This window comes from Limanda limanda, chromosome 1, assembly GCF_963576545.1.
Source record: "Limanda limanda chromosome 1, fLimLim1.1, whole genome shotgun sequence".
In the NCBI taxonomy this organism is placed as follows: Eukaryota; Metazoa; Chordata; class Actinopteri; order Pleuronectiformes; family Pleuronectidae; genus Limanda; species Limanda limanda.
In genome coordinates this window covers 30,853,368-30,960,028 of record NC_083636.1, presented here as the reverse complement: position 1 = coordinate 30,960,028, position 106,661 = coordinate 30,853,368, and the positions used below count along the sequence as shown (strand labels likewise).

Sequence of the window (106,661 nt, the reverse complement as noted above, 5' to 3'; positions counted from 1 at the left end):
CATTATGATCTTATCATCCTCCTCCTCCTCCTCCTCACCATCATCATTGTTATAATCATGTTTATCATCATTATCATCCTCATCCATATCCTCATAATCATTATCATAATTGCAATAATCATTATCATAATCATCATCTTCATCATTATAATCCTCATCATCATCATCATCATCATCATCATAATCATTATGATCATCCACCTCATCCTCTTTATCATTATGATAATCATCATATGATCACCATCCTCCTCCTCCTCGTCATCATTATCATCTTCCTCCTCCTAATCACCATCATCATTATCATCTTCCTCCTCATCATTATAATCATCATCATATGATCATCATCCTCATTTTTCATGGACATTTTTCACTCTTTTTCAGCAACTAGTTGAACAAAAGTTCAACTATAGTTACAACAGAAACCTTACTAGTAACACTAAGGTTTCTGTTGTAACTAGTTGAAAAAAAGTGCCACTAGTTGCTGAAAAAGAGTGACTAGTAAGATTTTTTGTTCAACTAGTACAGTAAGATGCTGAACTAGTGCGACCAAATTTCCAGTGATGACAAAGACCGAACTAGTGGAGGGGACTGAAATTTGATATCAAGGATATGGAATAAATACTCAATCAGCTTGCCAAACTTCTCAGGACCTGCAGCATAATCACTGACCTCGACAGGATCAGTAGATCTCATGGGGACCAAAGTCTGGTCCTAATGATGCAAAACCTCATTTCTGTGCTCCTGGTTAAGGTTGGAGGTAAGATGTGAAGTGTGGTCAAGTTAAGGTTAGGGATAAGGTTTTGGTTCCACAATGAATGGAAGTGAATGAGAAGTCCTAATAAGGGAAACATGCAGCCTGTGCATGAATCCAGACAGGCCAGACAAAATACTTCTGCGGCGGCCAAAACCTAAATTTGAGCTCCCACCCCCTCAAACCAATATCATAACAATAAGCAAGTTAATGATGGAAATCAGTCGATCAAACAAGGAGTGTGTTTAGCAGACTTTACTTGTGATCTGCTTAGCCTGTATATGAAAGAAGGTTTGAAAATAACCTTTATGATCAGAAGATCCATTGTTTTTGGACCTTGACCTTGACCCACAATAAATAGCAAGAGGTTGTAGCCTCTGTTGCATTCCTTTTATTTACCTGCAATACGAAATTGCTGGAATATCCCTTCACATTTGTATTTTTGGTGTGTGTGTTATCGTATGATGCACTAATGATGTAACATTGTAAAGAACATAATCAACAACTAAAGTCAGGCTGCAAACTTAAAAACATTTGGTTTAAACCGGTGTTGAATCTTTGTCATGTAATTTCTAATCAGTCCCTTTTTTTGTTCCAGAATATGATTTAAGAAAAAAAGACTAGTTTGAATTTCAGTAAACAGTTGTAAAAAGAAAAGCACTACAAGAAATAAGCAATTTTTTTTCGTGTCTTCTTGTAGACTTATCCATAAATTCACTTTTTTGCGTATTAACCAGATGGTTTGAATGGAAGCATTTTATTAAATATAGCGTTCTATTTTAATATGAAATTCCCAACATTTCATAACTGATAAACCTTAATCTCCTTCAGGGTGAAATAAAGTCAGTATACTTCCTATCAGAGGATGTTGTGACTGGAAACATGTTTGGCCTGGACCTGGCTCACGTCCCACAAACGTGTGGGGGGTCTTGCGTGGGGGCTCCTCCGTCACTCCCTCTAAAAACAAACCCAAGATAACTTGTGACATCAGGTCACACAGGATTCCGGGTCCTGGATGGCGCTGCACAGTCAATCCCACTTCCCGAGCCGGATCTCTAAAAAGGGGGCTGAGTGGCAGAGAGGGGGACGACAACACCGGAATGAGGAAACTGACCATGTGCAAAACAACAAAGTTCTCCATCCCTGATAACCGCGCAACCTGCTGCACCGCGGGTCACTCCTCTCCAGCCAGCCAGAGGCGACCCTCTCCTCTCCGGCTCCTCTCCAGCCCGCTGCCTGACTCCAGCTCCTGTCTCTCTCCCTCCTCCTGCAGCCTCCAGTGATGTCCCTGCTCCTCATCGCGGTGCTCTCCTCCCTCCTGGTGCCTGACGCTGGGGCGACGTGGGGCGCCGGCGTCAAGTACGCGGTGAACTGCCCGGACCGGTGCAGCGTGGAGCGGTGCGGCGGCGGCACGCAGCGCTGCGCCCGGACCGTCCTGGACGACTGCGGCTGCTGCCAGGTGTGCACGGCCGGCAGGGGGGAGCACTGCTACCGCACCGTGTCCGGGATGCACGGGGTGAAGTGCGGACCGGGGTTATTCTGCGAGTTCTACAAGGACGAGGACGATTACGGAGACGAGTATGGGATCTGCAGAGGTACGATCACATTAGACAGCCTGTTGTTTCTGCTGTTTCTGCATGATGCGGTTTGGAATGGAGTGATGCTCTGCTGCACCAGAATCCCATCATGCGTTCAGTCTTGAGGCTGTTTTATTGTAACAAAAAATAGCAGCTTTGTCTTAAAAAACGATGGCTATGGACGTGCACAGGTGCAGACTCCAGCAGCTCCACATATGTTCAAGATTCAAGATTCAAGATTTTTTATTGTCAAATGAACAGAGATAACATGAAGTAGTCACTGTCAATGAAATGCTTGGTTCACGCACTCTCTTTAAGCAATGCTCAGTAATTTCAACCCAAAAAAATAAAATAGAAATAGAAATAGTATAAAATAGAATAAAATAGAATAAAATAGAATAACAATGAAATAGAATATCAAAAATTTAAAATAGAAAATAAAATATATACATCTAAATATATATCTTTACAGATGAATGTTCAATTTGTGCAGTAGTGTAAATATGCAAATATTCCAGGGTGCTGGTTTGGTGGAGTTATTGCAGTTCAGAGGAGTTTAAAAGTCTTATGGCCTGGGGGATGAAACTGTCTCTGAGTGCTTATTTGACTTGGTGATTATCTCTCTATCATTTGAGTCTGTATATTAAATCACTGACATATCAAAGCTCCTGCTGATCCCTGATCAGTTCATCACTGACAGTGAGTATGAGTCACAAACTAACTAAGAAGTGGGGTCTGTGTCTGAGCCATTCAGGTACACTAATTTTCTCCCTTTGTTCCAAAATGATCAGTAATGTGATATTTCTTGGCTTTGACAGACTGTGTCTATGGAACCTATGGGGTCGAGTGCCGTAAGGCATGCAGCTGCAAGGGAGGCATTTGTGACAGGGAGACAGGAGCTTGTCTCACCCTCAAGTTCTTCGCCAAAATCGCCAGCAAGCTCAACACGGACCCAGACGCAGGTAAGAAACTAGCAAGTCTTCTTTAAATAAAGATAACTCACACTGTCTTTCCAAAGGTTTGTGTTATTAGTCAAGGCTGGGTGTGTTGCATGTGTCACTGAAATGGTTGAATTAAGTCATGTGAGATGGCACTGGTGTAAATATTCTTCTCTCTCATGTTGTCAGGGGCAGAGTTGGGCTCAGGAGAAGTCAGAGACCAACACACGGACAGGTCCGCTGCCCCGAAGAGGCTCAACCCTCGCTGACGGGTGCCAACAAGACTGAATCTGTTCAGTGTAAATGTAGCATTAACTTATAAATGATCTGAAAGATATATTTTATTATATGTTCAATGATAAACAGAATTTTTTACAGCATTTGGAAGTGTTGTTTTGTTCACGTCACCTTTTTTCTATTGAAATATGCAGCATGTGTTATTGTCTTCGAATCCTCTGTCTCTTTTCTTCTCTTATTCATCTGTTAGAAATGAACTGAAACTGTAATTATCCAGCTCCCTCTCATATTCATTTTCCAACTGGATATAGAAATATTTTAATGTTTTCCGCAATGACACTTAATTTCCATTGTATATATAAATAAATGACGTGGGAAGTACATATATAATATGCCAGCCATTGTAAAGAATGCTCTTACAATTAAACCAAAGTTATAACTGACTGTTGTCATTTGATTTTCTGTGCAAAGTTCATCTTTTTGTGTCATTAGCATCATATGCAGTAACTGCATCATTTGGTTTTATGACACTAGCAACAGTTAATGTCACCTAAAAACATACATTATTGATATAATGACAATATGACTCAAACATCTTTGTGTTACTAAACTAATAAAAGTGCAGTAAAATAAAAAGCACATTATACGTAATCACAGTTTGAGAACAGAAAGAATGATCAAATTATTAGTATTTTAGAAGTACATCAAGCAAACAGACATTTTTAAGCAAAAGGTTCAATTTGTTCTGTTTATTTGAGTTCATCGTTGAACCTTCGGATGTTGGACAGTTTGGGAGTTATGAACCTCAAAAATAGAACTTTCAGTTTTCTCCGCAGAGTTCAATTCTGGGGTAAGTTAAATATTGACCATCTCAAGTGTTGTCTTGGCTGCACACTTCAGGTTACTGTCATATTACTGTAAGCAATAGGATGATGCCAAGATACAAGATCACCACTCGGTGCACTCAGGGATATTATTATTTAGGTGAAGGGTTACCTGACAAAGCCAAACCGTAGAATTTTTTTGTTTGTTATGTTTAATTTGAATATTTTACAGATGCTCGGGATAAATTTAGAGCGGAACGACAAATATTAATAGAGCACATGAATTCCTTACAGGGGAGGGAATTTAGAAAGTGGAGGTTGCGGTGCCTTTTAGCTATGTTGGAATAAAAGCTCTCACTTTGCACATCAATGTGACTGGAGTGATTTCTCAGTCCACGATCCTGTTTTCCAAAAGAATGGAAAGGACATGCAAAATTTAGAACTCGTGTTTGCCCTCTATGCAACACTTGACTCTGCATGTAGAGATGCAGAGACATCCGACCCATTTAGAAACCGAGTAGAACCAGAGATTGTGGCACGAATTTTATGAGCCATTTATTTTCTTAGGATGACATTTATTTATTAAGAGAGGATGAATAATGGTAAAAATGCCACGATGTCTGGATAGAAGCTTGGGTTTTTTAGGCGAAAGGAATTCTTGTTTCCCAGATAATCCTTGTGAGGCATCCTCGACTCTTAAGTCGTGGAACGCAAAACTTTCTCAGCCTCCTGAAATGGAAAAGTATTTTATGTTCCCATGCAGAAAACATATCAGTCAAAAAAAATAAAAGATACTTTTACCACTAAATAGATTAAGAACTGAAGGGTAAATAGTGGGTGTACCAGTTTTACAAGACATTATGACTGATCTGAGAGAATTTGGAGAAGTTTATATGTCTTTGCAGCTATTTTATGAACTTAGTTTTGACTATTAAACTGTATTGAAATAGATGAGGATCTCAGGCAACATGGGAAAAAGTAATAAATAGAAATGATAAAATTTGAACACAATGCTCAGGGTCTTTCTTGACATAATAGGATTTCCTTCCTGGAGGTAAAAAAAAGTAGCTTGTAGCTTTTCAATTTTACCTCATACAGTAGAAGAGAAGTGAATCATTTCCCTGAGAGAAGAGACAACACATCTTTGTACTGGGAGATGCTATTAAATAATAAAGTCTATAAAAATATGGATTTACCTGCGTTCAATGACAAATAATAATGTATCACATTAAATATATAAATCAGGGGGTTAAATAAGACCATGTATCATTTATAATAAAACCGAGTAAGCAACCATTGATTAAAGGAAGATGGATTTTCTCTCTTCTCCATTACAATGGGTCAGCAGGCAGTATTAAAGCACAGAACATCTAATGGAGATGAAATAATATATCTATCACACATCTTGGACAAAAACTTGGACAATAATCCTGCCCAAGTTAAAAATAACTCTTATGAGCCTCACCTCTGACTCTTACTGGTACAGAAAATGTTTTCCAGTGTCCAGCTTGTTTATTTCCTGTGCTTCCTGACACCTGTGAAAATGGCCCTTCTTCCTGTTGTTGTTGTGTCTGTCATGCACAGGAATTTCAAAGCAAGGTTTTTTTTTTCTCAAGTGACACTCTGAAACCTTGGAATTTGTTAAGGGACACACAACCACAAGGAGCCTTATCCTCCCGTCGGGAGTTAGAAGAGGAAACTTCCTGTCCAATGTGTTTGATTGTTAATTAAATGAAACACCAAAACAGTCGTTCACACGAACACACTGTCATTGAAAATCATATTAAACGTTCTGAATAATCTGATTAATACAAGTGACAAAAAGCTATTCTATAGATATAGTTATTTTCTCATTCTAAAAAGTGGGAATCAAAGAATTCAAAATATAAACATGACAAGAAAGACAACCCATTTCTAAAGGATCAAGGTCAAGCTCTTTTCTTCTTTTGTCATTCTGTGAATGTCAATTCTGAATTCAATAATCCTGAATTAAAAAAATAATCAAAAAAGCAATAATGAAAATGAATGTATAGCAAAATGTATTTTGTGGTCTTCACAGTTTTTTGTGTGGTCCCTTACTGGTGAAGGGTAAAGTTCCCTATAGGACCTGAATTCACTGCAGGTATATGTGACGTATGTGTATCTCCTCAATCCAAGGACAAAGTGACCCTCTGCACGGACGCACGCACACAGAGCAGGACAGGTATGGGAGCAGTTTGCGTTCGAGGCCAGGAGTGTACCGAGTGCTCCAGCGTTCCTCTCATTCCCCTGAGAACCGACAGGCCGAGGCCTCGCAACCAAACAAAGGACCCTGGACAACAACAGGAAAGCGTTGGTGAGAAATACCCTTTATCTGACTCCCTGAGCACGTCACTGCCGAAACAAAGGTGCGTGAACGGAGTAGTAAATAACACTGATTTACTGCAAATAGATGTTGTGGTATTTACAGTTTGGCAACTCGCCTCAACAGGTTGTTTATCTGCAGAATGACGAGGCGACACATAAACACTGGGGACAGGGGAAATTAAGTGAGCTGATTGATTACATCGATAGCAGAGGCTTGTGAACAGTAGCAAGAGGCAGAATCCAGTCTGATTAATTAATTCAGCGGTGTCTTCGTCCCTACTTTGTCTTTTTTTGTCTTTGTTATGATTCTCAGAGAGATTTTCCTGTAAACCTGCACGAGTGAAACAAGCAGCCGCTGCCTTGACCTCAGCGACCTGACCCCCCAGGAGGGATTGTCTTTTTCTTGACAATGTGACATAACAAAAGGATTTGGGAAGAAGTTGAGCTCATACATCCGTCAAGGCCCAAAAGTCCACTTAAATTTAATCAAGCCACACCACATTACACACTTCTAAATACCAGTCCATGAAATGTGCCAGATTTTTTCATCAAGATTATTTAGTTATTCCCGGAATAAAAATGTATTCCTAGATCCACCCCCTAACCACAATTGAATCAATTCTCCTCTGACCCATACCACATCCGTCCCGTAGTTTCTGTGTCATGCTGCTAACTAACACAAAAACAAACAAACAAAGGCAATGAAAACATAACCTCATAAGGGAAGGTAACAATGGACAACCCACGGGCTTGTGTAGCTTTAGTTAGTTGTGGTAGCTAGCTTTATCATAATTTCAGTAGCTCAATAAATAAATCTAACATTTGACTGTCAGTCTATTCATGTAACTACTACTAGTTTTCTAGAGTGTGGTTTCCTGTTACATGATTGGTGGATTACATGATGGGCATGATTGGTTGGAGTATTAAAGACTCACACACTCAGAGACTCACTTGAACTCAAATATAGTAATACTGACAAAGGACCTCCTCAAAGCCTCAGTTCGCTACCTCCTGTAGCCGTGGTTGTAGTGTGTGCATAGAATAACCTAAAGCATAGAAGCCCTGAATGTGTATGTGAATGGATAAATAAAACTTGAACTAAATGTGAGTGTCTTGTCCGTGTGCCATGATTGAAGAAGTTGATTTCTGCAGTTTCTTATTCAGGCCTCCAATCTCCTCTCCTACCACGTGTGTCCTGTTGAATTCAGATCTGGTGACTGTGGAGGCAATTCACTGAAAACACGTTCATTAAACAAGTTGCACGTTGTCACAAAAAATTAATCAGATGTTGATGTGGCGCTTGTGCTGGAAAATCCTTCCCTGCACCATCACACTGCCATCACCACCACTAATCTGGACTGGTGACAAAAGGCATGTTGAATCCGTGTTGCTTTCGCTGACCTGACCACGAGCCTGTTTCAGCAGAAATCTGGATTCCCTCATACTGTGTCACTGAGATCAAATTTCACATTTCCACCCATTCTGATTTTTAATGTGAACACACCATCCTAACCTGTATCTGCACAACTGCATTAAATTCACTGCTGACAGCTGTTTGGCGGATTGCATTATTTCCTGAATATGCATGTGTTCCTAAGAAAGGGATCGGTATGTGTTGATCACATGATGAGGAAACACAACGTCTAAGAAAGAGCACTCATAAATAATACACAGTCGGGCCATGGAGTTTTTCTGAGTGCCTTAATTTGGTATAACACACAGACCTCTGGTGGCTCATTGGTGGTATTGTATAATTTGTGCATTTATTTTCAAATTCAGATTGTCCTGCAGCTCTGACAGAAAATTCCAATATGAAATTTCACTTGGATTATTTTCATTTGGGTTTAAGTGTGTTTGGAGTAAATCTGATAAGAATCATATAGAATTCAACCTACATAAATGACGGCCTTCTGTCACAGTGCGGCGTAATACAAGTTGATTCAAGATTCAAAGATCTAAATTGTCATTGTACTCAGGCACAAAGAAATTTTATACATAGAAATATAGCATGAATAACAACAACAACAACAGAAGCAGCAAGCAACTAGGTATAAAAGATAAAATAGGTATATTTACAAATAGGGATAAAATGGTGTAAGAATGAATTTTTTAGTTGCAACCCCTAAGGGAGTGTGTGTGGGTTGTGTGTGTGTGTGTTAGTCACTGTCCTTGATGTGTGTGTTATGTGTACTCCACGGTATCAAAGTGTGATATTTTCCTACGTAATACATCGATGGGATGGTGTGTGCACATTTATAAAGATGAAGATAAATAGGTGTCAACAAGCTTGATAGATTTCCTAGTCTTAAAAGTTTCAAAGTCACCACCAGGGTGCAATGTTGCATCAAGGAAAACAACGGGAAATGACTGCTGGTGTGGAGGGAAGCTCTCACTGTTGTCTCTAAAGAAAGGAAAAACTTTATCAATATTAATAAACAAGCGCAAAATAAACAGTTAAAGAGTTCAAATAAAGGATGATGAATGTTAAAATATATATATGTTAAGAAATGTTTCCAGCTTGAGGAGGTTAATTAGATTGTTACAGATTGAAACAGACAAGAGGAAGGAACAATGTCTGAGGGATGTGAGTTAGTGTTGACCTTTCGAAGCAACTTTCAGCAAGTTAAAAGAAGAAATGCAACCTTCCTGTGGTATGTTTCTGTCTAGGTTCCGGTCCGGTGAACCTGACCATAACATAGTGCTATGTCTCACAGATTCTACATCAACTGCCTCGTCAATGTTTTTTTGCATTTTATGGTTTCGTTGTAGAGTAAAAATTGTAGAAATGTTGGTTCATGAGCAGCACGCAACTAGGGTGCTCCCAGTTTTGAGGGTGTTTTATACCACAATCCACTTTTTGATATTCTACTGGCCATATGGGGGCAGCAGAAACATGCTGTAAACACGGACATTTAAGTTGATTTAATGAATTTCTTGCCTATAGACTCATCCAACAGATACAAAGCAACAGTAGAGCCCTTTTCAGACGTGAATTCTTGAGAATGTCCGGCAGATTCGGTCCAGACATTCTCCAGAGGTTTCCTTTCACACATGCAGAGTGCAGCAGGAGATTCTCCACTCAGACTCATTCACAACAACACAGAAATCTCTGGATTGTTCAAATGAGAGATATTGCAGCAGGTAGATTCAGGATGTAACGCTTTAATTCTGCTGCAGAGACCACATGGTTTTATATACAGCACATCAGCAAAGCTCAAAAGCACTAAAGCTCTGTTGGCACCATTGTCAGTGTCTCCTAAGTGTATGACATCACTTTTTCATCCAGAGATATTTGTTTCATTTTTATTATTTTCATCTTCAGTCGTGCGTTAGAAGCGCCGTCTCCCCGACTCGCTGGAAGTGATCTCCTGTTGAGTTCTCACATCAGCTCATCCAGAGTTTCTGCAGACTTTGAAGTAGCGGGCTGGCAGGAGAAAGTCTGCGGAACATCTTGAGGCTCTCACTCTGACATTTGCCTTCACACATGCAGCCCTTCCGGTGATTGTCCGTAGGATCTCTGGGGTTCGGTGGATGTCTGAAAGCAGCTTAGGATTCATTTTAAGTCAACTTTGTGTTGCTTGATGAATTTAAGCTTGAAACACACCCTTTTTTAAGTTCTGTTTTCCTGTATCCATCAAAAGAGGAGCCAGAAATATTTGACGACTACATGAATTGGCTTCTAAATGCCTCTTTACCAGCAAGTTGCTAACTTTGCTCTCTTTGTGCATATAGTGGAACTGTAACGCCCCCCCCCCACACACACACACACACACACACACTTTTAATAAGAAAGCATGATTAGTGTCCTTTTGCATCTAAATGGCCTCTTCAGTTCTTTTTTCTCTTGTATGATGGGACTGCCCTCCCTTGCTTCACATCCGTTCACACGCACAGCCATTTCCACTTTCCTTTTACTCTTCTGAAAGCCTTCAATATAACACTAAAGTGGAAGTGTATTGCACTTCTCTGCTTCTTACAGTATTGCTACTGCATTTATTTTCACAGTGTCGCTCCTAATGCTATGCAGCAACTATCAAACATTCATCTATAATCAAAAGTACAGAGCAGTAAGAGGTCGAAAGTGAATGATACATATCTGAATAGCAGTGACACAAGCCCCAAACTCATTTAGTCATAGTGCCTGAGGCGTAGTTACATCTCTGTCCACTGGAAGAGGATTTTTTTTCTTTGTGGGATTCCAGAGGATTTCATGATCTGTCCCGAAGTCCCTAACTGTCCAAATCCTCTGACTCAAAGGCCATGAGAACAGCAGTCCCATTGAGAATATTTCAATTCCCAGAGGCTTCCTCTGTGAAGAATCATCCATTCTAATCGCATGAGTTATCTCCTATCAGACAGACTCCCCCCCCCCCCTGCAGTGTCTCATGGGAGTAGATGCAGCTCCAGTTTGTTTACAGATGGCCACTTCTTACGTCACAAGGTCACGGTGTTTCATGTTCAGCATTCCATGTCCTACAGATATAATAAAAACACGCTGAAGGACGGCCGCGGACAGATGGCTCTTAGCTAACACTGTTCATCTGATGTGGCTCCTTCATGAAACAACTCCCCTTTCTTTCATTTGTTATTAAATGCTCTTAAAAAGGGGTGAAACATCATGATTGACAGGTCAGAAAGACTCATGATTGGTCAGGATAGTGAGAGAAGGTGGAGACCCGTTGTCTATCTTTATTTAAAGTCTATGGTAGGAACTTTTTGAATAGGTTTAATTTAGGGTCTAATGATAGCAGAAGAGGACATGCATGATAAGGGGAAATTACTCTGGTTGAAATGCTCACAGCACCCATCCACACTTAGGCCTTGTTGCAAGTGAACAGTGGTTTTTGGAGGGGTCAATGGTCAAAAAAAGGGTCCTTTAGTGCAATGTCATGAAAGATCCTGATGACTCGTGTCCTGCAGTCCTGGAGTACGAGAGAATAAAATGTGGGATGGAAATAATGGCAACAGGTTTTCTGGCCACATGTGATTGTTGTCTCTGCATTCATAAAAATGGCATTTGGGTGATTTGGACTGATTCATGTACGACCACCGACTCTTCAATTGATCGTTTTCTAATAAAAAGTCTGTAATGACAGCGTTTGTCATCGACTCCAGCCTCCGATGCCGATACCGATCACACAGATCAATACATAATGTGCTTGGACTGGCCCTATATACACAACCATCTAACATCTCAATGACCCAGCCAGTTTCATATTTGTTGACATCACCTCCTCCACATTCAGCACCAGGACACGTCCTCAGCCACCTCGCTCAACCTGCTCCACAGTGGCATCACAACACACAGGTCAGATTCAGCCCCATTCACAGAAATCTGAGTGTGTAACTAACTAATTTTCACCCTGTTGATTTGATTCTGAGGAAGTAATTATTGTTGACACAACCGCCGCCTCCCTCGTAGATTGGAATTCAAATCCTTATTAGTTCACAGCTGATTCCCGGCTCAGAGGAAGTGGCTGGGGACACAACTGAGTTCTGATGAAGCTTTTGTGTCTATTTTGTGTCAGTGATATTATTTATCATGGTGAATCTGATTCTTCATACACTTTTTGTTTTCACCAAGCTATAGCTATGTTTGCTGTATTTTATGAGGCGGGTACATGGAACATTTTGAACAACATTAATAAATAAACTCACCGTACTTCTTCTAGTCTTCTCTCCAGTGAACATTTTATCGCATATAACTACCGATATTTGGTTTTTATAACCTAATTGACAATCATGCTGAGGAATCTCTCTCATCTCAAGTTATTTTCCTGGTCATAAATCAGTAGCCTGGGTCTGGCAATTAAGCAGGTTGTGAGAAGAAGGTAAGGAGCTTAATGTTTGCATGACTGGGCTCAGGAATGTTCTGTACATGGTTGACACCTACAGCTACAGTATAAAGGCTTTAGTCATGATTCAACCTCTATCGTATCATTTTTCATTAGGAATTGTATTGAACAACTACAAGAAAAATCTTCTTAAGGAGCCAGTGTGAGACTATGGAAATTTTTGACCACTCCCAAGTAAACAAGATGCACTTTCCACCAGTGTGTATACAGCTGGGTTTGCACCAAAGTGAGGATAGAGTCACTGAATAAATGTTTGTCAGGCTGCATGCACACACTCATTTGTACATGTCATGTTGAGGACGCCTTAAAACTGGGGCACGCAGCCTCCTGTGTTTGCATGTTGGATTACTCACAGATCCTGTATGGAAAGATTCAGGATTTCCACATTATGTACCACAGCACCGTTTCACTGTATTTTTTCTTGGCTTCTAAAACCTTTCAGAAGAATGGAACTCAGTGTGAATAATAAAAAAAAAAAAGTTCCAGGTCCTTGCATTAGAACAGGAAACACAAGAGAAAGTTTGCTGCACCACTGGAGCACTGCTCAGCTAGAGCTCTCATCTTAATACTTCCTCAAACAGGCTCTCTCTCTCTCTCTCTCTCTCTCTCTCTCTCTCTCTCTCTCTCTCTCTCTCTCTCTCTCTCTCTCTCTCTCTCTCTCTCTCTCTCTCTCACAAACACACACACACATGCACACATACACACTTTCTTCCTCCCTCCCCTATCCCTCCTCCTCCTCCTTCTCTTCTCTGTAACCAACTTACACACACACACTCTTCTCACTGAGTGTGAGCGTCTCACCAGCGACGATGACTGGAGGAGTAAGTGCTGCATAAGGCTTCAGCAGTTGGAGAGTGTGTGTGCACATGTGCGTGTTTGGGTGGACTCCCACTGTATAATGGTGCCCCATGTGTGACTGGGCTGACCACGACAACCATACGCTCCACAGCGGGGGACTCTTTCCTCTGCATACAGATGGTCTGAGCAGTCAGGGGAAAAAGTTTTCAGCTCACTCAGATCCACTGTGCTCGTCACTGAGAGTCAGCAGCAGCAGCAGCAGCAGCAGCAGGAGAGGAGCTGAAGAACAACCTCAACCTGTCTCAGCCCAGGATTTCTGCTGCTGTTGATAGATTACCTGTCACTGGATTGGATAAACTGCTCGAGCATCACCACACACATCACTGCTGAGGGATTCAACTGGGCTGATTGAAAGGTGAGTGAGTTTTCTGTTTGACGTTGTACTGTTGCATTGTGTGGATTTGCCTCTGGTGTGTTGTTTTACCTGCGTGCTGTGTGATTGTTTTGGGAACGTGCCCACATCGATCTTGAGCTCGATTCAAGATCAAGACACACTTTGAGGAAACAATCAATCAATCAAATTACATTTTTATAGCCCATATCCACAAATCACAATCCGCATCGTAAGGCTTAACAAGGTGTGACATCCTCTGCCCTAAACCCTCAACAAGAGTAAAGAAAAACTATCACAAAAAAAACGATGTTGAAACCAGCCACAAGTGAGGGATGCCTCTCCCAGGACCGACAGAAGTGTGATAGTGACGCATGTAGCAGAGCACATCAACAAAAGGGAGAGGTGTATTCATGTCTAAGGTATTATACACAAAGAAAAGAAGGAATGTGAAGATACTGTCGTCAAATGTGGAAGGATAATGTCTCACTTGCAATTATGTAATTTACACTTTAGGGAAGTATCCCAGGAGTGGAACTATATATAAATTGCACTAGTAACATCATATTGTCTATATAGAAAAGCAATACCTTTCACATTGTTGTGCTTCAATCTCCTGATCTGTTTAGGCTATTTGTTATTTTAAATGTATCTCATTTTACCCCATAACACATGCAGAGGAGGTCAGCAATTGCATTTTACCCTCTGAACAATGTTGAGATACAATCAGTGCTGTTGGTGACTTCTGTGACTAAAGGATGTGGTGGCTATAGGTTAATGGTTCATCGATGTGGTCGTTTTTCCCAGTATTGAACCAGTGACAGAGCTCATCCAGCCATGTCACCAGCACAAAGTGTCATATTGACATTTGAGAAGAGCTTGGGCACCATAGGGGGATAGAAGCACACACACATTTATATAGGAGCTGGGACTCTATCATCCTTATCCAAAGCCAGTTAGCAACATTGTTGGTGTGTAAGTGAAACACTGATTTACTGTGGGGCAACTGGAGCAATGCCTCATCCATTTTCTGGACTTTTCAGGTGACACAGTTAAAAATCCAGAAGCTCTGCTGGACAAGCGTTTTTCCAAGGACTTTCTAACTCTGGTGCAGGACATACAGATGGTGAGACCTGTGCATTTGCCATCCAAAACACTGCCCCCCCTCCTCCAGCCCTCTTTCCACCCTGTCTGGCTGTCGGCTAAACAAGCAGAGGAGAAACTCGATTATGTCTGGATTAATGTGCTGTGTGTGCTGCATGTGTGAGGATGACTCCACATGCACACCACACCAATACTGTCGAGAAGAAGCAGAAAATAGACGATAAGAATGAAAGAAAGGAGGGTGAGGAGAGGACAAGGGTGTCAATAGAAAGGAAAGATACGGAGGAGAACAGGGCATATGAGCTGAGGTAAAAGGAGGGAGCGATATGATGGACCCCGGGTGCCAGGAATGGCTGCAGTGCCTGAGCTATGCTGCTGGAAAGCCCAGGGATCAGGTTCCCCGTGTCAGCTGCTGCACTCGACTGTTCCCAGGTCTGACTGTGACATCTGTTTATTGAGACAGAGAGAGGGATGGAGACGCTGACGGGCGACACTGCAGCAAAACTGGAGTTCTGATAGATTTAAGGAAATATCCATGCATCGTGCAACTTTCCGAGTTGTTCACAAAGAAGCTTACAAAAGACCTTGCGGCCTTGCCAAAAAGCACTGTGAGCAACATAGTCTTTTTCTATAGTTTTCTTTCGATGGTGGCAGTCATGTCAGCAGATTGAGCTCCAACAGGTTTGGGACATAGAGATACAATTCCTGAACCTACCAGTGGTTGTCGTAGCCCACTTCTGTGGGAGAGATAGATAGAGAGGCCCTGTTCATCTACTGGGCTCCATGAACTCAATCAATGAAATAAATGGGTGATAACAGCCAATCACCCCCTAAAAAATACATTGATTTGCCTCTGTTTTCACTCAGCTCAGCTGCTGGCAGACATGAAGACATTATCTTCTCATCTAACTTTGTGCCAAAAGAGGATTAAGTGGGGTAAAAATGTCAAAGTACCCATTCTACATCTGTTAAATGTACTTAATCCAGGTTGAGATCACTGAGTAAATCTATAGCAAGGTGACATTTAGGAAGGTTGAAATGCAGAGTCATCTTTCCACAAACTGCCACTGCGAGCAATATATCCCCGGGGGGGGAAATGATCACAGGTGTGATTTTCAGTTCAGCCTCTCACTGTTTGACCTTGTGCGTCTTATTTTGTGAAGAAAATATCCTCGTCTCATCACGTGTCTGCGTTAACAAAAGCCACATCAACAGGATCCGTCATTCAGTTGTAACAGTCGACACTTAGAATGAGTCAGAGGCCGCTGTGAAGTCTTCACCCTCATCTCTGAGGCTCGGCTCGCAGACATACTGTGACACATGCTGTGGAGGAAAATAGAGAGGGAGGGGTTGCAAAGCGGGTGAAGGGGTTACAAGTGTATCACACGAAAGGGCTGGATCGTAGACCGTGGAGGGGGGGGGGGGGTCACATATGGCGTCTAAATCCGTGTGTAGACGAAATAAGACACTGACTCATCACATTGATTCATACAGGAAAGCCCGAGAGTTTATTAGGCTTTTCAGCAAAAAGGGAAATTTATCGCCGTGAACTAATCCTTCTGTGTTTGTGATACTTTTCACTGTCCGCCCTCACCTCCCCTCCTCTCTTCCTGCTGCCATCCATCCACCGCTGTGACTCACAGTGGGCTGTGGGTAGTGACTGATCATAGATCTACCCCACAATAAAGATTTGCTTCTAAGATGCTGTGTGTGTGTGTGTACATGTGTACGTGTGTGTGTGTGTATGTATTAGTTTTTGTTACCTCTTGAGGACCTTTTCCAGTACAAACACTGACCTTGTCAAGACCCATTGACCTCAAGGGGACCGCAGCCTGGTCCTAATCAGACAAAACTGCTTTTCTGAGGTTCTAGTTAAAGTTAGGGCTATGATGTGAATTGTGGTTGGGTTAAAGTTAGGGTTAGGCATGAATGGTTAAGGGAGGTTAATAAGGGATAAGGTTTAAATTAGGCTGTCCGCAATGCAAAGACCTATGATCGGGTTATAGGGTTAGAATAGGGTAAGGGATAGGGGATGTATTATGCCAACGATAGAAGTACAGAAATGTGTGTGTGTACATGTTTACTAGTTTTTGTTACCTCTTAAGGACCTTTTCCAGTACAAACACTGACCTTGTCAAGACCCATTGACCTCATGGGGACCGCAGCCTGGACCTAATCAGACAAAACGTCTTTTCTGAGGTACTAGTTAAAGTTAGGGCTATGATGTGAATTGTGGTTAGGTTAAAGTTAGGGTTAGGCATGAATGGTTAAGGCAGGTTAATAAGGGATAAGGTTTAAATTAGGCTGTCCGCAATGCAAAGACCTATGATCAGGTTATAGGGTTAGAATAGGGTAAGGGATAGGGGATGTATTATGCCAACGATAGAAGTACAGAAATGTGTGTGTGTGTATGTGTGTGTGTGTGTGTGTGTGTGTGTGTGTGTGTGTGTGTGTGTGTGTGTGCATGAGGCGTGAGTACGTCCATCTGTGACCACTTTGAAAACCTTCCTCTTTCACATCCTCTCCAGCGATTAGCACAGCGAGGAGCATGCCCTCCTCTCACCTCTCTGACTTTTCGGCAGGACTCTCAACAGAAACATGCGGCTCTCGAGGTAGCAGCTTTGGCAGCGGAGGGTTATATTTGTCTTTAACACATGTGGGTCACGGAGGCCCCACTGTTCAGACTCGCAGAGGAGAGGTTGCTCAGGGATATTTAAAGGGTTGACAGCACAGACTGGTAATGTGGAGTTCATGTTTCCTCTGTTGCATGTTTTGTTTTTGCTCTGAGCTGGGTGCTAGGGGAGGTTTGAGCATAAACACATGCAAATGAGAATCACGGGTTATATATAAAGTGAAAATGGATGATGACAAATCTAAACTATTGGCTTTGAATGGATTAGCCTTTGAAAGACGGTTGAAAGAGAGAATGAGCTTTGGTCATTCTCAAGTGGATTTAATTAGCTGTCAAACATGCTGACTTGCAAGTGAGTCAGATAGATAGACAGACAGATGGAAAGATAGAAACATAGATAGATAGATAGTTGGCATCGGGGGGGATCATAACTAGGGCCAGCGCATAGAAGAGCCGCAGCTGAGGACTGAAGACAGACAGATGGTGATAGCACTGTTTGCCACATGCAAAAGGACATGAATTAAGAATTTGTGTCTGCTATTAACCGGTAGGACATTATAACCCCTTAAGCGAGAGGAAGCAAGATTGTAATTATTACTCTGACCAGTGGTAACCTGATGAATGAACACAATAAAATGATGCTGTGAGTTTTCATCGACATGTTTTGGAAAAATGCTAATCACTGAGAGAGCTACGCAGTTGACCATTGATCGATTCTCTCCCCACATCTCTACAATCCTATCCTAAAAAATATAATTGGCAGACATCAAATTTTGGTGGTGTGCATTGTGTTGTATAATTATTCTTTACAGTCGGCCTTCCACTGAAAATCATGTGAGCATGTCCCCTTATCACATATGATGTGATAAGCAGTCAGTATTTTAACACTTCCTCAAACAAAATAAACCAATCCTGTCAACTTGTGGGTGGGGCTCAGGAGCTGGACAGGGAGCAGGGGCGGGGCCACATTAGTATATTCATGGTTCCCAGTCAGGATGTGAGTCAGGAAGTTGGAGAATTATATTTAAGCCATTTCAAGTCCATGAGGGGACTTTTTTACAGGACAAAACTTTTGATTCGGTGTAGCAACAGTAACTAGGAACTTAGCAATCTATCATTTGTGAGAACTGTAAACTCACATCACACGATGTTGGAAAAAATGCACCTAACAGGTTTATGTTTACCATCGGTCTGTGACCCTTCATGGCAACCACAGCATGGGAAAGGCAGTCGACCGGAGTTTGTGAAGTTCAGTTTGCTGAGCTGCTCCCTCGCAGCTGTTTTGACCGACCACTTCCTGTGGTCACAGACGATTTTCTGCCACTGTCGCTGCCCGACACCAACATTTTCAGCAGGTTATAAGCAACACTCTGTATAATCTTGGGGAATTTCCTCTTCTCTGTGCAGCTGAAACGTAAGATTTTTCTGAGTGTTGTATTTTTACCCCCTCAAGTCTCCGCGAGCGCCACTTTACTCTCCAAAAAGGATGAGCCAGACGGTGAAGTGCAGGCCTCATCCCCTTCCCTCCCAACTGGCTCAATTCAGAGAGGTCATGCTTTTGTGTGCTGTTAGCCTCACTACTTTCCCATCTGGGGAGCAAACAGTCCTTGTGTGCACAGACAACCTCGATGCTGTGAGACAGGTCCTCATGAGGGACCTCAGTATCCCATTTCAGAGACCTCTGCAAGCCTCCATTCTAGTTCTGGGTATCCTTATTTCATCAGTGTGTTGACATAATGGTCCCCAGGATGTTGTCACCATTTGGCGTCTCTGAATTCAGTTGCTAAAAAAAGTTGGTCTCTGTATTTAAGTCTACATATGGAGAATTATCCTCAACTGTGTATTGTCCCAATGGAACCCCACAAAGTGCAGGGCCCAGTTTACATCAAATGGTTCTGTCATGGTAAACATTGCATCGGCATGAGCATGTAGGCAGACAAAGAACACGTATACTTATGTGTCCAAAAAGAGACAAAGACTAATTGCAGCATGATATATTTGTAGCCTTCCTCTCTTTTCTGATTTACATGTGAGGTTTGAGCTCATTCTTTTTTTTGACTGCCACACGGCCGCAGATATGTTGCGTCCTTCTAAGAAATTATAGTGCATGCCTTAGGGGGCTAACTCGTGTTGTCCTTTAGAGTGAGCAGACCCTGTGTTTGTGTGTGTGTCTGTGTGTGTGTGTGTGTGTGTGTGTGTGTGTGTGTGTGTGTGTGTGTGTGTGTGTGTGTGTGTGTGTGTGCTGTATACTGAGCTGTTGTTGTTTAGAGTGAAGGTCAGAGTGTCTCTTCCCACAGATGTCTTACTATGGTGAAAGTTCTGAGACGTGCTGTGAGAAAAATTCCGGGGTTTCCTTAAACACTTTCAGTGTTACTCTACAGTTGAAACAGATCAGTGTTGCCATACATAAGCAGATGGTAATGTGTTAATTTTCTGCATTAACTGGAAATTAAATCCTCCACTCTGTCATACTGCCACCAGAGATCAGACCCAATGTCACGACCGACCCAGAGATTGATCAAAACTGGCCCTTCAGAAATTATATATAAAAGTTTTCATATTTCAGGCTGCCTTGATGAAAGTACATATCCTATTTCTCTGTTTTCAGTGCGGCTTTTCTAATCTCTTTGTCAAGGTTGTTGAATTACATTACGATTAAGCATCCAGCTCCACTGCTTATTTTGGAAACCGAGGCTCAGGGGAGAGAGACAACGCTGCCACGCAACCAGATGCACATACAGTGCCTGCACAGTGTGTGTTGCACCTGCAGGTGTTAGGAACACAGGTTTTTAATGTGCTGAACGGACAAAAAAGTCGGGCAGTTATGTATCTGGAGTTCTTTGCAGTCGCTTCGTAAATGTGCAAACAGCCACATCTGGGACCATCAGGGAGAAGTGTCTGCAAAAACAACGGCTAATTTGACAACTAGGTTTGAAAACAGGTCAGCTATATTCGCCTTTAAGTCCTTGTTAGGTTGTTGCTTTAACCTTAAGGGAACTAAACCAATGTAGTTGCTTTGCTGGTGTGCCCAAAATAAGCCCCTGTAGCCCCTCTACTGTTAGGATTTATGATTATGTGCCACTCTAACAAGAAGCCTGGGATTGTTACCAAACTGAAAAATGTCAGAGGAGTGAGTCGATGAGAAAATGATCCAGCAAATCAAAAGTCAGCAGCTTTTGATGCAACTGCCACTGAAAATCCATGTGGGTTAACTCTGTACTTCAGTAGTGTGAAATGATTAAATGGTTTAGGAAGCTGAGTCTAGAAAACAATATCCAACCTACTTGGAAACTTGGAATCCATGCGACTTGTGGAAATGGTTTGACAAACAAATACGGTGTGAATGCAAAGGCTCATGACTGTTAAGTACCTTGAATATATAGCTGTTTTAGTTGTTATTTTAATATTGTGTTAATGTTCTGACTTTGTATCTGACTAATGTGTTTTTTATTTATGATAGGTCAGGAGAGTTTTAAGTTAGGTTTTATGTTTACTAGATTGATTGGGTCCTGCTCTCAGGAATACATTTTTCATGTTGAAGCTTCAGAAATGATGTTGATTGTTGTAACAAACCTTACAAAACACAGGTTGTGAGTTAAATTAAAATCTGTTTCCCAGTTTGCTTACTTCCATGCAGACTCGCTGTAGAACTCATAACCTAATGCTGATTCACTGCATTTATTTTCTAGAACCCACATATTGTTTTTCATCAGGAACACTAAAATGAAGATGAATAATTTCGCCATGGCCACGATTCATCATAGTGTTGCTGAAATAAGCCAGAGGACCACTAACTTTTCAAAATAAATCTTATTCCGCTTCTCTGGTAATTTATAACTTAGTAATGATTATGCCTTATGTCCCTGTGTAGCAATTTATTACCTCTGGAGTAGAACACAGTGTGATGTAAAGTTTAAGTAGTGTTTCTACTCTGCAGCCACCTCAGAGAAATTCACATTAAGAAACCCCAGAGTTATTTACTATTTCACTTTGTGGCAGCACACAGCCGGGTCCCTGCACTGCAGTTAACTACAGTCCCCAGTGCAGGAGGCATGCAATTGGAAAAGGGCTGTGGCACCAGACTGGCAACAAAGTAGGTGACTCCATCAAAACAATGTGTGCACCAACCCTAGACTGTGAATTACACTCTCTCTCTGTGTGTGTGTGTGTGTGTGTGTGTGTGTGTGTGTGTGTGTGTGTGTGTGTGTGTGTGTGTGTGTGCGTGTGTGTGTGTTTGTTTGAGTGTCCATATGTGAAAATACACTTTGCTCAAGCTAAAAGGAGTATTTAAGAATGTTATATGAGCCAATATAAAGACTTTCCTGAATAATGATGATAGTAATGATATAAGCATTGCACACTTTCTTTTCTTTAGTTTTGAAGGTGAAGCAAAGATGAAGTAGAGAGATTGTGGATATCACGGTGCCGAGAAAATCCCTTCTTTCTGAGAGGAATGCAGAGGATCGAGCATGTTTCTGCATGCACATGCATACAGGACACACCGCTTGGATTGTGTGTGTGTGTGTGTGTGTGCGTGTGTGTGCATGAGACCAGGCAAAATTTTGAAATCACCGTGACAGTCCCTGCTGCACTTGCTGCGCCATCGCCTGCAACACCGCTGGACTGCATCTGGTCCTCATCTGCATCTCATCTGGACCTGTGGGGGTGTTTGGACATGCACCAAGCCAAGCTCGGCCTGAGCCACTGATAACAAGGCCGTGCTTAAAGCCAACAGCAGCACTCACCGAGGAGAAACATACAGCATATGTCCATGGATGATGCAGCGGCTTAAACTATATGTGCAGGGTGGTTTATTGCACGCATAGTGTCGCGGTGAATGTGTTGATGTGTGTTATGGTGCGTTTGAGGAAGCAGGCAGGTGGGGTTTGGGGGAGGCAACATGTGTGGGAGGGCGACACAAGAGAAAAAAGAGAAAGAGACGTTCGAGGTTTAGTTTGTGGTCTTGTTATCTGGCTCGTGAATTCCTCCTCCCACATTTTCCCCACTGTCAAAGTCTCCTTTGCTCAATACTCAAATCTGTCTGACACGAATTTCATAACACTCCTCAAAAGACAAACTGCATTGTGGATGGAAAGTTGTGTTAAAGAGTTGACATCTCGAAAACCATAACAACTAAATAAAGAACAATAACCCCAAACACATCCCTTATAGTCACCTTGAGTTCTGTTAGAAATAAAAGAAAGACCATTTAAACACTCAAGAGAACTGATGTTCCAGTCAATCAGAATAATCAAAAGATTGTAGCGTTATGAAAAAATCTAAAATCCTTAACAATAAGCTGAATGAATATGACATGTTGGTGTTAAGCTGATTCCTCTGTTGGTTAAAATCTTTACTAATGTTGGGACTTAATATTCACTGGTCTTATTATGCCTCTGCGCTGGTGACAGCCCGAAGCCGGAGGTTTATGACTTCAGGTTGTACGTTTCTCCCTTTCCGAACTTCAAATTTGGTACAAACGATGGAGTCAAGGATGACCGGATTTAAACTTTGGTGGTCGAAGGTCAAGGTCACAGAGAACTCAAGTATTTGAGAGTTTGATATTTCAGGATCACTAAGGGAATCTCACAAGACTCTTTTTTGCCTTGTGAACGTGTTATGCCTCAAGAGAATTCAAGCACAGATCAACTGATTTGATTTGGGGGGTCAAAGGTCAAAGGCCATGGTGACCTGACAAATCATGTTTCTGGCCCCTTGACCTTGCATCTCAAGTCTGCCTTTAGGGGATTTCTTCACATTTTCACCAGTTGACACTGTGACCTCGTATGAATCTGGACAGTTTTTTCATGCTGACTGAAACTGCACTGGTCAGTAATTCTAGTTTTAAAATATTTCCATTCTAAATGCCTATACTGTGGGAAGTATGAATTCTGCATCCTCTATGTTGTTTACCTCATGTGTGGTCTTCTTGGAACCTGCAGTTTCTGTAAAGAGATTCCAACTCTTGTGTCCGTCTGCAGGTCAGAGCAGCTGTAATGGACGACCAGTGTGTGTCCCACAGCAGTCCCCAGCACAGCGGAGGTCCGGCCGGCGCCGACGTTCAGAGGCAGGGGCGGCCGCATGTCATCAGGTGTGGGTGGCTCAGGAAGCAAGGAGGCTTTGTGAAGACTTGGCACAGTCGCTGGTTTGTGCTGCGAGGGGACCAGCTGTACTATTACAAAGACGAGGAGGAGACCAAAGTCCTGGTAAGGCTGTGAACACACACACCGAAAGTCTAATCCTGACTAATCTGGAAATCATAGCACCACACACACACACACACACACACACACACACACACACACACACACACACACTAACACACACACACACACACAAACACACGATCACTGGCGCTGATCACTCAGTTTGGAATGAAAACTCACAGCAGATTTCAACAGTTGTCAGCTAAATCAAAAAAATCCATTTGATCTCTGAGCTGTTCAAGTGAGCAAACAGATGGAAACGTACTCACTGGGAAATCAACTCTGCGTTTACTCAACATTTACTCAACTGTGAACACAATTTTGTCATGCGTTACTTACCTAGTTTACTTAAGTTTTTCCACATTATGCTACTTTGCTCTTCTACATTAAGGAGATAAGTGCTGTAAAGTTTACTCGACTACATTAATCTTGCAGAAGTAGCTCCTGACTGAGCTTCAAAATAAAGATACAAAATCCGATAAAAGCATATAAACTAAACGCATCATCAGACCGTAAACCAGTTCTTCTCAACCTTTTTTCCCCAAGTCTTTTTTAAGAGCTGTCTCCTTTAAGCTTTCTATTTGGTTTCATTTCAATAACAATTGTCCTCATTCTGCCGCTGTCTGGAGCTGAACTCTGAAAGGTCTTTTGACTTATTTCTTTGTGGATCTTTTGTTGGACGTCTTGTGTTCATGGACTTTAGCCTTGTTTTCTTCTTTGCATTTGGTTTCTGGATCTATGTCTCTGCTTGAGTTGTGGGTTTCTTTTGTGGTGAAGTGTTAAGTTACATATATATATACAGTATATTGAATATTGCCAATCAATGAAACCAACCCGTCTACATTCTCTCATGCTCTATTTAATGCCCAAAGAATCACATCAATATTACCTTTTAATGGGGATAATGGCAAATTATACAAAATAATATAAAACTTGTTAGGATTGCAAAAGGTGTTTTAGATCTTTATATGGCAGTTTAATGAGCATTCTACAGTACTTATAGTTTACTTTCATTATCTACCTCTGTGAATATAAAACTACTTTGCAGCTGTATCATACTTTTGGGTTGTCTGTCATCTACCGCTCCACTCTGTTATTACATTATTTTGTGCACGTTATGTTATATTGCTACCATCATGTCCCTGAAATACGGCTCCACGGAGCAGAGGCAACAACACAGACCCGACTCTTAATCCGATGAGTCGCTGTTTGGACTGTTTTTCTAAGTGAACTCCTGAAAGCCAACGCACAAAAGCTACAGTTGAATAAGAGGAGATGATGAGTAATCCTGGCAATAAGACCACGTCGCTAGCGTTACTGTAACCAGGCAGCGTCTCTCCCTGAGCATGTGTGGAGGGAACAAAGAAGCAGCCACACATATTTCCCATCCCAGACATGTGGAAGACACATGATTGATTCCACAAGTTTAGTTCAATGAGCCAATGTATGTTTTTAACAAACTTGTCTCTTCTGGTGAAGTTGGACGGATGACTGCAATAGACCCTGGTCTCATTGATTAATGCTATTTCTGTTTAAGGGCTGTTCAGGGATCAGTTTGCTGTGGGATTAAGTGTCAGGAAGTCAAGGACAGCTGAATAACAGAGGACAGGGGATATTAATGGAGGCGTTTGACATTTTGGTAATAATGCTTAAAGGCTCTCGTGCCTGGACCAAGAACAAAAGATCGATAACCACTCTATAGCTTTACCAGACAGAGATATTACACACAATAATAGGACTCTTCTTAAATTAAAAGCATGATGCTGGTTTTAAAATCACCGAAATTATAAAAACAATTCCAAAGGTGAGAAACTCAGTTACTTAACATGCCATGTTTTGCATTTGTAGACATTTCAGACCAGAAGTGGTGTTTTTCTTTTTCTTTGCAAAGAAAAGAAAATCCCCAAATATCCACAACCTCCTTTTCTAATATCTATTCCAACCCATCGATATCCTGTCTTTTTTTTCCATGGGAAAACACTGGAGCACAATTGAAATCTTCATGCTGCTCATCCACCCACACTTTTTCTTTGTCTGGCTGTTTTCCCAGCGTGCTCAGCTGCCGCCAAGCCCAGGCCACATCAGCAGCAGCAGTCTCTGAAGGTTGAAGCAGCAGACCTGAAGCTGGGCCGCCGGCCAGATTCAGAGAAAGGAGATTTTTTTCCTAGTTGCTATTTCTGGGCAGCTCCATATTTAAAGTTACGTTTCAGTTCTCGGTGCAGTGAACATCCTGAGGGAATGATGCAAACACCGTGGAGTAATTCTTCATCATATGACAAGAAACAATTAGTCTCGCTTTGAAATGTCGTCTCATCTATATTTATACGCCCAGAAATACTATACTATATCAATGTCTGTATAACTTCAGCTACCTGAGCAACACTCCACCCTTCTGTGCAACTTTACATTCTTTTACCATTCTTCGGAAATACAGCAGACATAAATTTCAGATACCTGAACCTGCAACTTCTGTTTGCAGAGAGTGGGGAATTCAATTAAAGTAGGTCAGTCACAGGGAAGTGCATTGAAAACCCTTAAATCTCCATGACCTCCGAAGTGGAGCAGCACAAAAACACCCAAACAAGATACAGTACCAGGCAGTTTATACAAGGTAACAATAGTCCAGAGTTTTCTAACACCCTGAGAGAGAGAACACAAGAAGGGCAGAGAGGAGAGAAGAGGAGAGGCAGCCTCGTCTGAAATTGTTCTGAGCCTTGAACGCTGATGTTCAAGATCAGGGCAATAATATACAGTCACACAATAAATCTTGGTGTGTGTGTGTGTGTGTGTGTGTGTGTGTGTGTGTGTGTGTGTGTGTGTGTGTGTGTGTGTGTGTGTGTGTGTGTGTGTGTGTTTGTGTGTGTGTGTGCTGTACATTGGAGTTAAACTTCCCTGTCCTGAGCCGTCCTGGACCACATGATGTAGAGGTGTGAAGCCAAATTTAGATCAGCGATTAATTAATTCTCTCACGTCCGATGAAGTCTCCATTTATCTCCTGTCACATTAGCCTAATTGCTGCCTCCTCCAGCGGAGCAGGGGCGTCTGCCCTTCTTCGTTGCCCATGGAAACGCAGACGCCAACACGACTTAGACAAGTTACACTTTTACATACAGTCAGAGATGTTTCCCAGTTTGATAGTTCTGGGGCATTCAGGTGGTGTGAGAATATTCAGAAAAATTTGCTCCAGATTGGGAAGATTCATGTGAACGCCACCTTGAGTAAAGTTCTGCAAATGGTTTGGTAGATGAGTTGCAGAGTTGCTGAAGTCATCACTCATAAACCTATTAAGATAATTTTACTCTAAATAGTTGCTTTTAAATGTAAATTAACTCGTCTGTCACTTGCAAACTTTACATTCATCACCTTCAAGCTCCTTCTAGACATTTTGCATGATTAACGTGCACATGTTTTATATTATTGATGTCCTTTTTCTTCGCTCTTTGTTAATATGCAGATATTAGAAAGAGGTGTCAAGCTCTTAAAACATAAATACAGAATATTGAGTTTACAGAGTCCAGCTTTTTTCCACATTTCAACCTCAAAGCACACACACTAAAGCCGGAACAACGACTTCACAACTAGGGAACTGTGACTTTCAGAGGAGCACGTAAACACACCTGTCACTGCATATTCATATACTATTGATTAGATCTGCTTTAACCTTGGTGGCAGATCATTAAATGTTGATATGAGTTGTTTTTGTCTCGGCTACATAAATTCCTGTTGCAGACGCCAGATCAGAAAACAGTTGGATTGAACTGATTATAACATGCAAATTCCCTTTAACAAGGAATTCAATTGTTTAAACAGATATAATATGAGGAACTTTTTCACATACTGCTGCTCAGAGGACTTCTGATGTTGGTTGATGGAGTTATTCTGCGGGGTGTATGATTAGTGTCAGTACAGGGGACCCTGCTGTGTCCCTGCTGTGTCCCTGCTGTGTCCCGGGCAGAGGGGCCAAACCTCTCTGAGCAACGTGCGGAATCTGAAGAATGGCAGTCAGAGGGGGGGTGAAGGGTCAGTGAAAAGCATGCGTCGGGTTTGGCACGTGTGGGCTCAGCGTCAACATGCCATCTGCCTGCCCACACTCGTCCGTGGAGATGTATGAGCACGCAAGCATGCATTCGCTACACACACACACACACACAGACACACACACACACACACACCATAACATGCACTCAGATTTCATGTGGCCGAGTCATAAACAAAGACAGAATTCATCCAGTGAGGGACTTGGAATTATAATTGTAATTTAAACCCTTCAGCATTGGATCTCTATGCCAGGGAAGCAAGTGAATGGGAGAATTGTCAATGAACACATCGAAGCGTTTCTATTTTATTGTAATGTAGGAATGGAAGAGGATATTAGAATTCTAAGACGTACAAGCCGGTTAATTTATATTCATAGTATCACAAAATGATCTGAAACAAAAGTGGTTGGCTGCTATAATGAGAAATCACATTAAATCAATAATTCAGCAGTGCAATAATGCTCTGAAAACTCTCTGTTTCCTCTGCCTGAGCTGGGAACAGCTTGACCTTGGCATTTAACTGGAGTAAATATAATGCCATCGCAGTTCTTTAATTATTCACACGGAGAGACTATGTGAGTGCTGCTTTCATGAAACATTAACATTGTGCCCGTTCTTCTGACCTCCCCAGCTCACTCACAAAAACAGACTGCGGTTCCACTTGTAGCCTTTTCCACTTGTGGCACCACGTGATCACAGCAGAATGTAAACTTAATGTGAGGTGCGACCATTTCAGTGAGATCCAGCTCGCATTGTATTAGAATGTCAGAGGAACCGGGAGAATAATGTGAGAAATAGCCAAACGCTCAGTGTATATCAAGAGTTTACTAACACCCTCTGGTTGTTCTCGGAGCCCAAATGATGACTAAAGGCTATATTGTGCTGTTGCATGTGTGAGTCCCCAAATTCTGTAATGACAGTCTTTATTGTTTTTATGTGGCATATTCTGAATACAGAACCAAACTTGAGTTTCACATTAAAGTGCAAAATTAAATGTCACATTAGTCCGTCTTCCCCTATTCATGTAATTATTACTCTGGTTAAAGAATAATATTTAAGAAAGTACCTTTTATTTCAGCAGGCTCAATACATAAGAGCAGGAACAAATGAATCATTAAGACATTTCTGGTTGTCAGTGTTCCAATAGTACGCCCATTAAACTCAGAGACTGTTCACTTCGATCCCTGTGTGGTTACTGCATGTTTGATAAGCTCTGAATCGATGGAGGGAAAAGCCAGTTCACTCTCACTGGACTCCCAACAAGTTCTTGCAAGAACTGTTTTCTGAGCTCTGCCTCTGATACCTGAGGTGGTAACAAGGCCCTTCTATGAATTCCAGGTATGTGCAGGTGCAGCGGTTTTTATAAGAGACACAGAGCAAATTTCCTCACCAGAAATGAGTTAGCAGCCGGTGCAGGAGCCGCACGGTGCCTGAGTCATATCGGAATTCTTCACACACAGCGGTGGTTTCAGCTGGAATCACATAGGCTCTGTCTGCCTTAGAATACTTCACTTTTCATGTGTATTAGATCCTGTGTTGTCCCACAGACGAGTAGATATAGTGACTCTGGATTACACGGTGAAAAACCTGCAGCTCTATGAAACGTTTCCGCCTCTTTTAGCTCATTGTTTTAGTTTTTTAATCGACACCTTTAAGGCTCATTCATGCTGCCTTAATATATGAAAAGAGACAACAAACATGGCGACGGTTGAGGGGACTGTGATAATGTGCCTCTTATGACAGAGGCAAAAGCAGCAGTTTCATTGGAACTCTTGACTTCACTGGCCCCCATGATTTCCAGTGGTACTGTTCTGTTTCTGTTTATATTAGGCTCATCTCCCTTTACGTATGAAAAGGCGATATTACTAACATTCCGGTACCCTTGTTACCGGGAGGGGTTAGAAGCAATTGTTTTAATGACACCCGGAAGTTCTCTGTGGCCGAAAAAGTTGGTAAATATTCGCACACTGAGAGTTGCAGCAAACAAGGAATCTCCTGACTACTTCATCCCCCCCCCCCCCTATTGTTTCCAGAGGCTCCATTTAGTCTGTTTTGTCCTTATCTGTAATATTTCAAAAGACGTGCACAAATCGGCTGAAAAAAACACAGACAGAAGACTCCATCCGTTTCTGTAAAGCCTACGTATCTTTCTCTGAGCATAAATGAGCCTTTACTGTTTTTGCTTTTCCTGTTTGCAGTGCTCCAGCTATTTTAAACTCAATGCAAATTGGTCCGTACTGAACTCCAGACAGCCCGTTAGACACTAGCATGGTCAGCAGTGTTTGTTGGCTACAGGCAGTGGACACAGGAAGAGAGATAAAAAGGTCTCTGGAGCTAAAAGGAGAGTGGATATTGGACTTGAAATCACCAGGTTGCCAAAAATGAATGTAAATGTTGCTTTGTGTCAGCTGGATTTAGAAGTTGTTTCGTTAACTGCTCGTTTCCTCTGCTCTCAAGTGGCCGAACAGACCCCCAAAAAAACTGTTATTGGTTTTTCTTTTCGGAATAAGCGACCGAGCTACAAATCATATAGTCTCATTTAGAGAACTCCCATCCGTTCAGCGGGTTTATGCTAGATTATGGATAAACAGCAGCAAAGATGGGCAGGCCAACAGAAACACCTAACGCTACTATATTCTAGCTAAGTGCTTTTCTGCTCCTGTCAGCGATAGAAGTGGCCTGCCACACAAAAATGTGCATCACTAGTATCAGTGTATGGCATATAAACCCTAGAGGTCTGAGAGGATAATCAGGTGTCAGAAATACACAAAAGATCTTTACTCTTGTTGATTTTATGTACATTTTTTCATGATACCGAACAAACTTAAAAGTTTCCGCAAAGTCTAACGTGCAAACCTAGATTTCTAAACCTTTGTGATCTACAAATAATCTCACTCTGTGACTAATAGATCAAAGCGGTTAAGGTAAAGATCTTCAATAATCACGAGCGACACAATGTATATACACAAAGACTTATTTTACACATATAAAAAGAGACCATGAGCCATCAAGAGAACCTAAAGACATTTTGAAGGGAATTCTGCGTGTGACCTTGCTGTGGAGCAATACAATATTTAAGGTGTTTCAGTGCAACACAACTTTATCACACTAATGCACAACGATCAGAGAGCCCGTATTCTGTATCTGAAATGTTTTTGGGATATCTCTGTTGCAGAAGGATTGCGTATCCAATGAACAATAACTGGCCACATTAATTTCAAGGGTAAAAGGGTAATGATATATGGACTGGTGTGTGGTACTTTGCCATCTCTGTTGATACAAACAGCACACAGTGTGGAGAATGAGTTTTTATTAAAGCTGTAAATCTCTGTTCTTTGCAAAATAGCGTAATAAAACTGCTGCTCTATCAATAGCACAGGGATATTCCCCTTGACCAAGACTCTGCTCCATGACAAGCTGTCTTGAAAATTAATGGCCACACTGAATTCTGTGTGTCATTGCTCCCTGGAGGAAGACCTCTGGTTTTCATCATTTGTTCATTATTTCCTCTCTTTTGATAAAACTCAATTTTTACAAAAAAATTGCTCAGCCAGTCATGAAATGTACTGAACATACATGTACGCCTGTGTGTTCATACGTTCATGTGTGTTTCAGGGTACCTGCCTTTCACCTCTGACCACATCAGAGATGTCAACGTTTTATGTTTTATGGCTTTAATTTACTGCACTTTATGTCTTTCATTATTTTATGGAGCCGGTGTTGCTCAAAGCGTCACTTTTATGTCGTGTTGGAAGCAGGTTCCATCAACACAACCTACCAACCCTGTTTAAAGATACAGTCAAGCTAAAAGTCATGTTATCGTGACTTCAGGAGCTTCACTGTATATCAGAGCTATATTGTAGGGTGCATTCTTTCTTGGCAGCCGGTTATCTTTAAGCCTCTGGGATGTTTATCATGTGAGACTCCAGACTGTCTGCTGAGAGACGTCTCACTGTGCTCATCTGTTCATCTCTCTCTCTCTCCGGTTTAATAATAATACATTTATTGACTGTGGATCATTTCATTCTTAGTGGATTGAATTTGCTGCCATTTAATCTCTAATTGGTTTCATTTATTCAAATCTGTCAAACAACAGCATAGAGAGTTTTTAGATGTGAATCCTAAACAGCATAGAAATTAACAGAGCTCATCATCATGAACAAAAACAACTGTTTAATAATGATAATGACAAAGAATAAGAATAAGAATAAAGAAGATAAAGTAATGCATATCTTTTGAATCATAAGCCAGGGCATAGAACACAATACCAACAAATGTATTTATTCATAAAGCAGTTTAATAACACGAGGAATAAAAGATGGTTCATGTCATAATAATAATAATTATTATAATAACATAGCTCCTGTCTGTCAGGCAGTCTCCTGCAGCTGTGCTCTACTTTTACAAGGTGAAGATACACAGGAACTGAGAGTTCAGCTGAATAAGCTTTATTTCCTGTTTTACATTGAAACGTCTTTCCTTGTGTACACCTCTTACTTTACTTCCTATCTTTGTGTGATTTTCCTAATGCACCTGTGCTCCTGTGTCCCACCTGAGATCTGTCGTCCCTACCTCTGTAATCTGTGCTCCCATGGTTCTGTTTAGGTCAGCTCTCCTCTGGTGGCTCCTGTTCTGTTTTACCTGACTTTCACTTTTTGGATCACCTGTGTTGTTTTTACCTGCCAGTATTGACTCTTTGCACTTTTTGATGCTTATCTTGCTTGTATATAACATATTGAGTTGATTGTCACATACATGTTGTAAAATTTGACTTGAATCAAGTCAAATTGCGACAGCGAGTGGCCGTTTCTCTCAAGGTCAGGAGCAGGTTGTAGAAACTCCCAGCCATTAACATTCTTCAAATATTATATTTTCCCTCTTAAGGTATTAATTTCTTCACATGCCAAGACACGAGTGCATGTCAATCTCAATCCTTTGATATTTATTAGATTTCAGGGTAATTGCTCTGGCATCGATATATCATGTAAAAAGAGAAGCAGACCACAGTGAAAATAATTCATTCATTCATCATTGTGCTTTTTGAAGTTTTTCCTAAAAGGCTCTGCTGATGTGATGTCTGTGTTTTTCTTTACTGCCTCTGGTTTTGGCAGATGATACAGTGTGGAACTTTATACACGTAACTCAAGTGCTGGAGGGAGATAAAAGCTTTTTATTTTTGCAGCAGCGGCGGCGGCAGTGACAGGTATTCCTACAGTGACAGGACATCGTGTGTTTTCCAGCTGCTTGCACCCAAATCACTGTCGGCTTTCTCACTTTTTGTTGTTGTCTTGGGTTCTTGTGGTTCTTGATGGATTCAACGTGTCAAAGAAACACACACAAGAAGCCGTTCCCATCCTCGTTGTCTGCCTCCATGCTGGAGCATTTTGGTCCCATATTGTGTTGCTAGAAGAATTTGCTAGACGGGACCAGTTTTTGATTGTATTTAGTGCCAGAGATTGTGTGTTTTTTAAAAAGTGTGCTGGCTGTGAGTTTAAGCCGGGCCGTGTGGTGATTCATCTTGACCTGTAAACATTTTTTAAAAAGTGGCTGGATGCAACAGAGGTCGGAGAATCCTATTTCCTCCATATTTACAGATTGAATGTGGTCAGATTACTCAATTTTCTCAAATTTGGTTTCTGTCATTTGAGTTAGTTTTTACCACGCTGATTTTTGCTGAAGTGTTTAGCTATTTTTAATATGTATTACTGGAATTGACCATTCCCCTTTTTCGCGGTTTACCATCTTCAATGTCAAATCTGTCTGCCTCACTATTTTTAGCAAGTATTTCACAATTGACATTTAATGGCCCTGGCACTTATTTAGAGATTTCCCAAACTTTTTAATTCCCCCTCTCGTTCATTACACTCGTCTCAGTATCAATATCGACTTCTCACTTCATTCACCCTCAGCCAAATCCAAGTGCATAAAAATTAATGGGGAAGACCTCGATATTTCCAGTCTATTGAAGTTGACTGGCACATTAATATTTTATTAAATGTTGCAGCTGTGTGGCTGTTGAACGTGGCTCAGCCTGTCAGAGTCAAGGACCAGAGCTACCTTTTCTTTAATAGCTGTGGGATAATGATGACATTCATTAGATTGATGGACTCATTGGAGCGATCAGAGCAGAATAATGCTTGAACAGACGGGTCTTATAGATGGTACAGACAAAAATAGAGAACCTCAACACACAAATGTAGTCACACATTTAATATAGCACAGTTAAATATACTTAATATCTCCGCGCCCCGCCTAGTTCCACTTCCTGTGTCTGACAGGTCACTGAAGTTGCTGAACAGTAATTATTGAATTGAAAAAAGGCTTCTGATCAACAAGCCCAGGTTTAATGAGCACCTATATGATCTATTACACCATTAACTTCAGGTTTAACGACCAGAGTGAGAACCTTTACATGTTTCCAATCTGAAATCAATTTCTGCTCCACAATATATTGCCCTGCATTTTATTTTCTTGACATGTGCCCCTGTTTTCTTCACCGATCCTTCGAACCAGATTGTTATTCAGCAAACCGAGGTTACGTCTTAACTTGAACCTCAGACTCGATGGTATCTCAACTCCGGGAACAATTCCAAAGGTTTCTTTAAGCAGCTATATCTAATATTTTTATACAGATAATAGATCATATGACTGTCTATATAAAATTAATGAATGAATTGTAAAAAATAAAAGTATTTTTCTCCACTGATGTCTTACATGTGTTTGTACCTTAATTTGAATCTAACTCTTTCCCGACTAAGCATGTTTTATGGTGCTTCACCAGACACTAGCCTTATCCTTACCTTCTGTAAAAATATAGCGTGCAAGTTCTTGGCAAACGTAGCTTCTACAGAGACAGATATATAAGAATGTTATTTGAAGGACGATGAAGTCTGGAGAAGATACAGCTAGCCTTCTTCTTTAGTGAACACCAGTTGTGGCAGCTTTCTGGCTCCATGGTGCTATTCCCTCTGAGCCCTTGTTCTTTGTGGTGGAGAGAAAACACAATTTTAATAGTGTAAACTCATTAAAACTTCAATGGACCCACACGTCATCCAATCATGAGAAAGCCTATTTGACCTGTTTGGTTATTAATGAAACCCAAAACAGTAATAAATAATAATATAATAGTAATAAATAGTTGCATAGACATTTACCCAGTAACTATGTTTACAGCGGTAAGATATGGTTTATGAGCAAAAGAAAAATCACATTTGGGTTTCATTACTGGAGAGTTTGACGAGCGTGTATAGTGGCCACTGAATCAACATAGCGGGAGGCACAGTCAGTTGTGTTATTTGCTTGTAGTCTGAGAAAACAACAAATTGGCTTTAATTTGGAGCGGACTGTTGGACGCAGCCTCCCCCCCGACTGTCTGGGCTGCTGCTTACAAGCCTCATGCTGTCACTTTCCTCACGCAGACTTCTCATGTCCATATGTGTGTGTGTGTGTGTGAGACTTTCTTGTAGAACAAAGGATAATTGGCTTTTGTGTCATTACACAGTTTCCAAAAGTGACCTCATCCTACTTAACAACAATATAAAAATGCATGAACCGCCCTGAAATAGGCTGGGTTTTGTTGCCCTGTTGGGTCGGGCCAGGCCGCCGTACTCTCTGCTGGGTAAATATTACTCCCTCTGTGGTTGGGTTCGTCTGCAGAAAACAACAGACCACCAGGGGCTGTCGGTATGGAAAGTGTGGCTGTGGCTTGGAAATGGAGAAGAGGAATATCCACGGTGTTGTGGTTTCACAGTACGGAGGGACTACACAGGCCTTTTTCTTCTGGAGACACACACACACGTATAAGTATCTCATCCAGAAACAACTTACTTCAGTCATCTCCTGTTTCTCTGTGCATGAAAAAAAGGTTCACTGTGTCCTCTGAAGAAAAGAAAAGAAAAAGGTTCTGAAAGGTGGTTTTAATCCCGAGATGCTGAAGCCAAACAGATTCTCTTTCTGACAACCACATCAAACAAGCTCATTCCCCCCCCTTGCTGACTGTGGAGCACGTCCCATCTTTACAACCCCCTTTAAAGCACTTCATCTCGGGCCTCAGGTAGAGTTTCCACTTCCTGGTTGTCACGGTTATGGCTCATTAAAGAGCTCTGTCTCTCAGCAGGAAGGAAGCCGACTGGCCCTCAGATCCCGTTCATGTGTGCGGCTCCTTAACGCCGACGCTGTCACCGGCGCACATCTTGTCTTCATTAGCGTTAACCCAGATAGAGGCCGGCCTAATGACTGTCAGATGCTGAGTTGTGGTATTAAGGTCAGAGTTGTTAATCAAGTGAAAAGCCTTTGTTTGATTGCATAAACGGTAAATGTTACGGTGCAATCCTTATTTTATAGTCGCTCTAATTTGGAGAAGGTCAGGTATTATGTTTGAAGAATGGAAACCTAACCAGTAATTACTCCGCAGGTCATGGTTTCTGTTATCCTCAGAATTAGTACAAGCAAGTAGGCTACTTCGTAATGTACTTGGTAAAGTGTGTGCGCAGTGTTTACAATGTGTACTCTCTCACGGCCGCTGCTTTTCTTATTTGCATCATCAATCAATCTGAAGTTTGGCACATAAAATGTCAAAAGTGCATATTGGCCTTCTCCGATTTTCAAATAGTCAGAGATGGAAGAACTAATGAACTACTGAAGTAAACGTACAATAAATAGACAAAAATGTACTCTAGTGAAAGTACCTCATAAACCTTTGCTTTTTAATATACTTAAACTATTCAAAGAAAAGACTATAAAGATTATGTCAAATTTGCAGCAGTTTTTGGGGCATGGCTGTGGCTCAGAAGACAGAGGGCTTTCCATTAACTAGAACATCGGTGGTTCAATACTTTAACCCAAATTACCCCTGAAAGTTGTGCCGACAACTTTGTGTGATATAAATGTACTGAAGCACCGTAAGAATATGTGTGAGAGTGAATTCTATAAAGCGCTTGAGTGGTGGATATGACTGGAAAAGCCAAGGTCTATTTACCATTTCATAACTAATCAAGTTTTATAGGTCAAATATAATCAGCATGACTTAGATGTAAACAGATCTTCTAAGCGCAGTTGCTACCATTGCCATTAGTGATGAGAAGCACAAAGATTCGTAACCTCCTACAGACACACACTCTGACCTCCTGTGTCCAACCAATATTAGAGGCAAATTAAGACATATTAACATCCAGCATCCTCTATGATGATGGTGTCCCTCCTCCAGTCAATGGCAGATGGAGTGAGTCAGCCTCTGTTGATGCGACGCTGGTGCTCTGTGACTTTTTGACTCCCAAATCTGCCCCGCAGCGTTTCTGACAGACGCTGCATCTCGGCAGCAAAGGTCGCCGCGAGGTTGAATCTGCGAAAAGATGCTGATGCTCCCGCTCTTTAGGGGAGGAGAGAGTCTCTGGCCTTCAGTGTCACACGGATGATGTATCATTATGGGCAGAGCTGAGCTGCAGAGATGGTGATCCTCTATAATGCTGCCACTTTGTCACATTTCATAACAACTCAGCTCCATCATCCAGACACGTTCATGTGCAGCCACCTTCCGGGCCCCGGCAGAGATGCTGATACATGTGACACGGCAAAAAACGAAATCCTCCGTCAGACATGTCGGGTCTGAGTATATTTCTCCAACAATAATGTCAGACAGCTGAGAGCTGCTGAGCTCAAGAGGGCTGCCGCTTCGAGAGAAACGCTGCGTGTGTGCAGTCTGCAAAATATAGTGTCAGCTCCCGTAGCCAATGTGATCTTCATTGAATAACGATAATATGCACACTACACATATGGCTTGTGTAAACCCGATGTGGACTGTGGTCTCAGATCTGGTACCGTTTTAGTTTAAATCCATGGAAATCCAAAGTTTAGAAATGCCTTTTTATCAGATGTCAAACAAACTTGAATCCACAGAATGTACGACATACATATGAAATTAAAATATTGTGTTTTTTATTCTCTTTGTCATAAACTTTCAATCCAAGACTATTTTTACCCACACTCTTCTCACCAGTCTGTTCTTTGTTTTTTCCACAGGGAGCCATTTTCTTACCTGGAAACAAAGTCACTGAGCATCCAACCAGTGGCGATGAAGGGGGGAAATTTCTTTTTGAGATCATTCCAGGTAGGAGGAGTTAAAATCTATTTATTTTTTCTTGCAGGGAGTAGATTCGAATGAAGTCTTAAACAGTTTGGGCATTTACATGTTTTATTCGAGCTGTGAGACATTTTACTTTTAGTGACAGTGATAAGAATGACACAAAGAAATAGAGGGGGTATTTTCTCAGGTGAAGCAATGCTGAGAATATGTTATAAATGCACTGGGGAAATAAGTTTGTATCAGTAGCAGAGTGCACCAGCGGATCCATCTAAAACCCTGCAGAATACCCCGGATGTGTGCAAGGACCATTCATACTTGTTTGTTTTCATTGCTTCCCTGGTGTGTGTCCACTCAAGTTCCTCTCAGAGGAAACCATCGAGATATTTGCTCACGCCGTTTGTGGCTCCCAGTGGAAAACACTGTCCACAAACTGGCACTTAAAACAGTGCAAGTACTTTTTAATGTTTTACAGTAAAAAGGAAAATAAACTGCGTAAATCTTATACATTATGAGGGCATGTGGCTAGAGGTGACATGTATCCTTCTTGATGGTGTTTTGGGTTTTGGCTTATGACACTGCTGGTCAATAATCGCTTTAATAATATCATCAACAGTTCTGTGCTGGGACATTTTACAGGACTTTGAGTTTGACTGGGAGTTCATGATGGACAGGAATAGTTGAATGTGCCTGTGTCATTGAAGAAATTACACAACTATTAGATCAGGCCCAGTTTGACCATATGTTTGTGTCTTTGAGGTAGTAGAATGCATTTTGAAGTTTTAGTTTTTTTCACGTACTGACACCATATAGATGCAGAAGTTGTCCACTTCTGCATTCTGGTAATGATTTGCTTGAGTTGAGCTGTTTTTCACCAAAATACAAGCAAATGTTCCTTGTTGCATTAAACAAAACATTGAAGGGAAAAAGGGGACTTTTCATAACTTATTCATAGACAATTTCACTTCTCTGTTTTGGCTCAAAATAACCCACAATACAGAGCAATGACTTATAAATCAAAGAATGTCATTTTTATTTTCCCGTTGACTCAACCACTGTATAAAGTTGAGGAAGCAGTGTCGGTGACACATAATCCCACTGACCCCACATTATTTAGAGAAATGCATGACCAGCACATTTGTTGCAGTCAGGGGATTGTAGACACACAACAGTGGGAGAAATCAGGCCACCACCTTAAGATTGATACAACTACTACTGACGAGAATTAAATTAAATTCATGTTTTGTGGTACGACTTAAAATATATAGCGCGAAACAAAAAGTAATCACGAGCCTCATTGTGCACACTTTCAGTCTCACTTTCACTTCCCCCTTTGCAGCTGTTACAGTCCACGTTTGACTCTGAAATATATTGTTATTTTAGGATGTGGTAGCCTATATGTTATTTTTAAAGAGGCATGTGATGTCGTTGCACACTGTACAACAGCTTATTTCTATCCCCTGGAGGACACATGAGGTGTAATAACAGTTTTTTTTTATTTTTTGTTGACTTATGAGGCTCCTTGTTGGTGCGTTTCAGTCTCTACCACGACAAATCCGTTTTCATTTTTTCTTTTCCATTTAGGACCAGGCATTAGCTTCTGTTAAAGTTCGGAAAGGGATTGGAAATGTGAAATACCTAAATTTCCCTCCTGCAATAGCAACAATAACTGTTGTGATTCTGCCCCCGTGAACTTCTGGGCGACTATCTATGTTTGGTGTTGTCCGTCCCATTTCAGAGACTCCTTCAAACGTAGCCGACAAATGCTTTATTCAATCCCTGATGGATCCTCTGAGGACAGTGCGGTGTCGAGCTGGTACTCAATGTTTATTCACATCCACAATTTCTCCGAACACAAATGCGCGTACTTCACTCCAATGACCAAAGTGTGTCGTAAACTTTATTCCTCAAAAGTTGAGTCAATTATGGTTTTGTCTCAGATGTTGTAAAAATCGTTCACACAGATGACAACATGTGGATTGAAATGTGAAACAATAAGACCCATTGAAGGTTGTTAAGACATATTAGAAGTCCTCAAGAGAGTTTAAGCATTCAGCAGCGGCCGACCAGTTCCACTCAAGTGTTCTGCATCATGTTCTCCGCCCTCGTACTGATGGAAAACAAGAACACGACTTGTTATGAGGCTGCATATAAAGAGGCCTAAGAAGCAGAGAGAGCAAATTAAAGGAAAACACAACACATATATTCCACTGGTCTAAAAATGTGGCCCAGCAGCTTGAACACAACACATGGACACACAGTCTCTGTCGGACGGACAGGCGGGAAGTGATGGGGGGGGATGGGATGGAAGTCAAGGGTTGTACAGAGATGTCCGTTGTCTTGTAAAGGGCAGCGATGAGATCCCAACTCGAGCCGGGTCTCAGATCACGGTGACCACCGGGGGTTTGTATCGCAGCTCTCAGACCAGTGGACAGAACCTGCTGTCGGATCAACTAAAGCTTTAGGAAAAAAAAAATCGTAAAGTTATGGTGTGCCTCGGAAAACTTTTATTCACCTGCTCTGTGCACCCTCCTGTGCTTTTTTTTCTTCTTCTTCCTCGTCTTTGTTTTGTTTTTTCTTTGAACGCATAGTTTGTGTTAAATCTGCGGAAAGACAAAGAGAGGGGGGGGGGGTTCTGTGGCAGACTCACCACATTGCCGACAATATTTAGACTGGATTCATGGTTATGTCACATTTCCAACCGTCTGACGGAGCGGCACAGGTACAGACATACTGGGGCTTTTGTTTTGCTCACCCAAACCAAGACTTTAAGCACCAGTGACGTTGTCTTCCATCACATGGACACGTTACAACATGTGCCAGCACACATGGGCCTGAGCTAAAGGGGAGGAAAGGAATACAAACAGAATGCATGAATACAGCTGTTCAAGATGTCATGTTTTGGGCATTGGAAGTTTATTTTTTAAATAATTTGCCCGGGATATTACCTGAGGATTATGTTCTGACAGTCAGAGACAAACCAACGTTTCAAAATCGTCAAAATGTCCTAACTGATCATTGGAAGTGGCATTGACAGAATAAAAACCAGATCTCTCTCAGTCCGTATATCTGGAACACATATCAGAACATCTCCGCTCAGGATCAGTGTGCAGTTTAGTCTGATGTTGCTGAATCCTCCGAAGAATGCCAGGTATGATGTGAACACGGCTGCCTGGTGCAGCAGAGCTCTGAGCACCTGGGAACTGGATTTCCAGACTTCAATGCAGTGAGAAAGCAGAGCCTGCCTTTGGCAAATTATGAATTTTCACAAAACTGCACAGACTCTTCATTTATTCACCTGTCAAAGCTCCGTAAATACCTGTAGCCAAATGTCATTCTCGTGGGCCAACTGTTATTAATCAACCCGTTCCTATAAAACAAAAGCAACACAGGAAACACTCCCTGCTGGGTTTTCTGACAGTGAAACTGTGCGTTCCTCTTCACTCCCAACTCTAATAAACACAAGACTTAGAGTTCAGTGTGTCTCTCTTTCTCTCTCTCCCTCAGGCTCAGTCCTGGTATGATTACTGGTCAGACCACAGCAGGACACTGCTGCTGTATTATGGGAATATTTCTCTGCTTGTTCCCAGAGGCTAGAATCCCTTCATTCATGAGAGGAGCGTGGGACCATGTTGCTAAGAGCAGGTGGACGCTGGTCTTTAGCTCAGATACTGTTGACGGAGGAAAGCCTGAGTCCATTAACATGCTGAAGAGAAAAAGAGTGTCAAACTGTTTGTGTGGCTCCTGTCCAACGTAAATATTCATCAAAGCATCTGAAATGTTTAAGTAACTTGACTTGGTGCTGTGCTGAGGTTCACATGTGGCAAGCCTGTGTTTATCTAAATCAAGCTGACAGTGCCATCGTGTGGTTTTATGAGGAATTACTGGGTAATTTATTATTAATATGAGTATTATTACTCATATTTGGTAGTAGTAGGTTTAAGTGGAATTTGTAACTAAGCAGAATAAGAGAAATTCTTTTTGTTTATTGTTGTAAAAGGCAACTGTTTTCATGATTGTACTGATTGTAACATTCATTTTCAGCGTAATGCCCTTGATTGAAGGATTTTGTCTTCATTCTCACAAGACTATGAAGCAGTAGCATTAATCAGTCATAGCAACATGATTGTGCATACATGTGTGTTTGCAGTATTTTAAAGTATTTTTTTGCTAAACATTTACTCTGGTTTTGATACAAAATAATGAAAAATTTGATTTACAAGTAAGTGTAACTGCAAATGTGGTGCATGATTTCATTATTTGATTTATTTCATCTGTGATTAATGCTCCATCTTGCTCCTGTCACATTCTGACATGTATGCATGCCGGGTGACCCTGTAGCGACCTCTGCATTGAGTTACTGGTGTCCTATGTCACTAAGGTGCAGGTCTCATTCACACAATGTGACTAGTTTGATTGATTTATGGTAATTACTATGTAATTATGAGTAGGCAGGTGGGTGTGGGAGTAAATCAGGCCCACACTGCAGATGTGAAAATGTTCTCGTCGCTCTTATTCAGGTTAATGAGAAAATCTAACATAAACGGTCATTGTATGATCCAGGTAGGAATGTGCTTCATCAGGGTAACATGCTAATCCTACCTACAGCTGCAGCATATAGTCACATGTCTTATTAAACAGCAATGACTGAATGTCTTATACTGCTGAGGCCTATTGGAGGGTGAAGACAGACGAACAGGTTTAAGACCACAGGCCACTGAACTGTTCATCATCAGGAAACCATATGTTACGTGGAAGCTGACAAAGCTGGCATGTAGACTATAAGCGCCTTAAGTTAATGATGGAACGATTGATAGATGGATGAATTATGTAAATTAAAAAAAGCTCAAATCAGGTAGATTATTCTGCTTGGTAGTAAATATGGCAGAATGAGAGTGTTTCTCTCTACAGGCATCAGCGTTTAAGGTTTAAGGTTAAGGAAGCCCCAGTGGGGTCATGGAGAGCATATTAATCTGCGGTGCTGACATTTCAGTGTCAGGATGTGTGGAGATGGTTTTCAAACAGGCCCCAATGTCACATCATTCACGGACAACCTCTGGTGCTGACTATATATGTGTGTGCATGTTTGTGACTTTAAGCAAAAGTAAAGAGACCCCTGGTACAGTTTAAACTTTATGATGTTTTAACTTAAATAATCTAATCAGAGGGTTGGACGACCAGTTTGTTTTTATTATCTCCAGGTTTATGCATCAGCCAATCTGCAGCTCTGTTGTGCACATGTGAGTCTGCAATGGTGTTTTCTCATCTGTAATTCCAATTCAAATATAAAAGAGAGGCGGCCCCATGACTGTTTACAAGACAAACGGGGAAGAAGCACAAACATCCGCTTTACTGTCTTTCTAAATGTGTGCGCATTTCGGCTGTGTTACAGTCTGTAGTCTTTTCAACATGTCATATAATCAAGGCAAGTTTATTTGTAAGGCACATGTCAACAAGGTAATTCAAGATGCTTTAGGTAGAACATAAAGGTACAATGGAGAGATATGAAAAAAACATGAGACAATATAAAAACAAAATGGACGACAAGATAAGCTTGAATAGCGTAAGATTAATGATTGTGAAGCCATATCAAGTGTATAATCAAATAAATAATCAATATCAAACAAACAGGTCACATATATAATAATACATATAATAATACAAAAAAATACTATAAAAATACCGTCAAATATCCTATAAATACATATTTATACACACACACACTGCCGAGGCTTATTGATATAAAATAGATGCTATTCTATACACATTGTTTCATTAAATGAATCTGACACGTGACATGAACAAGCATCTCTCCATGTTCAAAGCCCATCTTTAATATACTGATTTAATTAGCAGCTGCATGTAAAGTGCCCACACAACTTCCAACGCGTCATAAATCCAGGAGCAATGTGAGCGTCGGCGTGAGGTCATGCATTTAGAGTGAATCTGATTTTTATGGCAATGCTCTTGTGAAACGATGAAGCCCAGAGAAGCTTGAGAGACAGGATTCTGTTCTGCATATAAAGAAGTGTTGTCGCCCGCTCCTCTGTCTGCTCAGAGCGTGAGAGATGTCTCCGTGTCCTTTTTCTCTAAAGATCCACTTTGTGACGTGACATTTTCAGAAAGGTCAATAACTGAACTTCTCTGGCATTTCCTCTTCGTCTTTGTACGTTTTTCATACGTGTGGAGTGTTTGTGTGCCTGTTAGCGGACATGTTTATGCACATACTTAGTGTGCATGAGAATATAAAGTCAATAACCCCGGAGTGTGTGTAATAACTGTGTACGGCCTCCTGGAGGAGTTGTGGCCTCCTGCTGTTGACATTCATCATATGGAGGTTTACAGATTCACATCTCTGGTGGTTGTTCTCTTAATATCTGAATTTATGGCCCCTGGTGCTCACCATTACAAAGTGGCAGAAGGCCATCCCACATGGACACATACACAGAGAATATCAATTAAGGCAGAATGAAGTGGGGTTCAAATGTAGTATCTCTGGGCTGCATCGCATATTGGATTTCATATAACTCAGAAGAAAAAATACAGCTTGTTGCCTGATATTTATGTCCGTCAGAAAAGACAACGGCACTTTCTATTCCATACTGATCCAACCGAATTTTGTCATATTCAATAAGATGATTACATCAGACAGTTTTAATCTTTATCTTCCACTGAACAGTTTCCACCTCAAATGCAACATCCTCAATAGAAAATCATATTTTTTAGAAACACCCACTGGCTTCATTCGTACCATTCTCTCTCATAGGAGAATGTTTGCGTTGGAGATAGTAACAGTTTATGTGAAGTTCACTGCTGAGACGCAACCTCTGAAATTATGAAGCGTCACAATGTCTGGTATGACAGAGCTCTCATGAACTAGGGGACATTGGCAAAAGAACAGCGTCGTGTCCCTGTATAATGAACACATGTTAGCAGAATTTAGTGTACATGGATACTTCATAGACTGTATGTAAAGATGGACGACATTATTGCTGCCCATAAGTGAAGCCAGAGCGCATCGATCGCCCCCTAGTGGCTGGCTGGAGCATAGGTCAAAGGTCCAACGTATGTCCAAGTAAGTTTCTTGTTAATTAGTTATTGGATGTTTTGAAAACGGGGGTGAAACATCATGATTGACAGTTGAGATTGGTCCAACCCTTTTTTTGAGTATATATATAAATCCCTATATTGCACTATAAAGAATTTGAACACCCAAATAAAACGTGGGACGGTAAATGCATATGTTATGGAGTGATTTCAGTCAGAGCACATGTTAGCTCTTCTTTGCGTAAGTGCATCACAGAGCTGCTGGCCTGGCTTTAGAATGGCAATCATCATATGGTGTCACTAAGGTCAACACTTGTCTGATCTGAGATCAGTTATGTGTCTCAACAAAGAGAAGAATTGGACCAATTAGAGTTGTTCTCAAAAGCTAGTTGTTGGTAATAGCTTCAAATCCTGCTGCCAATGAGCTGCCAGTTTAAAATAGGAGGTCATAGATCAGGATTCAGTTTGTTCTCCTAACTCTTAAAGTTATTTGCAGGCCTGTAAGCCCACTGCTGCCTCTGTGCCAAAGTGGAAGCTTGGGTGGGGAGCAGCAAATAAAAGCGGGGCACTATTAAAACATTTTGTCGACAAAGCTCTGGAAAACGATTCAGTGTCCCAAAAAGAGAGGGTAGGACATGGTGGTTAAGTGTGAGGAACAGTTTGAGAAATAAATCCCACAGGAACGCACCTTTTATTCAAGGAGAAAAACAAGGAACATTTTGGAGCCTAAGAAACTTTGCTTAGCAGAGGTTGCTGAGACAATTTCATGGCTGTGGACAAGAATGAAATCTGTGTGAAATTTGTTCAATCAGCGCCATGGTGGAAAACACACTTTAACGTCACACAGAATTTATGGAGCATCTCCATTGTTTTGGCAGCAGAGAATTTTTGGGCACTCACACAGATCGCAGACAACTCAAACTCCCATCCGCTGAAAGCCTCTGACAAGGTGCTGGGAAGAGAACTCTGGCTGACTGTCAAACAGATTTAAAAGTAACAATGCAGACTCCTGTTGCCTCTCCAAGCAGAGGCATTACTTTTTTACCCCCTCACTGACTGTTGGAACACTATGAGATTGCTAATCCTGACCAAATGTGCTTCGTGGATTAGGAAAAGTTCAGCGACCTGCAGGCTCCCCACAGTATCTTCCTCTAGCACGACGTCTGGTCCCTGTACACCCAGAGAAGAGTGTTCCCATAATGATGAGGCTTGTTAGAGGGAGCATTGAACTCTCAAGGACGCCTCCCTTCTGTGCGGGGTTTTCACAGACTGCTCATTATGGCAGAAGGTCTGGAAAGCATTTAGTCACAGGATGAATGTGCACTAAATGGAAAATGTTGGCCTTTTAGTGTTGTCACCATTATTGTTAATAATGTGCGATGAAAACACGTGAGTCATAGCTAACACTCACACAGTACATTTGAAGCATAGACTGTAAATAAAGATGGATGACATGACGGCTGCCCAGAAGTGAAGCCAAAGCATGTTGAATCGCCCCCTGGTGGCTGGCTACAGTACAGGTTATAAACCCAACCTCCTCCATGTTAGCGGAGGGAACATGGGCGAAACTTAGGTAAAAGTACATGTTAATAAGATGTTTTCTGTAATTTTAGGTAGTTATAATCGCACTGATGCATGTCAACCTGTTGAGTGATGTTTTATTTAGGTATTAGACGCTATAGAAATATCATGATTGACAGCTGAGACTCACTATTGAAGGTGTTTATAAGCAGGACCTGGACCCCTCAACTCTATCCTTTTGCTACTGAGCTGAATCTAGCCCCAAATATGTTAAATCACAGCGTCTGTATCCAGGATAGTTTGGATTCATTTCTGGATCGTGGGAGGAAGTGGAGACGCATCGTCCATCTTTATATATAGTCTATGGTCCAAGACAAGAAATATCCTGGCCCATAGCCCCTGTGAAACCAAAACTGTTTCTCTTTATTTATGCTAAGCTAGCCTGGCTGGCTAGAATAGTTGGCAGCTAACTTTAGAGTGCTATCAAATTTCTCCTTTGACCCTGAGAGAAACAAACATGAAAATAATGTGTTAGTTTGCCAGCTTAAGACTTGCTGGCAGGTAGATTTGTGTTACCTTTAGGCTATTTCGGTTGCATCTAGTATTTCTGCTAAGCCATGTTTGTTTTGAGGTTACAACTTTGTAAAAGCACATGAATAATATTGATTGCCACATATGATGTAAGTATTTGTTCAACATCAGTTTGATCAGTCACAGTTCTTGCATTTCTCTCATGTTTCTCAACAATACAGTTGTGTGTATGGGCAGTAGTGTGTATCTCAGTGATGGGACTAAAGCCCTTGGGAGACGACATAATAACTCAAACTGCACAATGGATGATAAAACCCATTTTTCATAGAGCTATGACTGATCAAGTACTAAATTGGAAAAGGTAGCCGCAACAACAACTTGAGAACAACATGTAGGATGAGTGGACATTCAATGTTGCCTGCCTCTGTTTTTGAGAAGAGGTATGTCACTGAATGATGTATCCTCCATTAGCTCCAAAACAAAGCTGTCATAAAATAAAAAGATGATAAAGTGGCAGCTGGTAGTGGAAAATGGTTTTGTATCTGAGCTGTGAAGAACAACAAATGTCACGTAGGTTATTGAAAATGAAGTCAAACAGGCCATAACTTTGCTGTTGTGTCAATTCAATTCCAGTTTCATGATGGTACGTGACAGAAAGCAGGAGGCTGGGGAATCAAGCATGCCCAAACAATATGCTGCATACCTTTAGTATGTGGTAGATGACGTTTGAAATATCTGCCTCATTGCTCATTGTCATCCATGTTCAAGTGAGGCAATTCCAGGCCTTCTTCCTCTCTTGCAACCATGTGTCATTATTCCTGTGTGAGCAGCAGTAAAGATCCGGTGGAGGAAATGCACTGAGGCCTGTGAACAGGCTGAGTCCCAGGACGTAAAGAGGGACAGGACAGGAAGCACACATGCATACATAACAGCCTTATTGGAGGGATCGGTATGTGACATGTCACATACCAGTCTCAGCCATGAGCCTCCCACTTTAACCCCCTGCCCCTCAACATGTATCATGTTGGCCAGGTCTCAGCGAGGGCACATGTTGGCCCCCAGCGGAGTTGAACGACCACAGTATGTTTGTCTCATGGGGACACTTGACTTGAATGTTCAGACCAATGGTATGTAAACTGATTTGTCTCTGGATAAATATTTGGATGTCTCCCCACTAGGCCTTTTCCCCCCTCTGAATTAGAATCCAACAGGTAGTGCTGGTTTTAAATTGAATCACCCTCTGACGTTAAGTTCAAACAGGCTCTCAGACCTTGAAAAAACGATAAGGAGAGTTATGGAAGACCTTCCTCAATGAGGGAGAAACCCCAGTGTCTTTCTTGGCCAACGGTAGCAGCAGCCTCTCCGACCCTGCACGGCTGTATTTATAGAGCGCTGTGGATGAGTCATTTGGCCGAGTGCCCACTGTGCTTGATTTACGATACCCCAGACCACCCTCCTCCCCGTTCGCCCCCCGCTTCAATGCCGTCTCCCACCCCACCCCTCACGCTACTTCCCTCAGACACACACACATATACACACACACACACCATCTTGCCTTCGGCTTGCAGTCCTACTCGGTTTCAGTTCGGCCGCGCTCTTCATTCGTGCGTGTCTTTAGAAATACGCTTGCTCCGCTCTTCCAGCTCCTTTGACAGAAGTACATGTAGAGGAAAGGTTTGCTGAGAGGCAGACAGGCTAGCCTTAGCCTGACCTCGCCTATAAGTGCCGCCGACTGGCATGTCACGTTGACCCCACTTTGACTCAAGGGAAAAAAATGAAGTTTTAAGCGAAAGTGTTATATGAGGTGGAGGAGAAACAAAGGAAGGAGGGGGAGAGTTGGGACGCTGGTAGGGAGTGCAGCGGTGTGTATTTTAGCAGAAAGAGATAGACTTGTCTGTGGCACGGAACAAGAACAGATGAAGAAGTGGCACTCGGGGCCGGCGGTCAGCAGCGACAGTGTGGCTTTTGCTCCCTCACCATTCAGCCGACAAGGGGGCACGTCTTCCTCTGCACCCCATGGATCTCAACTCCAACCCAGGTCTGTGTCTCTACATAACCGCAACGGATACTAACACCGCTGCATGTGCTCTCATTAGATGATGATGATATTATTGGACTTTTTACAGTTTCATTTACTACTGAAGGAATGTGTGGAAGGACTTAGAGTTTGTTTTAAACTGAAGGCACAAAGCTACCCACAAACTGCAGTTGCTCTCTGTTCTCTGAGAGGATGTCCTCCGTATGCCACTCATTCATTATGGAGCAGACAGGCGTTCCACACGTTACAGTTAACGGCTTATGGTTATCGCAGCTGTGATTTCAGATGAGCAATTTATGATGGTTGCATTCCTGATTTTCCTGTGGGGACATTACTGCAGCTTCCGCAGCGTTAGTCATCCAATATCTAAACGCATGTTCAGTGTTTGTGAATACTTGAGTTGTTATTTCTGACAAAACTATATTGTGAAGCTATTCTTTTATTTATATTCATCAAAGAAGTAACTCTGATGTGTTGTATTGACAGGATGAATACTCACTTACAGATTGCTCTCTTAGCTGCATTGCTCTTGGGATGGCAAGTTGGTCAATCCACAAGTTCGGTCCCAGATGAAATATCTCAGCAACATGATTCGTTGTCATTAAACTCTATTTAGACATTCGTCCCAAAAAGATTAGTCCTGATTAAGTCTACTGACTTAGGTGTATTTTAGTAAGAGCTCAAGGGATCGATCTCCATACAAATTATTCACTCATGATGAATTATAGGCCAGTAGCTTTGACGACTGAGCCATATCAAGTCAAAACCAATGACATTCTCATCAGCTTCAGTTTTACTCTGATGATTAGCAAATGTTAGCACGTTGCCTAGCTAAACTTAATTTTGCAAACATTGTTTTATGCTAAACCTCTAAATGTTAGCATGGTAACGTTAGCAATTAGCTCGAAGCACTGCAGTGCGGTACAGCCTCACAGTGCCATTACTGGCAAAAGGTTTATTTACATCAATAAGATGCTGTTATCAACGCAACATAATGACAGGTATCAAACATGCAACATGACTATAATCAGCCTAATCAACTATATTTCAAGTATTCCAACGCCAAGTTGTTGATATGTGGTGAAATTGTCTTTGACCTATTGTCCAATAAGATTGTGAACTTTATTGAAATGTAACATACTAGTATTGTCTGACCGACTGTCTCTGCTTCTGTGAATCATTCTAATACCAGGTAATAATGTGTTTAGGATTTGATAATTAGAATAACTGTTTTAAACTGTTTTGTAGTCTAACTGCCACCAAGGTGTAGTTGTACAAAGTATGTAGCTGTAAAAACAGCCATGCCAGAGAAAGAGAAATGGGGCTCTGTAAAAGCTTTCTCGTAGCTGGATCAAGTTTCACATTGCTTGGCTGCTTCAGGCAGATAAGAGAACAGACTCCGGAATTCATAGCCCCCAGCCTACCTGTATATCAATGCTGGTAAAAATGTTCTCATGCAAAAATCTGAACCTACAGAAGGTAGAGGACTCAACATTAGACAGTATTCTGGGGCTCTGTTTTAACAATCCAAGCACATGGATTTTTGTCCAAATCACAGTTTAATGGTTTCAGCACCCGACTCATGGTGCAAAATAACTGTTCCTGGTCTCTAAATTTGTCATGGGTGTGTTTTGTGTGTAACATGCTAAACAAATCAGATTTACACCTACCATTCCTTTTTAAAAGCGCTTGAACCTTAACGGATTGCTAATATGAGGGCAGCTTTCAGATGGGGGCAGGTGCAGTTTCTATTTAAACAGCGTGGGAAAATGAACCGCATGAGTCTGAGCTGAGTAGACACTTTTCACTGGGTGCAGGATTGGGCTGTGATGTTGGACGTGAGGAGAAAAAACAGCACAAGCCTATGATGGGAAATACGTCTGAACAAGCAACAACTTTGACACTGAGAAATGTTTTTACTGGAGTTAAAGGTCAACAGTGCAAAATCTTTGTTATTGCTTGCCTCTGAGAACAGTGGGTTATGACTGAGTAGCCAATAGAGAATTGAATGACAACTGAATTGGTCAACTTAATAACAAACTGTCATTGATAATTCTCATTTGTATTGACTTATGTCATGTTACATTACTTACATTATAGTATACTGAGTACCTTGGACTTTCAGTTGGACCCATCTGAAGGTGTCACGTTTGAGATCCTGCTCTTGGCAACTGTAATTGACAATTATTTTATTTCTTGTTGTGAAATTACTCATTAATTGAATGAGAAAAATATCTTTGTTTATTATTTAGTTGATACTTGATACCACATGACAAGGACTTACATCAACATTGTATACATGATACAGAAAGATCTCCTGTAAATCCATCTGGCAGGGCAACAGTACACTGATTTCAAAAAGACAACATGGACGTGTGGAAGCTCAGGATGGCAGGACCAGACTCTGCAGGGTTATTTTAGCTTCATCGCACTGGTTTGTATCCAGAGAACCGATCGAACGACATCAGCAAAAGTCCAACATTGCGTACTCGAACACACAAAGAGCCAAACTCATCGTCAGCGTTTCTCTGTCCTGTCTCTCCACTCAGATCCCCACCAATCTTTTTTCGTTCAACCAGCTTCCCTGCAACACCCCCACCCCCGCCACCCTAAACCCAATGCACTGCAGCCCTCTCAGTCCCACAGTGCTTTGGTCAGATTTGTCAGAGGAAATAATGACGTGGAACTGTAAAGAGCAGGACAGGACGGCTGCGATGGTCAAAATTTAAAACACGCTTATCTTGCCGAAGCCTTATGTCGCTGTCTGTTAGCTGTTCAAATAATTGGGCGACGGAGTGACAGGAGGTTTTATAGCTGCCCTCTCAGGCTGATTTTATGCAGATATGTGTGCAGGCATTATAAATGGCATCAGAAATAACCCACGATCCTTCTGCTGTGAGAGCAGAAAAACTGTGTTATTCACATTTCGCCTCATCAATCACTAAGTGGAAATTCGAAGTGGTGGTAAAGCCTTGTGCAGGGTGATGATTGAATGTCAGATTTATCTCTACTTTCTATCACAATAATGTTCACCCGTGACAGGCACTTCGATCCTTCAATCTCCTGAAGCAATCTAGCAAATTACAAAAAGGTTGATTAATGCTTTTGATGTCAAGAAACCAGAGTGAATACATTTTATAAATAACTCCAGGTGAGTAAAACTCTGGAGAAGCATTTTTCTTGGTACCCTGGCTAAAGTTCTTAACCAAAAGCATGTTCAGAGCTTAACTGCCTGAATTCCAACTTGAATTTCAGCCTTGCCTCCTCCTTCGCTGCTCCCATTAGTCACTATAAAGCAGAAGTCAGGTTTCTACAACCCTTCCTGAAAGGTTCAAAGGGCTTCTCCCAAAGGCCAGACTGAAACAAACTACCAATTTTGGCTCTGGGGAGTGCAGGTGTGCATCTGCCCTGAAGCCCTCATCAGTGCTGAAAGGTGATATTAGAAGGTATTAGAGAGCAGAGCAACAGGCACTTTGTCAAGTCCTGTCTTTGTTTCATTCTCTGGTGTGGATAAAGGGAGGTTCGCCCCACTCTCCAAGTACCAGGCTGTTTGTCTATGTCTATTCCTCCCTGCATAACTGTTGCAATAGTTTGATCCATATAAAAGTATTAAACACAGTTGTAATCCCTCCTTGAATTCAACCAAGCTGCACCAAATTGCACACACTCATAGAACCATGAATTATTCTGTAAGAAATCAGTGAACATGTTGAAAAATGCAATGTTAAAGAAAGTGAAACAAATTCCTGGATCTTTTTCCCTGTCCGGTTCAGTACCAAGATTTAATGGGTTCTTTCTTGGTCCATATCCTTCGAACCAATTTTGAAATAAATCGGTCGACTAGCTTTAGTGTAATCCTGCTAACAGATAAACTGATGAAAGCATAACCTGCTTGGTAACAAGGAGGCAGACTGTAGAAAATTAACACAAATGTCTACATAGATCTCAGACTTTTCTCAATGAAACATTATCCTCCCTGCTGTCGCATCCTTATATGCATTGTGTGTATATGTGACCTAGCACCAACAACATCTGCTATACTAAAAGAAACACGCTTTCAACATCGGATAAACATCATGAAAGATCTTGTCTCGGGCTGCAGAGTGCACACCAAGTGTGGATGTACGGCATGGAGGCCATATAGATTTACAGTGACACGGCCGTGAGTGTGTGATACGCTGGTCAAATTGGTGATCTGTCATTGGGAGACATGCTTGCGTAACCGTAGGGATGCCTGCATGTTTCACACTGACACACTGAACGTATGCGCACTGATGAAGATGAAAACAGAACCACCCAACTTGTCACAATTATTATCAGACAGTGATGTGTGGATGCCATTAAAACATGAGTCAGGTTGTATATAAAGATCTCTCCTCTTGGATCTGAATGTATCGCACCTATTCAGAAACTTCCTCTGAAAGTATCAGTCCTCTCGGAAGTAATGTTCCACTCTCCCAGTGTTGAGTTCTGGTGAGGGCTGGCAGCTGCTGTCACTTCAACACTCGCACGCAACGCTCCAAACATTTTAATGGGACATTAATCCCCCAGTCAAAAGTCACTGAAGCTGTCAGTCGTTTCAACGGTCCACTCGTAAGGTTTTTTCGGTATTTGAACAAACCTCAAAGTGTTTTCATGCATACTTTATACGTGTACAGAATTAATCTCATGTTATACTGCAAGTCGTCCCAGAACGGCTGTGATTTGTGATTTATATAAACAATTGTCAATGCAGGTTTTAGTTAAAGGATGGTCCTGTTTTTGTTTTTTTGAAATGCGTTTGCACTTATCCTGTAATTCACATTTGATTTACATTCCTTATATTTTCCAAAGCAAAAGTTGTGTATTGAAGGTTGTATAATTCACATTTCCTGTGTAAGAGCCGCCACTGGTTTCAATTTCAGTGGAGTATGAACACCTCCTTAAGCCTGAAGAAATTGTGTACAGCCTCATCCATCATACTTAAAATGATGTATCCACTCATTACACTGCAGTTACATGAGAAGAGGAAGAATGGATTGTTTGAAGATCACTGGACTGCAGAGCTTAAAACATGCAACAAAAGAAAAAACTTTGAAAGGATCCGTCTAACCAGAGAACGCTGCACAGCTCCCCTCCGCTGCACCTCTATTACTCTTAATTATCATGTCAGGTTATTTTCTATCGCTCGCTTGGGACGTAAAGTCAAGTCTGAGTCGTGTCTCCCTTTCCTAAAGTTGAAATCAATTCCACTTATATAATGATATATTTACAGCAGCCTTGGCCCGACACAGAGACATCACTCTTTATTTAGTCGGCATAAAATCTGAATGAAGACACTTGGCTCTTTGACAGTCCCTCTCTGACCTTCCCTGACTGTCCTCATGACAACTCGGCCCAGTCATACTCAGCCCGTGAAATGAAACCCTCCCCCCTTTCATCCTGTGCGAGTGCAAAGGAGTGAATATGTTTTGACTGAATCACTTTTTGGCGAGGGAATGTTATGGAAATATTGACAGAATCGTACACTGTGGAAAAAGATGGACGACGCATCTCCACTTCTTCTCACTATCTAGAACTGAAGCCAAAATATGGACGCCGCTATCTTGTGGCTACAATGGCATTTGATTCTGCGAAATGGAGCTGCAGTATCGAAGTCCTGCCGATACAATTGCGAGTCGGTCTCGAATGTCAATTACAAAGTTTGTATAGCATCTAACTAGAGGGCGCTCAGTAGAGTAGAGTCCTCCGCTAAGGTCTGCAACTACCACCTGATCCAAATCCACACCAAGATTTATAGGGTTCTTTCCTGACCCATACTGCATCCTTTCAAATTTCAAGTAATATGTCCAGTAGTTTTCATATAATCTTGTTGACAAACAAACAAACAAACCGAGATGAAAACATATCCTCCACGGTCCACGTCACATTCACTAACATGGCGGAGGCAGAGTTTATGGCCTGTATCACAGCCGTGGCTTTACTTTGGGAGAGCCATCATGTTGTAGATCTTTATATACGGTCTATGTTTACGACTTAAGGATTTATTACCATTGCCTCACTACGCTGAACTCTAGCATTGTTGTCGCTAACCTCATAGCTGCAGAACCCAAGTCATGGAGGTATCGGGTTTGCCTTTCAGCACCAGAGACGAGCTGATGTGACCATTATTCTCCATTTTTTTTGTGCCGCGATTACCTTCTTCCCTATGGGCACCTGTAGACGGACAAAAGAGCCGAGCAATCCTTGTCCCCTTTGACCTCCCCGCTCCTATTCACCTTGTTACTCAGGCAGCATCAGATGGTAATGGATAGCCATAGGAACTCTATGGAGTCTGTGTTCTCTACCAGCCTATGTCTTTGGGGACGCAGGTGGAGGCTAATGGTGTGGTGGCTGCCTCCAGATCACGTCTATTGACAGGAAGGGACCAGGAAGACATTTAGCCATCAATACCTCACTGGGGGGTCGGGGTTAGGAAATAGGACTCCAGTGAGAGATACATGGGAAGATATACAGTGGCTGAAGAGAGAGGGACCAGCAGTTTGTGGAGGATGACAAGAGTACAAGTTGTACTGATGCTTTTGGAGGACGACAAAGGTTGTGGTTGTTATGATTTCATTTGTGTTGTGTTGGTAAGCAGAATTTTACAAAAACTACTGAACCAAACTAATAATTCATGGATCTCGATGAAAATTATCAGGAAAACTCGGATTTATCAGATTTGGTGCAGTTCCCTCTGAAGCTTTACAAAAGCTTTGTTTCAAAGTAACAGCCTGTTAAGTGTGAAATTGGTAGAGGTTCCCTTTAAAGGTTTTTGTATGGATTATAAACAGCTGCAGCTGCCTTGTGTTTTTTATTTATTTGTTTTGTTTTGTTGTTGTTGGTGGTGGGTGGGAGCCAGGAGCATTTGAAAGGGACTTTGAAGGCTCCAGCAAAAGTCACCTGGGGGGCCCTAAACCAGACCACACTAAACACATGATACCAAACCACATCATTCCAACTTTTGATTCTTTTTATTTTAGAAACATACAAAAATACAATCACACACATATAGTCGTTCTAGTCTTCAATCCAACCTCTGAAATTTCAAAGCCTTTGGCAGAATACTAGTGTCATTATAGAGGATTTCCGTTGTTCAGTGAATTTAAGGCAGTTTGGACAAAATAGTCATCGCTGTGGACTAACCTACACTGTCCCAATTCCCTCGGTGGGAGTTAAACATACAGCATTGGCTAGATGTTTGGTTTAGATGCATCTGTATTGTTATGGTAAGGCTTATTTTAGTTCACATGCTAAAGTCACAATGGCCAGGGTCATTACATCATTATTTTGTTGCAGGTGTTAAAAAAGCACTGCAGTGTGAATGGGGGATTCCATGTTTGCTTATGGGGTCGTGGCCCTGTGTCGAATCAGTGGCCTTTTTAAACCGAAGCCTTGAGAGAGATCTGCCCATTGTTTCCCACTACAGTGCTCGAGAGAAATATGTGTGTGTATGTGTGCGTGGTCCCCAACCCCCTCTTCAAACCTCCCCTCCCTCCCCTCCTTCCCTTTCTCTTTCACACCCTCTCAGCTGTGCTCACTCACTCATTCTGAGCCAGGCCAAAAAAGTGGCAGAGCGGCTCCTCCACTGAGGAACTCCCGTCCTCACGTTAACCCAGGCAGCCCGGGACTCTGTAACCTACTCAGGAAGCCTCTTTTTCTGGACTGCCACTGACAGGAGTGTGGAGGAGGCATGGAGGTGGTGCATCCATCCATTCATAGCTTACCACAGTATGGACTATCTGATTCAATATCATCACATCAAGGTAAAAATAATAACTGTTATTTTCCTACTGGTGGTTGACACCTTTATATCTGATGGGTCTCTACAGAGATGTATTTCTCCAGACGTCTGTTGTAACAGCTGCACTTGGCAGACGGGTTAGATCATCTGGAAGTTATATGACTCATGAATCAACACATGACTGTGTATGCTTTTTCATCTTTTTGTTTGAAAGATGAAAAAGCAGGAATTATGGGTCATTTTGCTTCAATTTTTAATCCTCATCACGATTCTGAATGAACTAACAAACACTTTTGCGCTGTAGTCTTGCTCAGCGAGCGACTTCCTGTTCCTCTGGAGGTATTTATGATGCGAGGACTTCTGAGAAGACTATCATTAGGCACAATATTGAATCTCAACTTGCCCCTGCTTGCATGCAAACAAGAAGACTCTTGCCGGCAAAAGAGGGAGCACTGACACTGATGGAGTCATCTAATCTCCCATTGTGCACACCTACAGACGCACAAACACTGGGAGAATTTCTTTTTTGTTGTTATTTAAAAGCCAACCAAGGTAGTCACAGCGTCTGCATTGTTGTCAGGGTCGGCAGCAGCAGCTGTTTCCTCCACTTGGCAAGCTGCACAACCAAAGTCTGGAAGAACTGAACTTTTTCAGTCCCCCACAAATTAAATCCACACATGATATTTTGTCACATTGCTGCCTCCTAGACTGATTTTTAAAGGCAAGAGGATTTCTTCAAGCTTCTGTTGTGTACAGTTTTTTTTATTGGCATTGTATATCATACATTGTTCTGATAACAGGACATTCTTTACAACATAGTTTAGGAAAATATGTTCATTCTGGCTGAGAGTTACAATACAAGAAGGTTAATATCACTTTTATACCTGTTGTTGTTTATTATAAGGCTAAAGCCAGGAGACGGATGGTTTAGTTTAACATTTAGCTGGCTAGTCTGGCTCTGGCCTAAAGATCAAAAATCCAGATAACATGAGTGAAGTGTTTGTGCTAAACTGAAGCTACATTAACACTTATAAGCATGATATTTTCTATGTTAAATCTTAAGTCCACGTCCCTTTTAAGCACTTAAAATACAGACTTCTCTAAAGGCTGTTGACCCTCTTTTCTTTTCAAAGCTTTTGGTCAGTGTTTCAGCTTGGACAGGCAGAAATGGAGACATTTGCTGACACAGTCACTGACATTCACTTCCTCAATCGGTCTTATCAATCACAACTCGACCATCGGGCCAGTGACCTGTGTGTACATGATCATTTCCATCTCTGGAACATCCAGAAGAACTCAAGGTCAAAAATGTAGCCGTGGCTGAAAAGAACAAAATGTCAGCGTTTTCCTTTTGGCTGCACACTTCTTTGGCTGCTTGTTAACAAATAATTGAACACACAACAACTGACCAAATGGTGGCATCAGCACATCCACTTTTAAGCCCTGTGGGCTCTGCTATTACCAGCTCCTTAAAGGAGCGAGTGATGCCTAAAAAGCTTAGGTGAATTATGTTATTATACTGTTGGCAACAAGGTGACATGCGTGTTTCGGTGTGTTTGTATGGATGCAGATTATTTCGGGTTCAAAGTTGAAATGTTTGTCTAGACATCAACATGTCATTTTAAAATGTATTAATGTGGTGTTACACCTGGCTGTTGCTTCTATTTATTAGACAGATGTAGAGTGGGCTACTATTTCTTTTATTGAGATTATTTAAGACTGTTACACAAACAATTTCGACTAAATACTAAATTCATCCAGTACCTCTCTGTGCATGTGTGCACTTAGTGTTGTTTTTACAGGACGTACTCACAGAGGCTCAGCGCCGAGTGGAGTGTATCAAGGGCTTTCAGGTATTTGAACAATTACAGCACAGTGGGATCCTTTGTTGTCTCCCACCTGTTTCCAGCCATTAGTTAAAGACTAGTGTGCAGCTGGGTTCGGCCACTTATTAAGGCCAATGGTCACAACTGGAATGAACAGTTGTAGCTGTTTGCACAACTCACATGGTAATTATGACACCGTAGGGGAACTATAAATATTGGAAGGGCTGTCACTGAGACTTTGTCAGTGATATGGTCATTTTCCTCAAGGATACGCAAGTGGTGTGTTAATTATATGCTTCATACTGTCATGAGTAAAGCTCATTTATTGACGTTGTTGACCTGTATTAACCACTTGTTTGTGGTTATTTCTGGGACATGATGCATCTGGAGCAGAATATTTCCTGTATGTAAGTGTTAGGAATTTCAAACTTTTAACTATAGGTTGTGTCTGAAAGAACTCTTAATAATAAAGCTAGAGGTAGTTTTAGCTAGATATAATGCACATACAAATTAATTTAATAACCGTTGCTGTTTAGTGCCGAATGTTTACACATTCACAGTCAAGATTGTTTTGATGGAGCAGACACACACAATAATAGGTTCTCAAACCATAATGGCACAGACTCTTTTCATAAAGGCAGAAGGGGAGGTAGGAGCAGTGGGTCAATAACATTACCTTATACAAATCATTATTTTCAACCTTTCGCTTATCATATTTAATATTTGGAATTTGCTAATAATGTTTGTACGTCACGAGGATGGTCAGTCTAACAGCTGTCCTGATAGGAGAGTCGAAGAGAGTTTGTTATGGATAAGTTGGTGCAGCCAAGATGGCTAGAGCAAGACACTTTCTACTGAAGGCTGAATTACGAGACAACATCAGACTGTCAGGGTAGATAGAGTTGCTCTAGCAACCGGTAGAGTAGCGTAGGTGCATGACGGAGAGCTGCTCCCTGTCACTTCCTGGATTCGGTGACAAGAGGCGTGGGACTGCGGCTGGACCAATAAGGGAGATCCAAAGTGATTTGCGGTGACTCCCCTCCAAATATTCATAACCATCACATCAATTCTACTGTTATAACTATACACGACTCCTGCTGTTCGGGGCCATTTTCATCTTCCTACTGCTAACTTAATTAGCATAGGCTGTGATAATTGTCCATAGCTATGAATAACTCTTCATTGTATCTTTAAATAAAACATTTGATTGAACCAAAATCTTGGATCGGCTTCTCTCATTATATAGGATAAACGAACACGCCTTAACATAAGTGACAAAAGCTTGTGTAAACCACGTTATCATTTTAATACATGCTTGTAGATAATATTGTCAGTGACATACAGCCTCACATTTGAAAAGTAAAAGAGTCGGTGTCGATTTTTCTCTTTTCTGAACTTTCTTTTGTTTGAAGTCTGAAGCTGATTGTGAATAAGGAATCCCGCTCCGGGCTCCTTCTCTAACACAAGCTGTCGTCTGAAGTAGAAACCTGCATGCCTCTGTGCAGCTGGAAATTGTTCAGCACTGAGTTTGTAAAACTTCGGGGCCGTGTGCTCAAGCGTGGAGAATCGGGGGGGAATTGCAACAGCTGCCACGGTTGTCTCCTCAGGTACAGTCGCGCAATGAGTGAAGCTCCTCGTCTGTCTCCGCCACTGAACCCCTGCTAGGATTGGTCTCATTTAAGAGGCGATGATTGAGGGGCTCCTTTGAGACGCAGTGCCAGTCACAGCGTAAGTAGTCCGGGAACTGTACGGCGGAGAATAATACTGGAAGGCAGCTTAACCACAGCAAGTAAAGAATCTGTCAAAAGATAGCCTGCAGTCGTCTCATTTAATGGGCAGACAAGGAGAACTGACCCACAGGTGACAAGATGATATTTGAGCTCAATGTTTTATCTTTCTTTCTAGATCTTAACGGCTGTGAAAGCTCTTGTCGGGGGGGTCTAAAAAGCTAATATTTATTCTTCCCAGCGATGTGGTTTTAGTTTCAACTGATAATCCATTTACTTGAGGGTGGTTTTAACCCCACAGGGAAATCACTGATTAACCTTTGTGTCTGAAGTCAGAGGACAATGCTGAACCGCTGTTGGAACTTGTGCATGAGAAAGTTTTTACTGCATTAAGCTAAATCCATACAACTATACTTTCGTTTGAAAACTCTGGACACACCAGTCCAGAGTTTTAGATCCACTCAAAACTTTAGTTTGGTTTGGAAACACTGCTTGTCCTATTTTTGTTTGAGAATACCAAGGCTGCGTTCCAGTCTGGATGGGAAGGAATGTAAACGTTTAGAAATGATGACCTACCCTTGGTTACTAGTGTAGAACGCAACATGGATAATAAATTACAAGCATTGTCTTGACAATGATACAACTGCTAACAAATGTAGGAGAAACGCTTTCATTTGAGAAGTGCAGTACTTCCAATGTCCAGCATGCCCACTGTTCATCATTGTGGGCGGGGATCGAACCTGATACAGTTTCATGTGGACAGAAATTATAATTTTTTTCAAAACATTTGTAACTCAAATGTAGTGGTATGGATATCGCCTTGAATTACAATGCAAATGGTACACTATTCATTCATGTGTGTAGCCGTCTGCAGCACCTATGGATGGATCTAGATGTCTGTCCCACTACTGAGCCTGTTTTTGTTCCATTTCAGCCAAGGGCATTCTGTCCGCAGCCATAACATTAATATTTATACTACGAAAATACTTAAAAGGCGAGGGGAAGGCTTCAAGAATGCATTTCTCCTCAGTCATGGAGAAATTTAAGAAACAGCTCTCTCCAAGGTCTCTCTGGGGGTTTGAAGGTTTTGTCCAGGAAGCTGTCCTTGAGCTAAGTATGTTTGACATCTCGCCGTCTTTATAAACCTAGTGGCCAACTCAGCCACTGTGGAAGAAAACTGAGCATCAACAGGAAATGGCAGGAGGAGCAGGAGTGTGTTGTAATGGCAGTGGTATGCTGTATAATCCTGTTGCATGCTTGTTTAACAGATTCACTACCGTTGTTTTTCGAGAGGAAATGGTGCCTGAAACAGAGGCTCTGGGTTAAAGGCTAATTAATTTACAAAATTTGGGCAAGAGCACTCACAGGGACACCGGGGAGTCACAATTAATTTGCATTACAATCGACACGAACAATACTGAGGGTGGGGATGGCCGTGCCTGGAAAACTGTTGCATGCCATCTAGGTCAGTGTGACTAATTGGTGTCACCGTGGAATCCCACTGACAGATCCACTTCAGTGGTGGACACAGAGAATCCGGGGATCAGAATTGAATGATATGACATTCTGACAGTGTAATCGAGCTTCCCAGTAAAACATCCTGACAGCCCATGGGAAACGGGACGAGCATTTCAAAAAATCGGATCGAAATATGTAATTTTCTCTATACAAGTGAATCAATATGCTTATTTTGTCTTGTCTCCGGTCACATGAAAACACAGGGTCTGTTACTTATTATATTGTTGCTTATTAGTAACAGATTATTCTCTGAGCTGGTTTTTAAAACATGTTGGCCCTAATACATCACTGTAAAAATACCCTGCACCTGCTGTGACATGGTAACCTGATATGCTATACGTGGCTGAAGAGAAAGACGGCTTCCCTAATTAATAGGATCCTTTCATCACTACTTTTTTTTTCCTTCTGTAGGATCACATGGGGCTGAAGCCAAAAGCAGAGCAGTGAAAGTATTGACCACATACCGATACACAAACACTTGAGCTGAAATTACATTACTAGTGCAAGAAGAGCAAAATAAAATGACAGAAACCATTTTTGGAAAAAAGTCAAACTATTTCATGTATACTTTGACAACTTCTAAAGTTCAGCTGAAGCTAATATAAGGCTGGAGCTGTCAGACTAAGGCAAATGAAGCCAGTATCTTCACAGTCTTTAAAGACACAACTTGCTCTTTGTGTTACTGCCGCTTTGAGGGAGGGGCTCACCTGACCCTAACCCCTTTTCAGTCTGAGGGGGGCGGGCCCCGGGAAAAGCTCTGAGCGCCCCTGCTGATCTCTCTCTCTCTCTCTCTCTCTCTCTTTCTCTCTCTCTCTCTCTCTCTCTCTCTCTCTCTCTCTCTCTCATCGATATCCTCTCTCTCTTTAAACCCTTTATTCAATCAGCCCATGTGTGGGAGGAGGACTTGTGGCTGAATCTCCCTCATGTGTGATCGGACTGGTTTGGAGCCACGTTGTTCTCGCAGCGGCTGAAGAGTCACTCATATGTTCACCGGTTAGTGCATCGTTTCATTCCACCGCTGTTTGTTTGTTTCCATCGGCCTGGAGCAGGAACGTGTCGCTGCAGGTTGTGGAGGAGATCAAGTGACGTGGTGTCGCCTCTTGTTTACATCTTGCTGTTGTTGTTGTTGTTGTTGTTGTTGTGGTGGTGAATGGACACATGGCGCACGTGTAAATATGAGCAGAGACGACGCAGCGTTGAACAGACAGGTTTGTGTTGCAGTGTGAAAGATGTGCGTGTGAAGTCAATGGATGATCTCCTCCATGTCAGGAGATGATCACTGAGTCCACATCGGGAACTGGCTAATCACTGGATCAGGAGCAGAGAGCAGCAGCCTGTTGTTATAACGAAGGATGTCACAGTCACATCAGCTGGTGACAACATTTAAACTCTTTAATGTGTTTGATTTAGAAGCATTCATAAAAACCACTGTTGCTCCAGGCACAACATGAAGGATTTAATGGATAATGCATGAATTAATGGATGCTGTGATGAAACCAGTCAGGCCTCTGTACAAACACTATGTAAACTGTGACATGTTCCACTTTCAAATATTTATGAACTGAACAGCAACTGACAACATATTGATAATGCAACAGTTTCTGAGAGAGAGAGAGAACACTATACTATAATGTATATAATAAAATATTAGTTTTATGTCAAAGCCTGAAAAACGTATCGTTTTGATTATCAAATAATCTGTTGATAATGTCTCAATTTATTATCAACATAGTCAACGAAATATCTTAACATAGTTACATAGTTTTGCCCAAAGAAAATAAATTAAATTTGCAATATTGTAAAACTAACTATAGCAGTCACGTTTAAAAATCTAGAATCTGATAAAATGTGGCATTTCTGTTTGATAACTGTCAGAAATTGATTTTCTGTCAAACTGATTGATAATTTCAGCTCGAGTTCTGCTATTTCCTTAGTCACTTAAATGTATTCAACCAGTGAGTATTTACATTAAAAGTATGTATTGAATTTAGTGCAGGGTACCAGTATTGATGATCATCCTCAGCCAATGACTCAATTTACATGGCCGGCAATATTCCAATTATGGATTGACCTTATTTGTCTTACAAAATACTTTTTTAAAGAGCAAAGTCTGATTATGATTCATATAAACGTGCCACTTGTTAAAACTCAAACGTATGTGTAATTACTATCTCCACTTATAAATGACCTCATCTGAAACTTGAGTCGACGTCTTCTCTGTGAGATGGAAACATGTGGTCGTGTTCAGGGTCTTTGTTGTGCCGGAGTTTGCCTCGTCTGTGTTTGCTAAAGGAGCTCACAGTGGATAAACACTAACATACTGAGAGCTGAATGGGCCAAACTCTGACGTCTGCTGCCTGCTAATGAGATCTCATCAGGACTGACCGGAAACATCAATCTCACTGTCACACTGACCACTCCACCTCTCACACACACACCAAAAACACACAACTATCATCTTACAACTTATTCATATTTATTCTAAACTGGGCTTGCCATTAGATTTGCAACAACATATCTACTAGTACTCACTTGTCACTATGTATATTGTATTAACTTTTCTGCTTTTTCTTATATTAAGCTATTTTATTCAAATTATGTGTATTTTTTATAACTTTGCCTTTAGTCCTGAGTCGACCTTTCCTCTTGTACAACACTTTTCATTGTACCATTGCCCTTGTGTTAACTTTTATATATGACAATAAAATGTAAAGGTTATTCCAATTATATTGCACATAGTTGAACATGGAAATCGTTGGCACTCAATAATAATGACCTTAAAATGTAATCATTTGCTGGCAGATTGAAGAGCAGAGGAGGAGAACAAACAATTAAAAATGTTACATTAATGTGAAAATCAATTAGTACAACCCCGCAGCTTAGCTGTATAATAAGAAATAAAGATGATTGGGTGCATGTAAGAGTTTGTGGAGTCATCCTATTTCTGCAGCTTTCACTTCACATTAAAATAACCAGTGACTTTTGGTTTATATTAGAAAACGGAGAGAGTCAATTCCACGTCCTTCTCAATCGACCTGAGCCCTGATTCTGCCTGTTATTTTCTATTTGAGCCTATAAATAATATTTGTAATGCATCGTGCAGATCTCATCCCCATACAAATCAATGGCTCAGGATCCCTGGTGGTCAAAGTCATGAATAATTCAGCCGCTGTGCGACACACCATCAGTCTGTTAATAGCTCATCTCTTCGACCAGGTTCAGAAATGCCACCAGTCAATGTTTATATGTTTCGTCTTAATAGAGCTGGAGTGGATTCCTTATGTGAAACAGATTCAGACCCTGCACGTAAATCTGTCCTGTGTCACATGACTTCCGAGAACTAAGTCTAATGAGGATGCAGAGCCTAATGGACATACGCATACATATTGACTTTTCTTTTGATTTATTATGGTGTGTGTGTGTGTGGGTGTAAGGTTCAAATCCAATAATCATGTCACGTAGATACATATACAGTCTTATACTTCACCCTGATGTTCGGTTTCCACACTGCAGGATGATGAACGTTCAGTTTGATACTAGAAAGTGTTTTTTACATTCACACCTGGGATTCAGACGTGCACATAAGCATGGTTTTGTGACCATATAATTTTGCAAGACAGCCATTGTCCAAATATGCAACTTGCACTTATACACCGATAGAAGACTTTACATAGAATTAAGAAACATCCCGTTGTTACTTTTTTGAAAGGAGCAATATTTCTCATGTACATAAATATCATATAAATGAAAAACTTTGTGGAAAAGCATACCAGACCCAAATTATTCCAAGCGTCCCTGGAAAAAGTTTCTGCACAAAATGTTTTGAAAGTTGTTCACTTATTGTAAAGCCTGTTTGAACAGTATAAAAAAAATCAGATGAGTGAAGAATCTTCAACTTTTCCCTCAGGACCCCTGAGAGTTTCTGACTTGAGAGATCTCGGCAAAGTACAGATGTTTAATTCATCTCTTATTTCTCCCTCCTTCATGTGCACAGGGGCAGACAGAGAGCGGATGACAGCCAACCATGAGACCTACCTTCTTATGGCCAGCACCCAGAATGACATGGAGGATTGGGTGAAGACAATCCGAAGGGTCATCTGGGCGCCCTTTGGTGGAGGTCGGTATTACATTACACACACAGCCAGTGTTGAACTTGAGTTAATGACCTCAGCTTAGGGGGGTTGGTCTGTGTCAGCAGGTTAACTCAAAGGCTACAGATCCTTTTTTCAAAGTTTTGTGGATAACTGGGGCATAACCCACTTTTTGTACTGTTTTTAATATGGTGATTTAGCCTTGGTGGAAGTATGCACTACTTGCTTGTTTATGAGATTTGTACAGCAGGTTATGTGTTATTGCGGATGTCTTTGAAAGTTTACAATAGCGGTGCTCTAGAAAAGATAAAGGCCCTTTCAAAAAGAAAATGATTTGCAGTGAGCTGGCAAATGAGTTCAGAGCAAAACATACTCAAAAGTAAAGGCAAAATAGATAATTGGATGGATCTTTGTTTTGCCTTCTGAATGTTAATTAGGAAATGTTTTTCAAATCCATGACGTGGATTCACAGTTGTGGAAATTCCTCTCGTGAAGTTGTCCCTGACTCTGGTGGCATCACTGTGCTGATTACCGGGGGTCCCGCTGCGCCGCTGTGGCCTGTTATTGACTGTGCTGGCAGATATTGGCTCACATTGTGTGTGAGCAGGGCTCAACAAGCGCGGCGTTTGTGCGCGGGCGGGCAGTTCAGGCGGCTCCCGGTGATACAGTGAATGGACGAGGCCAAGCCGGCCCCCTCTTGTTTCCAGCGCCGGGAGTTTGACGTCTATTGCAGTTGACTGCTCTTCAAAAGGACGAGCCATTTGTCAAAGATGCCACGGGAAAGGTGGCTCCACGCTGGAGCCGAGCCACCGCTTCCTCTGTCCCCCTCACACACATGGACACAAAGAGCATGCACACACACACACACCCTTCATATTCCAGCCTTGCACATTTCGCTGTAGCAACAGAGACAAACTGAGCCCTGATTGGCTGGTCAGTGGCCCCGAAGTGTGGTTGTGCTCAGAGTGTGACAGACAGACAGGGAGGGAGCTCCCAAAACAAAGCCCCCTGAGTCTGACCCACAGAACCACTCGGAGCCGGCTAACGGTCCTGCTATCATGTGTCGCTGAACATTTACTACGATGCTGGATTAATCAACGGCCGACTCGTACGAGCTGTGAGAGCGGGAAGTCAGACCTGTGAGACATGTGCAGCTGTGGCCTCTCCATCTGGATCCTGGGGGATTTGTTTCATGGTAATGACCGGCCTGTTTAGAGCAAAGAGCTGATCTTCTCTGAATCTCTGAACTTTGTTGTTGCCAAGGGATTAATACAATGTCGAAAGTTAAGAAGGTGATTTTAAACTTGAAATCAAAACTCTGTGGTGTTCCCTTTGATTTTGGTGCAGTTATTGGGTCGTGCATCTGGCAGCTGATAGTATAGAAGCGATATATATACAAGGTTTAACTGAATATTAACTGTATGTACAGTGCGAGCACAATACACAGAGAGAGATGAGTATTGCATTGGACACAATGGCAGTGTCCATGAAAGTAATTTATATAAGTTCAAACAACCAGAGACACATTCTTGTGTTGGTTTGGACTCATTTCTTTTTAAGGAAACCTCCTCCTGCAGACACTCCATATTTCTGACATGTGTTGTGTCTGTTTCAGTCTGTGACACAAACCATTTGACAGTTTACATTTTCAGTAAATTTTTCTCCTCATGTATAGTTTACATTTGGTTTAAAAAAGTATAACACCACAATTTGAAGTACTTGACAGTAAAATATGACAGTTCCTCGCCTTCTATATATGAACAGGATCTGTCCAAACCAGACATGACTTCGGCTATGACTTGCTGCACCAGAATAGATGAGTCTTATAAAACAGGAAGGTTCTGTAGTATGTAAAGGTTTGTCAAACATGTGTGAGGTTGAAGTTAACTGAGAAATTCCCATTTCTAATTATGACTGTATCAAGAAGTTAAAGTGATAGTGAGTCATTCACTCAACTCCTTATGGTCCCCAATGGATATGTTATGATAAAATGATCTCCCTGCAAATATTAAACTTTATAAGTACATGTTGGACACTGCACTTTTTGGGCCCTTAACAATTCTCGTACAAAGTAAAAACCAAATGATGTGAACAGTAATTCTTGAGGTATGCGAGTCATATACAGAAAGAGATCGCTGGAATTGTTAAATTCACCCCAAATAACATCTGCTATCTGATAACATCATATTTTGTCAAATACATCCTGATCCGATGCTTTTACAAGTCAATATTAAGAGTTGTCCAGTTCATACAAACCTGATGCAGTGTGTTGTGGGCATTTGAGAAGCATGTTTTTATTTTTGGTGCCGAAATCATTATTCCTACATGAGATATTCAGCGTTGTAATGTAAGGACGCCATTAACATAAGCATCATATCACATGTGTGAGGGAGATTCATCCAAGCACATGACAGAACCACACACCAGGAAAGAGAATCAGGAACCTGGAGAAGGAGAAAAACAGCCAGGGTTGTGTCTGAACATCTCTCCCTCTGCATACATGTGTGTTACATGTGTGTGTGTGTGTGTGTGTGTGTGTGTGTGTGTGTGTGTGTGTGTGTGTGTGTTTGAGTGTAGACGTGAGTGTGTGTTTGTGTGTTCCTGCTGAGTTCCTGCTGAGCTCCTTCAGAGCGAAGGTTCCTCTCTTTTTGCCAAATCCCCCTGCGGTCGTGGTCCGAGCCCCTTTTGTCCAGTGAGGAAACAGCAAAACACGTCATACAAACACATGTACAGTTCATCAGCTGGTTCACACATGTGACCTGGGAAAACATTCCTGGACTCATGACTGGGAGCGTCTGGAGGGATGTCCTCTTTCTCACTCCCTTCTGTTTCTCACTGGTTCTCTGATCTTGCCATTTTCATCATCGATGTGAGGGATATTCATCATTCTCTATATTCTGCTGTGATCTATCTGAGAGCTTCAGATATCTTCGTGTGGCTGTTGACGATTTGGTCTTATTTGGATTGCTACATCAACTGAAGGGCGGGGGGGGACAAACAATCCCCCAAAGTGACTGACCCGGAGGAGAGAGAGAAGACAACACAAGACTCGGCTGTTAAACATCTGAGCGACTTGTTTTCAAGTGTTTTTTTTTTCTCTGAGATGGAAATGAAGATGCTCTAACTGACCGTGCTGTCGAGCCGATGCATCTCTCCCAAACACAGAGGCTGCTTCTTGGGAAAATGCTGTGCAAGCGCTTTAAACTCTGCACCTCCGATGTGTTGTCTTATCACAAATTGATCAACCGGCGTTTCTTCCGGAAGCTTGCCGGCTGCTTTGGTTTCAAGAAGGGTGAGTGAGACGACAGCTGACAAAGTGAAGAAGACGTGTTGATGCATTCTCAGTCGATTAGCTGTGGATGTCGACTTTCACTTCAGAGGGTTCGGTTGTTGTTAAGCTGTTGCGCGCCGTGTCGAGCGCATGAGGATCCTGGGTAAGCTCGGTCGAATTCAGCTGCCGTGCCGTACCTCGGCGTACCACGTGTGTGTGTGTGTGTGCATGCGTGTGTGTGTGTGTGTGTGTGTGAGTAGCCTCTGTCTGTATCTAGAGACCGGAAAAGTATGCAGATCCAAATCTCTCAGGAAGGCTGCGTTAATCCCCCCCTTGTGTAGCGTCCACATGAGCCCGCTTCTGCTCGTTTCCTACGGCCACTGCCTCAGACAAAAGGCGAGAGGTGCTCAGCAGGAAGTTAGAGATTTTGATCATCGGAGTGAAGCTTTGTGGGTGTACTTTATTTTTTTATTATTTGGGCTTGGGCTGTCAGACCTTATCGTGAATCATTTTTTCAATCGTTTTAACTGCTCGCTTTGAACTGCTTTAAGCTGGAGAGCGAAAGTTAAAGAGTGCGGAATATTAAGAAGTATTCATATTTTAACAGATATCCTTCATTTTTTGTTTGATTCAGGATTGTGCAGCTGAGAGAACCACATTCTATACTTATGTCTGTGGTGAAAACCCCGATTAAACAATGCAGACCATGTTCTTATCGTCTGTGAGAAGTTGACCCTGTTGTCAACAACTTATTCTCACATTATAAAAAGCTGCTTTACAACTTGTGTTCAACAAATCTTGGTCCTTATGAATAAATACAGGAAGTCGCTTGTTTGTGTTCTTCTGTTGTGTATCAATGTCGTCCCTCCTGTGTTTCAGGGATCTTCGGTCAGAAGCTGGAGGAGACGGTGCGGTATGAGCGGCGCTTCGGGACCAAGCTGGCCCCGATGCTGGTGGAGCAGTGTGTGGATTTCATCCGGCAGTGGGGCCTTCAGGAGGAGGGTCTGTTCCGGCTGCCTGGACAGGCCAACCTGGTCAAAGAGCTGCAGGACGCCTTCGACTGTGGAGAGAAGCCCTCGTTCGACTGGTGAGGAGACGTGTGAGCGTTCTGGCCGGTCGGATTTCCTCAGTGGGTTTTAACGTGTAGCTGATATTCAGATGTTGACTGTGGGTTTAAAGAAGTTTTCAAAGAAACAGAAGTGGATGAATGGGTATCATTATCTAACAGCCCTCTTCTCAGAACCGACGCTTGCACTCGTTACACTCGGAGTGTTGACGTATCCAACGGTTTATTATCACTTTACCTCCAATAGCTGTGCTGAGGTTAACTGTCTATTACAGCTATTATCACATTCTCCTCTTCCGTACAGCACAGCATTGTTTTCACACCTAATATGATGTGATAGACTTACATGATATGATATAACAGGAAAAGGTTCTATCAAATATTTAAATTCAGTTTTTTTATATAGCGTCAAATCACAACGTACATTATCTCTCATATTAGTGAACGCACAATATTATAGAGACAACAGACAGTTGCCACAACAAGCAAAACACAAAACAACAAACTCAGTGTGGGCGGGCGTCTGCATCAGCCTGATGGGGTGAGAGGAGAGAAATGGTGGAAAGAGGAGAGGTGGGTAGGAAAAGAGAGAGAGAGAGAGACCAGGTTCGGCACAATTATCAAAGTAGTAATAATAATAATGATAATGCCGTTGCATTTTGCTCTGTTAGTTTCAGGAGGCTGAGCTTGCCGAAAACATGGGAAATTAATTGAATGGTTTTGTTCCCTCCTGTTCCTCATTGTACTTCATCTGGAACAAAAAATGTTTTTTGAAATGATCATTCTCATGTGTCTAGTTTTGCACAAAACAATCAACAGATTTACCAGTTTTACCAGGATAATAACTTGTGCACACAATGTGTACTTGTTTGCACACAATAATTACCTGATGGGAACAAGGTAATATATAAACAGTAGAGGATGATTGGATTATGCTTTGAAAACCACACAGGTAAATTACTTTTTACAGCTTCTAAGAGCAGCAAGAATTTCATTTGATGACATTCCAAGGTAAAAATATAGCTTCATGGTTTTTGTAAGAGTTGTGAGACGCACACGTATTCTTAAGGGATTGTGTAAAAACATGATGTAAGGGCTTTAAATAAAATGCGCCGACCAGATCAAACCCTCCTTTACTTGGATTTGAATCTGCCACCTACAGGAGGCAGCACTGAGAGCTGCTGTGTAAAGTGCAGTCCTCCATCCATCACTGGGAATGACAGAGAAGTGCATTACCTGTCTCCCTCGTGTTCTTACTTTATCTCTTTCCTGGTTCTGGTATTTACATCATCTTCTGATTCTGTCCGTTTCCTGCAGCTTTCTCCCTGCAGGAAGCTTCACAGTGATCCATGTTCGCCTCCTCGCCATGTTCCCATAATGAATTTGACCGCTCCCTGCCCCCTCCTTTATTTCTCTCTCCATCCACAGTGACACAGATGTGCACACTGTGGCCTCCCTGCTGAAGCTCTATCTCCGGGAGCTGCCGGAGCCCGTCGTCCCCTTCCAGAAGTACGATGACTTCCTGGCATCCTGCAAGCTCCTCGGAAAGGATGATGAAATGGTAAGAAAGAAGAAATATATTTTATACATATATCGACCAAGAAATTCACTTTTACACACTTTATTCCTCCACATGAAGTTGAAGTGTGATTTTTATATCGACGGATGTCAGCACTATAAAAAAAACTTGTATACATTTTCCAGAGTCTTGGCTTGAGGCTTTAAAGCTCGTCCGTTGCTGCTCAGTCATGTGATGTTTGTGTCTGAAACGTCTTTCTCCCATCGGCACCTGAGTTTGTGCCTTTGTGTGTATGTTTGTGTGTTATTTAATGTCTCATGTGTGGGTTGGAGCTGTCTGACCTTTAACAACATCTGAGCTCTTTAAAATTTAAAGGGAACACAGAGAGCAGATTTGCTCGTGAACATTTTTACTGTCGGGCCTGAATAAAAGTCTTGAGCTGTTGAGCTTGAGCTTCGTTGGAGGCTGGAGTCACAGAGAGTGTAACTTACAAATTGAAGGAGAAAATTCTGTTGCGGAAAATCCTGAGTTTAGAAAAAATTTGAATATTGAATCTGAATACTTCACAATTTGATGACTTAACCACAAATTCAAAGGAAGGCCTTTTGATTTCTTGGAGCACACTGTTGCAACACTTTAACACTTGTTTGCTTGATTTTTGGTCAAGTTTGATTAATTTTGATATAGCGCCCCCTGGAGAACAGTGCACCGCCTGCCTCTGACTCATTGTTTTTAAACGACAGATAATGGATCTTTTGATCGACCGGCTGTGTTCTGTGTGATGAAACTCTGAGAAAAACATGGTTCACTTATCCATGTCTGGCAGCATGTTTTATTGCCACAAACACTGGTTAATATTCTTCTATTTCTGTTTTTCTGTCCTTTGTTCATTGATCTTGCACTTGTATAAACCTCAAGACATTTTTCTTTCTCCTTGGCTTTTTGGTGCGATTGTTATATTTCATAAGCTGGAAATTGTCCACGACTTGTGCAATGAATTGATGTGAAATAATGATCTGTAAACTCAAGAAAGTGTCTGTCATCTGCAGGGTATGAGTGAGTTGAGACGCCTGGTGGAAAGTCTACCTCAAGTCAACTTTAACCTTCTCAAGTACATCTGCAGGTATGGATTATTTCTTACAGTGGCTGAAATGATCGTTATTGTTCGGTGTCACATTGAAGGTGTTTTCCGGTTCGACAGGTTTCTAGATGAAGTGCAGTCGTATTCAGGAGTGAACAAAATGAGCGTTCAGAACTTGGCCACGGTCTTCGGGCCAAATATCTTGAGGCCAAAGATCGAGGATCCAGTAGCCATTATGGAAGGTGAGTATTCCAGACTGTCGTGTGTATGAAACGTTTTCTGATCTTATGTAAAACGAGTTAAAGAAAAACTATGTGTGGTTTCCATGTTTAGGTACCGTGCTGGTCCAGCAGCTCATGGCCGTTTTGATTGGCCGCCAGGACGTGCTCTTCCCTCACAGCGAGGACAGCCCCACGGCCCTCGAGCTCGTCAACAACAACGTCGAGCTGCCGCGGCGACAAGCCACCACGACTACCTCCACCGTCACCACAGTGTCTCAGAACGCCGAGAACAACAACACGCAGGTGGTCCGCCAGTGTGTCTGGGAAGCCCCCGAGTCCCCTTCTCACCGCCAACACGTAGAAAAGAGCGGCTCCCCGCGGCCGTCAAGCCCTCGCAACGGTGTCACCGGGCGCTTCGACATCACCCGCAGCCCCCCACTGACTATTAAAAAGAACCCGGCGTACAGTAAAGGCAGCGGGATTGTCACAAACGGCTCCTTCAGCTCCTCGCCCTCCTCGGACCCCAATCAAGAAAAGAGCCAGACTCTGAGTGGAGGAGGGAGTTTACCGATCCGGCGCAGTGGGGCCCTCAAGGGATCAGGCACAAAAATGGGCACCAGCGGCGTGGCGGGTGGGAGCAGCACTGTCGGGAACGGAGTTGTGCGCATGGGCATTTCAGGCACTGATGTGGTCACAGGGAGCCTCCACGGCCGCAACAGCCTCTGGGCGCCGAACGGCTGCGTCACGCTACGGTCCAACAACAAAACCCGCGACGGCTCCAACGGGGAACAAACGGCCAATCAGAACCGTCTGTCCACGTACGACAATGTCCAGTTAAACCACCAGAACCTGCAGCTGCAGAACCAGATCGCCAACACGTGTCTGAACAGCAGCTGCGAGGACAAGCAGAGCGTGGACAGCGCCACCTGGTCCACGTCCTCCTGTGAAATCTCTCTTCCCGACAACTCCACTTCCTGTCGTTCCTCCACCACCACCTGTCCCGAGCAGGACTTCTATGGAGGTCACTACGAGGACCTGGACGGACCAGCTCAGGGTACGGAACCTCCTCAGTCTGGTGGAGGAGGAGAAGAAGGGGGGGAGGGCCGGGGCAGCAACAGGGAACCAGGAGGAGACGCAGCAGGGAGGAGCAGCCGGGGAACCAGCAGCAGTGAGAACAGCGACGGTTTCCCTGCCGCTAACGGAACCGGCAGCCACAGCGCTCTGCACAGCTTAGTGGCCAGTCTCAAACAGGAGATGCACAAACAGAAGACAGAGTACGAGGCCAGGATAAAGAGGTATTATCCATATGTGGATGAACAAATGAAGGCACCACAATCACAATCCCAGACACTTTATTGCTTGTTCCCTTTGCATTAGAGCACAACTGACCTAGATGTTTGGGGCAATATCAATATTGGACAGTAAAAGATTTCTGATACAGATGTAAACAGGCCAATATTACGGAAGCCTATCGCATTCACTTGAAAAAAAAAAAAAAGCTCTGGGTAAAACATCCTCATAAATCATAAAGATCCTGTTTTTTGCTCAAATTTTTTTTCCATGCTTTTATTTTGAAAGTGACGTATAGCGTCCATAGACGTAGCGTCAAATAAACCTGAAAACATCAGTTGAAAGTCCCGACCATCTTTCGGGGGATATGCTACAGAGAGGTAGAGGATAGTTTTCATTTTTTTCCCGTTAGTGGCTTTATTATAGAAGATTGATGTGTAGTTCCTGTTTTAAGCAGGTTGGTGGTTGGGACTCTTGTTTTGAAAGGGGTTCTAACGGAAAGGGGTTCTATCGATAGAGAAAAGTGTGAAGGAAAATAAACGAGTGTGATGTCCCATCTCAATAACCATTTCTCGTGTCCTCTTTCGGCTGAGGCCTCCTGACAGTATAATAGAACAAACCGCTCGGTTACATAAGTCTGTTGCCGGGTCAGGCTGATGCAGCAGCAACCATACTCCATGCACGTAAGAGCTTCAGGCAGGATTAAGGGAACGCCTTTTCCGGAGAAAACTCAACTCAGAAAAACAGGGGGAAAAAAAGTTAGAAAAACAGGAAAAATCCTGTTTTTCAAACTTTTCTTTTTTTTATACCCAGAGCTTTTTTTTTTTAAAGTGAATGCAATACGCTTCCGTACAATATAAATGTAGATTTTATTTTTATATTTTGCAATGATTCCCAAGATGTTGTTATCAAACTCTTTAAACATTATTTTAAATGAGCCTAGATTTTTTCAACGTAACCATAGACTTTATTATGAATAACTATGAATAAAAACATATTTATAGAACTTGAATTGAAAATAAACTAAACCTAAAACTGGCAATACCAATATTGGACAGTAAAAGATTTCTGATAAAGATGTAAACAGGCCAATATAAATGCATATTTTATTTTTATATTTTGCAACGATTCCCAAGATGTCGTTACAAAACACTTGTGAATGAGGCTGAATTTAATTAAGTTTAACCATAAACTTTATTATGAATAACTATGAATAAAGAGAAAACTACAACCATATTTATAGAACTTGAATTGAAAATAAACTAAACCTTAAATTAGTTTACTTTAAATGTAATTTCGACTACATCTTTACTGCATTATTCTGTAAAATATACATTTTCATATAAACGTTGATACAGAAATGTCTGTGAAAGATCTGGATGTAGTTCGGTAAACAGTTTTAGCCTTCGGTGAATTTTACAAAATATCTACTCAATCTGCAGCATGTTATTAATTAAGTTTATCGAAGGTTAAACGAAATTGCAGCCTTCCTCCTTGTTTGGTCATTAAAATCGACTCTCAGTTGCAGTTTTCCTAATCCTGTACCTCCACCTCCTCCGCAGCCTGGAGCAGCGCAACCTGGAGCTGGAGACGGAGATGGTGAACCTCCACGAGGAGCTGGACCAGGAGAGGAAGAAGTACACCATGGCCGAGATCAAGCTGCGCAACGCCGAGCGCGCCAAGGAAGATGCCGAGCGGCGGAACCAGATGCTGCAGAAAGAGATGGAGCAGTTCTTCTCCACGTTCAGCGACCTCACCGCGACCGGCAACGCCACGGCCCCGGCCGCCGACCCACGCCGGCCAGATCGCACCAACGCCATCTGGATACAGTGAGGGAGGACTTGGAGCTGAAAAGACTGCGTAAGACTCAATAATGTGATTACCCAGGCTCCAAACAGGATTTGGCTGCTTGTTATAGAAGGAAAAGTGGGAACTTTCATTTTAATTTAAGAAATAGCTGGTGTGCGGCTGATGCAGGTCACCTGTAGAAATGTAGACGTCACCTGGAGTGATGTCAGAGGGACATTGTAAATACAACATTATTTAAACACTCGCCCAACCCTCTTAGAACCTGTCGCGGTACCTGCTCATCTGACCTGGTGGTGGAATAAAGGGACCGTGAACCTGAGGATTTACAGTGCTACCATTCTTTTATATTATCTCCCAGATAGAAGGGGAAGAATAAACATTTAAAAAGGTTGTGATCAGCTAAACGTGAAAATAAAACAGAGCTGACGACGATGCCAAATCTCCTCCCTGTCTTTATTCATTTTTAAAATCGAACCAAAAAAAAATAGAGAAACATCCTATTGTTCCGTGTAATTCTGTATCTGCTCGTGTACATAGAGGGAAACGATGCAGACAAACCACAGCAGCATATGTATGTAAAGAGAAATTAAAAGTACTGCGTGAATGTTTATCTGATATTTAAGCAAAGTTATCGATGTGTGATATTTTGTATTTTTTTTTCCTTGCACTTACATGTTTTGCTTAGTGTCGCTCCAGTTGGTACTGAATGTTGTATCACTTCAAGGGGACAGTATACTGTACATGTGCCTGTGCTTCTGTGCTGTTGTATTTTATTCTACCCCATGACCAAAAAAAAAAAAATCGAGCCTGTACTGTAAATATTTTATAAGTGTAGACACTAATTGTTAGTCTGTACTGTGGTTTTAAGCGTATTCAGACGAATGTGGCACGTATTCTACATGGACTGATGCTGATTGGAAGAATGATGTCGCTTGTAATAAAAAATACATTTGCACGGTGACGACCTGAGCGACGGGTTGTAGGTGTAAATCCCAGATTGAAATAAAAAAATGCCTGTGGTGGATTCATAAATGCAGGTGACAGAATGTGCTTACCCAAGTTAGAGATGGTGTCGATGTGGATGCTCACACGAATAACAGCTTACTGTCTGTTAGAAATACTCCCCTGTAGACTTCTGAGCATTTCTCCCACCTGACACCTCCCATCCTCACCTCTGCTCAGAATAACAAGCTGCAGCTACCGCACAGCTGCGCTTCTGTATCATGACTGTGAAAAGGGGGCGGGGGGGGGGATTTCAGCATCAAGTCTGGCAACATTTACAGCTTGAAATCCTCGCATGACTGTGCACGAGGGTCGGTGTCTCCAAAGTCTCTCATGAAGTCCCTGCGGGTGCATCTATTCAGCTTCGAACCAAACGTGGATTTGAGTGATGCAGAACAGGTTCCATCTCAGCACAGACCAGGGTTGGATTCCAGTGAGTTGTATGTGTGTGTCTGTGTGTGTGTGTGTGTGTGCACACGCCTGCTGCTGGTCAGTGCAGGACATCTGGAATGTGCACATAGAGCAGTGGAAGAAGAAAAAGTGCCTGAACAACTGAATGAGGGAGAGAAAGGGGGGGGGGGGTGGTGCAGCCCACACTGGGAAATAATAGGCTTAAGCCAAGCCGACAGTGTCACCTCATTCTGTGAATTCCACACAAAAGAGCCGATGGTGGACGCGGTGAGAGCGAGAGGACGACTGGGAGGGTGGAGGGATGTCGTGACATGATACTTGATACACAGAGGAACTTTGAAAAAATGGTTTAATATGAATAAAGATGCATTTTCATGTTACTCACTGTCTGTCTTTTAATTTTTCTTGTATTTAATGCAGGGAGAAATTAAAATGTGGCTCGCCCACACACACACACAGTTACGACTTCACTCAATTAATATTTAACTGTTATTTAAAGTTAAATTGCTCTTCACATCCCAAGATCAGTTTTTGACGTTCTGTGGCCAATGACCCAAAACCGAAAAATAATTACTCAATTTATTTATTAAATTACAAAATGAAAACATGAAATAGGATTAGGTGTGATAGTAATCTTTTATTTTAACACATCTTTCATAGTGTAAAACGTATGCTCAATTTATGAGGTCCCATAACATCTTCTATAATTGGACAATTCAATAAGAAGTCAACGGACCTGGAGAAATGTGACAGTCAATAAGATAAATCATTGGAAACACCTTAATAAGTATATAAATATCTGATGTTGCCTTGAAGCTTCCCTGCCAGATATTAGATTTCAATTTCAGCTGGGAAGGATGGATGGATGGATAGGTGAGTGTATGGATGGGTAGATGGATAAATGGATGGATGGATTGATAGATGAGTGGATGGATAAATGTATGGATGAGTGGATGGATGGATGATTATAAGCAAAGGTAGAAGAAACACAGTACTCTGTTGTCTAAGATCAAAGTTTTTCTTTATTTTCCATCACATACATATACTATTTTTACATACACAGTTCCTTTAAAATGTTGTGTTTACAGGTACAGCTTTCAGTGTTTTTTTCTTTTTCTTCTGCGTTTGTTTTGACTTTATTTGAAACGCTTTAGCCTGAAGCTTTGAGATCAGCGTGAAACGGATACAATTTTTTTTTCTTGAATTTCAATAACCTGACGATGTCAAGTGAATGGTTCATTAAAACAGCACGGCGTAAAAGAAATAAGAGAGAGAAGGAATCCTCGAAGAACAACATCCCCTGATTCAGATGAGCTATGCAGGGTTTTCGTTATCGTAGAGTTCCACATTTAAAACATTTTCTGCATCGCCCGACCCTTTCGCAGTAGCTCGCCTCCCTGTCTTGAGTGCAATAACGTGTTTATTGCCTTGTTGTATCGTTGTTATTTACAATGTGACTTGGAAAGAAAAGAAAAGAGGTGGAATCCAATGAGCTGGGGATCACGAGTACCGAGTACAAGGTGCATCCTAACTTTCACACCAGCGCTAATATTGTGTCTGAATGACGAGTCATTTTACAAATGAATGGATCCTGAATCCACGTGAGACCCTTGTGATCTAAATCGATGAACAGCTGCTGTAGCTGACACGTGTCTAGTTCTAAGTTAATGTGACTGAACGTAAATACACACATGGACTTTTCAAACACATGACTGCACCGGTCAACATTCTTTGAGCCAATCGCACACGAGTCATGATCTTTACGTCCGAAAGAAAACAAAGTTGTAAAATCCAGACAGTTTGAGTTGAATGCTGGTTAATTTAAAATCACACACACACACACACACACACGTACACATGGATGTGCGTCATCGTGAAACGGATTCATCTCTACATTCAGTGCTCGACAACCCCGCGGCTTCTGTGTCTGACTCGTTTCAGCTTCAGGCACAAAAGCACCTTTTTTATTACGACAGAATCCTCTGAGGGGATGTCTTACAAAAAAGTAAGAAAGTTCACATTCAGAGAAAAAAAAAGAAGAAGAAAAAAAATCGTTATATGTTTCACTTTTTCGTTTGACCAGAACATGTACGGATACTAGAGAGGAGAGTGTCTTCGGGACGGTTTTAAAATGCCCTGTGAAGTATGTAGTGTCTGTGCGGGCACACTAAAGACCCCTTTGTGAGAAATTGATTTTTTTTTTTTTTTTTTCAAAGCACAAAGCATTTCAAAGCTGCACCCTGTTTTGACATATTGCCCCGGCCCGAGACCCGGACCACAACGCCTGGCTACAGCCCGAAGCTTTCTCCTCAGTTCCCCTGGTCCCTCTGTGGAGGTGCGTGTGAGTCTGTTGCGTGTGTGTGTGTGTGGTTCACTGTGCACGAGCCACTGGCCGAGTGAGTGTTAACAAAGTAGCTGTTTGCAGTTGGGTCTGCGAGAAACGACCGCCTAAGCAGTGATGTCACCGCATCTCGTTTAAAGTAAGCACGGGCCAATTTGTTACCTCCGCAGGGGGGGGTCATGTTGTCACCTCTGTCCATTTGTTTGTTGGTTTGTTTGTTTGTGAACAAGATTACACAAAAACAACCGAACGGATTCCAATGGGCCTTAAGGGAAGGGTGCGATATGGATCAGGGTAGAACCCAACAAACTTTGGTGCAGATCCACATCAGGGGGGGTGGATCCGAGATTTTATTTCACTGTCTTCAACATTTTCACCATTTTCCCAGGGAATAACTCATGGGATCTTGATGAGAAAAAGGCTTATTAATGGGACTGATATATATTAGTGTGTGCAATTTGGTTCTGCTTGATTCAACGGGCCTTGGCGGAGAAATGCACTTCATTAAGTGACAGTGTAAGACCCAACGGGTGTGCGGTTGATTTTTTGTACCCCATTTTACCTGATTGTCAAGTGATAACATTGCAACACAGGCAATCCAATCTTTGATGCAAACTGTGCATGAAGCAGAGAATAATCTGTTTCTTCTCTTCATACAAACATAGATCACAGACGTTATTTCACTCCTCGTAAAATATGACTTTGTAACGAAATGAAAATGACAAAATAATAATGACGAAATCTTCCCATACTCCTATTAAACGAAGAATAAATATGGTGTGCACACAAATAAACATGTGACAAATCAAGTGCCCAGCAACTCCTTAAATGCAGCCATTGCATATTGCAGCTCGAAGCCTTGTTGTGACCCGTGAAATAGATAAATAGAGTAGATAGATAGGTGAGGATACTGTCTCCTTTCATTCCACTCAGTCAAACACACTGTACACCTACTCTCGGAAATAAAATGGATTTTTATAAGAGGTTAGATGTGACTTGTACGTGTTTGTGTCCCAGTTTGAGAAAACATGGTCTCCCTGTTTTATGGGAACTGGTTAATAGTTGCAGAACTGGAATTGTAAAGTGTAAGACGGCAGCAAACCTTCCATGATGTGGAAAAACACGAGCGTAAGCACTGGATTTGTCAGAAGCTATAAGGAAAGCAATCTCACACACTGAATTCAAGTGGCAACAAAAAGCGTTTTTCTTTGTTTCCTGCACCAAAGATCTGGTGGTTTTGTGGATTACAATAAGTTTTAAGGCAGAAAAAGAAGAAGCAGTGAAAAAAGATATATCTCCCACCCCCTAAAAAAAAAATAACACTTCCTGTACCTGCAATGCTTCATTCTAAAAGGCACTTGCCATATTCAGGTTCCGTCTGTTTCAATAAATAAATAAATAAATCTCACGGCTGAGAAATAAAACATAGCGGACGGGGGTGCCTGTGTCCAGTTCCCTTTATATATGAAAAACATAGCATGTGTTTTTTTGGGGGTGTGACGTGAAATTAAAAGTCATTGCTACGACGTTAACACTCATCAGCCGCCTTCAAATTTCGACAACGTCACTCTTTTTTTCCTTCTGAAAGTGTTCGGTGTGTCAAAGAGTCAAATCATACGCGAGTGGTGGCGCCACAGTGGAATATAGACCGACTTCCTGTGCCTACGAGGGGTTATTGGTACACAATGACATGCAGAAGTGGTGCAGGGGCCAATCATATGCTGCCAGGGATATTAAAAAAAGGGACAAATCAGTTGTTTGGGAGGGTGATGACCCTTTCGAGTCCAAACGCAGGCTTGACATTCACTGAAGGCTGAGGCTACATCCACAAGACTATGTTTTAATTTGAAAACGCCACTTTCAAACTAAAACAATCACTGTCCACACAAGTGTTTAGGCTCCATATCAGAATGAATCCCCGTACATACTAACACGCCAAAAAAAACAACGCACATCACGTGACCCCTCACGTACACTGGGCATGCACATGCCGATGCAGCAGCTGGGTGCAAAGACAACAGGGTCAGCAAAGCTTGGAGTTTATTGACCATGTTGTGTTCTACACTGGTTCTACACCGAGGCTGCTGCCGGTTGTTTTTCTTCTGGAAGGGGGTCATGTGACAGGAGCCTGACGAATCAGCAAAGGCTATATGTCGTGACCGCAAAGACCCGATCAGCAAGAGGTTGAGTCTTTGTTTCCAAACATCTCAGTTTCTACCGTTTTCAAACTTAAACAGCGTTTTAAGCAGCGTTTTCCGAACTTCTTCATTTGAGTATCTCTTAAACGACAGGGTGGCCAATGGAGAGGCAGGAGTGTGGATGTAGCCTCAGTGACACACACACTCACACACACTCACACACACACACATTCTCCCCCCACATGTCTTGGAGTTGTGTCAGTTTTACAGCATATATAAACAAAAGTCTCTATGCAGACTCATTTTTAGCATACAGTGAGATTAGCACTGTTTTAAATCTAATCATGCAGGACTACAGCGATAGGCAGGGGGGGGGGGGGGTCGATGCAACTGAGGTGGAAAGCGGTGATGTGGCAAGGTGCGCCGCCATAGTGTGGAAAATGAAGTTTAAAATATAAACCAAGCAGAAAAACTCCCAGTGTACTGGCCGTCAGTCCCACTCTGTGTAACCCTTCAGCTGTACAGAATTACATTATTTACAAGTATCACGGGGGGGGGGGGGGTGGGGCGGGGCGTCGCTCTGGTAGAGAGTGACTGCGTATCCCTGCAGAGTAACCACGTACAAACACGCAAATTCAGGCCACCTTACATCGGGGATCGTGTCGGGTTGGGGGTCGAAATACAGCAGTGTCGTTACATAAGGGCCGGGGGGGGATGGGGTTTGTTTTGTACAGTAGCGATGAGCACAATGGGCAGCCCACCTTGCCACAATGACTGGAGAATAAATGCTTTTGTAAGGAGTTGAGAGACCAGCAGCCAGCCAATCGGCACTCTGCACTTTGAAGATGCCAGTGGAAGCGTTTCGTCGTTTTGTTTCTGATGCCACATACAAGATATTTGGGTAATATAAGCAAAGCAACTAGAGAATCATTAACATACACCTCAGCTCATTTACTTCAGTTTAAATACCACTGCTGTTTTTGAATGACAATGCACAGGCTTTTAGATTTCATCACATCAGATCCCGTAACTTTTTTGCTCTTAATATATTTACTTAATATACTTTTCTCTTTTTTTTACTGTTTCTTTTTTTCATTCCCATCGCTGGGTTCTTCACCTCCGGAAGAACGTGGGGTTGCGCAGGCAGGCGGCTAGTCACCTGCAACACCCCAGGGGTCCTGCGGAGGTCTCCAAGCTGCTGTCAGTGTCTGAGGCCAGGGTCTGGTCGGTGGACATGGAGGAGATGTCGTTGATGGAGGAGGAGTGAGGGAGACTCTCGCTGCTGTTCACGGCTGCACCTGTGCTGAGGGAATCAACAGCAGCGGGGGGTTAAAACGTAAAAGAGTCCCGGACGAAGACGCGAGCAGACATGCAGCCAGGGGGGGGGGGGGCACACAGAGGGTAGATAGAGTGAGAGGAATGATCACATACATTGGGTACAAATGAGTTTGTTCAACAGCTGTGGGACAAGATAATCACATGTGAGTCTATATGAGACATTAATGAAGGTTTGGGTCCAGTGGGGTCCTCAGGGAAGATCATCAAAAGCTGTAGAGCAAAGACTGGATGTAAAGATGGACGACACGTCTCCTGCTCCTCCCACTTTCCTTAAATGAAGCCAATATATTGCAAATACGAACGATAAACACGATAAACGCCAGAGTCAGCTGTCAATCATTATGTTTTATCGGGTTTTTATAGCATAAAATAAATGATTAAATCCTAAAGTTGAAAAATAGAACATAGAACTATCTGAAGCGTCAAAAAACATCTTTGAAAAAATGTATTTATTGTGTGCTTTAACTTTTTAGTTTGGCTCATGCCCCTTCAACTAACATGGAGTAGGCTGGTTTTATGATCTATACTGCAGCCAGCCACCAGGGGGGCGATCAAGACACTTCGGCTTCACTTTTAGGGAGCACTCATGTCGTCCATCTTTACGATCTATGCTTGAGCATTTGAGTATGTGGTTGTTGGAATAAGTTATACAAGCGTCTTATAGTTTATCTTGAACTTGTATTCAGCAGTCAAGTATTATTAAAGGATTACAGGATCTGCGATGGTTGGACATAGTGGAAAGCACTTCAATGGGTTTATATCTTTTTTTGTGCTGAGGGCAGTCTTTCTTCTTTAATACACCAATCCAATTTACCGATATCGATCTCCTTTCAAAGTCGGGATGGAAGCAGCCGGCATGCCCGGCAGTGAACTTTTTTGAACTCTTATTAATTCAGCCTGTGAGCTGTGGGACGAGCAGACGAGGCTGTAAATCTCCGTCTCAAACAAGAAGGATCAGAAGGTGTAAAACGAATCGCACAGTTCATCCTCCCCGGGTTTGGATGGATCTTTCATTATATGCTTAGAGAACGGATTCTGCTCTTCCCAATAAATCTACGAAGACATTTAAAGACAAACATGGAGGGACTGCTTTCCACAGGAGTTGTGGGTTGAAAGAGCAAAGCCAGAAGTATGAGAATATACAGGTATTTAAAATATGAGCATAACAACCGTCCCCTCATTGGCCCAGAGGGCACGTGCAGTGTTTGTGTCTGTTCCCTGTGGTCATGGCTTTATGGAGGCTGGGGGCATTTCAGCTGACCCACAATAAAGCAGACAGTAATTCAGGTTTAGTGGCTGGCATCAGTTCCAACAGTCTCTGCTTTACAGTGTTACATCATAAATATCTGTTAAAATGGCCATGCAGGAGGAGAATAATGACCTCCACATGAACCACAGTCAAAATTACTGAGACAAAACATTAATTAAGGCTTAAAATCATAACTTAATTAATAGTTATCTTAGAACAAATGATCAAAAACTATGATGTGGGATTATAACTTCTATTGTTCTATTGTGTGTAATAATGATGGAAGGGCATTAACTCTCCTACACCCCAGCACACAGGACATGGTGTGCGTGTGCGTGTGTGTATGTGTGTGTGTGTGTGTGTGTGTGTGTGTGTGTGTGTGTGTGTGTGTGTGTGTGTGTGTGTGTCGTCTGCAGCTCCTATGCTGCTACACTCGGCATCAGACACCGGGCCTATACCCATCTGCTTGATTACAAGTGGACGGAGGGAGAAGAAAGATTTACCGAGGTTATGTTTTAATCAGTGTTTGTTTGATTGGTAGCAGGATTATACAAAAACTATATACTGATTTCCCTGAAACTTGGTGGATGTGATCAAGAGCATTGACATTTTTCATTGATTTCTGAGAGAATAATTCATGGATCTTGATGAAATGAATTTTTCAGTGTGTGCAATTTGGTGTAGATCCGATAAAAATCCGGATCTGGTGAATTTAAATATGGTTTCATAAGGGGACTGTTGGCCCTAGGTGGAGGTTAGCACTCTCTGTGTCCATCTAGTTCCCTTAATATTTCACTTTGAGAAAAGCAACACAACATTGTTCAAATGCTGTTGGGTATAAGTTGTCTGACCTGTTGTTTTAAAGGTCAGCTGCGTGAGGTCAGGGCATTTTTAAGGCACTTTCATTTTTAACCTCTCACACATCCCGCCATCACCTCTAATGAACAGCAGGTAGCGCTGTTGTCTCTGCAGGATGTTATTTGTTTCTCATCTTCTAAATTGACCCGTTATTTGTTCTTTAGTGAAGAAAAGATGCCGCTTTGATGAAGAAATAACAGCAATCCACGTGCCTCCATACTGCCTCTCTGTGGCCAACTATGAAAACTGCATCTCCTTCGAGGTCATTTGCAGAGAAGTGTAAATGTGAGCTGCAGTTTCCCTGTGATGGATCCCATCGGACCCAAACCTTAACACATGACACGTTTCATACATATATACACATACACAATCCATCGAATATTCTGTCATAAGAGGCAATATTAGCAGTTATTATCAATTAGCTGTCGGAAAGTTTCCTTTAACGAGCACACAGAACGACACCACTGAACTGAACGACATTTAACTTGAGATGCAAGAGACGGGCACACATGGTCAACAGCACAATGGGTTACTCTATTTACAAAGGGGGGGAAACTCCAGTGAGATTATAGTAGATTCACTTACAGAGCGATTAGGGTTATGCACTGAGAGTACCTGAAGGTGAAGGCTGTCCCTTCACTACGCCATTCTTCGTTCTCTCCTCAAAGTTCATCACCTCTTTGTAGATGAGTTCTAGAAGGGAGCAGAGTTACGAGAGGGAGGGTCAACGAAACAAATAAGACTATATTCAATTCTTCATATCCTACAACAGAAGGTGCAGTGAGGCTGTAATGGGGCTTTAAGGCCTAAGGAAAATGTACACAGAGGATAACTTTAATGTAAGTATTTTACTTTCTTTTGGTCATTTATATAATTATATTCATTTTATTTGATATATTTGTATTCTTTTTTTTGTGATACATTCTCAGAACATACACACTAGAGTACATACAGCTCATGTACAGAATTTCCTCATTTTACCAGACTGTTTCATTTACTTTTGGTAATTTCTACAACTATATATATCATATTATTAATAGTATTATTAACTAATGATTCTCACCTTTCCATTCATCAATGGAGTGTTCTCTTTCATCCAGCGCCTTGTCATAGATCGCAGGTGGAGGCTGAGGGGGAGAGAGTGAAAGAGGGAGAGAGAGAGAGCGACAGAGAGAGAGAGAGAGAGAGAGAGAGAGAGAGAGAGAGAGAGACTGCATTTTAGTGACAGTTTAGCAAATTAACCCCATCAACAATATTAATTCAGTATAAAATGAATGTGTCTGTTATCACTGAATACTAGAATACCCATTTAAATAAAAGATCCAATATCATAGAGCTTTAGATGAAATTAGTGATAAATCAATACAAATATGGGTATGAAAAAAATGTCTGAACATAAGAAATATATCTATCAATGTAATTTTACACTTCATGAAGTTTTGTTTTTTTTGTCCTCGATGCAAATTACACATCACAATGTTTCAGAGCTTTACAATCAGGGTTGAACACCGGACACAGACACTGAGGTAAGAGCATGAACAGCAAGAGGTTTGTCATTTCATCTAATGGCACAGAAATATGTTGGCTGGTGTTCAGACAGCCTCCTCTTATCACTCATTCACAGAGGTGTAGAATCATAATCCTCCTCCTCCTCCTCCTCCTCCTCCTCCTCCTCCTCCTCCTCCTCCTCCTCCTCCTCTTCCTCACAAATATAAATGACATTTACAGGTCAGCGTCCGGCAGCCACAGCAGGACAGAGGTGAGACTCGTGTCGTCCAAGAGTTATCACTTCTCAACTTAATATCTTAAACCTGATTCATATGCAGCCTCGGAGATGAATGAACACAAGCATAACAGCAGCTGCACCCATTTTACCTGCAGCATTACAGGTAAGGACATTTTCATATGATGATAATATATGTTCTCTACTGTCAGTAATGCATTAATATATCATATTATGAATTAATTTTGATTTATAAATGTTTTCCCCAGCCTTCACAAACAAAAGACCGATAGAGTCATTTTTCTTTCTTTCTTTTCTCTCCTTCCTTCTCGATGTTGGCAGTTGTTATTTACCATGGATATTTGGATGAGATCTCTGGCCTTCATCAGCATGAGGTGACATTAGAGAAGGGGAAACAGCAGAAAACGGGGTTTCATTCACAGCCATATTATACAGACCACATCAACTCTGATAGTAATATCATTCATTGGAAACATCCCCAGTACGAGCAACAACACAACTTAAGATGGGTACAGTCATAACAACTTTCCATAAAAGATTCATAACTTCAATGGAGGTGTATGTGGCCAGTAAGGCTAACCAGTAAGGCTTTGCTTTGAAAAAAATACAAATAAATGCATCACCTGCTCATGCACTCAACAGTGTGGTATCTGTGAAACTGAATCCAGCTGGAGATGGCTTTTTTATTTCCCAATCTCACTGTCAGCACTTACTAATGAGGCGCTGATGAAAAAGTTCACAGAATACACCAGAGACACCACCTCTCCTTACGTTAGAGTCACTCTATTACACCGTAGCTGTAAAAATATGTATCTAAAAAAACTTCTCACTAGAGGAAAAGTTCCAAAAAAAGATTTAAAGAAGAAAAACTCTTAAATGGGATAGAAGATTTAAATGAGATGTCGACAAAAACATTTAAAACACACTCACAAACTAACAGATTTTCACTGTTACAGAACACACTGAAGTTTAACATTTATATTTGTTTTTTGTAAATCACGACTTGCTTTTTATGAAACCAAATTCAATCTTCATTTATGTTCAGAGATAATCAGAAGACAGAAGAAGATTGCCGTCCAATCACAGGCACAGGATCGAGGTTGTAAACAATGTACATTTCTGCCAAAAGCCTACTCACCGCTTCCACCTCAGCCGGGTCGTACCACACGTTGATGTAGGGGTGCTGTAATGCCTCGTCCACAGATATCCGTTTAGCCGGGTCGATGATCAACATCTTAGACAGCAGGTCTCTGGCCTGGCTGGCTGTGATTTGAAAAAGGAGAGGAAAGAAAAAACAACAACATCTGGTTGATTTTCTGAGGCAAGGAAAACTATTCCTCTGTATTTCGCTAATGTACCGGAGGGGGATTTAAAACATAATAAAGCAGGAAGGGAGGAGAGATAGATGGAGAGAGCAGGGATTAAAAGAGAATAATGAACATCTGCAGCTTGTCAAATGAAACTAGGCCTTCACTGCAACTCAGTCACGTGTCAGAGCTTTGGGGGAAAAAAGAGTATTACGACTTTATTTTGACTATTTGATATTGTGGATTATGTGTGGGTACGATTTAAAGTGTGCACAGACAAATATATATATATATATATATATATATATATATATATATATATATACTGTGATTTTGATAGCTGGTCAATTGTATTAGTATTACTTTAAGGAAAACGCACAAAAGTATATTTGTCTTGTTGGAAATAGAGACGAGTCATCAGTTTCAACTCAGACGAACCTCGCAATTGTCATTCACGTAAATGTGATTATGCACCCACTGATTCTTAATACACATTTGAAAACCCCTCTTTGTATTTGTAAAGCTCTGCACACATTTTACACATTTACAAATCTGACTATGCCCACAAGGATTTAGATAAAGTTACAACTCTTCACACACAAACAAATAATATTGCTGGATTATTAGCCCTAAGAAATTAGAATCGGGGTCTTTTGCCAGCAGCATTAATACAAACATAGGAAACAGTATCTCTATTTTGACTCTTCTGTGCATTATGAATAATTGCAATCTACAACTCTACAACTATTCTCCACACAAACTTCAAATGACCTGCCACCACTGGCATATTTCTATATGTCTTTAGTATCTTTTTTATGGCTTTGGCTTCTCAACGTCAAAAAATGCGCCCTCAGCATCACCAGTGGTTCAGTCGGTCAGTGTCTATCCCCCGCAGGACTTCTTGGACTGATCCGAAATCTAAAACCCTCCAGCTTCCCACACCATCCCTCTCCAACACGCTGACCTTCACTATAAATATCTCTGCAGCAGCAGCAGCAGTGGAGTGAAGACACTGTATTAAGAGCAGATAAAGAAAGATGAGCCCTGGTGAGACCTGCTGCATTTTGCCTCAGAATCAACACATCAATAAGAGAAGGAAGGTGAATCTGTAAAACGACTCTTCTATCACTGTCCTCCCTGCGTTTTCCTCCTCAGCATCGTCTGCTTTCTCCTGCAGTTAGAAATAACCAAAGCCCAGAGAATGTCAGACTGGAACACTGCCTGTCACGGTACGAGACATAAAACAAGGCAGCACTTCACCCCGGCCTCACACTCTCTCTGCTTCTCTCTCTTCTCTGGGTTTCCTCCAACCCTGTCACTTCAGCAGGTAGCTGCTGGAATACAAAAGTGATTCATGAGGAATTTCACCCGGCAGCAGCTTTGATGTGAGAGTGAGGCGACATGAAAGGCATATTTTGCTTCATTTCATTGAAGAGACCTTCCCCCCTTTTTAAAATAAGAGCCTGGAAAGACACTGCTCAGGCAAGAGGAACGAGAGAAAAGAGGAACGAGAGAAAAGACATCTTAACATTTAACGTGCGACGGAGGGAATAGATAGAATTCTCAGAAAGGCTCCCTGAACAAAAGTGTTTTATTTCAGTGTAACGTGAAGGTCCAAAGGCAGAACATACCTGTCAGCACATTACAGTTACATTATACCTTTATTTATAATAAGTTATCTCCTGTTGCATATACTGTATTATTGTATCACCTGTCATGATTTAATTTGTTGGACTTGTTGTGTTTATGAACTTTGACATTTTTGTTTTCCACGTGTTGTTTTTTTGGGGGGATTTATAACGATTTATATATTTTTTGGCACATTGCGTTCTTTATTTCCCGTTTTACTTTGAACCTTTTCTGTTCCTTGCATGTCTCTCTCACTTCACTTCCTGTCTTTGTTGGCTTTCCCGCCTATTCTGATGACTCGCTCCAACATTTCACCTGTGTCTGGTTAGTGTGTGAATTGAATCCCTGCTTCCACTTCCTCCTTGCCAGTTCATCTATGAGTGTGTGTTTCCAAACGTTGACCTAAAAGTTTAGATTTTAAATAAACAGTCAAATGAAGGACATATATAGAACATGGTCGCTGTGATCGGATCACTTGCAGCCGCTCCACTGTGCAGAGCCACGGTTCCTCACCTTTGAGTTTGTTGTGCTCGGAGTCGGCCGGGAAGAGGCAGTCGGGGAAGAGCTTGGGGAAGGTGAGGCCTGCGTACTTTGGCCGGTTCTCCACGTAGTTCCTCACCGTGGGCTGAAGCTTCTTCATGAACTCTGCTGCGGGCGTGCCCAGCTGCTCGATCACCTTGTTCCACTGGTCAATGTCTGATGTGGCGGGTCAAGATTAAGGGTAATATACACACATGGAATATGCAGCATCCTGTATACTACACACACACTATTTGTGTTTAGGACAGGTAAAAAAAAAAGGATTATCTTTCATTTCCTCATTGAAGGTAGGCCTGATTATATTTGGCGTTGTGATGGCAGAAAAAAATAACAAGTAAAAAAATGGTTATAGACTATAATCACTAAATGTATCAACAAGTGGTTGATTTCATACTATTTAAAACAATAAGAAACATTGATGTGAAAAAGGCAGAAGTTTTCCAAAATAGCCAATAACAATAAACTTTAATATCTGTGTTTTGTGTTTATAATACATTTTCCTGAGTCGGCTTTTGTTTCTCCTTGTCGATAGACAAATATTTCCTCTTACTCCTCCACACGCTCCAAATCAACCCCCCCGCTCCCTCCCCATGTTCTCACACAGAGTGCCAGTGGAGGTAGTCGGCTGCCAGGCCAACCACAGATCCCCATTACTTCATCTTGCTGGAACGCCACACTCTTCCACCTCCTTTTTGTCTCCATTGCACATTGGCCGCGATCCACTGCTTAGGTTTTTTTTTCCTTCCGCGAAGGCTCTTATTCATGGCTCTTTAGCAAGTTGCTGGGTTCACTGGTGCCAGTGCCAAAAAAGCATGACTGTTGAGCTGTGATATTGGTGTTTTGAGTTCGAGCCTCGTGCAGCCGAGCATAACAAGCTCTCAAGTAGGTTTTCGTGGTGGTTTACATGTGCAGCGGTTAGTGAAGGAGCGGCAGGAGGTCAGAAGGATACGGTCAGTCCCAGGGAACAGCACTGTCCCTCTTATCACCTCTCCAAAGATGCAGCCCACTGACCACATGTCCACTGGGGACACACACATGAACACACACACATGGATATGGACAACACGAACACACTAGCTCTACCTACATCTTCCAACCTCCAAGAAGACCTGTATCCCTACTGCATTCACATATAAATTTAGGTTATATATTTAAAGCTGTAATATTGTGCCACAGGCCGAACGAGTCAAAAATACTACCAGAATGTTTTTTCCTGTGAATTCTCAACACACTTTTGAACTTATGATAGTCAGCTTCCTCTGCAGCATGACAATATGCACTACATGCCATCATGTCATCTGTGCCACAAACGGAATACGCCTCCATTTCCCTCGCCATCACTCCACTTACAGCACTGTGCTTAATGGCCATCGAACACCCGGTCCCCCTGAGGCTCGCTGTGCGGTGACCTGTGTAGAAACACTGCTATTCTCTATCATCGGTTTACAGACGCCCGGGAAGGTGCAGAGAACTTCGGCCGCGTCGATTCCTCAGGTCGAAAAAGTCTATGAAGTAAATTAAGATTAGTAGTAAGGCAGGAGGGTATCAGTCCCAAAGTGATCTATAAGCAGATAAGAAAAGTGTGTGTGTGCGACCGCTTGTCATTGATCTACAGTAAGAGCGGAGGAAGTGGAGGCCATTGTGAGAGCAGAGACAGGAGCAGAGATATTGCGGCAGAGCTCATTGCAGGGGTTTCACGGTCCTCCAGAGCGTTAATCTTTGGGGGACGACTGCAAGTTCAGGGATGTGGAGGTCATTAGATAAAAGCACCTGCAGTCCCAAGGATGCTGTGTCTCTCACTTCTTATGTGTGATGCTACAAAACTATGAGAAAGGATAGAGGTGGTGACATTACATATTTCTGTTACTGTCAACAAATCCCACGGAGAAACCGAAACTTGACAATCTACCGTCAGCCTATATATTCAAGATGGAGAGTATTTATGGCAGCAGGATGGTGCTTGTGGGAGTGACTCAAAACCAACTACAGTTCCAATGTTCATCATAATAAAAGATCATGTCACCCAGTGCAATGGTGTGACCATAGACCAGATACAAAGATGGACGACTTGACTGCTGCCCAAAAGTGAAGCCAATGCGTCTCGATTACCACCTGTATGACAGAAGTGTTTTTTTCCTGTCATACATGGTTGCCTCAAAAGTTATAGCCTATCTATCTACTTATCTATCTATCTATCTATCTATCTATCTATCTATCTATCTATCTATCTATCTATCTATCTATCTATCTATCTATCTATCTATCTATCTATCTATCTATCTATCTATCTATCTATCTATCTATCTATCTATCTATCTATCTATCTATCTATCTATCTATCTATCTATCTATCTATCTATCTATCTATCTCTCTATCTCTCTCTCTATCTATCTATCTATCTATCTATCTATCTGTAATAATATTACAGCTATCTATCCATCTATCCATTTATCTATCTATCTATCTATCTATCTATCTATCTATCTATCTATCTATCTATCTATCTATCTATCTATCTATCTATCTATCTATCTATCTATCTATCTATCTATCTATCTATCTATCTATCTATCTATCTATCTATCTATCTATCTATCTATCTATCTATCTATCTATCTATCTATCTATCTAACAAACTATCTATCTATCATCTATCAATCAATCAATCATCTTTCTATCTATCTATCTATCTATCTATCTATCTATCTATCTATCTATCTATCTATCTATCTATCTATCTATCTATCTATCTATCTATCTATCTATCTATCTATCTATCTATCTATCTATCTATCTATCTATCTATCTATCTATCTATCTATCTATCTATCTATCTATCTATCTATCTATCTATCTATCTATCTATCTATCTATCTATCTATCTATCTATCTATCTATCTATCTATCTATCTATCTATCTATCTATCTACCTACCTACCTACCTACCTACCTACCTACCTACCTACCTACCTATCTATCTATCTATCTATCTATCTATCTATCTATCTATCTATCTATCTATCTATCTATCTATCTATCTATCTATCTATCTATCTATCTATCTATCTATCTATCTATCTATCTATCTATCTATCTATCTATCTATCTATCTATCTATCTATCTATCTATCTATCTATCTATCATCTATCTATCTCTCTATCTATCTATCTATCCTAGTTTTGATACTTCCCAATCATCATAGTTTTAGCACTAACCTGCTGTTGCATGTCAGTGTCTAACATTTGAGAGCTTTCCTCACTTTGCCAAATGAGCTTGACTATGCAGATGCTCAACATGAATACACCAGCTACTCATTATTTATTCATGGAGAGCTTACTAACTGCGTCCGACTCACACATGGGGACACCCTGGGATAGCAGGATGTGCTTCACGTGTGCACAAAATGTGCACAAACCCAGGGTGGGGGTCTGTTAATCTGAACCCATCCTACTGAGAGAAAGTCATCATGGGGGGTTGCGACTGCAGCTCGCTCACTGCAGGAGAACCCACCAGGTAGCTCTGCACAAACACCGCAAATAGAACGCACTTAAATATTCAGACACACAGACGGAGAGAGGGAGAGAGGGAGAAGACTTCATCTCGTTAAAATGGGAGACTGAAGGAAGCTTTAGATTCAGACACAGTGACAAGAGAGCGGAAATGTGTTGTGATGTTATTGCCGGTTGTATTAAAAGTGTTAAAAGGGGATCTGTTGGATACAGACAGATGTGTTATGAAGCCAGACAGATGTGAGTGTGGTTTAGTTCACCTCAGTAACATACAGAGAACACCGGGCCCGGCAGGAAATGACCATCAAATACCGTGTTGCACTTGGCATTTAATCTTTCCAGCTATTGCTACTTAAATCTTTACCCAGGAACTTTAAAGACGAAATGAACTTTTCATCAAATAAATAGTGTTACCATCTATTAACGTTGCTCTGTGTCAACAAGGATACAGTCCCGGCCGGGGAAAAGGATTTTGTGGCGAACCATTTCTCCCATAATGCACCCCACCGACCATATATCCACTGCACGCACAGAGGTGAGGGAGGAAAAGAAAAGAGAGAGGAAAGAGAAGGTTAGTGACACATCCAGCTCTCTGAGAAAACACTGATTAGAAAGTAGCTGTTATTTGGTGAGAGGGAAATAATTAATGAGGTCTGTTACATAGGCGTCAATATGACTATAAGTAGAGGACGAGCAGAAAATACAGAAAGGAGAAGATCCAACCAGTGGCTGAAAAATCAAACCCCTGGAGTCGACTGGTTCCCATTAATGGAAGAAATATGGATTTATGTCTTTGTGAAGTTTGACTTGACCAGAATGGTTTTTAAGGTTTTATAATCAATGCAATAGGCAAAAGTCCCATTAAGACAAAGCAGTTACTTCAGAACTACAACTACAAGATGTTGTTTCATTGCCATATGAGAGTGCAGTCTTTTAGTGATAGAGATATATTAGAACACTGTTTAGTTTCTATGACCGGAATTTGTTTCATGCAAGCTCACACAAACTCTCACCATTCTCTTTGTATCCCATGCCCAGGATAACCTCTGGGGCTCTGTAGTATCTAGTCACCACATAGGGGGTCATCATGAAGCTCGTGCCCGCGGTCCTCGCCAGACCGAAGTCCAAGATCTTCAAGGTGCAGTCTGACTTCACCACTATATTGCTTGGTTTGAGATCCTGGAGAGGTGAGAAACACGAACATGAGGAACTATATGTACTTCTGTGATTTACAAATATTCACTGTTCATTTTTCTGGTACGTCTGACAGGTTTATCATGTCATTTTGCGACGGTCTGAGGAAGTAGAGACATATCAGATATGTAACTACACTGCGATATTCACCACGACTGAAAGGGTGAAACTGGAAGAGAGCAATGGTCTAGATACATAGATTTGGGTTTATAAGTAATATAAAAAGACTAAAAGCAGAAGTCAGTCCATTTAGCACAGAGACTGCAAACAAGGGGAAACCATTCGCCTGACTTTATCTGAATGTAACAAAACTCTCCAGCTCCTCTCAGGCTTAATTGATGTGCAGTATGCAATTTGATTTGTCAATACAACAGTTCTGTTCTATTGGAGTGTTGTGTGTGGAACTATTTGTTGCTGTACCTTTTGAAAGAGTCAGAATAGCGGTTTCCTCTCATGAAATAGTATGTTAGTTATATAAGAATATAGGGATTCCATGAAACTGTAAATAGTGATTTATTTTTTTGTAACACATGCTACAGTCAAATTTAATGCATCGTGTCCAGGACTCCTGGCTACCCACCTGGTGCCAGATGTTTCCTCTGCACCACCAGGGGCGCCCTCACCTGCGTTAAGGTGATTCTTATTCATGCATCACAGATGTATCAGACAGGAGTTAAACCCGAAAACCGGAGGTGTGTTTAGGTTCTTACCCTGTGAATAATGCCAGCTGAGTGCAGATGTTTGATACCACACAGCATCTGATAGAGCAGGTAGGACATTCGCTCATGGTCAAGCTCCATCTGTATTACCTGGCACAGGTTGGCATCCATCAGCTCCATTGCTAGGTACCTGAGGAAAGGGGTTCGGCAGGTTGAGTGACTGGTGAGCTATGTGGTGAATTGTGTACCAAGCTAGTTTAACAAAAAACATTGGTGAGGCAGCTTTTTGAGTTTAGGCTCCAAGCTTAAAAAGTACCTGAGGACCTTAGTGCAGCCAGAAGTGCTGAAATCTTTCACCACAGACCTATATAGTTTATCGACGTAATTTTATTGCATCTATACAAAAATCCACAAAAAGAATCCAGAATTTGTCTGGCATGAATCCCTGTAGCTTGTTCTAAAAGTGAACACACTCTCATTCATCATTCAGTCTGGGAACAGGATATCTCAGGCTGCTTCAGATTACACAGTCACAGTCACACACTCCAGCGGTTATGTCAGGTGCGAAGGAGTAATAATTTCAGTTTTTTTGTCTCTGTCATGTGATCAGATCTTTTTCTTGCCAATGCAATCATGTGAAGAAATGTTGATCATACTCACACATCCTGGAAGTCCTCTAATGATTTCTGTGGCGTGGAGACATTTAGTAAACTGATGATCTGCAGGAGAGGGGAGAAAATGGAGAGGATCAACACACAGTGCTCACAAGCAATTAGAGTTAAAGCGGAGGGACTGTGGGTGAAAGTTGGTGACGACCCCGATGAAGGACACTGCTGAGCGAGAGAAGCGAGGAAGTGAGATGGAACAAAAGAGAAGGGGATAAGTGTGGAGACAGAAGAAATGAGCGCAGACTGCGGGACGGTAGATTACATTGGTGCCTTGAAGTGCTCTCTGTTTCCCTCTCATGCCAGTTCCCTACATTTCCAGAGGCACTGGAATTTAGTCACAACATTTGCAGTCGCTCATCTCCATTTTGTAGCGCTGGGATTTATCAGGGACCCAAAATAGACGCTGGCTGGGGTGCAGATAAAAAGTGGGTTTTCTGTCTGACAATAGATGCATCCCCGTCCTTCCCTGCTTCCTTGGGGACTTACATTTTTGTGATTGACGCATTTCATGAGCACCAACTCCCGGTAAGCCCTCTTTGCGTGGGTCTGGTTCTGGAAGGGTCGGCTCAGCTTCTTGATGGCTACATTTCTGTCCAGAACAGCGTCGTAACCCGCACTGCAGGAGAAGAGGACAAAAGAAAAAACACAGAACAGTTGAGCAACTTCCTCTGGTATTCATGGCTGGATGATTCACTCTGTGTGATTGCCTGTCACTCTGACAATCCACGGTGAATGTCATTGGTCACAAAGACAAGAAGATGATTTGTCACATAACCAGCGAACAGATGACTTTGTTTAGAGCTCAATTTTATCTGTAAAATGCTTTGTTTCCTCGGTCGTAGGAATAGAGCGGATCAGTGAGCGCCTTCTTTTAGTGTAGCTCTGGTTCTGCCGATAAATTTCAAGTTCATTTTCTACACTGACATTTTCAGAATATCTACAAGAGTTTTAAGCCTGGAACGACCAGCTACGAGCTGAACCGTGACAAATAAAACACGATTTAGTGGTAAACGCAAAACACTAACGTGATTTTCACAGTTGTGGTCAGCATTTCCATGGTAACGGCAAGCTCCACCACACAGAGACGTCACTAATTACACCTGAGGATTGTTGGCTTTGTAGTATTTCTCCTTCGCATCTTGATTAAAACGTGACTTTCAAAATTTCAAAAATGGGAACTATAATATTACTTATAAAAGTGGAAGAAAGTTGGAATAACGGTAGGTTATCCTGTTCTTTTCATTTTGTCGACAGTTGGTGAATTCAGTACAAGAATGCGAATCATCATATTTCCCAAAATCCTGAACTTTAATTACACTGCTACACTGCTGATGCTACAACACAAACCTTAATCACAAATATTTGCCTAGTAACAAAACAAAAAAAGTGCAAAACAGTGAAACAAAAGTTTTACGCTGATGGTTTCTCTTCCCACAAAGTGGTTCAACCTTAAGTAGAGGTCATTACAGCAGAGTGAGTTCTCTGCTGGCTCAACAAAAACCCCTGAGAACCTCTGGGATTCAGGCCCTTTGAGTAGATTTAAGTTGCTTTTCAATGAAGAGCAGTACACAGACGAGAAAGACCTGCTATGAAAGTGCCACGCGCTTCACATTTTCAGCTTCATCTCAGCCTGTGTGTTCTCTGACAGATTCTCCAGTCACGGGGCTGCAAATGGAGTTCCAGGGCATCTGTGTGCCGCCTCATTGCAACCGTAATCAAGACGATGCCGTGCGTGGGTTCGTGGACGGCTGAGTGGGATGTGCAGCGGTTCGTCGTGTAGAGACTGCAGGCCGGGGATGATGTGTGACCATGGAAACAGCGGGGCCTTCAGGAAAGCATTGATCCAATAGGGATTTCAGTCAGTCATCACTTCTAGCTGAGTGAAAGATGATGTCATGACCAGCTAAACTACTTAAAGCCCTCATCCTCTCCTAAGATGTGGAGTGGACGCTCATCCCGACTGAGCGCGGTCAGAGGGCAGAGTTCTGCACAGATTGAGACGTTTGTGGGCGACGTAGAGTTTTAGCTGCAGCAGTGTTGCAGGTTTTACCCTGGCTACCATGTTGTCAGGCTTTACAGAGGCAGGGTTGATCGCTTAGGAACAGCAGATTTCCTACTGAGTGTAAATTGTTATAGATACTGTTCTGTATCATGTGATTTAGTTATCAAGGAATTATGCTGCAGATCATGCATTTTAAGCAGGTCACTAATTATTCTATCATCATTAATCCATTTTTTCCACCATATCGTTTTGTTATTTGTGGCTTTAGGTCTATAGTCAGAGGGACATTATACCAGTTTTCCTGTGGTCTGGTTGTAGTAATACCGTGACCATGTGACACACCAGATGACAGCTGTGCAGCGAGCCAAGCGACACACACCAGAGCAGGTTAAATTAGATCTGCACCGTCTCTCTGCCATCCATCCCGACAGTATCCTTCAAACGGGCACGGCCCCAGCATTAGCAGTTCCAGCAGCACCCAAGCTCCTTTGCATGTGCACAAAATCGCTTCGGCGCGGAAGGGGAGAAGCGCCGAGGGCACGGGACGCCAAGGAAGGACAACGGAACGGGGCAAGTGAAGGGCAGGGAGGGGGGGGTCTGCAGTGGGGAGAGCCAGTGAATCTTCAAACACTATATAAGAGACACTTGCAATTAACTTGCCTCATCCCAGGGAGGGTCTCCGGGGGAGCGTATATCAACTCAGTGACACGGCATTAACATGAATATAACTTATAGATCTGTTTGACAAAGAGTGGAGGACACATTCCTTCAAGTGGAGCCTTGGCAGCGGTTCCACTGCGTTCTGACAGGGCAGGCATGAGATGAATTACAATGAATACCAACTCCATGCAATCTGGATTAAGTATTCACTTAAGTCCCCATCCTGTTAGGACGCTATGGCCGACACGTCCACATTCTGAACAACAGATGTGTCATCAACTCGGCGTGCCCGAGAGGATATCAACCCAATCAATTCAAATATTATGAAAGGCCAGACACTTTACTTATACAGCAAGAAGTATCACAGAAATGACAAATGTAATTTTTGATGGTTACTTTCAGCCCCTGTACTACTGATACTTTTATCTAACTTTCATTATTTGTGTGAATACTATTATTATTAATCTTGTTTTCCCGTACGTTTTTTAACATATGCTACTTGCAGTGATGCCGGTAACGCATTACTCTAATCTGACCACTTTTTTCAGTAACGAGTAATCTAACGCGTTACTATTTCCAAACCAGTAATCAGATTAAAGTTACTCGTCCAAGTCACTGTGCGTTACTATTTTGTCTACTTTTTGTTACTTTTATTATCATCTACACGAACATGTGCACTTCTCGCTCTTACTCCGTCACTCGCACACATCAACAACCCTTCACTTCCTCATTGACCCCCGATCCCCAACACAACCAGCCAATGAGGGCCTGACATCCCCAACAACGCCATCCTATTGGTCCAAACAGTCACATGTCCCACCCGACCCCTTCACTGACCCTCAAGATATCGGAACGCTCCTTCAACACAGTGTTTTACTGAACATACGTCAAATCCAAACATAACATAAACAAACATAAACCCAGTCCGTTACAATATATTTGATTTTCTTCTTGCGTCTCTGGGAGTGAGGTCATGTAGCCTATGCAAAAATTAAGTTGAATCGCCCTTGTTTCGTGCCATAATAAACAAGATCCCTACTACTGTCAATGCTGGGCTGCCTCACAGAACAGCTTTTTGTAAAACCACTCCTTGCTTCTCTAATGCTGTGAACAACAGGTACAATGTTTATAAAAACATGTATTTTTTCAGGAAATAGTTTTTAAGTTAAACTTAAAATGTCAGGAGATACATTATACGTTGTTGTTGTTGTGTACATTACTGTTAAAAATGCACTTCTAATAAAGTGAGTGTTGGCAAAACCGGTTGTCATTTTTATGTTGAGGCGGCGGGGGTGTTGTCGGCAGCTGCTGAATTTTACTAATAAAGTAACTTGTAATCTAACTTAGTTACTTTTAAAATCAAGTAATCCTTAAAGTAACTAAGTTACTTTTAAAATCACGTAATCTGTAAAGTAACTAAGTTACTTTTTCAAAGTAACTGTGGCAACACTGGCTACTTGTGACTTACTACTTGAGATTGTTTTACACCACTCACTCAAGCCCATCACTTGGGGATGTCCTGCTCCTACTGTAATATATATACATATATCCTTATAAAGGTCTATTTTATTCAAATTTATTCTCTTTTTATTCTATTTTAACTGTGTTTATTCTTGAGCTATAATACCTAAATTTCCACCATGGGGATTAATAAAAATGTATATATCTTTCATACAGAAGTAGCACTTATCTTTCATTTTCGAACGTGTGCTGACATTTTCCTTATTTTGTTTTGGTATAACAAATATATTGTTATTTTATTACTTTGTGATACAGCTAGACCTTAATTATTTCTAAGGATTTTAATTATGTCTATATTCCCATTAACACGTGACTTAAAAAAAAATAAGTCTCACGTCTAAGATTGAATGATAATTCCATTGATTTACATTGATTGGCTGTTTTTAAAAGACCTTCTGGGGGAACCTGCACTTGTTCACCTTTACAAGATTAAAGCCCAATGAATTGTTTCTACATCCACAACCTTTTCAATCTTTAATGTTGAGCCGATTTATCCCTTTGCCACTTTGCTCAGCTCACGGTTTCTGTGGAGATGAGTCACATGGTTTCCCCGCTGTGCTTTCGAATGTTATGATGAAACCACACCAGAGAACAGAAAACTTGATTTCCCCACTGCCGAATCAACAGCATTAATCATGGAAACGTCACATGGTTTTCTGTAATTAAGTCGATCTATTTAACACTCCTTCGCTGAAAAACAACGAGCCGCGTTTCACCTCCAGTAATTATCCCCCACAGCAATAAACTACAAGGCAATTAGTGAAACGACTAACAACTTAATGAGATAATCATGCATTAAAGACAACATAAAAAAACAATTCAAATAGCTTAATATGATATTAAACAGGACATAAAGGAAATGCATGGTTGCAGTACTTACCAGACAATTCCCTGAGCCCCGGAGCCGATGGGCTTTAAATTCTGGTAACGTTTTAAAACTGTGAAGGTGGAGTCTCCCACTTCCACACTGTAGAACTGGTTATCCACTTTAGTTTTGCTCATGTTGTAATGCTTGGCGATATATGACACATCCACTTGTTTTCCAAAACCCTGCAGAAAGCAAACAACAGAGAAACAAACACGATGGGGGTTATTTATGTGTTTGCTGACCTGGAAAAGTGAGAAAGAATCTGTGAGAACATCAACAACTCTTAAAATAAAATGGCTTTCGGATGTACGCTGAGGCCTGGACACTTTCCTGAAACCTTCCGAATGGAATGTAAAGTGAGAATGTAAGTGTCCGAGTCAGTCGCTCTGGAAATTATCTGTAAAATTTCCGAGTAAGCCCATATGAGAATACAGCAGGAAAACCTCTGGAAATTCCCAGCAGTTCAAAATTTCTTAGAATGAACATGAGGTTCCATATACGTAGAAAACACCAATGAAGATGTAATCTAGGAAAGACAACGAGATTCAAGAGCATTTGCCGTTAAGGGTTGATGCCAGTGTCAATGTGGCGTCTAACCTGGACCATGTCCTGCTGCGTTCATTATAGCTAAAAGTTAGGAAAATGTCCAGACCAAATTTTGTTGAGTGCATATCTGAAAACAGTTAGTGTAACATTCATAAAGTAAATGTTATCTTATATACCTCCACCAAGGATTTCATGTTTTCTACTTTATCTGTTCGGCAGGATAACCAAAAAACTGATTTCAGGGAATCTCAGTTGAAATCTAGTCGATTTAAATGTGGTTTCCTAAGGGGACTCTGGAGCCTTGGTGGAGGTGTCACTCTACTGACTGGAAACACTTTTAACATGAGTAGTACTGTTGAGTTGACACAATTCTTTCCATGCATAAATATAAAGTATTTTAAAGCCATTTAGTGTCATTCATGCCACTAATTTCTTTACTCTCTTAACTAGATATTCATACATTAACGGGCAGAGAAGGGAGGAGTGGCACAAAATGATGACACAACAAAAATATCACTTAATTACAGACTGGGTGATTACAACACAGCTCACAGACAGAACAAACAGAGTAATATCACTGTGTGTGACTGAAGGCCACGGGTTCCCACAAATTGAATCTATGTGATGTAACTTAAATATAACATGGCAGTGAAGTCGCTTCTACTGTGCAGCCAGCAATAGCAGTAGTGGCTGTGAGACGGCCAGCTCCACGTGCACACAACTCCTGCCAAGCGACTTAATAAGTTCTGGGTACATTGAAATAGCCTGTAGCGTTAGCCTGTAGCAAAACACACAGTCCTCCCAGCCAGGCCTGTGATGTAGACTGCAGAGTTTATGAAATGACTTCCCCGCGGGAGATTCGCATTTACGCCGCCACATCTCGAGAGGAGACGAGCGATTAAAGGAAGACACTTTGCCTTTTCGTCCTGTGCAGGGATCTCAGTCACAGCTAAATGGAAAACAAGCTCTAACTGAAATATTTTTAGCTTTGCTATAGTCTAGACAAAATTTTCCTTGAGATATTTACACCCCAGCGTCTACTCCCAAGTGGAAACCTTTTTGCAATAAAACATTTAACAGGATTTTATTCTCCTTTTTGCTGATGTTTAAAAAAAGGCTTGCACAACAGTGAATATTACAACACAGACTACAGAGCAATGAAGGGAGAAACGTAAGGGAATGTATACTGTACCTTTTTTACCTGTAACGAACACACACCTGACAAAAGGCTATCTTCACATCCAGGATTGGTTCGCTGCAGTTATATAAGAAATGTCTGCTCATAAATACCTGGAAGACAAACAGAGGAGAGTGGGAATCAGAGAGGGGTGTGTGTGGTGTCGGCTTCAGTAACAGGAAGTAACAGTAGATGAGTTGCAACTTTTTTAAATTGTGTATGATGGGAACTGAATTGACCACACAAATTCAATGTACTATTGTCTGGATGAATCACAATACATGTAATATACAATACATCAGTTTAATTTATCACTGTTTTCTTTTGTCAATGTGTCTGTCATTAGGAGGGATATATAAAATGTGCAAGATGAACATCTCTTGTCTTCGTACTCCCTTGTAAATGCAATGTGTTGATTTTATCCCCTTATTTGACATGTTACTACTTTTATTATTGCTTTCAGCTTGATTGTATTCGCCCTGTAAAGGAGTTTGCTATTTTTTCTTCTTTGATCATGTCTGTCTGTTAATGTTTGTTCTTATAGCATCAAATAACTAATTAAAACCACACTTAGTGTAAAATAAACACTTGAGCACACATCAGTGTGATAAGAAATATACCCACAATCCCAGAGACCATGTTTTCATTGTACTTTTTATTCGGTCCATGTCCCGTCCACTTACATGGAGGAGGTGTGGTTAATGACCAGGTGCCGATCGAGACACTTTTGGTTATGTCGTCCATCTTTTACTATACAATCTAAAATGCTGCAGTTTATCTAATTAACTTGTGAGCTTGCAAGCGAATCAGGGTCCAGACGTATGCTAAGCTAACCAGCCGCTGTCTGCAGCTAATGACAATATATCTCAAAACAAGTTTTTGAAAACCTGTGAGTTTTTAAACAAGTGTATATTTACCTCTTTAGTGTTTATTGACTATTCATGGTAATCAAAGAAATATGAGTTTTAGAACTTGCACATTTATGAATTATTCAATCTTAGCAGCACCAATCCATATAAAAATAAAACAGTAATAAACCAACATAATAAACATTTCACTAAACTGCACTCCCACTTTATTACTTTGACAATGAATTCCTAACCTCTCTGACCTTCAAGGGACATATGAGCTTATTTCGAGACTGCAGAGATAATTTACTCAATTTTAACAGCTTATATTTTACTAGCGCTGTCATACATAAAAACAAGCTTTCAAATAGCCAGTGCCATTAGAGATGCCATTTGCATAAAAAGCGGTGTAGCAATTTTTTGGGCAAATGACTGCTTTCGCTGTTAGGGAGCAGCTAATGGTTTAACTTGATTTAATTTAAATTTGCCCATTTTATGGAGCTTTGTTTTTGTTGATAGGTCCAAAACACGAGGGAGGAAGAAGAAGGAGAGAACGACAGAGGCTTCCCGCATTAAGCTGAAAGCCGGGCTGCAGCTCTCGCCCACGGTGCCTCTGCCTTCAGTGCTTTTCCAGGTACTGAAGCCTCCGATGTGCTAATGATCATGTCTTTTGAATAAAATAACACGTGGCATTAAAATAACAGGACTTTTTCTTTTTTTTTCTGGCTCAGTTCGAATGGGACTGTGGTAACGATGTCCCTGACACGAAGGATGTGGAGTGCTCTCAGGGTGAACATGTAGGACTTCCTGGACACCAGCCTTTAGCTCCAGCAATGATTTAATGATGCCACAGTTAAAGCTTCAGTGTCCCTGCCATCTCCAAAGGAAGCAGGGCGGCTTTAAATAAGAGATGAAGGACACAACGGCAAAAGATTTCCAGTTTGACCTATTTCGGCCTGACCTTTTTACTTTAGACCCATGCAGAGTGACAGCACAAAGTGATGGTGGATATTCGTACTGTGGCTGCGTTTGCATGAGCCATAACATTGTGTGTCATAAACAGGCATTCACATCCGGGCCTATATTCCCGGAAGAACCCCGATAATGAATACCCATCAGAGATCAAGAGTTAAAAGAGGGACGACTGAGAGATGGACTGCCTGATGAATTAAGAATCAGATCAAATGAACAGTAAAGTGGAAGGAAACAAGGAGACGGTGTTTTCAGATGGGATTTCTGCACGTGATCCATACATCATGTATAATCCCTCTAGGGATAGTCGTTTCTGTATGTGTCCCATGACTAACACCACCGGCACCACATTAACCTGCACAATATTTGCGGTTAATCCAACAAGTCAACGCCGAAACGAGCAGACCACCTCTGGCTGGCCGTGTGTGCGATGCTCTAATCTTTAGCCATCTGTGTACATTAGATATTAGACCTCTCGAATGGCCGAGATGTTTGTCTTGCAGCAGTATGTATGCTGTAATAATTCAAACACCACCTGGATCCTCTGTGAATCTGATACCAGGCTGTGAGGGGGAGTAGTAGCTTCCATTTAGTGCTTCATGTGGTAACAATGGTTAAAACATGTTTTTCTCTTTAGTTCTCAGCAGAATCAACCAAAACTACTGCACGGATGTCCTATTGAATTGTAACTGAGCCATGTTTTCTGATGGAATGAGCCTTTTTCACAGCAGGATCAACAGATTAGCATCAAAATAAGAAATGTGGGAAGTCATAAATATGGATTTAAACCAATACCTGGTTAAATTCACAGAGTAAAAATGGTGACAAATAAATAAAAAGTGGATAAGAGTGGTGAATCTAATTCTGCGACAGCAATTCTGTGCTTGTTTGTTCAACCCTCTGACCGGGTTGTGCTGATAGTGGTCGCGATTGAAATGCTGTTCCGCTTGTAGCTGAGACTCTACACTCAGCACCAGTCCTTAAAACGCCCATAGATCATTCTGACAAGCAGAAAAAAACAGGCAGCTTGAAGTGTAGGGCCAGGATGGGATAATAGAGATTTTCAATCCCATTGGATGATATTATGCACGACAATGACTCATAATCCATATTAATTAGTGATAAAGACAGTGAAAATGATCCACATGTAACAGATAAGGACATGATCTAACCACATCTCTCCAGTGAAAATGTCATTCGCTCTGCAATACAAACTATCGTGGACTCAAAGTTAGTGTGAGTGTTTAGTGGTGAGGATCCTTTAGCTGTTATTAACTATACAAACTAAAATCAGGAGTGTGGTGAATGCTCTTAATACAGCATCACATTCAAACTGTTGATCAACTGACTCCACTTCTTTTAATGCCAGTGCAACAGTGCCTGAAT

The 106,661-nt window shown here is 41.7% G+C and overlaps 3 protein-coding genes across 9 annotated transcripts; 2 read left to right on the top strand and 1 right to left on the bottom strand.

Annotated features, from left to right (window-relative positions):
• The first annotated feature begins 1,874 nt into the window (after positions 1-1,874).
• On the top strand, positions 1,875-3,930 carry esm1 (endothelial cell-specific molecule 1). Its single transcript, XM_061075774.1, has 3 exons — positions 1,875-2,346; positions 3,147-3,290; positions 3,456-3,930. Exons 1-3 carry the CDS (start codon positions 2,034-2,036, stop codon positions 3,533-3,535), a joined length of 537 nt encoding a protein of 178 aa, XP_060931757.1. The 5' UTR covers positions 1,875-2,033; the 3' UTR covers positions 3,536-3,930.
• Positions 3,931-13,631: 9,701 nt separating this feature from the next.
• Positions 13,632-77,124, top strand: arhgap24 (Rho GTPase activating protein 24). 2 transcript variants are annotated; one of them, XM_061072013.1, is made up of 10 exons: positions 13,632-13,741; positions 23,435-23,659; positions 37,714-37,801; positions 65,739-65,861; positions 69,986-70,193; positions 71,601-71,733; positions 72,741-72,814; positions 72,893-73,014; positions 73,106-74,288; positions 75,846-77,124. In XM_061072013.1, exons 2-10 carry the CDS (start codon positions 23,450-23,452, stop codon positions 76,114-76,116), a joined length of 2,412 nt encoding a protein of 803 aa, XP_060927996.1. In that variant the 5' UTR covers positions 13,632-13,741; positions 23,435-23,449; the 3' UTR covers positions 76,117-77,124. The 2 variants fall into 2 exon arrangements, with proteins under 2 accessions (XP_060927996.1, XP_060928004.1); XM_061072021.1 differs by lacking the exons at positions 13,632-13,741; positions 23,435-23,659; positions 37,714-37,801 and adding an exon at positions 48,854-48,911.
• Positions 77,125-83,139: 6,015 nt separating this feature from the next.
• Positions 83,140-103,565, bottom strand: mapk10 (mitogen-activated protein kinase 10). Of its 6 annotated transcripts, XM_061071842.1 has the most exons (13): positions 103,497-103,565; positions 101,745-101,914; positions 97,168-97,297; positions 96,674-96,732; positions 96,065-96,203; positions 95,174-95,339; positions 94,610-94,681; positions 90,623-90,805; positions 88,312-88,436; positions 87,506-87,532; positions 86,493-86,556; positions 86,045-86,122; positions 83,140-83,282 (listed from the first exon to the last, which is right to left on the bottom strand). In XM_061071842.1, the coding sequence occupies exons 1-13, from the start codon at positions 103,560-103,562 to the stop codon at positions 83,140-83,142; spliced, it is 1,422 nt and encodes a 473-aa protein (XP_060927825.1). In that variant the 5' UTR covers positions 103,563-103,565. The 6 variants fall into 6 exon arrangements, with proteins under 6 accessions (XP_060927825.1, XP_060927783.1, XP_060927791.1 ...); XM_061071800.1 differs by lacking the exon at positions 87,506-87,532 and having other exon boundaries at positions 103,497-103,562; XM_061071808.1 differs by lacking the exons at positions 87,506-87,532; positions 94,610-94,681 and adding an exon at positions 91,599-91,670 and having other exon boundaries at positions 103,497-103,562.
• Between the last annotated feature and the right edge of the window lie 3,096 nt (positions 103,566-106,661).

Coding starts and splice junctions, on each gene's coding strand:
- esm1 (XM_061075774.1), top strand. CDS start 2,034: ATGTCCCTGCTCCTCATCGCGGTGCTCTCCTCCCTCCTGGTGCCTGAC. Junction 2,347..3,146: donor CGAGTATGGGATCTGCAGAG/GTACGATCACAT, acceptor TGGCTTTGACAG/ACTGTGTCTATGGAACCTAT. Junction 3,291..3,455: donor CAACACGGACCCAGACGCAG/GTAAGAAACTAG, acceptor TCATGTTGTCAG/GGGCAGAGTTGGGCTCAGGA.
- arhgap24 (XM_061072013.1), top strand. CDS start 23,450: ATGGACGACCAGTGTGTGTCCCACAGCAGTCCCCAGCACAGCGGAGGT. Junction 70,194..71,600: donor GAGAAGCCCTCGTTCGACTG/GTGAGGAGACGT, acceptor CTCCATCCACAG/TGACACAGATGTGCACACTG. Junction 72,815..72,892: donor CTTCTCAAGTACATCTGCAG/GTATGGATTATT, acceptor CCGGTTCGACAG/GTTTCTAGATGAAGTGCAGT.
- mapk10 (XM_061071842.1), bottom strand. CDS start 103,562: ATGAGCAGACATTTCTTATATAACTGCAGCGAACCAATCCTGGATGTG. Junction 97,298..101,744: donor GGGGCTCAGGGAATTGTCTG/GTAAGTACTGCA, acceptor CTTCTCCTGCAG/TGCGGGTTACGACGCTGTTC. Junction 83,283..86,044: donor GGGACAGCCTTCACCTTCAG/GTACTCTCAGTG, acceptor CCCTCAGCACAG/GTGCAGCCGTGAACAGCAGC.